The sequence below is a fragment of the Juglans regia genome, chromosome 1, assembly GCF_001411555.2.
Source record: "Juglans regia cultivar Chandler chromosome 1, Walnut 2.0, whole genome shotgun sequence".
Classification (NCBI taxonomy): Eukaryota; Viridiplantae; Streptophyta; class Magnoliopsida; order Fagales; family Juglandaceae; genus Juglans; species Juglans regia.
The window spans coordinates 9,081,358-9,212,957 of NC_049901.1; the positions used below are offsets into that span (position 1 = coordinate 9,081,358).

Genomic DNA, 131,600 nt, shown 5'->3' on the forward strand with positions numbered 1-131,600 from the left:
CTGCTATCAGAGAGATCTCGAGATTAAGGAAGATAACTTTCTAGGAAGGTGATTCTCAACTTCAGAATAAGCATTAATCTATAATAACGGTGCTTAATCAAAATAATTTCATCTTAAAAAATTGGATGGAACTACCCTAACTTATCATAAACACCAAAAAGAGTATCTCCGTGAATCAAATAAAAGAAAAAAAAAAAATTAAAAAAAAAAGAGTCGTAAAACAGAACAGTGCCTCTAAAGCTTAATTGCATTAGTCCATTAATAAATCAGGCATACTCATCAATGATACCCATGCAAAAGATGATGAAAAAATAAAGCAAAACTAAAAAGAAGATTACCTTGAGAAATTTTCCAATATAAGCTACTAAAATAGAGAATGCAGCCAAAGAAAGGCCGATAGCTTCTGTTCATTATGGAGCAGGCAAAAACAAAAGGAAATGAGACGAAATTAAGAAAATTAGCAGAAGCGCAACAAGAATCGAATCAGAAGCAATCTCACAAAAAGGGGTTGCTCACAAGCTGCGCTGGAGTGGTAGTAGCAGAAGCGCAACAAGAATCGAATCAGAAGCAATCTCATAAAAAGGGGTTGCTCACAAGCTGCGCCGGATTGGTAGCAGAATCCGAACCCTCGAAATGGTTCAGAATCAGAAGGGAGCCGAACCGGTACCCAATCCATCGGGGTAAATAGGACTCGTCCAGCCCAGGTATCCCTGAAACCCAAACACAATCTTACATTAGAAATCGAATAAGTGCATACATACAGACATACATACAGTATTGCACGTAACGGAGAGGGAGATACCGAGAGTGAAACGAAGAGCAGAGAGGTTGAGTTGTTTCTGATTCGTGGGAGTTTTGAGAATTTTGAAGACGGGCGGGAGATAGATGCGGACTTTGTCAAACTTACAAAAAATTTATCGAGCTACTTTTCACGATGAAAGAATTGACAAATAAATACATGTGATTAGGTATGGTTTGTTTTTACAGATAAGATGAGATTAATTGAGATTAAAATTAAAAAATTAAATAAAATATTATTAAAATATATTTTTAATATTATTTTTATTTTAAAATTTTAAAATATTAAATTATTTATTTTATTTTATGTGAAAATTTTAAAAAAATATAATAATGAGATGAAAGGTTTTAAAGATTTTCAAAGTTTTAGATTTTTAATTTTGAAAGCAACCCAGGCTTTTTATGGTAACTAATAGAATATGGAAAGAATTTACAATAACTAATTCCTAAAATCATGGTATTTCTGATTTTGTGATGCTAAGTGTGATATTGTCAATAAACTCTCTCAAGTTGGCGCATGGAAATCTGTAATTTTCAACTTGTGTGAAAAATGATGAAAGAGTTCTCGCGCGTCCTAATACTTTGGTAAAGATATTGGAAACTTGCTGATAGGAGGAGGTATGAACAGCTGTAAGGAGGCTTGACTGGATCTTATCACGAATAATGTGATAGTCAATCTCAATATGTTTGGTACACTCATGAAATACATGATTGTGAGCAAGGTGGATGGCAGATTGATTGTCACAATATAAGTTGATGGGCTCTGAATGAGAAACATCAAGATCAATGAGGAGCTGTTTCAACCAAGTGAGTTCGCAAAGTGGTGACAGTCATGGCGCGATATTCAGTTTTAGCATAAGAACATGCCACTGTCCTCTTTTTTTTGTACGCCAAGAAATGGGGCTCATGCCTAGCTGAATGAAATATTATGTGGTGGAGCGACTGGTAGTGGGATAGCTGGCACAATCCGAATCGATGTATGTGATAACATGTAAACCGCTGAAGGAGGATAACAAAATGCATTGCCCTGAAGTGCATCTGATGTAATGAAGAACATGAGTGGTAGTTTGCATGTGAGGAACACAAGGAACATGCATAAACTGACGGAGGATATTCACTACAAATACAATATCATGGCATGTAATAGTCAGGTAGATGAGACATCCAACAAGCCGTTGATAGGTAAAAGGATCAGGAATAAGAGTGTTGTCGTAATTGGTGAGCTTCAAGTTTTGTTCCATGGGAAAGTTGGCGATCCGGGCACTAAGTTGTCTACTGTCAAATAAAATATCAATAGTATATTTTCGTTAATTTAGAAAGATGCATTTCAAGACCAATAAAATATTTGAGAGGATCAAGATCTTTGGTTTTGAAGTGTGGAGAGAATACATTTGAAAACCTCAATTTGTGAGAGAGCAATTCCAGCAACAAGAATATCATCAACTTAGATGAGAACAATAGTGATACTGGTGGAAGTGACCAAGGTGAATAGATAATGATCTGCCTGAAATTGAGAAAAACCTACAGTAAAAAGAAATATAGTTAGTTTAATAAATCAATTGCGGGATGCTTGTTTGAGGCCGTAAAGGAATTTGCGGGGACGACAGACACGAGTTTCTCCCTTGGGACAATAACCGAAAGGTGGTGTCATATAAACTTCCACATCAAGATCACCATATAAGAAGGTATTGTTGACATCAAGTTGTTAGATGATCAATTGTTGTGTAGCAGGGGAACTAATAAACACCGAACATTAGTCATTTTGGTAACGACAGCAAAAATCTCATGGTAGTTGAAGCCTTCAATTTGAGTATAACCTTTGACTACTAACCAAGCTTTTGTATCTTTCGATGGAGCCATCTGCTTTAAGCTTAGTTTTAAATACCCATTTGCAACCAATGAGTTTTTTACAGGAGGTAGTGGCTTAAGTGTCTTTAGTGAAATTGTCTTCAAGAGCACGGAGTTCAGCAGACATAGCTTCACGCCAATGGGAATGGCGAATAGTAGGAATGTTCAACAAAAGTAGTGAAAGCAGTAAAAAAGGTAAGGTGAGAATATGAAAGAAAAACAGATAAAGGGTGAGCATTACCTGAGGTATGTGTAGTAGGTGAGGATGTCGTGGGCTCCGTATGTAGGGTCGGGCGGACATAATCTTGAAGATATGCTGATCGGGTAGTTGTGCGGCGAGGGCAAAGAAAAGTGGGAAGATGGGGTGGGTCAAGGGTACCAATGGAAGAAGTGGGAGAAATGTACAACAATATAAGCTCAGGGACAGAGAAAGGAAGGACATGGAGGGATGTATGTGTAAGATCAGGAATTCCCTGTTTCTATTGTTCATAGAAGGTGACATCACGAGAATATAAGATGTCTTGAGTGTCGATATTATAAAGGTTGTACGCTTTATGAGTGTTAGGATAGCCGAGAAAGACACATTTAGAGGCACGAGGAGAAAACTTATCATGGGAAGCATGGAGGGTTTGAGTATAACAAAGACAACTGAACACGCGAATGTGATCATAGGTGGGTGAAGTGTTGAAGAGAAGTTCAAATGGAGAATTATTTTGGAGAATATGGCTTGGTGTACGGTTGATGAGATAGACAGAGGTGAGGAGACATTCACCCCAAAATTTCAAAGGTAAGTGAGTTTGAAAATGGAGATTGCGAGCGACATTCAGGAGGTGCCGGTGTTTACGTTCTACAACACCATTTTATTGTGGAGTTTCAAAACAAGTACGTTCATGAATAATGTCATGATCATGGAGATAAGTTTGAAATTTGTGGGAAATAAATTATTACCCATTATCAATTCTAATTATTTTAATCATGGTGTTGAATTGATTTTGGTTAAGTGCAAATAAATGCAAGAGGTGGATATAAGCTTCAGATTTATAATGCATGAGATAGATCCAAGTAGTGAGTAAAAAATCATCAACTATTGTAAAAAAATAACGAGCACCATATAGTGAAGAAGTATGATAACCACTCTATATATCACAAAAAAGTGATTAAAAATAAAAGTATTTTTATTAGCATAAGAATAAAAAGGTAGTCTTGTGTGCTTAGTTAGAATGAGCACAAACATCACAATCAGAAATAACACATAAATTATTTAAAAGATTGGGAATAATTAAGCAGGAAGGATGACCTAGGCGTTGGTGCCATAAGATTTTATTCGCAGTAGTTTGCGCTGAAAGGGCCATAATGGGTTTGGGCTGGTACACATAAAGTCCATTGCAAAGCTCACCCGCTCCAATCAACCTTGTCGAGTGTGGGTCTTGAAAAAAAAGTTGGTAGAGGAAAAAGAAACAATACAAGAATGATTAGTTATAAGCTGAGGGACAGAGAGAAGATTAAAATCAAATTGAAGGACATAAAAAACATTTTGCAAACTTTGGGTTGAGGTAAAAAACAAATGTTGACACCTTCTATACAAAGTGTGTGGCCTGTGGGTAAGCGGACATGTTTCTTAGAAGAGGAATAAATAAGGTCGGTGAAAAGGCTTCGGTCGTGGCATAGGTCGTCACTGACACCAATGTCCACGACCCAGTCATGGCAGCTGCCAAATAGAAGAGAGGAGGCAACATTACCCACAAAGTTGGCTGATGAGCTGGTAGGAGTGAGCAAATCGAACATCTTTTGGTATAAATACGGTGACAAACCAGACACCGACGACGAAACAGAGGAGGTGGAGGCTTGATTCACCACAGGTAACTAACTAGAGGGTGGTTTGCCGAGGAGAGATGGTCGTTGCTTGTTTTGTGGTTCTCGGCTTGGTTGGTAATCGATGATCCACCAGCAACGGTCATGCAGGTGGCTTGTTTTGCCACATTCCGTGCATCGGAAGGTAGGTTTCGCAAAATGTGGTGTGGGCGGCAAAGACCAGTGGGTCTGATGATGGTGGCCGAATGTGGAGGAGACGCTGCTGCTATTCATGAAAAATAATAGAAAAAATTTTGGTGATGGGGGAAAAGGGTTCCATGGCAAGGATATGTGTTCTTAGTTGTGAGAATAAATCATTGAGACCAAGCAGAAATTGGTAAACACGTTCATCGTCTGCTTGTTCTTGCAATTCTTTGAGATAATTATTTTTTTGTAAATGGCTGAGTTCATTCCAGATTTTGTTTAATCTGGTTGTAATACTCATGAATCGAATGTGTGTTTTGGTGCAAGGATGACAGTTCACATTTGAGATGGTAAATACGGGCATTGTTGCCGTGGCAAAAACGAGATTGAAGATCAAGCCAGACTTCACGAGGGTCAGTATGAAATTCAATGGAATTAACAATGGAGGGATTGATGGAGTTGAGAAGCCAGGTAAGGACCATGTCCTTTGTTTGGTTCCATTGGGTGTAGTTGACATAGTTGGGATCGGGTGGTGGGAGAGTACCATCAACAAAGCTTAATTTGTTTTTGACATTGAGGGCACAAGTCATGACTTTCTACCATTCAAAAAAATTATCTCCTATAAGAAGGCCAGAAACAAGTATAAGGCTATGAGAATTAGAAAGACGAAGGAGATACGAGGAGGAAGGAGATTGGTTAGGGTTTGAAGAAGAGGCCATGTAAGCTGTAGAGAGAGAATCATGGTTAGGCTGATACCATGACAAACTTACAAAAATATGAACCTTTTATTTTTAGAAATACTTTTTACAATGAAAGAATTGACAAATAAATAGATACATGCGACTAAATTTTCTATGGTAACTAATAGAATATGGAAAGAATTTACAATGGCTAATTCTTAAAATTATGATGTTGCTGATTTTGTGTTGATTCTTGTTGATTTTGTACTAAGTGTGATCCTATTAATAGACTTCATGATAGTTTTTTGGGCGGGGAATTGAGGAGGGAATATCTTCATTTTCAGCTGAAATAATGGCTTAAAAGATAGTGCATTACTTATTTTCCTCCTTTCTTACTTGGGTTTGGAAGCCGGGAGAACGTTCGATATATTCATTGGGCGGAAAAGCTTATATTGGTGCAAATTTACCCAAACTAGAGCTTGGTCACTCGGGCCTTTGAGTTAGCAAAACGAAAATTAGTCAGGAACAGAGGATGTTTCTCAGACACATCTTTTTGATTTTATTGTTCATAACTACCGATTTTGAAATGAGATGAGATATAAAAATAATTTAAGTTAAGATATTTTATGTAATTTAAAAAAATGAGAAAGAAAATTTTAATAAAAATATTATAAAATTAAAATATTGTTAGAATATTTTAATATAATTTTTATTTTGAGATTTGAAAAAATTAATTATTTTTTTATGTTTTATTTGAAGTTTGAGAAAATTGTAATAATTAGATAAAAAAATTGATAAATTTAAATTTTAAAATGTTCGTGTTTAGAATTTGAGATTAGATGAGATGAAACAAATTTTTTTATTTCAATTCAATATCCAAACCCTCTGACTAGCTCAATGACAACATTTCAAAGATGCCTGGATTCATGGTATGGATTTGAAAACTGTGGATTTTTTTTTTCCGAATTTTAAATTATTGAGGAGAAGATTTAAACATATAAAATGGATTTTGCAGTATTTTATATCGTCTAAATAAAATATAAATATCAATAAACACTGTGACATTCACTTTACATAGTTATCATTAATAATATATATATTGTATGGTGTAAGATGATGTATAATAAAACTCTATATTTATAAGTTTGTGTGGACTGTCATACACAAATATCTTAATTTTTTGAGTTTTGTTATCTAAAAAAAAAAAAAAAATTAAAAATTTTGTGTGATGTTTGGTGTAGGGACGATGAGTATACTTTTTTTCTTATTTTTATCCATAAATTATAAAAACGAAGTTCATGTGATTTGAAGATTATCTTTTTGCTTGTCATATTTTTAATTTTATCATTTTGTTTTTTCTTTTGATTTGAATAAGAAGTTGAACCACCGTGAGGTTTTTGTCAATTAACTAACGAAAATCAAATCTAACATTGATGGACGTGATCCTCGCATGCCATACTACGTGGTTAAGAAAAATTCTAAAAAGAACATAAATAATTTAAATATTTAAAAGTCATATAAATGACTGTACTCGTTTTGAAAAAATATTTTATTCTTTATTTTTACACCACATATTTTTTTTATTTTTTATTTTTTTTTCACGTATGAATGATATAAGAATTATGAGTAGAAAATTAAAAAAAGGGTTAACAGGTGGAACCTAGGACCGGTTAGGTTGGGCTGTCTTGGGCCACGCCTGGGAACTGCAACCCACCTCATAAAGCTTTGGGTTCAGCCACCCTTTTTTTTTTTTTCTTTTAAAGGTTTTGATGTTTTTAAAAAATATTCATTTTTGTTTTAAATTATCATTTTTGGGTTTTTTAAACATCTTTATGTTTCTATTGATTCACTTTTTGAAAAGTTAGATATTTCAAAATAAATTTTGGCTTTTTTTCTTGGCATGCCTATTTTAATTGTTTGTTTTTTAAATGACTTTGGTCTGTTTATTTGATATTATTTTTTTTACTCCGTATATAAACATATGTGGCGAAAGAAAAAAGTAGTGGCTAAGATGATAGAAGAAGTTTTAGCAACAAAATAGCAGGGAATATTTTTAATAAAGGAGCAAAATCTATGGTCATTCTGGCACAAAACAGGCAACAAGATATGAAAGCGTACCAATTTTCTCATATTCTGCCGAGATAAAGGTCCAAAAGCAAGACTCAAAATATTCCTTTAAACCGCGTGACTCTTTAGGAGTTTGGACAATGTTTTCCTTACTTTACAAAAAGGAAAAGTGGTTGGTAATCTAGAGGGTTTTGATTTTGATTTTGATTTTAAATTTTGATTTTTCTTTTTTAATTTAGCACTAGAGGATCTTTCTTTAGATAGTTTATTAATTGAGTAATTTTATATATAATTGTGAAGTACGTAAATATTGTGTAATTACTTTGAAAAATAGTGAGATTACTGTTAAAAAAAATATTTTTTTTCATATGGATCCTATATTTTATTTATTTTTTTCAAAACGATTATGCGACAGTTACATAATTCATGATTGTAAATATATTTTCTTGATTTTAATGACAGTCAAGAAGGTGAGATAACACGTATATTGCACGATTGAGTGATAGCACACCGTACCCATGTATTAATAGAAATGGTTCAAAAAATTATCTATAGTCATGAATAATGTCAACACATCAAATTGTTGGAGTCAGTATGTGTTCAATAAAAAGATAAGGTTGCGTTTGGATGTTGAAGTGAGTTGAGTTGAGTTAAGTTGAGATGATAAAATATTGTTAGAATATTATTTTTTAATATTATTATTATTTTAAGATTTGAAAAAGTTGAATTATTTATTATATTTTGTATTAAAATTTAAAAAAATTATAATGATGAATTGAAATGAGTTGAGATCAGTTTGATAACCAAACTCATAATAAGATTGTTAGAGCGTGGTGTTGAACGTTGATGATGCTGGCAGCAATTTGAATTTAATTTAAGAATTAAGTATCAAAACAAGAGTGTACTCTTTATTCCAAGCAAGCTAAAGGACGAACACAAGCTTTGCTTGGATTGGATTGGTCTCTGAGTGTAAAATACCCAAACATCAACTAAAGACAGTCGCCTAAGACAGTGACAGTCGAAGAATTCACTAGACAGCCGGAATTAGCTCATAAAAAATATATCACTTTCAATCAATCACATGCATGAATAAAATATAATAGTTTAATTATTAATGACATCATAAATAAAATTAAATGGCTTGATCCGATATCAAGTCTCTGTGTGGGTCATCTCACCCATTAATCTATTTGTGCCTCTGATTCCTACATTTGCAAAAATAATTAAAAGCAAGGTGGGAATTTCGAAGGTGGCTGCTTATGTTTGGCCCTTAATTTGATGTCATTGGAACCCACATCTAACATAACTTTAATAAGATAATTGGATGACTGAGTTTTTATAAGCTTTTTATTTGTTTATTTTAATAATTTAAAGATATATTCAGACACAACATGTAAATTATATTATATTTAATATAATAAAAATAAATTTATAAACTGATATGATTTTATATGATACGATGTATAATAATGATGAATAATATTCAAATTGTCTAAATTATAAAAAAAAATTGGTCTATTTTCTTTAATAACACAACATAGGAAGATTTGTGGTTCTAAACCAAAGATGGTGAAAAGTGGGGTGGCAGGCAAGAAGCCAACCTAAGTAAATTAATTGGGAAGGAGTCTATACATAAAGAAGCAATAAAAGTGCAAAATATCAATACTGTTTGTAAAAGTAAAATACATATCAATACTTGATTGTGACTCTATGGTATAGTCCCTAGAGATTTTAATTAGCTAGGTGGGGTTAGGTGCGTGGACAACTAGGGATAAGTTTGGGAGGTGAGATGAGAATTTTATGTTTTGTTTTGAAGTTTAAAATATTAAGTTTTAATATTATTATTGTTTTAGGATTTGAAAAATGTGTATTGAGATTTGAAAAAGTTGAATTGTTTATTATATTTTATATATGAATTTAAAAAAGGTGTAATGATGAGATGAGATGAGAATTTTGTGTTTTGGTTTTGACCCCAAACCTGAGACAAGGCATCTGAAGAAGCAACACGTTTAGACTCCTTCCGTTAAGGGCTTTCACACGTGGACAACTAATAGAATAGGTTGGTTCTATTCTATTAATCGTGTGCTTTCACACGTGGCAATCCGACGGTCTGTCCCTATCCGTTAAGGGCCAAAACACCCCCCCTACATCCACAGACTGACTCGGATATTTACACCTTCTGGCTGGCATGCCAGGGCAGAGCCATATCAGATATTCGTTGAGTTTTATCATTTTATGTATCTCGCTACCCCTGAGTTCTGCCAAAATACCGCATTCGTCCCCTTGGAGTGACGTGGCAGACCTGCTGTCCTATCAACTTTTGAATCCTCACCTGTAGGCTGTAGCCCAACTCAGGTGAAGTCCTCATGATCTACGGTAGGCAACCTCCGAAGGTATTCTGCCACGTCATCGCGTCAGCGACCGTGGCGATCTAACACCGTCTATATCTTGCAATCATATATATGACACGCGTCCCACGCCTCACCGGACATAGCCGGTGGCATAGGGCTCGAAACCAGTGCAGCCGGTAATCCCACCTCTCTACGATTCCCGCTAGGTATATAGCCAGCCTCGTCGGAATGCTTCGTTCTCTCTCTTTCCGTCTCTCTCCTCGCGATTTCGCAGTTTCATGATTAAGCTTAAGAAAGCCAAACGTTCCGCTTTTTCTTAGCTCCTGTTTCAGAGGTCAGTAGTTTCTCCTTGTTCTAGTTTCTGTTTCTTTTTGTTAATCTAAGTTATGGATAGAATTTATTTAACTTATATCTTTTTATGTTCTGATCGATCTATGAAACTGTAAAAACTCGTTTGTTTTATACTTATTTTTCTAAAGTTTTCTTTGTACGCTTCTGATCTTCTGGTTTCACCTGTTAACCGGATTTTTTTTTTTTATTTAGTTTAGTATGTTTTACCAGTGGGTTTCAGAGTTCCGAAATCTTCTAATTTCTTGCCGATTTGGGCTATTTCGTTGTTCGATCGCATTTTACGATTCTTAACGCAGTATATTCCGGGCTTAATTTGATTAATGATAATATTTTTTAGTTTAATTTTATGGTCACGCAATTTGGCTGCTTCTGCGCTTTTTAATGTATACTTCTTTTTGGAAGATTTTCGCTTTCTGCTAAAGAAACTGTTTATGGCGAAAAATTAGGGTTTGGTTGCAATTTTTAGGAAGATTTTTTTTCACCTTTTTTTTTTCCCCCCCAAGGGCTAGTATGTGAGAGATTAGATGTTTTTAGTCTTTAATTAAACTAGGTAAGACAGTTTATAGAGCTTCCTGTTGGTTTATATTTTTAACAAGGGAATTCATCTACAGCTAATTTGTTATTTGGTTTGTTTATTTTAGATCCCCATGACAAATTGTTGAAAGCTCAAACAGAGTAAAACTTTGCTTGCAGTTCGAACGCACTAGAGCTTGTAGATCTGTAAAAACCGTACTTTGATTGGTGAAATCTGAGATACAAGGGATCGAATTGTGTTTTACCTTTGGTTGGTGAACTACTATTAATTTCTTTCCATGCTGTACTCGTGCAGCTATTTTGGGCCTTTTTCTAACACGGGTCTTGTTTTTGGATCATATTAACTGGGTCGAGCGTAATTGTTTTGGTACATATATACCCTAGTAAGGTCTGGCTCTTGAGAGCTACTTAGACTCCAGCCACCAAGGGGTGGTGCCCCCCATGGCACCTTCTCGAGTGGCTGGAGGATTAACCCAATCTTCCTCAAGTTCTGGAATATTCTTCCAGGGAGATGGGCAATCCCAGGTTGTAGTTAATTCTCACTTGAGCTCGTCTTTTGGGAACTCTTCTAATTCAATTCCTGGACCTGGGCGTTCAAATCTGGGTCCTGTTTCGGGGGATATGAGCAATGCTGCGATGAACAGTGTGGCAAACTCTGGACCAAGTGTCGGGGCAAGTTCGTTGGTGACAGATGCAAACTCTGCACTTTCAGGAGGTCCCCATTTGCAAAGAAGTGCAAGCATCAATACAGAGTCTTACTTGCGTCTGCCAGCTTCGCCTTTGTCATTCTCGTCCAATAACATTAGTATTTCGGGCTCATCAGTTATGGACGGGTCTTCTGTAGTGCAGCAAAATTCCCATCAAGACCGGAATGCGCAACATGCACAGCAGCCGCAGGGAGCTTCAAGTGCTACATCGCTACCTGCATCCCAAACTGGCCAAGCTTCCCTTTCCATGGGTGCACGAGTTGGAGCTTTCATTCAGGATCCAAATAATTTATCCCAGGTGCAGAAGAAACCCCGGTTGGATATCAAGCAAGAAGATATCTTGCAGCAGCAGGTGTTACAACAGTTACTGCAGAGACAAGACCCTATGCAATTCCAAGGCCGCAATCCACAGTTTCAAGCATTGCTTCATCAGCAGAGATTACGACAGCAGCAACAACAACAAATTCTGCAGTCTATGCCACAGTTACAGAGAGCCCAGTTGCAGCAACAGCAGCAGCAACAACAGCAGCAACAGCAGCAGCAGCAGCAGCAGCAGCAGCAGATGCAGTTGAGGCATCATCTGCAACAACAGGCAATGCCGCCAATATCAGGCATGAAGCGTCCCTATGATAGTGGTGTTTGTGCTCGTCGGCTGATGCAATACCTCTATCATCAGCGGCAACGGCCACATCCACATGTGAGTGCTTGCTTTGTTTCTTCATCTAGTAAGAGCTAGAAATCACAGATACTTCAGAATATGCTCCATAACTGGGTCTGATATGTGTTGGGATCCATATATGTATTTGTATACGGTGGGGTATATATAGGATATTTATGTATAACTGGGAAAATTTATTTATATTCTTTCTAAAGCATATAATATATAGGGTTCTAGAACTAAATCTTCAATATCATAAAAGTTCTATGAATCTCAAATATGGGGTAAAACATATTTTCTGCTGTACATGAAGTTCTTAATATTCTCCTTGCGTATGGAATTTCTATGTTTCTGATGATCTAGCATTTTTTGAACATGAAGAATCTTCATGTTGAAGTTATTTGTTAATTTAGCTTGTTATTTATATTTTTTTTTTCTCATTTTTTGTCCTTTAACAGGAAAATAGTATTATGTACTGGAGGAAGTTTGTGGCAGAGTATTACTCTCCTCGCGCGAAGAAAAGATGGTGCTTGTCATTATATGATAACGTGGGGCATCAGGCACTTGGTGTTTTCCCCCAGGCAGCCATGGTCAGTTTTTTCCCCCGGTCTGGCCTTCTTTTCTTTCTATCTACAAAGCATAATGTTACGTATGCAATTATGGGATAATTAATAATAATTAGTTAGGAAAACTTAGGATTATTTTTTAGGATTTTATATTATTGGTCATTTGAATAAGGGAATAGATAAATATTAGGAGTCTTAAATGAGTTAGGTAAATAATCCTAAATTATACTAACTAATTATTATTAATTATCCCCTAGTTGCACATAAACTCGTTGCATAAAATTTATACTTGCCTCAGAAAATTTTTATCCAATGATGAATACCGAAATATTTTCTTTGTAGTCATGACTTGATTCCGATATTAATCAACAATGACCTTGTATCCAGGCTTCTATAGCAATTGTACTTAAAAACTTATGAATTGCATGTATTTAGTTTAGTTTTCAGTGTCTTATGTTCTACTTCTTGAATTGCACGATGATGTTTATCACAGTGAAGATTTATTTTCTTAATTTTTACTCTTTTATTTTCCAGGATGCGTGGCAGTGTGATATTTGCGGTTCCAAATCTGGAAGGGGTTTTGGTAAGGAAATTAGAATTACATTAGTTAACACTTTAATAGGAAGATTTTTTAGGTGATTTAGTTGATTACCCCTATTTTGTTTTGAAGGGGGTGAGGTTATGATATTATGTATTAATGACGGCTAGAATTATTATTAATGGTTATTGTTTGGTTAATATCCATCCGTCATTTCTTTATTACTCTATGTAAATGAGTGTGAATTAAAGTAAAAGTTGGTCAATGAAAGTTCAGAGAAACCTCAATATGTCTACAAGAATTTATGGAAGCCCAAGGAAAATTTTCATATTTAAAATGGAAGTTTACTGAAGTTCAAGATATATTAGTATGGTGTTAGGATTGTCTTGGAGGTCGCATGAAAGTTAAGACCATCTGTATGTTTACTAAGCATAGCAGCACTAATATTTTTAGACTGCTGCCAAAACGGTTTCAAGGCCCTGTGCTTGGATTCCCTTAGACCATGCACCTAGGATCAGGATTGCATCAGTCCTTGGAAATAACGTGAGGAGACACTTAAAAGTAAAATCCTCTGGATTGTACTGGTTAAATAGATATTTATAGGCTGCTGGAAACTCCTTATTCTAATTGGACCAGGACCTGGACTTTGTGACTATAATATAAGTTTTTGAGTATTGAAACTTGCTACGGAGAAGCATGGTTTGACCCAAATATTAACAAGACTCATGGATTACTACTGCTTCCTGTACGCAACTTCTCGATTCAAAGGAAGAAACCCTTTACTCTTAAATTTCAATGAACTCCATGGAGACATGTACAGACATCACTCTGTTGCAAAAAATAGCATTAGATTAACATTCAATTGTAACTATGATGGGCACTGCTAAAATTAGTCCATCAATTCAACTGATTTTAATAGTCTCACAACATGCCTAGGTCTTGAATTTAGCTTCAACTTTAATGAGGAAGTTGATTTAAATGTTTACATTTTAGGATTTTATCTTTGAGAGAATTTCTAATCAAGTCTAAATAATACTTTTCTTCATTGCAGAGGCAACATTTGAAGTACTTCCTAGACTTAATGAGATCAAGTTTGGTAGTGGGGTCATTGATGAGCTTCTGTTTTTGGACTTGCCACGGGAATGTATATTTCCTTCTGGAATAATGATGTTAGAATATGGAAAAGCAGTCCAAGAGAGTGTTTATGAGCAACTTCGTGTTGTTCGCGAGGGTCAGCTTCGTATCATTTTCACCCATGATCTGAAGGTTAATAAAGCTTATAATCTCAATTGAAGTGTTCTTAATCTCTATATATGTTCTGCAAATTACCTGCTGGAATTTTATAATTTTGCAGATATTATCTTGGGAATTTTGTGCACAGCGGCACGAAGAACTTCTTCCTCGTAGGTTGGTTGCACCGCAGGTATTAATTTTGTATGCCTCATGAACTGTTACTTTGTTTTGGTTGACAATATGATTCTGTCAGCTATTGCATGCTTGGATTGGTAATAATCTTGATGTTTTTTTTTATAAGTAGGTAATAATCTTGATGTTATTACTAGGTATAGATTGTGACCTTTAAAATGGGAGCTGTATTTGATAGTTATCAAGAATGCATAGCCCCTAGGGGTTGGCTCTAGTGGTAAAGGCCTTGGGCTTGAGGGTATGCTCCCCCCAGGTCTAAGGTTGAAATCCCCTTGGGTGCAACTGCGCAAACAATTTCTAGGGGCCATTGGACTGAGGGATTTTCTCCTTGAATTACCCGAAGTGTACTTGCGGAAAACTCATTGTCGAGGGTCTGTGCACTCCCGGGATAAGTCGGAACGCTGTTCCCGGACATCCGGTGCCAATAAAAAAAAAGTTATCAAGAACGCATGCAAGAGATGCTATGTAATATTTGTTTCCAGTAAACATAGGAAATGTACTATAAGCAACATTTTAAAAAAGCTGATGATAATTTTTGAAGCTCAATCCTATAGGATTATATACTACAGTCGTCAAACTTGTATAGGTTTTTCTAATAATTTTTTTTCTCAGTAAATAGGGATTTTTTTTTTTTTTTCGAGAAATAGGCATATAGCCCAAATACATGGGACAAGGATTTGATTGAAAGAATGCAATGAAAAATAGAAGTGAGCTTCCTTTCATAGGTTTCAGTTATTTCCCAGTATGGGGTTAGTAAAAGAAATTATTGAAAAAATGTATTTACCGCTGTCAATGTACAAAAGAAAAAGTGAAAAATATGAGTTTTGATCATATTGACGTCTCTTTTCATTATAATTTCCCAACCTAATTGCCACAAAATGCTTATCATGAATAAACTAAATTTTCTGACACAAACGTGACCTTTAAGTAGGCAAGAGTTTACTCGTACTTATCAAAAAAAAAAAAAAAAAAAGTAGGCAAGAGTCTATGAAATGTATTTATTTCCATTTACTTCATAGTTTTTATTCGTGGTCTTGATTTAATTTATTTGGGTTACTCAACCCTTAGGGGTTGACTCAAGTGGTAAAGGCCTTGGGTTTGGGGGTATGCTCCCCCCAGGTCTAAGGTTCAAATCCCCTTTGGTGCAAACAATTTCTAGGGGCTATCGGACTGGGTGATTTTCCTCTTAAATTACCCGAGGTGCACTTGCGGGAAACTCCTTGTTGAGGGCCTGTACACCCCTGGGATTAGTCTGGATGCTGTTTCTGGACACCCGGTGCGAATAAAAAAAAAATTATTTGGGTTACTCAGATTGCATTGGATTGCTAAACAGAAACATTTATAGGCCTACTAATGTCACTTCTCTTGCAGGTGAATCAGTTGCTTCAGGTTGCACAGAAATGCCAGAGTACGATTGCTGAAAGTGGATCTGATGGGGTTTCTCAGCAGGATCTACAAACAAACAGTAATATGTGAGTGAATTGAACCATAGAAAGTTCCTCAGCGATTTGATATTTCTCTTTAATCCTTTTTGACTGGAGCTCGTTTCATCAAATGGATAGTTTGCTCAAATAGAAGAGAGGTTGCACTGATTTTCGATTGCTTTTCCTCAGGGTACTGACAGCAGGGCGCCAGCTTGCGAAGAGTTTGGAGTTACAGTCATTGAATGACTTGGGCTTTTCAAAAAGATATGTGAGGTGTTTGCAGGTATGTATTTTTATCTATATCTGGCATGAAACCCAGTTAAAAAGGACTTGTTATTTTACTTTCGTCTCTAGTTTTCCTATTGTTCTTCTTCAACTCTTTACAGATCTCTGAAGTTGTCAATAGCATGAAAGAACTGATAGATTTCAGCCGGGAGAATAAAGTCGGGCCAATTGGTAATTCCTTTGTGGCTTTTACCTATCATTTTTGGAAGTCAGCATAGTCTTGAACTTCTAGCTATCTTTTCTAGGCTTCCTAGAAAAGATAGAAGTGCAAGACCATGTTAACCATGTTAAAACCATGTATCCATTGCTTGTTTGGGTCTTAATGCAACGCTTCTGCAGAGGGCTTGAAAAATTATCCTCGACATGCCTCTATAGCCAAGCTCCAGATGCAAAAGATGCAGGAGATGGAGCAACTAGCAAACGTGCAGGGTCTCCCAACTGACCGGAATACCCTCAATAAGCTAATGGCATTGCATCCTGGACTAAATAACCAAATAAACAACAGTCATAACATGGTCAGTCGAGGAGCTTTAAGCGGATCAGCACAAGCTGCTCTGGCTCTGACCAGTTATCAGAATCTGCTCATGAGGCAGAACTCTATGAATTCGAATCCTAACTCGCTTCAACAGGAGTCTCCATCTTCCTTAAATAATTCTAATCAGAGTCCGTCTTCAAATCTCCAAGGGGCAGCTGCTTTAATTCCTGGATCTATTCAGAATTTACCTTCCAGTGGCTTCTCAAGTCCCCGTACACAGCCGCGGCAACCACAGAAACTGCAGCAACGCTCACTGAGTGCTAATAACATGTTGCAACAAAATCATCCACAGACCTCCCAAGGCAACCAGGTCTTACAACAGCAGATGATCCAGCAACTGCTGCAGATGTCTAACAACAGTGGAGTGCAACAGCAATCCCTTGCTGGGTCAAATGCAAATGGAAGTGTGGCAAGGAATGGATTAGGATTTGGAGGCAACCCTACAGCTGCAGCCATGGCCAGCAACCCTACAGCTGCAGCCATGGCCAATGCGTCGGGAAGTAATGGGCCTGCTCCAAGTCGGAGTAACAGTTTCAAAGCTGCTTCAAACAGTGACTCTGCAGCTGGTGGCAATAATGGATTCAACCAGAGATCTCCAGATCTACCACAGAATCTCCATCTGCAGGATGATATGGTAATACCGGATATAGCCCACGACTTCACAGAGAACGGGTTTTTAAATGGTGACTTTGATGATAGTATGAGTTATGGCTGGAAGGGGTGACTAACATAATTTGGCCAATCATTTGTTCGCTTCTGTGGGTAAGTGTCCACCATATATCTTTTGTACAGGGTATTTGAAATCTCTCCCTCTCTCTCAATTGCTGAATTTCTTGTGACATCACGCTCTTGTTCGCAGTAGGTATTTTGACATCTATTTCGATGGCTTTCTGTCTCCATCCAAAGCTTGCAAGTGTAATCTAGTGGTCAAGAACTTCAACAACAGTTTCGTATTAATATGATAGTTACATGTTTCATTCCCGAGTTTTACACGTTATGTTAGTATGTCTGCAACTATAAAAACATTATAGTGGCTTCAATTTAAATCTTGTTTGATTCTGAAGAGATTTGAGACAAAATATACACTTCTCAGCGCTCATGTGAGAAAGGTTGAGCTGAATAATTTTGGATACTCGACTGCATTGCTAACCATGCGACACTATAATGCTCCTTTGGATGGCTCTGGATGCGTTGGCTACCATGTTTAGGTAGCAGAATGACCATATTCTTACGATAGAATTGTAAAGAGTTATCAAAAGGTTGTAGAAAGTATCATTACTAATTCGCATACATGTAAAATCTGACATGTGGCGAGTAAGCTGCATTCCTGTAGGCGTGATTCTTATGCATTTCGTTATCATTGTGCGAAATGAGGGCTAGGCCTCGTTCCATGGCTACAAAAAATGTACACCTTGATAAGGCCTTCCATAAAATCCAATTAGTCGTTTATAAACTCAGAACAGAGCTCTTCAATATTTATTCAGAACAGATGTCCCATATATGGTATCTCAAGCCCTTGCATTCACCGTTCGCAAGGGGTTCTTCTATAGAGGTTTATGCTGTGGCCAGAAGGGATTGTGGCAAAAACAAAAGGTTTTACTTTCTAATTTTCAAACCCACGGTATCCGTTCTGCTATTTTATCTTCGGATGTCACCGTTCAGTTTACGTCATCAGTAGTGGACCGAAGTCATTGTGGCTTTGGTTTGGGCAATAAAGGTGTAGGGTTTTGGGCTGTTATGTGTCGGCTTGTGGCCATTTCTTTTATTTACATGTTATTCTCGAGTCGAGCCATGACCAATTTACTGTTTATTAGAATTGTTTGAACTGTCTTGTTAGGTTGGAGGAGTGTCAATATTTGGGACTGTGGAAGGATGCACTTGTAATGACATGCACAAATTGAATCAAAGTTATTTTCTCCTTCCTCATTTCCTTCTCCTTTCTCCTGGAGGCGCTTCCCTCAAATTGAGCTTTCGTTTATGTATTTTTTCCAAACACTTGCACGCGTGCGCGCGGGGGGGGGGAGGGGGTGGGTTTTACAAATTGGTATTGTAGAGACACCGGTCTTTATGCTATCAACCGTGGAAGAAATTCTTGTATCAATCAATAAAATCAGGGAGCTAGTAGAACAAATAAATAAAAATCACAGTTTTCCAGCTACATTTAAAGGATTTCGAGAACAACTTTTAAGAAAAACTTGATCTATTTAGGACATCAAGTTTGTGTGATGTAGGAAGATGAAGAACAAGCATGAGCACAAGAGATCCAACAATGGAGTTGTAGTTGTAGGCCGTGAAGAAGGAGACAAGGGGCCGAAAGTCGAAGCCCAAGGATGATAACAAAGAGGAATCTGGGAAAGTGAAGGAGGCCAAGAAGTCATAGTAGCCCACAGTCGACAACAAGTACACCCAGTTGAAGTCTCTTGTCCCCGTCCTCTACTATTTGCTCGCCAACCACTACCTCGTCTGGCCCTTTCTCTTGCTAGTGGGGTCCTCAGCTTGAGAAAGCCACATTAAAAAATCGCTAGTGTCTCGATATCTATGACAAACTGATGGTAGTGCTCTAAATACTCTAGTCATTGCCAATTAGAGGTGCCATCCACACCCCCCGAACGGGGGGCCGCTGGCTCCGCCCCTCGCTCTTGCATGCATGAGGGTGTGGGGGAGTTGGGCCCTGCCCTCCAGGGACGGGCGCACTTGTTCGCGTGCCAGGAGCGGATTGGCCCCCATGACCATCCACCCACCCACTGTTGGCAAGTAATCGAAAAAAAAAAAAAAAAAAAATTCAAAACTCAAAATCCAACCTCTCGAGAGAGAGAGAGAGAGAGAGAGAGAGAGAGAGAGAGAGAGAGAGAGAGAGAGAGAGAGAGAGAGAGAGAGAGAGAGAGAGAGAGAGAGAGGGGTTAAGTTGTAAACCAAACTTAATGTAAAACATCGTCGTTTATTTAAAAATAAAATCAAATCTAGGATAAAACGAGATCATTTTATTAAAAAAATTATTTTTTTAATATATGTGTGCGTGAGTATGTATATATATATATATAAAACTGGGATGAGCGAACAAGGTAAACCCTAGGCAGGCCTAGCCTAGGCTCTATCTCCTGACACCCCCCCTCCCCCTGTCCCCGTCTGAGGACGGGGCCCACACCCCTGCTAGGAGGGGCCAAATGGGGTGGTTGGTAGAGGAGCCCTGCCGTCCACCCCTTTAGAAATTGTGAAGTTGTCAAACCTAGGGTTGCAACTGCATGGCACATATCCCAGTTCAATGAAGAAGCATGATCACCATTTGTAAAGAACAAGAAGACGAAGCTTGCCAAAACACACCTTGTAGCATACTTGCTTACAGGACACTAGTACTGAAGGCAATAGAAAAGCCAATTTGGAGATCTGTGAAGTAAGAAAAATTACGAAGAGATACCGGGCACTAGTAACTGGTATACTTAGTGAAGATAAGGTAATGATAAAATAGTCTGTTGGAATGGTGCAGTATCCTGGTGTTGCCAAAGGGCTGTATAGCCTGTATGTACCAAAGTGCTTTGATCCTGGGATTATTGATGAGAATTTTGCAAAAGACCAGGGGTATCAGAGAAGCTGTAAAGGATTTGATTATGTTGAATGTTTACATAAAGGTATTTGGAAGGTGTAGGGATTTGGTTAGAGCAGATAAGCGGTTTGATGAAATGCCTGAAAAAGACTCTTGCGGATTAGAACTCGATGCTTTACGGGTACTGGGAGTGGGGGGATGAAGTTGAAGCAACTAAACTTTTCAATATGATGCCCCAGAGGAATATTATTATGTGGAACAACTATGGTCTTTATGTATTCTAAGGTAACGGACTTGAAGAGTGCAAGGAGGTGTTTCAATGAGATGCTAGAGAACAGTGTTGTCTCTTGGAATGCAATGCTATCAGGTTATGCTTAGCATGGATTTCCCGTGGAGGCTTTAATATTGTTTGATGATATGTTGGATGTGGGGGTTCAACCAATGCAACAACGTGGGTTACTGTTATTTCATTGTCGTCATTGCGCGGTGATCCTTCCCATGTGGATTCACTTGTCAGAAAACTCGATCAGAAGAAGATGCAGCTTAATTGCTTTGTCTAGCCTGCTCTGCTCAGTATGCACGCAAAGTGTGGGAGCTTAGAAACTGCCTGAAATTTTTTTGATGAACTAGACGCGTATAGGAACTTTGTAACATGGAATGCAATGATTTCGGCATATACAAAGGCCAGGGATTTGATTTCAGCTAGAACGCTATTTGATAAGATGCCAGAAAAGAATGTTGTGTCCAGGAACTTGATGATTTTAGGTTATGCTAAAAATGGGCAGCCATTTTATGGCAATTGAGCTATTCAAAGATATGATTACTTCTAAAGACTCAAAACCAGATGAGTGTTTTCCCAAATTGTGGACATCTTGGGGCGTTAGAATTAGGTAATTGGGTTGTGAACATCCTTGATGAAAACTACATTAATCTCAGCATCTCAGATTACTACTCTTTAATATCATGTACTCATATGAGAGCATGGAAGATACCAAGAAGATATCCCACAAATTGGTGACAAGAGATGTTGTTTCCTACAATACGTTGATTGCAGGACTTGCAGCTCATGGTCATGGAATGGAAGCCATTGAACTAATTTCAAAGATGAAACAAGAGGGTGGCTACATTGGAATGGAGCGGGCTGCATTTTTGGCGATCAATAAAATAAATGTAACCAGGGTTTTTCCGGAAGAAAATTGCAGGGCTCGTTTATTTACTCCCAAGATTGCAAGTCATTGTGTGGATCGAAGTCATTGTGGGCTTTGGTTTGGGTAATAAAGGTTTAGAAGTTTTGGCCTCAATACTGTTGGTTATGTGTCGATCTGTGACCATTTATTTTATTTGCATGTTATTCTCGAGTCAGGCCATGACCCATTTACCATTTGTAAGAATTGTTTGAACTGTCTTTATTCTACTATCTTATGAAGTTGGCCTTGGGCCCAGTTTGTTTTAGGAGCGTCAGTATTTGTAATGGCATGCAAAAACTGAATCAAAGTTATTCTCTCTTCCTCATTTCCTTCTTCTCTTTTTTTCTTGAGTCCCCTCGCAGTGAGCTTTTCTTTGTGTATTTTTGCCAAACACTTAGGGTGTGTTACGTGATAATTCACCAAAATAAAGAGAAGAAAGCTTTTTATTCTACATAAGAATAACAACAGATTCCCATATTCTTGAAAATTATTAAAAAAGAAAAAGTGAGCAAGAAAAGGAGTGGTCGCGGAGAAGCAAAAGGCGGAGAGAGATGCTCTATTCGTTTTGGCACATTATCGTTCACAAAGTAGGACTCGTTAGAGTCGTCGCCCGACGCTAGCTGATGCGGTTTGTCGTGTCTTTCATGGGATACAAGAGCCGTCGTCAATCGTATCCTGTGTTGTATGTCGTTTAATGGGACAGTGAAAAAAAAATTGTGAATCACTGTACTTTTTCTTAAAAAAATATTATAATTTACTATATCTGTTACGCACGTAATTTGTTCCTCTTACTATCTCATTTTTTCTCTCATTTTTTTTTTTTGTGTACTTCCCCATCATCTTCAACTTCATTTTTCTAAGTGGAATTGTTATTTCTTTTGCCCAGAAAATAGTAATTGTTATCTACTCTCACATGTATTTGATTAATTTTTTTAACTGTTTATCTTCTACCACTTATCATGACATGTTTAGATTTATGTCACGTGATTCTCTGTTCTTTTTAATCAAATTTCAAAATAAAAAAAAAAATACAAGAAGAAGAAAGTAATTTGGGCTCGCTGAATTTAGACTTGCTCTATATACTAAAACACTATCATCGAAATTCAGAAATAGGAGGCAGTTCGCTCCTGCATGGCTCTGAGTAGGTCCTAATAGGCAGACAATTTCTCAAGACCTTGTTTAGGAGTTGGGACATAGACTATAGAAAACCATGGTCAAACGGGACACAGACCGCACTATATACATTGCTGACAGCTTGATTTATGAAGACAATAATTTGCATCAACAATATTTATCACTGATCTAACACCATGTAAGTAGTACCAGATAGTACTAATGTCTCTCCAGACCTAGCTGGATTTATACAGAAGATAGAAAGCAATGGAAAGCGAGATATCATACACGGTTGGCAACAACAGCCCTACTCAGCAGCAGCATCAATCTTTCGGTAAATGCACGGAAGTGAGAAGGCATGCTTGCCTCTGTCACGGATGATTGTGTTGAAGACTTGCAACACTCTGTTTTCGGTTGGTATATTAGGGCACACAATCCTGAGGGGTCAAGCACTTGAATATCAAACGGTAGTAAGAGTGATCGTCCCACAACTTGAACATGGGAAACACTGCACCACAAAAAAATGAGCCAGTGGAAGTAAGAAACAACCAAAAAAAATCTGAGAATGCAACAAAAAATAAGCACTCTGTTAAACAAACATATAATGGATAACGTGTCAATGATTAGTCTAGACTTACTGAAATGTGTTCAAGGCTAATGGCATAAAAGGAAAGTAGACAAAACAATTGATAGAGGGTTCTGTTTCCCCATAACTAAATGGACAACGGATGAAATATAGGTGGCAAAGAACAATTATTATTTAAGACAAAACAGTGTCTTTCTCTCCCTTGGAAAGTAATTACTTGCAGTCTTGAGTTTCACTCTTTTCCTTGGAAAGCAAATTAAATTTTGATCAAGTACCCTTTTTTTGCGAGTAAGAAAGAGTTTCAACATTCACTTTCAGGCTCGAGTTTCACTTGGACTACTGAAATAATTATCATTTATGGGCAGGAGGGGAGAAACTCAAGAATGGTTAGAAACTGACCATATGTAGTATAATCCATCCATTTCTTGTCTCTGAACCCGACCCAATAACTCGACCTGCAGAATCCCTCCAATGCAAAGAACAGGTTCTGGTAACTTGAACTTTTGCAAGCAGTTCTCCTGTTTCATTTTTACATCAATAATGACAAGCATGTGCTTGCTTACGTAAGTGACCACTATATTCTATTGATCAATAAGTATTCATTTGACATAACCTATATGGGAAATTCTAAAGATTAAAAGGCCAAAATACAAAATACAATAGAGAAATGGGTGAGAATACAGGTCAAGCGTTCTACAGTTATACTTGCATCAAAATAGACATGTCTAACTTGTTTTGGGTGGAAAAAAGATGTTTTTTTTTTTTTTTTTTTGATCAGTAAAAGATAAATATTATATATATGAATGAAATAGGCCTAGGCCTTGTACACAGGAAGTATACAAAAGTACTCCTAATTACATTCTAAGAACGATTAAATAAAGACAAGAATTCCTGGATATTATCCCCATCTAATACAATAGTAGAAAACCAACACATTAAAGTATGGAGAAAAAAATTCTTTAACTCGGTCATTGAGCGTTCTTTATCTTCAAAACAACGTGCGTTCCTTTCTAACCAAATACACCACATAATACACAACGGAATCATCTTCCATACTGCTACCACTTGATGACTACCTTGCATATTTGGCCAACACCCCAACAAATCCACCACCCTCATAGGCATAACCCAAGCAACATCAACCCTTACAAAGATTTCATCCCACAACACCCTTGCAAACTCACAGTGTAATAATAGATGTTACAAGCACGAAGACAGCTTACAAAACGTTATTATTGTTTATACAAAGCTTAGGACCTCTTGTTTGGTGAGTCCGAGTAAACAAAAGAAAGTGCCAATGAATCCCCATCATCCCCCTTTCTCACTAAACAATAAGCTAATCACATTCGACAGTGCTACTCACCTGAGCCATCGGAAATTCTGGCGATGTATAAGTCCAAATAAACTCATCATCCATCCATTCGTGTGCAGCTAACAAAGCATCTCTTTTGTCCTCATCAAACCTCAATGGACGTCTGGGATAACCCATTCTAAATCGAACAGCCTTAGATGAATATATAGGAAAGCCATACTGAAAATATGCTGATATGTAAACATAATCATCTTGGTCAGTTACATAGAAAATGTTCACGAGTCAAACTAATATCAAAGTTACAACACAACTATATATACAGGCTATAAGAATTACCTTGGAAAGGTTGAACGTGGATTTCAGTAACAACACACAAATTGGCAACCAACTTATAGATCAATGTTTCAGGAACACCGGGATCACTTTCCCCTTTACTTGACCAGTAGGAAGCTCTGTCCTCAACTCTATCTCTTGGTTCCAAGGTATTCTGAATGCTTTCGCCAGGGTAATTATCAGTGCTTGATGCGCTAATGGGCTCTGATATACAATCACCTCTCATGAAAGGGGTCAGGCCTCGAGTTAAGAAGGCATATACTCTGTGATCCCTCTTAAGGCGTTCCCATTCTGCAGAATCATCACTGCTGATTTTTGCAGGTTCAATCATGTTGTTCACTTCAATAATATGCGTGACATTAGATATCTCAGGAAAAATTTTCAAGCAAAGCTGCTTGGAAAGGCCATTTTCAATCACTGCATGAAGACTAACAACTTACATTGGTACCAATCAAGAAAAACATACATAACATTGTTCAATAGCTTAATTTTTTAAAACAATCGTCATAACTCAATCAAGGGTACGATGAAAAGATAACTCAGAAAACAGTCAACATGCATTCTTATTAATTCATATTGGAATCAAGGCTGTAAAAAGTTACTGGGCTTGCATTTTGAATATTTTCCCTCTATTATTGCCATAAGTACCACGCGGGGGGAGTCAGTATCTGATTGTAATCAGCAATTAAAAAATTGATGCCTCTGAAATATATTAATTTGTCATGCACACAAGTATAACCTATTTACATTGTTCACTTCTTGGAGCCAAGGCTTTCCTTGCTCAGACACATCTACTTACTACAAAGACAAAAAAAGAACAGTTTATGACAAGTACAAAGACATAATTTTTGCAGTTCTCTATTTAGATCACTAAATTTGATAGATGCTGCAAGAGAAGAAATTTCGGATATGGGATGCAGGATGAAATCCATATATACAGCAGGCCTACTATATTGTCCCATACCCTCAAAATCGCAAGATAAAATCTGCGCCTACATAGAAAATACATAAGAACAGAATCCAATGATATGATAAAAAAGTATTGGCAACTTAAAAGTAATAGTCATCATTCAAATTAAGGCAATGATATGGGAGAAGAGCAAATATAAGATGTTTGAAATCAGCACCAAGGTTATAAGGCAAGCAACACACTAGTAAACCCAATATTTAACCAATAAGATTACCAAATCGGTGCCAAGATCTCGAAACAGAACAAGCCCGGACAACGTCAGATGGGTCATCCAAATGGTTGAGAATCTTTGTTGACATATCAAGTCCGAGCAAATGAAGGAAGTCACCTCGATTATCCATTTTAAGCATATTACATTTAGTGTAGCGTTCTGGCAACTCGAGACCCAACTAATATAGGAAGAACACAATAAGAAGCATATTACATTATTTCAGAGAAAAAAATTTATAAATCACTAACTTTCCGAGAAAAAAGAAAAGAAATCCTATTATACTTAATTAATTAGTAACCTAACAATGATCGAAGACTTCGCAGCAACTCAGAAACCTGATTAACATTGCAAAAACCAATTAGAAAAGGCATATCATTCAGAGATATCCAAAAAATAGTTAGCGGAAATCTCGTTTAATCTCTTTGTGACATGAATTTTCTCTAAAACATAAAAATCCTTACAATAGAAAAAAAGTAATAAGTATTTATATAGTTTTTCTTCTAAACCCTTTGCCATATCTGCTTTGACCTTAACCCAAAAAAACCAGCATTTCTATAGCATAATTGCAATAAAAGCTTAAGTTTCTTTAGCTCTTTCAACAAAGACAAGAGTTTCCAGAGATTTAAATGCGAACACACCAAATACGCAGAGACAGAGAGAGAGGGGAAGAAAAGATATTTACCTTTCTCGCAGAGAAGAGATGAATCTAAAGCAAAGGAGAAAGAGAGAGAGAGCTAAAGAGCGAGATCGGAGCCACCGACTGCGTTTGGTTTATTTGTGAACGGTAAAGAGAGTATATGCCCGGCAGCGAAACTAAAACGGAAAATGTGACATCCTGATAATTTTTTGCAGGCTCGCATTATCAGTAAGGATAATGCACTAATCGCGTCCTATCACATTTTTTTATTATAATTTAATTTTATAAAAATAAATTCACAGCTCTCATAATTAAGATTCTAAAATTTATTTAGTAAGTAACATAAGCTCGTAAAATGTATAAATATTTTATAATTTTTTTTTTAAAAAGAATGAAATTTATTATTAATTTTTTTATATGAATCATATATTTATTTATTTATTTTTAAAAAATTACGTAATACTTGTATATTCTATAAATATAAATATCATTTTTTTTTAATTTATATATTGTTATCGACCGATTCAAAACTTATCGTTTAGATAACCACGTAGCGCCACTTAGCTTATTAAAACAGAGCTGCTACGGTACAACCACGGTGAGAAACTGCGGTACAACCTTTTTGCCACGTCAAATATTGAAAAAAGAAGAAGATGAAAGATGACTTGAGAAAGCAAACTAAGCCATTGCAGACCGTTCAAACATTTTATCAAACATTTTACATGCAACTTAACTCCATTGCAGCAGCTCTTCTACGTTTACATCGTTTGCTTCCTTATACAACCAAATCAACAAGTTTTAAGACTCCAAAAAATACAACATAACTTCAATGCAACAGCTCTTCCACATTTACACCGTTTCTTCCTTATACAACCAAATCAATAACAAGTTTTAAGGCTCCAAATAGAAGATAACCCATCGCAGCAACTCTTCTTTAAAAACAACAAGTTTTTTTTGCAATAAGCCTATCCCCAAGATGAATCTGTTGTTATAATGAAAACCATTGTTTTTTTTTTCTCTCTTTAGGAAGTAGAAGATCCTCAGAGAATCCGTAAATCAGTGATTGATAGTGCAAATGAGTTTTTTTTGTTATTTTTTTTATTTCATCCATTTGTTTCCGTTATGATTTGCAACAAATGAAGCAATCGAATTAACAGATAATTGACAAAACTCAGTAAAGCTAATCACTTTTGTGCCTTTACACAGAGTAGAGGCACAGTCATTACTGTTCTCTCGAATCCCAGGTAACAAAGAATTTCGAGAGTCACAATCCTGATTCCTCTTTTACTCTTTTACCACATTTTTTTTTTTAAATTTGGAAACCGAATGGAACTCCTCCAAAATCCTAAAACCCCCATACCTGAAAAGTCCTGAAGAGTGTTCAGTGCCCGCTTTCGTACTCGAAGAAGGCGAAGACGACGACAACAACGTTTAGCTGATTCCTTCCAAGAAACCGAGGCAGGTGGGGGTGAGAGGTAGAATTCATTGTTAATAGGGTTATTGAGATCAGAGAGACTGAGAGGGTGTGAGAGCGAGAGAAGGAAAGGGAGACAACCAAATGAATGGCGTCTTGGTGGCAACAGTAACGTTGGGTTTTTGTATAGAGCGACTATGTTTTTATTCCCATTTTCAGCGCTTGTTTATATGGTAATTCTTAATTGAGATAGAGAACATCTTTCACTTTTTATTTTTTTCCTTCTATGGTCTGTAGAGTTTTGGCTTGCTAGAAGACGCAGACCCAAATGCGATTTTTTTACTTTTATAGTCTGTAGTGTTTTGGCTACTAGACGACGCAGACCTAGATGCAATATCTTCTTCTTTGGTTTCTGAAATGAGAAAATCTGAAGACTTTGGACGTGCAATCGGGACATGCGAAGAAGCTGAAAACTCTAGTTCAAGGCAAAGGAAGGAACGTCTGTTTACTCTGGAAGGTTCTGTTCGTGCAAAAGACTCATCTCAGAGTTTTGTAATGGAATGATTAGCAACTTCAAGGGAGAGGGAGATGGAGTGGTCTGACGGAGATGGAGATGGAGGGAGAGAGGGTGGGTGGGATGGAGAAATGAAATTTCAAGGGGTAGAGAGGGGGAATGAAATGGAGAGGGAGAGGAAGGGGAAAAAAAAAGGTGACGTGTATAAGCCGGTTGCACGCCGGTTTCACTTGGCGGTTGCATCTATCATTTTTCTTATTAAAAAGAAGAGATAAAAATATATTTAAACCAAAAGAAGTCCAAAGAGACAAAAAGATAAAGACTAAAAAACTCTAGGTTGCCTCTACCTATTTTGTGTTTGTATTTTTTAATAAATTATGTGGCATCACATAGCGGTGTCACATCAAGAGGATCATCTGAAGATTCTGAAGATTCTGTTCGGCAAGTTTTAGATAATTAAGTAATATTATTCTTTATTTATTTATTTATTACACATATTTAATGATTAATATTAAATTATATCTCTAAATTCATTTTTGTAAAAGATCAAGAATTTCTCTTTTAAGAGTAGTATTTAATATTTATGATAATTTATATAAATTATTTAAATATAAATAAAGAAAGACTCAAAAAAATCATTTTATATGATTTCATGATGATTTAATTACTTTTCTTTCAGTTAACAGAAAATTAAAGAGTTTGCGATTGACCGAATTCGGTCTTATAGATCCGATTCTTATATTAATTGTGAATATTATAGATTAATGTTTGTATTTTGTGGTTGGGGCTAGAAATACTGGGATTTAGGTTGTGTTTTAATTTGGAGTTGGGTTTTAAACATTTTAATTATGAATATAAATATGTATATATTTCGATTATTATATTTTAAAAGTAATTATTTATATATATATAGTTTGAAAATTTGGAAAAGAATTTTATCGGATTTCATTTCACCAACCCACGCCAAAATAACCAATAAAGATAATATATATATATATATATTTTTTTTCTATATATAAAAGCATGAATGTAACAAGCAACAGTGATTTTCGTCTTCCTTTTTTTTTCCAACTTTACCCTTCCGTTTTAGTAGTTTTCCCGTTTTGTTCTCTTGTAGTTGTTTCACCGCCAGCTTACTCAGTTTGATCTGGAAGTTTAAAGACTTCCACCGCCTTAGTGAATTTCTGTAAATCACACATTCCAGCTTTCAAATCTTTCTCCCTGATCTACTGATCTGTGAAACCACTCGATGTGTTCCTCTGCTGCTAAGCTTTCGGTAATTAAGTGCCTATTTTTCTCCTTTGGATGATTTATTGACTATGTAATTAGGTCGATAGAAAATCATACGAACCAAACCGACACCAGATTGAAATAAAGTTCTCGGATTACTTGAAAATCATACATCCATATATAGAATTAAAACATCAACGCCAGATCAAAAAATCCCAAAAACCCATCAGCTTGTAAATATCACAAAACGGACAGAAAAAATATTTATCATCAAACACGTAAAAAATTATAAGCATACATCATGTTCTTTGGCAATATGCTCATTGCTCAATTTATTACGGAAGAAATAAATATCATCAAACAAGGAAAAACCACATCAAAATAATCCAAAAATTCATCAGATCGCAAAAATCAACAATAATTTGTTCAATTGGCCAAAATACATCCGAGCCAAGAAAACCCACAAACCCACAAACACATAAAAGACAAAAGGGAGTGTTTTAGTATGCATATGCATGAAACCAATGTAGGTCCAAAGAAAAACACCTAACCATCATCTACAAACAAAACTACCCTAGCATTCGAAGTCAACAAATTCTCTAAACCAAGCCCCCAACTAAGAACAACCCACTAATTTTTCCCACCTTAAGCTTCGGAATAGTTTATGGAGCCGTTGGTCGAAATCGTAGCCATGAAGATCGTCTCCCCAAGGAGCATGATCGCAAGATCTATGGTTTTCCTACCTTAAGCTTCGGAAGAGGGTGTGTTTTTGGAGGCATTGTCTTCTATCGATCTATGGTGGCTGTGAGGTTTTCTGCTACGCGAGGTAGAGAAGGGAGGGGAGAGAAGAGAGAGAGAGGTTGTGAGGTGGTGTCGATGTGAGGAAGAGAAAGAAGGGGCGTGAGGGAAGAAAAGAGAGAACGGGTTTGAAGTGTGTGAGGAGAGAGAGAGAGAGAGAGGAAAGAAAATTATAGGGTTTTCATTCCCTACCACCAAAACACTGTTGTTTAGGTAGCTGGTGCTTGGGTTTCTTTATAGTACTCTATATTAATTATCCTATTTTTAACATATTTTATTAATTTACTGTTTATATATGTTATTTTCAGAATTTTTTCACACAATTGGGCAAATGTGCCTTGCACATTGCACCATTAACTTATATATATCATGCATATGTGCATGTGCATTTTTTTCAAACCAAAAACAATCGATTCAACTACCTGACAAAGACCACCACCACCACCACGGTCCATGAACATTTTAAACAGTATAAAACAATAAGGAAAAAAAAGGCATCCACTCCTCTACTTTGCTTCAAATGCAAATAATTCTGAACGAGAAAAGAAAAAAAATAGTTATAAACAAAGAACTAACCCACTCTCACCAACCCACATATATACTAATGATTACATGAATTTATACTTTACATTCTGTTAACGAAGCCCAAACTCTCACAAACCCACATATATATACTAAAATTGCTTTATAATGTTTCTTCTAATCCACTGGGACATATCAACACGGAGTCAACGCAAAGACCACCTTTGGTGTGTGTACAATCAATCTGGATCATCGAAAACTTGATCTTTGTGGGCGTGTTAGGGTTCTCGATGACAAACTCACCCACATGGTAACAGACCCATTTGCCTGGTTCCCGCAAAAAACATTCAGAAAGCGCATGATGATGCTGAGTACCGTTCGATAGTGATGCGGATAACTGGAACCGGACAGGTTTAATGTCCCAACCATGCACTTGATCAAGGTTACAGACCCTTCGACCAAACCGTACTTTCGAGGCTTTGCCTAGTTGAAGCCGGAAGAACAGGCTGTATGTCCCCGGTTGAAATTCGAACTCCAATTCTCCAAGCACTTCTACCCACCAAATCTGGTGAAGGTATGCAATTGTTTGAAATCTGCATGCAGTACGTACGTCAAAGAATTATAAACATGGCAGATCAGATCATGTAACTCTTTCAGAAATCATAAAAATATAGAAAAATATCCATAGCTTCAGATGAAAGCTAGCTGTTAGAATTAAGCTAGTTAGATATCATTTTCAAAAAAGGTTCGAAAAATCGAACATTTTTCCGATCCCCGAAGGAAGAAGGATGTACTTATTAGTCCATTCATCGCAGAGCACGGCGCGAAAACCTCAGGACTAGTATTTTAATATTAATTATTAATTACAGATAATAATTTTTTTTGGGGGTCCATTTCTATATATGCATGGTTGATCAGTTGTCATACTCAACACAACGCATCTAACAAGAAAATGAATTTTAAAGGGAAATCAAGCATACCTTGTCTACAAGACAAGTTAAATCTTCTTAATTGGCAATATGTTTGTAAAAACTTGAAAGCTGCCCAGCTTGAACAAGTCTCTATGATCAGTTATCATTCTAGAGTGCAAGATAGCTAGCATCCGCACTCTGCAATTGATCCTTATACCATGCATGGTGGTAATTACATTGTTTTCATGATCATGATCAGGAGGTAACAAAAGTAAATTATGTGGTGACAATTGGAGAAGTAAAACTATGTTTTTTCTCTTTCCCCATCAATGACATGCATATAGAATATATGGTAAATGCAGCAGTACTCTAGTTTTCAAAGACGTGATTGAAATTCTAGTAGTTAATATGTAATACTAACTTTTGTTCCTTTTTCAAAATGCATCTATGATATTTAAGAAAAGCTTTCTCGAGGATTGTTGCTTTAATATATATAGAGTAAATATGAATGAAAAATGTCAGTACGTAATTTAAAGCTGGATACAATCTCAACATTTGGAATTAAACTCTATATAAGAGAAAAAGAGCAGGTCTTTTAAGATCAGAAATTTGCTAAAGCTTTTAGATCGAACTTCTGAACATGAGTTCTAGATCATCATTGTCATCATCTTGAACGCAACAAATCGCGATCGGAGGTTGGAAACAAATTAAAGTACAAGACATGCCAAAATCAGATATCAAGTACTAAAAGCTTGAGTACTACTACTACTTCGAAATCGATCTTCCTACCAGCAAGAAGGGGTCACATCCACAGTAGCCATTGTATATATATCCAGTACACACAACCTGCAGACGAAATTAAATCGAATATATATCTTACCTGGATTCTTCAGTCGCAATGTAGTTCCAGTATCTTCGATCATCTATCCCTGTTATCCTCAAGGTCTTCGACGAAATTGACATAAAAACCTTACCACTGCTCTTGTCCAACCAAACTTCCTAAAGAAAATAAACAATAAAAATTAGTATAGATCGAAAAAGATGGTTATTAACTCATTCCTTTTTGAAAAATGCCTCTGAAAAAGCTATTACAATAATACTTCCTGTAAAGTAGAAAGGAAAGTCTTTTTCATGAGTAGCTAGATTAATGGAAGAAATGTTTTCTTTTTTGTGCGCGCGCGTGTTCATCAGACAAAAAAGGGAGTTAAAATTTGTGATACTAAATTCATGAAGATATTGTAACTAGCTGACGGGAAACGCACTTGATCTCTAACGAAATAGGTTTATTTCATTGCTAAGCAGTGTGTTGAGAGAGAGAGAGAGAGAGAGAGAGATGTACCTTAGTGCCATGATCAAAGTGATTGTGTCTACATAATCTAGCATAAATATCTTTCTTCGCCAAATTCTCAGTGTCTTCGTGAAGAACTTTGTTGACAAGAAACTTATAATTTGAAGGCAACTTCGACTCCCACACAAAATCAGCCCGAGAAGCGCTGCGGAAAGCCCTGTTCAATCGGGCTAACTTACAGATTTCCGGAGGATCCAAGTACATCAGAATCGATGAGATGCAATTCTCCGGCAAGTCACCTAGACTGGGTTTCGATGGAGAAGAAACTTCAGTACTGCTCTGATCTGCTACAAAACCGGAGAAACTAGCCCCCATAAACAAGAACAAATATTTCAACAGAAAGTAGCCCAAAGCGTATGGGTTTTAACGGTAGAGAAGGAGATGATAAATTAGAAGAGACACGAGGGGAGAGAGAGGTGATGGTGCTGCCATTTTTTCATGGATAATTAATTAAGGAGGCAGAGATCTTTGGCAATTGATCTTAATAGAGACACACACAGAGAGAGAGGGAGGCCCGGGAAATAGGAAAAGGTATAAAGTAGGCTTCTAAAGAGGGAGGTGTACATGAGTGTGCATGGAACATGTTTTCCTTTTTCGTAAGAATAATGATACCTTATTATCACGTTTTAGGAGCACGTGGAAAAGAGAAATAACCTGGTCATACTTACATAAAAATAATCATAAAATTTGACGCAGTTTGATATAATTTTTTAAATTATAAAATTATTTTTATTATAAAATAAATCTAATAGATAATGTAAACTTAAATTAATTTATAAAATTATTTTTATATAATTATTTTTATGTAATTCATTTATAGCTATATCAATCCTATGCGAAAAAATGGTATCCGAGCAATAATTAAGAGAAGAATGGAACAAGTTCGTTGCTTTCATGGAGCATTGATATTCTTCATTTTGGTGGGACTAGGTTTACTTTTGCACGAAAAACCCAATTTTCCTCGTTTGAAATTATATATAGTTGACTATTCGGGGGGAAAAAACACAAAAACAAACAAAGGTTTGAGAGGGTCTTCAATTGGTGGCTTCCTCAAGCCATGTCAAACTTGTTAAAATTAATATTTATGTTTACTAATTTTTTTCAACTATCAATCATTTGGTTTATTGTATAGAGAAGCAAAAACAAAAGAAAATAAAAGAAAGAAAAAAACAAACAAGGAGAAAATTGCAGTCTTGCTTCATAAGTTGGGCATGCAATAATATTAAATTATTAATACTGCCTAAAAGCATTCTTATTGGCTTTCTTATAATTTTTTTCTATAATTTAGTTAAAAATTACACTTAATAAAATTTTTCTTAAACTTTACTCATTTTTCAAATACCTCCTATATTTCACTCCCTATTTTTTTTTTCTATTCTTTGTTTATTATTTTTTCTACTCCTTTATTTGTACATCTTTAATTACTCATTTTTTTATTGTCTTTCCGGAAATGATAGGAAGAAGACTTCTTGACTTATTTTTTTTTCACATTTTTCGTAATTATTTCATTATTTGTTGTACCCATATTTTCGATTTTTCATTTGTAATGGTTTTTTTTAAACTACTCATATCTCTAAATGATAATATTTTTAAAATCAGTGCTTTTGTAATAATAATATTTTTAAAAAAAATCATATGAGTATGAGAGAAAGTGTAAATGATTTGAAGGAGATTTTTTTTTTTTTAAAATGTGCTTTTCACAAATGGTCAATTTATTTAAAAAAAAAAAAGGATCATCTCAATGGTGACATTGTTTTCTTCAAACTTCAACTATAACAAATATGAGTATGAGAGAAAGTGTAGATGATTTGAAGGAGAATTTATTTTATTTGTTAGAACAAAATATATATAAAAATTTGACTCAGGGATGAACAGTAGCTCCCCAAATGTAGGGAGCCACTATTCACATCCTAAAATTTTTCCTTAAAATAGGGAATCAGATGGAGAGGCACTTTCGTCATAAAGTTAAATTTATTCCCTAAAATTTAGAGATTTAGAGAGAGAAGTGGATGAGAATGCTCTAATATCACACACTTTGAGCTTTGGAGAATAGTGGAACAACTTCACCGTGACAAATGCGCTCACTTATGATTGGACAATCTGCATGCATTGCTATTAATTAAAGAGAAATGCTACTTATCATCCCACACCACATACCAACATGTGATTTGTCATTTTTATTATTCTATTTAAATATACATATTTACACATCAATATGTGCTTGTTTAAATAAAATAACAGAAATGATAAATAATCACATGTTGGTGTGTGATGTAGATGATGATAAGTAAAATCTTTCTTAATTAAATGAGTTATCTCAAGACTGACATGCCGTTTATGGAATATAAATTGAATGCATACAACAAAAGGTCACAGGGCTTCTACATGCCTCAACTTAATTATTTAATCAAGAGTAATTCTTTTTATAATCATATTTTCACCATTTCATAATGTTATATTTAATGAATGAGTGGGGTTGCTACGCACCTCGTGCAGGCGGGTAGTGGGAGGGTAGCTACCCAATCCTCTTCCTACTCCCGCCTGGCCGGGAGAACACTTACCAAACTTGCTTGCAGACACAGTCCTGCATATGCAGGTACCCCTATCTAGTCACCAAGTCGTTTGGAACTCACCAAATAAAAACCAAACTTATTCTCAACCACTAAATCAATAGATCCAACCAACAAATCAGCAGATCCAACTTGCAAATCTATAAATCAAACCCTAAATACGCCAATCCAACAAAATAACACATGTATCGAACAAAAAAACATATTAAGCCAAATAATGCATAGAGAACCATGGTTGAGCCGTGACCCATGGTTCTGCGCAAAGAACCATGGTCATGACTAGCTAGTAGTTGGTCTACTCAGAGATCCATGGCCACGTATGGCCACGGGCCTACATGAATAAGAGGAGAAGAGGAGAAGAAGAGAGGACGAAGAAGAAAATGTGTTGGCGACGGACTATGAGGTGAAGAAGAGGAGAGGAGGAGGAGGAAGATAAAAGAATAAGAAGAAGAAGAAGAAGATGATGATGATGATAAAGAACTTGTGTTGGGCAACGGGCTTGAAGGTGAGAAAGAATTTGTGTTGGGCGACGAGCTGCACAAATTGTTTTGAAATTTAGGGTTTTTTTATATTATGAACTGGGTGGGCGGGTGGACAATTTACTCTCTCGTCCAATCCCTACTCATGCATATAAAAGCAAATGAACAATTTACCCTCTCGCCTACATGAAGCGGGCATATTGCTTATCTAGCCCTATGCGGGGGAGTGGGATAATGGACCGGATCATGTGGGACTCTCCCGAGAGGACTACGCGCGTGTGAGCCAATACTTTAATATCACATCAAGAAATGTTGAGAATATGATAAAAGAAATGATAAGAAATATAATTTTTCTTTAACTAAGGATTGCATGCTTTTCAACTCAAAGTTTTTCCTTGTTTTGATTTATAAACGTAGTAAAATAACAAAGTCTCATATCTTCAAGAGATTTGGGTTGCTAACCGTCTAACCCTCTATCAATATCCTAATTAGAAACTTGCTCAAAATTTTGATGCTTAATATATAACTTATAATATTTAATGTTGTCCTTGTAAATATTCAAAACAATGATCCAACGTGAATGCCTCAACTTTGGTTGTTTTTTTTCATGTGAATGCCTCAACAATGATCCAAACAATGTTATCGTTTGTTTTCACAACATATTTCATCTTATCTCATCTAAACATTATAATTTTTTTAAATTTTTACATAAAATAAAATAAACAATTTAACTTTTTCAAATCTCAAAACACTAATAATGTTAAAAAAATATATTCTAATAATATTTTATTCAATTTTCAATTTTTATCTCAACTCATCTACGAAAACAAACGATAATATAAAGAAAACTTTGGTTTTTTGCTATTATACTATTAACATCATATTCTCTTGTCTTTTTTTTTTTTAGTATAAAAATAAATATTATATACACTTTGCATCATTATTAGAATTTTTGTACTTTTTATCTTAAAGTAGACCTGCAACCCGACCACTACTTTTCGAGTCCAACCCGAACCGACCCGATCCGTCTAGGCTACAGGAAATGCACGAACCAGGTCCGACCCGTACTGTTTGAATTATTAAAAATTGACAATTCACATCATCCATTCAAATTAAACGAGTGCGTAACGTTTAATTTTTTAGCATTTAAGAGTGTAATTTGTTTATTTTGATAATTTAAATTGCAAAATAATAAAAAAAAATTATTGCAAAACGAGTTCTTTTTAACTTACTTTTTTTTTTTAATCTCGGAAATTACTTTTAATAAGAGGAAAGATATACGCGCGTCGCGCTTGTCGGTAACTTTAAGTAATGATCTTCAACCTGTCACGAGATCAGTACCGTTGAAAATGAAACATGCAATGAATTATGATGCATGAACCATGTACTACGTCGTCTAGGTTTCGAAGTCCCCCACGCAATGATGCACGGAAAGACTTTCAAGTCTCAAAAGTTTCGAAATCAAGTGGATTTTTTGACTTCTGTCACCCGAAGGTACTGAAAACTGCTCCACCAAAAAATTAATAAATTAATTGCTAAAACGTGAATGAAATGTTTAATTTACATTTCTCAACTCATTTTCGTTTAGAAAGTTTGCAAGACACATGTTCTGAACTTTCGTGAGATTTAAGGATAAGAATGATCGGAATTATTGATCTCCGTATTTAGTTAGGACGAAAAATTCTTCATAGTCTAGATTCATGAAGATATATAGTGACGCAAATATATACTTCTTTCAAAAAACTCATTGTTTAATTTGTTACACATTTCAAAATGCATAATTTATATAATTGATCAAGTATATTTAGTTGCGTTGAAAAATTCGTTGCGGTCTAGATTGAAGATAGTGCAAATAATTCTTTCGAAAAACTTACTGTTTTGTTAAGCATTCTAAAATGCATAATTTATATAAATGGACGTACGTGAGATCATCATGTGAATGTCACACATATTATAAATAGATCATATATATTTATAAGTAATGTTAAATACAGTCTTAAGAATTTGCACGCGAGACTTGTGCACATCCTAAAATTACAAATATAATTTATCTATCCTAATATTCAATCGCTATGAAATGTATAATAATGGTTATGATCATTTTTTCTTTTATTCTCTAGCTAGCATAATTTGTCAATAAACTTTACCAAAATTTCGATTTCAAATTCTTCGTAAATTTATCACCTCAAATATTAAAGGTTCATATGTTCAAAGTCATGCTATGTGATACCTCATATTTTAGTGTATTTTTTTTGTTGAATGATTTTTTTAATTAATTTAAATATTGATTCTCTTGTTTTAAATTTATCAGATTTCTTGTTAGATTTATTTTATAATTTTTTAAGTTGTGAAATTTACTTTGATATACTTTCTTGGTATTAATTATTGTTTTGCATTTAAACTGCTCTTTACTTTAAATTAGTTTAATGTGAGACTTTAAAATTATTGTATTGTTAAAATATTATTATTATTTTATTTTAACTACTCATTACGTTTAAATTATTTTATTCAACTTACTGTTTTAAAATTCTTTTGGTTAAATCATTTTTATGATCCAAATTGTGAGAATTAGACCTCATTTTTTTTCTTCACTTTTTCTTTTTCCCTTTTTTTTTTTTCTTCTTTTTTCTCCTATTTTTTCCTATGCTTTCCTCCCGCGCGCGACACCCCCTCCCCTCTCTCCCGTCCGTTTGTTTCGTCCGTGTCTGTCACCGCCCCGGCCCTCCCATTCTCTTCCCCTCCAGCTGGCGACCTCACCCCTCAATTTTCAGCTCCTCCCTCACCGCCGTCAGCCTCCACACGCAGCTCCAAGCCGCAACACCCTTAAGCTCGTGCGCCGCTGTCACGCCACCATTGCCCACCACCTGTTCACCACTTCACCGGCGACCCCTCAGCTGCCTAACCCACCCATCCTCAGCCTTGATCTGCCACCGGTGAAGCCCATCCATCTCCATTTTCGATTTAAGCTTTTTGGATTTCAACCGCCGCTACCCACGGCCAACCACCACCGCCATTAGCTTCACTAACATCTCTTAGCATTTCCCTAATAATCTCAAGTCTTCGTTTATCTCCGTTCAAAATCTAGCATTTTGAGACCCACGACTTTGTGCATTTTCTTACTGTTACATTGTTGTGCTACCACTTCCAGCATCTCCGTGATTCTTCGAAAAATATATTATAGCGTTGTAAGTATTTTTTCAAAGAATTTTGAGATTTAAATGTATTTTTGCGCTAACTCATATTTACTGTAAATTGGTTGGTTGTGCCGGACTGAGTCCGATGAGTAAGGGGGTCGGTTGGATTAGATGATGGAGTTGTTTGTGTAATTAGTTTATGCTGTAAGATTTGTTGGTTGTTTCCTATTTAAATATTGGTGTTTTGAGTTTGATGTTGGTTATGGTAGATATTGATGATTTTAGAAAGTGTTGATATATTTTGGGATTATGAAGGTTTTAGGTTTTGAGGAATTAAAATAGGTTATTTTAGAAACTTAGGCTTAAATATCGAAATACGTAATTGATTGGAAACTTACGAAAATTACGTGATTATTTTTATATGTGACGATTTATAGTTGACTTGACATTTTTTAGGAAAATCCTGAAATGTTAAGAAGTTTAGATAAGCGGGGTTCCTATATTAGATTTTGCATAAAATAAAATGATCTGAGCTTATTTTGGAAAATATGCATGTTTTGTTATGAAAAGAAATTTTAGAAACGACCTCAGTTATTTGTTTTGCATTGCTCATGAAATTCTGTATAAGAAGAAAATATTTTTTTCATGACTGGTGTAGACATGAGCTTATTTTGATATTTTGTTTCCGAATTATGCAAAAGAGAGCGAATATGAAATTTTACATAAATTATATTTTTGTGATCTGATTCTGTTCTGGTTTAAAAATGTTATGTACTTTGATATGATATGATGTGATTTCTGAAACCTCTGGCATGACCTTCTATTTCTGTTCTGTTTTGACCTTACCACGGGTGTAAAACTGTGGCTTCTGTTCAAGTTGGTACCAACTTTTCTGTTTCTGGTGCACCCACTTTGGAAACAAAGTGATTTTCTGCATGATTTTTCCTATGTGCACACTCGGGGCTCCGAGAATGATAAGAAGAAGATTCGCATTCTGTTTTTGCTCGGTTGGCCGCTGGGGTTTGCACAACCCTACCACGGAAGTTAAACATGGAATTATGTTCTGATATGATGTTTCAGTTATGCTGTGCCAATGAAATTTTGAATAAGAATATTTTTGAACTTTCGCTCTGATATTTTTGATAACATGTTCTGACTCTGCATTCTGAAAATAGAAAGTGTTTTGTTTTGCATTCTGAAATATGTAAATGCTCATGTTTGCATACTATTATATGTTCTCTGCTTACTGAATTGTTGATAACTCACCCTCTTTATCTTCACAATATTTTCAGATGATTTTAGATTTTTCAGCTGAGGATCAAGACTATTAAACATTGAGTGAGATGATTTAAGAATAGTGGATTAAGAATATAAAGTTTACGATGAGTAATGGTAATTTTTTGTTAATTATATTGTTGAAATGTGAGTTTAAGTGACATGCATGTAGAGAAGTTGATATTTTTTTGGAGTTAGTATATTGACGATTTGATATATGAGTTTGTGTAGTTAATTAAATTTGAAATGTTTACGTTTGATTTAGAACTTTTAGAAGTATATTAGCAATGTTGGAGTTGATTATCAGGTAACATGAGTTAACTCTCCGGACTCTCGAGGTCGGAGCATTACATGCTATCATATAATTCAAGAGCTAGCTAATTCTCTTTTAGGCCGCACTAAGAGGACGTGCTAAGATTAAAAAAAAAAACTACATAAACTAGGAGACCTTATGTAAATAAACAAAAGGGATAAATTAATTCAGTTTACGTCTTCAAATAATTATAATTACCAGAACTTAATTTGTATAACTTTGCACCTCAAATCATTAAAATTGACACGTTGAATTTTTTTAAAACCATTAAACTAAATAATTGATGTTTTTACACACTTAATTCATTAAGATTTTAACTATCGAAATTGTGTTACGTACGTCACCTATTTTCTTGAACGTGTCTGTAAAGTATAAGCTTTTTATATACAGTTGAATGTGCAAAGTGTCACTAGTTTTGCTTGTTTGAAGTGTAAAGTGCAAACTATCTACTAATTTAAAAGTATAAAGTGAATTTTAAATTCAACAAAGTATTTTAATGTCTTGTTGAGCATCCAATTAATATTTTAAATTTTTTTAATACAACAAGTACTATTTTGGCGTACTAATTAAGATAGGAACCCGATTATACGTACCCCGCCGTGCTCTGTGAGACACGATTTCATGTGTGGGTTTTCTAGATAAGAACTAGCCCATGAATCAAAAAATACTCGGACCAACCATGAAGTACATATATAGCTACGTACTACAGCAATTAATGTAAAAAAAGTTCAAGGGAAGGGTTTATGGATGAAAGGTGGAGCAATATTTGGAATCTTATAGTGCCTAGTACAGTAAAAATATTCCTATGGAAGGCTGGAAACAACTTACTGCCAACTAAGGAGAATTTGTTCAGAAGAAAAATAGTGACAGAAAAATCCTGCCCAATCTGTTCTGCAGAATCTGAAACTATTATGCATGTTATTTGGGAGTGTCCAGCAGTTAATGATATCTGGGCAGAAACAAGATGTGGGGTTCAAAAATGGAATAGAGAAGAAGCTGACTTCATGCTACTATGGGAAAAGATGATAAACAAGTTGAGTAAGTGATGTTCAGATGACAGTGGATAAGAAGATATTTGTTTGTGTTTGAAATGAAGGCAGTTTGTCCCAAAGTCCTACTGCAGGCAAGTGAATCTTTATTTGATTACAAGGCTGCTCAAACTCTTCAGAAACATGCAAAGCAAGGCCAAGTGGGTGGATGGGGTTTATTGAAATGGGAAAAACCAGCTCCTGGCTTAGTGAAAATAAATTTAGATGATTTATTGGATGTGAAGGGTAGAAGAATGGGAGTGTGAATCACTTTAAGGGATAAGGAAGGGGAAGCTCTAATTGTGTTTGTGATCAAAAGAACCATGTTGAAAACCCTATGGTGGCAGAGAGTTATGCTTTGAGGATGACTACTTTTAGTGATCTTAACATTTGTAAGGCAATTTTTGAAGGGGATGCAAAATTTGTGATCATGGCAGTCCAAAGGGAAGCTGAGGAGCTGTCTATGGTAGGATCTATAGTTGAAGACATTAAGTTCTCTTCTCATGGGATGCCTGATTGGCAATTACTTTTTGTTTTTAGAGAGAAAAATACTATAGTACACATGTTAGCTAGGAATGCTTTGAGTTTTAAAGAAAAAATAGTATAGATAGAAGAGATGCTAAATGATCTGGTCAGAGAGAGAATTTGTACTTCTTTACTTCTACCAATGAAATATTGAGGTTTTATTTTAAAATAAATAATTCAAGCAAATCTTTTATATATAAATGCGTCAATCCGAAAAGCAATAGTATTTTTTGTTCTAATATTTTGCTTTCCAATTTTTTCATTCTTTGTTTCTCATTTTCCAGTTTTGTCCTTGTGATTGGCTTTCTTTTATTCGCATCTTTACGTTTTTGCTCCTATTTGACAGACTGTGGTGACTCCTCGTTCCTAGGAGGATAGTGTTTTGTGATTGTGAGGTACTTTCTTTGTTATGTTCGTATACGTATTGCAATTGCAGCAAGGCCAGTTTCAATCTGTAAGTCTTTCCCTAGCTCTTTCGTTTATTGCTTTTTCTGTTTACAGTAGGTTTTTTTGTTCCGTTAGGAGGATTCTTAATTTTGTGAATTTGTTGCCATGGAGGTCATGAGTCTTCTATTGTCTTGTCACTGATAGGTTTTGTACTTGATGGGTCATTTTTTGTGACGGTCTTTTCTTTAATCTGCTGGTTTCGTTATGAATATTTTCTGAAATTGGTCTATTGTTGGTTATGGGTATTCTCTAAAATTGGTCGACTTTTTTCTTGTTTGGTTGTGGGTATTTTCCAAAGTTGGTCTATTGTGCAAGTCTAGAAATGCAGGCAAGGTTCTTTGTTAATTTGACTTTGGGTAGTAGTCTCATGTACCTGTGTTTCTTGGCTGATGATGAGTGGTTTTATGTTCCTTACATTGCAGAGAAGTTTGCATGAGACTAGAAAATGATGGCTCTGAAGACTTCTTTACTTATTCTTGAATGTGATTTCCTTTGTGGTGGTGAAAGAGCTCTCTTTGCTTTTTAGATTCCTTACATTATGTGGTTATAACTTTTTAGATCACATTCTTCTCTTATTTTGGATTTGGTTTATATCGCATGCATATTGCAAATTCCACCAACATGCCCAGCTGGTCTTGATAAGGAATGCGGTGATTCGGGTGAATGGACCAATGGCAAATTCTTTTCTGAGATTTCAACTTTTTTTTATCTTAATGATCATCGCTCCCTAAATCTTCCTAAATCTTGGTTAAGTTTATGAGTCTCTTTGTAACTTCGTTAATCTTAAATTAACAATGCCTAAAATCTATTTGTTATGGAGGTTTACATACAATATTATTTTTTTACAAGTGCATACAATACTATTTTCTGAAGGAAAGTGGAGTCTTCATGACTGTGATTGCAGATGTACGTATATACCTTTTATTTTATCTTTTCAGGGCCTTCTAGCAAGAACCCACTTACATATAAATGGTAAAATGCTGAATATCTAAGAGATTCTGGGGAAGAAAATGAAGGTTAGCTTTATTCCCAAATATCATCAAGTTTTGCTAGAGAGGCTAATGGTTCGGCCTTACAGAAGGTTTTTATGGTGACAGGATTGGCTGAGATTAGTGTTGCATTATGGCACACATTCCGTGGAGCTAGTAGTGACCCGTTTGGTGCACCTACAATTAGTATTGGCCATGGGAAGATGGAACAAATTAAGTGGACGTGGCCAAGAGAAGAAGTAAGATTGATCGCAATGAGTTCCTTTTTTTGGATAGATACGAGCTTCCATAGCCCAAACTTCTAACGGCAAGCTAGCAGAAGCTTTGGGTAAGAAGCTAAAGCCACAGAAGCTGCATTTGTCAGGAAATCACGGGGCTATCGAAATGCTCATTTGAGAGGAAGCAAAAACTATCAAAATGCTACTGAGAATGAAGGATCCGATGAGAATGAGGATGCAAATGGTAATGATGGAAGCAAAGATTCATCTTCTGCTGATGAGCTCACAGAAGTCAGAAAAAGAAGAAGCAAAAAGATGGAAAGGACCTCGATTTTCTCAGCCTTCTCCAACAGCTGCAGGAGCTAGTGGAGGTGGTGATGAAAATGATTCTGAAGTGAATACATAATCTACGGGTGCGAGTCGTGCGACAGCTGAACTTGTTAGCGGTAGAGAAAGGCTTTCCTGGGGCAAAGGTGGCTTGCGGAGTCACACACGATATGGCAGTATGAGTGGTGGAAATGGTAAAAATACATGGAACAGTGGCCTCTCAAAACTGGCTGATTATCTGCGTAACATAGAGAAAAATGATGATGAGGTAAAGTGTATATATGTTGGGTAATGTTGGAATTGAGGAATTCCATTTGTGGCTTCTCACAAACTATTGACCATACCGTAGAGTGATTTAGTTCACTTCTCTTTTATATTGGTTGATCAGGTCATGACATCAATTTTTTTTTTTTTTTTTTTTTTTTTTCTGTCAAGGGTGGTAATTACTAGGGGTGGGCTCCGACTCCGACGGAGTCGAAGTTGTCATTTTCGACTTCCGACTCCGACAAAAGTCTGAGCCAAATTTCCCCTCTGACTCCGACTCCGAACTTAGTCGGAGTCCGATTCCGATCGGAGGTCTGAGCTCCGACTCCGAATTAAATTTCCGAACTCAATAAATAAATAAATTTCTAATTGTTGTTTTCTGTTCTTTTTATTATTATTATTTAAATTTTATTGTTCAATTTCGTTTCAGATAGTGAGCAACATATATATTTTTTTTAAAAGTGAACCATCTACAAATATTTGGTTTATTCAAGAGTTTTCAATAATTTAAATATTCGTTCTGATTTTGTTACTGAATTTTGATTATGCTTTAATTTGTTTTATGTCTGCCTGAAATTTAGCATTAAAAGTGCTCATGACTCATGAGTTGAAAATTACACAAATTTAAAATTTTATAGAAAAGAATGATGGTACGAATTTGTATAATTCGATTAATTTCAGTTGGATAATAAATTATAAATGTTTGAGAGAGGATGGATAAGTACTAATAGAAATTATAGAATAAAGAGTACTTATCCCACGTCTTTGCTCGGGATATAACTACATAAATATAACTATATAAATAGTTTAAAAAGTAAATAATATGTATGATGTAGCCATAAGTTATAACAGTCTCGTTTATAAAATAATAATAATATGACTCAGTCTTGAAATATAACTACATAAAAATTAAGCACGGATTTCACTCAAATACTTTTTGTTCTATTGGTCAAGCCTGAAATGAAGATAGAAAGTAGCAATCAATAGATGAAAAAAAATTAATAATAAAAAATTGAATACGGTAAAAGAATAATTTTATTCTTACCAAGAAAGGAGGCTCTCTCAACTCCATCCCAACTCTTAATTAGCGTCCGTTCCAGACTCTCAATTATCGGTAATTATGTTAGTGTTCACAATTAGATCTATAAAATCATAAAAAGTAGAAGTTAGAAACATTAAAAATAATTAAATCATCATTTAAAAGCATATAAACTTACCCGATTCAAGCCTATAGCTCTCGGCATCAACGCCAACGGTATCTAGTCCAATGGGCATTTCACTTATCTAATTCTGTGTGCAAACGAGGGCCTCCACAGTTGACGGTGACAATAAACTTCGATAAGCATCAAACACGCGACCTCCAGTGCTAAATGCCGACTCTGAGGCAACCGTAGTGACAGGAATGGCTAGCACATCTCGGGCCACACGGAAAATGACTGGATACTTGGTGGAATTAACTTTCCACCAAGTTAATAACTGAAATACATCACTAGGTGCCTCGACAACTTCCATAAAATATTCCTTGTTGACATGAGTTGATGATACTGCCGTATAATACGATTGCCTCTAACCCCTACAGATGGGTCAGTATCACCTGAGGAAACTGTCGATCTTGTCAGCCTCGAATGTGAGGAGCTACCAACTACGGATGAAGGCTGAGCACTAGTACTGTAGTGATGATATAAGTCATCAACATCACTTTTTAGCAATCTAATAAACTCTGCAGCCTTCACTGCCCCAAGGACGAAATTTATCCAAAATTCTAGAACGTCCAACTTAACTCGGGGGTCAAGGATCACAGCCACAAATAGCAATCTATTTATCTTCTCAATATTCCCCTAATATTTATCATATTTGATCTTCATCCTCGTAGCCATAGCAGATAACAATCCAGCAGAGTCAGTATAACTATTTTTCAACTGGAAGTGAAGCTCCGAGAGCTCGCTGAAAAATGAGTTCGCAGTCGTATATTTGGATCAAGATAGCCGCATGGTTATCTCATAAAAAGTTCTTAAAAATTCAAGAAAATAACTCACACTGGTCCAATCATGTGCGTCCGGCGCACCGAGCCCCTGTCCTGCTGGCTCCAACAAAGCATACCCCAGGTCCCAATCCTCGACCTCCATCCGCTCGAATGCTTTTTGGTACTTCTGTGCCACATCCAACATCATGTATGTAGAATTCCATCGAGTCGGAACGTCCAAGCATAGCATACTAGAACATTCAATCTTCAGATCTTCTACTATTGCCTTAAACTTGGCAAGCCTTTGAGGGGAACCCCTCACATATCGTACAGTGTTGCGGACTCGGGTTATGGAATCATGAACCTTTTTTAATCCCTCAACAACTATGAGGTTAATGATATGAGCACAACATCGAACGTGAATAAACTCGTGGGCCCGAATGACATCATCTCTCACTGTCGTGTTCCACTTAAACCAATCAATTGCTATTTCATTCGCACTGAAATTGTCAACTGTAATACACAGCACTTTTCGAATTCTCCAGTCCTTTAAACAATCATCCATCTTCGCCCCAATGGATGCACCTTTATGATCCACAATTTCTTTAAAACCAATAATTTTTTTATGCAAAATCCACTCACTGTCAATGTAGTGTGCTGTGATACACATGTAGCAGACGTTCTGTATGGAAGTCCACGTGTCAGTCGTAAAAGACACTCTCTGGCCAGTGGTAATAAATATCTTCCTCATCACCTCCTTGTCTTTCGCATGCCTCTTCATACAATCTCGCATCACTGCATACCGTGATGGAATGGGAAATCGTGACTCAACAAAATTTAGAAACTTTCGAAAGCCTCTTTTCTCGACTGTGGTAAATGGCATCTCATCAGTAATTATCATCTCTGCAAGCATGTCCCTCAACATCTTCTCACTGTATTGAGAGATGACCAATTTCTTAGTCTGTGTACCATCAGTGGCTGTAGAAGTTTGGTAACTGAGGTTGGTCTGATCAGTGGCTTGCAATCCCTTCGCTATCTTATATCGTTGGCAACCATTTAGATGTGCTATTAACACACTGGTACCTTACTTCTTCGAATGGCATCCACAAAGTGATCCACAATAATGGCATCTTGCTACTGGGTTCGCAATTTCACCAGGAATTTTGGTGAAATACTCTCATGTCCACGACCTCTTTTTAGAAGATCGTGGTGGTTGATCTTGCTCAATGGGCATCTCCTCCTCTTCGTTGAACATATCCTCATCCTTTATATCAACTGGGAGTGGGAGTCGACTACTCGCACAAAATGTAGCTGCTCTAGATGTAGCTGCACTAGATGTGGCTCTAGGGGTGGAAGTACCCATCGGTGTAGGAGTTGTAGCATTGACATACACCACATCCCCTTGTGGACAATCATCTCCACTATGTCTAGGATCCATATCACAATCAATGAAACTGAAAAAATTAAATTAGAAGCAAAAAATTAGTTTAAAAATAAACTAGGCTATTGTATTATACAATAGGACATGTATTATTGTATCATAATATATTATTGTATCGATGTATTATTACATCGAGGTTCGGTTGACGTGCGCTTGACTCAGCGGAACCCATCCAGAGTGGTTCGCTCGACGTGCGCTCGAAGTGGCGCTCGAGCGGAACCCATCCAAAGAGGTTCGCTCGACGTGCGCTCGAGCAGAAGCCATACAGAGAGGTTCGCTCGACGTGGCGCTCGAGCAGAATCCATCCAGAAAGGTTCGCTCGACGTGCGCTCGAAGTGGCGCTCGAGCAGAACTCATACAGAGAGGTTCGCTCGATGTGCGTTCGACGTGGCGCTCGAGCAGAATCCATCCAGAGAGATTCGCTCGACGTCCGCTAGACGTGGCGCTCGAGCAGAACCCATCCAGAGAGGTTCGTGCGCTTGATGTGGCGCTCGAGCAGAATCCATCCAGAGAGATTCGCTCGACGTGCGCTCGACGTGGCGCTCGAGCAGATCCCATCCAAAGAGGTTCGCTCGACGTAGCGCTCGAGCAAAACTCATACAGAGAGGTTCGCTCGACGAGCGCTCGACGTAACGCTCGAGCAAAACTCTTTCAGAGAGGTTCGCTCGACTTCCGCTCGACATATCGCTCGAGCTAATGTTCAATACAACGTGCGCTCGACTTGCGCTCGACACCTCGCTCGAGCGCAAGTCTTCAATACAATGTAAAATTCAGGGTTTTGAGCATCGTGTTGGGACTATATTGAATATTCAATACAACCAATTCACAAGAATCACAACTGCTGGCTCCAATTCATAAGAGACGTGCTTGAATTAAATTTAGGGCTCATAAATTTAGGGCTCACCGTAGGTGGAAGCTGAACAGAGGAGCAACGAGGAACGGCGGCATGGAGGAGCAACGACGAACGGCGACACGCTGGCAAGAAAGACACAAGACGTGAGGACGGCTTCACAGTTCACTGGTTCAGTCACCGGGACGGGAGACGCTAGAGAGAAGGGAGAAGGAAGAAGAACTGAAGAAGGAAGAAGAAGGGGGGACGGGGGACCTGGGGCTGAGTTTTGGAGGTTATTTACATATGAAACGACGCCGTTCCATATTAAGTGGAACGATGTCGTTCAATATTTTTTTTTTAAACCCAGCTATAAAATGACGTCATTTTACAGCTGGGTTTAAAAAAAAATTCGGAGTCGGAGTCGGAACTCCTTGTAGCTCCGACTCCGACTCCGACTCCGACTCCGAATAGTTATTCGGAGCTACTCCGAATTCCGACAACTCCGACTCCGTCGGAGCGGAAGTCGGACGGAGTCGGAATTCTCGAAATTTTGCACACCCCTAGTAATTACTATATGTATTTTTTTTTTTTATAGAATGTTTCGTTCTTTTCCTGATTTGAGAATATTTCATTCTTTTTTAAATAATTAACGTAAATGTTGCTCGTCGTCGTTTGACTACTAAAGCCGAGTCTTAATTGGTTTTGATCACCATGCCTGCCTTTCGAGATGAGAGGAAAAGACAGCAAATTCATGTAAACACCACTACGTATTATCTTAAGAGAAATGATACTTGCAGTCGTGAGCGTGCAGTCGCCGTGCAGTCGCTTTGAAAAAAGTGAATAAATAAGGGACCCACCTGAAAAGAAATTAATTTTTTAATAGTGGACCCCACTCTTTTTCAAAGCGACTGCACGGCGTTTGCGCATTCCACGACTGTATGTAGCATTACTCTTATCTTAAACCCTACTTTATATATGTTGTTCTGATCCACATTTCAAATGGTAACCTTGCCTTGAAATCTGTGGAAGGGGCCATACCGTTGCAACACAAGTACCCCGTTATCGGGTTGTATATATAACAGGGAGGCAGAGGGTTATTGCTTGATTATAAGTTAATTACAGTGGAGACCTCCCTCAGTGGGCTCCTTATTTTCCACTAGCTAACGAAGGTTTGTTCTTATTTTTTAATTACATATTGTTCAGAATCTGTTTTTAAGGAACTTTCATTTTAATTTTTGTCATCAACTCAACGTTCCTAACTTAATTTTCATGAATCTTCCCTTAGGTCATTAGGTGGACGTGGCACCGAGTCAGCACGCCGACCAATGGACCTTACTTTTCTTTGCAGAACTTTATATTGACAAGCTAGGCGCTAACAAAATATATATATATATATTTATTATATTGACATAAAATCCGTGTGAAACAGTAGAAGAGATATCAATTAAATTTATAAAAAATCTATTCAACTTCTTACTATTTATACAACTTCCACACTCCACATTATTTTTAATTTTTATTATTTTTTTCTTTTATTAAATATTTATTATATAAATAATGAATAAATAATTTAAAATAATTTAAAAAAAATAAACTCAAAAAAAAAAATTTAAAAAAATATTAAAAATTTTAAAAATTTAAAAAAATATAGAGTGTGGAGTGTGGAGTGTGGTGGAGGTTGTGTAGCAAAGCTCTTAAATTTATTGATGTCTAGTTTCTAGTTTAAGCCCGAAAAGCAATTTATTTATTTTTAAACTCAAAGTGGCACTGATAAAAGATCAGAAATACAAGAAGTAGGGATGTAATAACAAAAGTTTAAATATATATAGAAAGTATAATGCATAAAGTAATATTAAAAAAAAAAGTAGCTAAAAAGTCAAAGCCCAAAATTCTTTTGTCAAGAGGCCGAGACCATGATGATGAACAGATACGATTTAATTTTGTCCATCAAATGAATCGAGAATCGAAGGTGCTTTTTATGGAGAAATCTAGGCTAGAAGCTACTTTGATTCACATTCAAGAAATTAAACATGTATATATATATTTATGAAAATATAACTATACGATTATATATACTATATACCTTTGATGAGTTATATAATATAGTATAAAAGAAATATTTTTGTTTAAAATTTTTTAAAACTATTCAATCCGTTTTAATTAAGAATTTTTGTTTAATAGATAGTTTGTTTATAACCAACTTGTAAAATGGCACAATTCCAAAGAAAAAAAAAAACAGTTTCATTTTCCCTTCCTTTTTTCAAGCTGGTACGCTACTAATTAAGAGGGCATTTCTCTTACAATGCCATTCTTAATTATCCCGTAAATTAAAGCTCATGATCCGGAACTAGCCAACAAAGAAGATGATCAGAAGATTAATCCTTCATGATTTGGATGGAACGCAATACACAAGTAGAACTCATGATGAATATTAATTGGTATATATGTACCTAGAAAAAAACTTGTAGAAAATTTAGATGGGTGATCGATCTTTTATATAAATATATATTTATATGAAAGCTTGCCTCCTCCTCGATCGATAAGAAACAAATTAAATACCATAAATACCTCTTTTGATTTTCCAATTAAGTAGATAAACACTTTAGTTTGCAAGAGATATACATGATCAACAACGTCGTATGTATATATATACCCCCATCTTCAATTAATGTATCTTTTGGTCAGAATATATATATCATCTTCTTATAAAACAATTAATGCATGAGCATCAGGCAGGCGGACTATTTAGTGATTTGCTTTTTATATGTCTGAAGCTAGCTGCTTAATTACAAAATTTAAAAAAAAATTAAAGTCAAGTTATAAACATATGCTGTCGGATTACACGCACGTTGATCATGTCATAGATCAAATGATATATATTTATATATATATATATATAACTTTTTCCCAATCCAAGTAGTACTACCTATGGATCAGACGGAATAAATCATGATAAAGGCCGTTCCATTATTAATATGCAATCAGTTAATTATTCAGGCAACATCGTAAACTTATCAACCAATTAATATTTGGGCATTAATCTTCCTCAATCTTTTGAAAACCAGTTGAACCAAACTGGATTGGTATAGATATATTTTTTAATTATATATATATATTATATATTATATGCTAATTTGTTAATTAATATTATATGAAATTTTAATCTTATTATTCAAATTTATTAACCTCACTAATAAGTTAGACACAACTTATACTATACTAGTAAAATCAGACACTAATGAATTAGTAATTGTTAATAATAAATATTAAATTATAGCAATTAAGTTTAGCATTGAAAAAATTATAATATTAAACTTATGTAATATCACATGTGTAAGCAGTAAACTGAAAAGACCGAACTGAAATCTAAAATTTGAAACTTCCAATTCCAATTCCAATTTCAGTGAAAAGATCGAATGTTTGGTTCTAAAATTTATCCAAAACTAGACCGAACTGGACCAGTAACATTAGGGTGGCAATTTGTGGTTACTGGTCATGTTCGTGTCATATCAAATCATAGACATTCGACTATGTTGGTCAATTCAAGTCCGACCTATTTAAATAACGGGTTGTGTCGTGTTACTCATTATGACCCGTTTAATAATTAATTATAAATATACCAACATAATACAACTTATTAATTACAACCATTTCATATATATATATATATCAATGGGTTGAAGTAACATGCATAATCGATTTGACTTGATTAATATAATTTCATATAAAATTTAAAATCTATATTTATTAATAGTCACAATATCTTAAAAAATAATAAGATTAACTACTAACAAAAAATATCAATATTTTTTAAATTTTAACTTATAATAAGATTAATATTACAAACCCTACAATAATATATATGAGAATAGATCTAGAATTGTAATATTAACAATAAAAGCGTAAGCATATTGAGAAATACTAATATTACAATCCGGAAATAATAAATTTTACTTTAAAATAAAATCTAAACAGATTATTGCAAGTTGATTTCGGGTTAAGCGGGTTGACTAGTTTATAATCGTGTATTAACGTGTCAACTCATTTTGACTCGAATCCGTTTATATCAAATTCAATTTGCTAATTTCGTATCATGTTGTGTTGATTTCACTCATCGTATCACATCTTACAATCCCTAGCTTACACCCTGACACTGAATAAATTAATCAATTTATTTTACTTTTTTCGTTTTCTTTGCGATATACGTTAATTTTTCATATCTATGGAAAAATAAATAAGCATAGGTTTGCCATCTCATCATATATAAGTACAAGCCATTAGGTCCATTCATGTTTGTTTTTCTTTTTTGAATCATCTAAACTTCTGCCATTATGAATTAAAATTGTAAGTTCTTTGGAAAAGAGCATGCACACATAAACGTTCCAAAATATTTTCTCGTACTTGCCCTCCCTGTTTTGAACATATGTTCGAACTTCCAATATCGGGACTTATATATGCTAAGTTTTTTTGTATATAGTCGGTAGATATAATAGTCGTGCAGTCATCTATATCACATCAAATTTAAAATGAATTATTTCTCACTCATCAACTCTCTCTCTCATTAGCTTGATCTTTCTCTCAGTTTTAGCAATTCGGTTTCTCTCTCATCAGCTTAATCTCTATTATTAAATGTCTTCACACCAATCACATTTGCACGTCATTTATATCAAACGCTTGCAACAAGCGTTTTTAGGAGAAAAAAAAGTAATTAAAATACATATTATATTATTGTATTTTAGTACTTCCCATCTTTCGTATGTCTTGATTTTCTTTTTTGATTTGATCAATATCGACATATTATATTATTGTTTCACTTTCACATCGTACTCACCCAGCTAGCATAGTACGATTGACTCTAGTACCATATACACGTGGGCTTCACACACACACACATATATATTTTTAATTATATTATATGGTACCAGCCAGCTACTCCACGACATGTCACCTGTAACATGACGGCGGCCAGTACCAGTAACTTATTAGGTCTTATTAATTAGAATTAAAAATGTTGTAGTTTCATTTTATTTTATATCGTATAATTATTATAATTTATTTAAATATTTAAATAAATTAAATATAATAAATAATTAAATTTTTTAAATTAAAAAAATATAATTATATTAAATAATTATATTTTAATAATATTTTATTTTATTCTTAACTATCATCTCAATTCAATTTATTATCCAAACCACCCTTTAATAATACTAAATAATGGTACTAATGATCATAATAATTACATATTCAGAGAGTAATATTACGTTGAGTTGCCTCTCTAAGTACGACCAGGGTTTTTCAGCCAGCCAATGCATGCATGTAACGTCCCAGGTTAAGTAGCTCAACTAGGCCAGGTTTATGCATGCATGGTTAGTTTTCGTTCATCAGTCTACGTCGAGGTTTAGCTAGCTCTTCATGAATATTACACAATCATATAATATACCGAAGAGTTGCATATGGAGTCCAATCCCAACAAATATTAACACTGATGGACCCGTCTACAATGACTTCAAATAATGATCGATCGGAGCAGCTCTTAACCCACTTAATTATCCACTGGTGCAAATCAACACACAAAAAAATATTAGACATACCACGTTTCACTCTTATATATCTTTTTATGATAAGGTGTTATTATCTACCAACATATAAATTTTTTTTAATTCAAATTCACAAAATGTATTAAAAGTAGGATATATGGCATAAAAAATTATTGTAAAGAAATTGATAACAAAAAAAAAAAAACAATAACTACATGAATTTTGTTTCGAGTGAGTTTATAAAACTACGAGTTCATTGACTCAAAAATGCCTAACTAGGGAGTACATCTACTGGACAGGCCGTACATATAATATATATATATATATAAAATAGACACATGACATGACCGACAGTCAACATTATTGCCTTCATGATCTGATCTCTGATCCATTGATTCATTTTCAAACCCAATTCTTCTAATTCATCTAGCACTCTCATTAGAATAGCTAAATTAAAATATATTTTTTATAAATGTAAGATGAATTTAAATTTTAACTATTCTATTTATATAAATCTCTACATTGGAATAGCCATTTTTTCATTATATGACAATAAAATAATATAAGATGAATTTAATTTTGACTATTCACATCAAATCTCCAAATTGAATTATCTATTTATTTATTATATAGTAATGAGTAATTAATAATTTTGAAATTTTTTTAATTTTTTTTAATTATGAATTTATTTTATTTTTTCATATTTTACTATTTATAATATTATATATTAATTTGTAATTGTATTCTAATTATATTTTTTCAATTGTCATTTAAAATGGAGAGATAAATAATTAATATTAAAAGGAAAGAGAAAGAAATAATATAAAAAGGATTTAATGAATAAATAGTGTCTTCCAAATTTGAAAATTAGTTTGGATATTACTGTAGCTATATTCCATGTGAGCAATTTATAGCTAATTCAATGTGAGCTATATTTGGAATATAGCTAATTCAATGTGAGCAATTTATCCACCTAATAGTTAAATTCTCATTAAATTTAACTTTTAGCTAATCCAATGAGAATGCTCTTACCAACTCTCACGTACGTCCGCTTCCCCTAAACTAGCTACCGCTAGCTAGTGAGTTCGAAAACTTGCTTAGATAGTTTTAAATATAGTAGTCAACTACAAAAAACTCACCACCCACATGACCCACTTGATTCAAAACCTAGTTTGTCTGCAACCGCCGCTCTCATCTCACCTCCCCCAGACTGCCCCCGAATGGCCAGTACAACATACTCAATATCATAAATACATAAATCCTAGGAGAAAGAGAACGCGAGAAGAGAAAGATCAGAATAACAGGCACAGACTTAATTTGACTAGTACTACTAGCTATTGCCTATGGCTAGTTCTAACCTACCGCCATATCAACCCACCTCCAAGCCTTCCAAGCCCACCACCGGCGCCTGCATCTCCTTCTCAAGGAAAACCACCAACCTCTACTCTCTGGTTGTCTTCCTCTTCATCACCTCTTACTTTCTCGGTGCTTGGCAACGAGGCGGCACCGCTATTCCCACCACCAATAGTTTAGTATCGGATGCATGTAGTCCAGTACTACTCGATACCAACCTAAACTTCAACACCCACCATAGCCTCAACGATGCCGGCGAAACTTTACCCTCCATCAATACTAGCAAGAGCTTATACCCTCTATGCGACGTGAGTTACAGCGAGTACACTCCCTGTGAGGATGCAAAGAGATCGCTCAGGTATAGCAGAGATAGGTTGATATACAGGGAGAGACACTGTCCCGAGAAGAGTGAGCTCTTGAAGTGTCGCGTGCCGGCACCATATGGGTACAAAAATCCGTTTGCGTGGCCGAAAAGTCGGGATCTTGCGTGGTACGCGAATGTACCGCACAAGGAGTTGACAGTGGAGAAGGCGGTGCAGAATTGGATCAGATATGAAGGAGATAAGTTTAGGTTTCCGGGAGGGGGGACTATGTTCCCAAATGGTGCTAATGCGTACATTGATGACATTGGGAAGTTTATCAATCTTAAAGATGGGTCTATTCGGACCGCCATTGATACGGGCTGTGGGGTGAGCTCTTTCTTCAATCTTGCTCATGTTAATCTGTTCGTTTTCCTTTCTCGAGTATCGGTCCTTCTACGATTTCATTTCTTTTTTATGGTCCTTTTGTTATTATTTTTACTTTTTTGTAGAATTGAATAAGATTGCATATAGTATTTCGCATAATTAAGTCTAAGGCCGTCCAGACCAAAGGGTTTGATTAAATAAATCCACCACCGTTTTCCACTGTACATGTTAATAAAAATAATAACTATAGAAAAGAAAAGGATAAAAAAAAAGAAAGAGAGAAAAGATATATAGTCCAATTGGCTAGCACTGTTCCGGCCACTGTATATAGGAAACTGAAATCGACTAGCTATAGAATCAGCTTTGACGGTGCAAAATTATCTTGCCTGTAATATTTCGCAAGATTTTGGAAATCATATGCTTGCCAATTAAGATGACCATAAAAGAAAAAAAGCCAAATTAAATCTTGAATAGGGTATATTATAGAAACTTTAGTCTGGCTTGGTTACGCAAAGGAAAATATCTCATCTCATCTAATATAATTATTATAATTTTATATTTTATATTTTTCAAATTATAAAATAAAAATTATATTAAAAATTATATTTTAATAATATTTTATTTAATTTTTAATTTTTATCTCATCTCATGTTATATTATAACGATGATTGACCAAATTTGTCTTGTGGTTTGCGGTTATAAGAACATTCTCATTGGATTAGCTAAAAGCTAAATCCAATGAGAATTTAGCTATTAAGTGGATAAATTGCTCACATTGAATTAGCTATATTCTAATATTTGGAATATAGCTACAGTAATATCCAAACTAATTTCTAAATTTGGAAGACACTATTCATTCATCAAATCATTTTTATATTATTTCTTTCTCTTTCCTTTTAATATTAATTATTTCTCTCTCCATTTTAAATGACAATTGAAAAAATATAATTAGAATATAATTACAAATTAATATATAATATTATAAATAGTAAAATATGAAAAAATAAAATAAATTCATAATTAAAAAAATTAAAAAATTAAAAAATTATTAATTACTCATTACTATATAATGAATAAATAGATAATTTAATTTGGAGATTTGATGTGAATAGTCAAAATTAAATTCATCTTATATTATTTTATTGTCATATAATGAAAAAATAGCTATTCTAATGTAGAGATTTATATAAATGGAATAATTAAAAGTTAAATTCATCTTATATTCATAAAAAATGTATTTTAATTTATCTATTCCAATGAGAGTGCTCTAAGAGAGTCAAAGTAAAAACGAATTGCTAAAGTTAATGGGATTTTAATTATCAATAATTACTAAAAAGATTACAAAATTCAATGGCCGGGATCGTCAGAACCTCTGACAGATCATATACGTACTTTTATAATTGTGTCATTTTCTGGTCAAATTATTCTATTATTCTGTGTGCCTGCCAATTGTATCCATTGTGCGTGGATCATACGCGGGTACGTATCGTTCAGGAATTATATTTTTCCTATATTTTTAAGGAAAATGATAGGGATATATCCTGCTGATCCCGCTGATCATGGTCCCGTTCTATTTTTATTTTTATTTTTTTATTTAATGATTAAAAAAATATTTTTTAATAATATTGTGAAAAAAATAATGTGAAAAAAAAAAAGTTTTAGTTACTTATCACTAAGAGTACTATACAAAAATTAAATATGATTTTTGTACAATATATGCATGTGGGTGAATATATATATATATATAATTCAATGATAAACATATGATGCTATTATGTTCAGCAAAGTCACGTGTGAAATATCGCTACGCAAATCAACAAATGTGAACAGGAATAAAATCTAAACTAATGATCGATAGATGTTATAACATCGCGAGAATCATTAATGTTCAAGTTGACAAGTTGTTACATGACCTGTTGCAACGATGCAGGTTGCAAGTTGGGGAGCATATCTTCTCTCCCGTGACATCCTGCCAATGTCATTTGCCCCGAGGGACACACACGAAGCTCAGGTGCAATTTGCTCTGGAGCGAGGTGTTCCTGCTTTGATTGGTATCATTGCCTCTAAGCGACTTCCTTACCCATCCAGAGCTTTTGACATGGCCCATTGCTCTCGCTGCCTCATTCCATGGGGCCAACATGGTACTACAAATTAAGTTTAATTAATTTCATTTTTGTGGTCACTAGATCAGTACTTTAATGCCATATATAGGTGGGCTTTTCTTGTGATACAAAGTTAATGATGCGAATTTCTTATAATTTGTTATGTTATATAGGTGGGCTTTTCTTGATTGAAGTTGATCGGGTTCTACGCCCCGGTGGGTACTGGATTTTGTCTGGACCACCCATCCACTGGAAGAAATATTGGAAAGGTTGGGAAAGAACAAAGGAAGATTTGAATGCTGAACAGACAACCATTGAGAATGTTGCTAAAAGCCTTTGCTGGAAAAAGTTGATAGAGCAGGATGATATTTCTATATGGCAAAAGCCCAACAATCACTTAAACTGCAAAGTTCACCGTAAACGTCTCACCCAAAATCCACCTTTCTGCCCAGGCGCTCAAGATGCTGACAAGGCCTGGTATGCATGCACGTTTGTGCTTTCCTAATTTAATTTCGGGCTTATTATTCGTAGTACTGTTTTTATCATGAAAGATTGAGCCATTGGTGCTGGGCTATTCCATCATGCGTATATGTTCGTAATTTTGACCATTTTCAGGTATACTGAAATGGAGACTTGTTTGACAACCCTGCCTGAAGTTTCCAACAGTGAAGAAATAGCGGGTGGAGAGCTGGCAAAATGGCCTGAAAGACTGTATGCGATCCCGCCTAGGGTTAGCAAGGGAACTGTGTCGGGCGTTACTATTAGACTAGAAGACCTCATGGTGCCTTTTCACAAACAGATGGTGCGCACTCCCTGCACCACAACAGATGCAGACAGTCGGTTACAACCTCCTTGCCTTTTACAACAGCAGAGCATCACACAACAACAAGAAAATTCTAGAAAGCAACAGTAGAGAAATCAGTTACTCTTCTCTACGGTCATTTGTAATAAAAACAATTATTTTATCTTACTCATCTTTGTATAAATACACTTGGCTCTGTGTAAGATATATACGAATGAAGATATTCTTTTATGACTCTCTTCTCTACTCTAACATGGTATCAAGAGCCAGAAGACTATCGTCTCTCTGATCCATGGCTATTTCTTCAGATTCTCCACCTCCTTCCTCCAACCTATCCTCCTTTTCTCATATTGTTTCTACCAAACTCACCACCGATAATTACCTCTTATGGAAGGTACAGATCTCTGCCTATCTCAGGGGCCAAGATCTCTTTCAATACATCGATGGCTCCCTTTCTCCTCCTCCAAAAACTATAACAGATTCGACTACCAACATACCCAAACTTAATCCAGCATTTCTCTCATGGCAACGCACGGACCAACTCGTCCTTAGCGTCCTTTTCTCTTCCCTCTCTGACTCTATTCTTGGTCACGTTCTTTCATCTATCACGGCTCGTGATTTATGGGTTCGGTTAGCCTCCATGTTTGCTTCCCATTCCCAGGCAAAAGAATTTCAAATCCGCTTTCAACTCACTAATCTGTCGAGAGGTGATCAACCAATGTCTGAATATTTTGGCAAAGTTCGTATGCTAGCTGATTCACTTGCTGCAACTGGAAATCCCCTACCCGAAAAAGAAATTGTTACATACCTGCTTAATGGTCTTGGCCAAGCATATGAACCCTTCATTACTTCCGTAACCACTCGCGCTGATCCTCTCTCTTCTGAGGAGTTGTATCAACTTCTTCTCATACATGAGGCTCGCACTGCTCATTTCACCAGGACTACTCTCTCCTCTATTGAACCTACAGCCAACTTCAGTGCTTCAAGTGGAAAGGATCGTGGTCGTGGACGTGGAAATGGCCGTCAAGGTAGAGGAAGAGGCCGTTTTAATAGCAATTCTCGTGGTGGCAGAACACCTTCGTTCACAAATCCACCACCCCACTACACTGCTCAGCGCCCTACATGCTAGGTTTGCAACAAGTCTGGTCACGTTGCTCTTCAGTGCCGATACAGGTTTGATCATTCCTATCAACTTGAAGCTCCTCGATCATTCTCTGCAAATTACACGGCCCCTGCCTCTTTCTCTGATTCCTCATGGTACCCGGACTCAGCAGCAACACATCATATAACAAATGATCTGAGTAACTTGAATATTTCTTCTGAACAGTATAGTGGTGGTGAAACAATTCGGGTTGGCGATGGCAATGGTCTTCCCATCCAAAATTTCGGTGACTGTTCTTTCTCACCTGTGCCTTCTTCTTCTTCTTTTTCACTTCGCAATCTGTTACACGTCCCTTCCATTACAAAAAATCTGGTATCTGTGCTTCAATTTTGCATTGATAATTCATGCTTTTTTGAATTTCATTCATCTCATTTTGCTGTGAAGGACAAACACACGAAGACAACCCTCCTCACAGGGCCAACGCGTAATGGTCTATATGTTTTTCCCTCAGCAGCATCTTCATCTTCTGTTCCCTCCACTCATCTTGGTGAACGAACCAGTCTAGAGCAGTGGCATCGTCGGCTAGGACATCCTTCCCTAGCTCTTGTATCCCGCGTGCTGCACTCCAGATGTCTACCTGTTCTTTCAAGTGCTTCCGTTTTCAAATGTCCAGAATGTCCTTTAGCTAAGAGTCATCAGTTACCTTTTTGTAACAGCCAGACTCAATACACTCGGCCCTTAGATTTAATTTGTGCCGATTTATGGGGTCCGGCTCCTTATACTTCACGCCTTGGATTTAAGTACTATCTCTCATTTGTTGATCATTATACACGATATACTTGGTTTTTCCCTCTTAAACTCAAATCTGATGTTACTCAAATTTTCACTTCCTTTCTCCCTTATCTTGAACGATTATTCAATTCCAAACTTAAAATTCTACAAACAGATGGTGGTGGGGAATTTAAACCTTTAACTCAGATTTGTCAAAAATTGGGAATAACTCATCGTCTTTCGTGTCCTCATACACATCAACAAAATGGACTAATCGAAAGAAAGCATAGGCACATTGTTGAAACTGGCCTTGCTCTTCTGGCCCACTCCTTCTTACCCTTTTCCTATTGGGCTGATGCTTTTGAAACCGCAGTTTATTTAATTAATCTTCTTCCATCATCTATTCTAAAAAATAAATCACCACATTTCCTTGTTCATAATTCTGAGCCCGATTACAAATTTTTAAAAGTGTTTGGATGTGAATGTTGGCCTAATCTCAGACCTTATCTCTCAAATAAATTGAATTTTCGTTCTACTTCGTGTCTTTTTGTGGGTTACAGCTCATCTCACAAAGGCTACAAATGTTTGGATCTCAAAAACAACAGACTATACATCTCTAGAGATGTTATTTTTAATGAGATCTCTTTCCCTTTTCTACGGCCCAACAACAAATCTCCTTCAGCACAAGTCAGCCCACTCTCAAGTCCAAATGACCGGCTCGTTGCTCTCCCGCTTCTCTCTAAGTCCATACTCGGGCCCGGCCCAAGTCAACCCATCACACAGCCCATTCCGTCACTTACATCTTCATCTACCTCTTCATCCCCGTCACTTACGTCTTCGTCTACCTCGAGCTCCCCTGCATCCACTCGTTCCTCTTCTCTACCAGTTCTTCAACCCCCTCGCTCACCGATCATTACGCGTGCTCAGACTAATTCTTCTAGACCAAGACAGTTCACCGATGGCACCATTCCTTATTCCACTCGCTTTTGTCTCACTACCTCCATCACTGTTCCAGACGAACCATCTAGTTACTCAGCTGCTTCGAAATTCACAGAATGGAGAAATGCAATGGCTCAAGAATATGCTGCTCTTCAACAAAATTGTACCTGGAGTCTTGTACCTCCCACACCCGAATCTAATATTCTTGGTTGCAGGTGGGTATTTCGCACCAAAACCAACGCAGATGGTTCTTTTCAAAGACGGAAAGCTCGTCTTGTCGCCAAAGGGTATCATCAACTCCATGGTCTTGATTATAATGAGACCTTTTCTCCTGTGGTAAAACCCTCAACTATTCGGCTTGTTCTCTCTATTGCTGTATCTCGATCATGGCCTTTACGGCAACTAGACATTGACAATGCATTTTTGCATGGATTACTGCATGATGATGTATATATGCAACAGCCTCAGGGATTTATAGACCCATTACATCCCACATATGTGTGCAAGCTGCACAAGGCTCTCTATGGCCTCAAGCAAGCACCACGAGCTTGGTTTGCACAACTTAGCTCGTGGTTACTTGCATACGGGTTCACGGCCTCAAAGGCAGATCCCTCCTTATTTATATTACAACATGCGGATGTCCTACTTTATCTTCTGGTCTATGTTGATGACTTGGTCATCACGGGGTCTAAATCCTCAGCTATTGATCTGCTCATACGTGACTTAGGCTCTGCCTTTCCAGTCAAAGACTTGGGGAACTTGTCTTTCTTTCTTGGTCTTGAAGCCGTTCACACTTCAGCAGGCCTCATTCTTACTCAACGTAAGTATATTAAAAGCTTGCTCACACGAAGTCAGATGCTTCATGCCAAAGGCATCTCTTCTCCCATGGCTGCGTCACTCAAACTGTCCAAGTTTGATTCTCCAGACTTTGATGACCCGACCTTATACAGGAGCATTGTTGGTGGCTTACAGTACCTCTCCCTCACCAGACCAGATATCTCATTCGCAGTGAATAAAATCTGCCAATTTATGCATTCTCCAAAACAGTCTCATTGGAGTGCTGTCAAAAGGGTCCTTCGGTATCTCAAAGCTTCTATCAATCATGGCTTACTCTTTAAGCGAAATTCCATCTTCACACTCCAAACATATTCAGATGCGGATTGGGGAGGTTGTCCCGATGATCGACGTTCCACCGGTGGTTTTTGCATCTATCTTGGCAGACACCTAATATCCTGGAGCTCGAAGAAACAGAAGACCGTGGCACGATCAACAACAGAAGCCGAATACAAAGCTTTAGCATCATCGGCTGCTGAGACCATATGGCTTCAGACTGTTCTTAGAGAGCTGGGTATTTCTCTTCCTCAAGCTCCAATCTTATGGTGTGATAACATTGGAGCCACCTATCTCTCTGTCAACCCGATCTATCACTCCAAAACTAAACATATGGACATCGATTTTCACTTCGTAAGAGATAGAGTTGCTGCCCGTGTCTTACAAGTCAAATTCTGCAGCTCCAAGGATCAACTAGCAGACGTCCTAACTAAGCCACTGGTTGCAGAGAAGTTCACTCATTTTCGGACAAGCCTCAACGTGGTTGACACCCCCTTGGGCTCGCGGGGGCGTATTAGACTAGAAGACCTCATGGTGCCTTTTCACAAACAGATGGTGCGCACTCCCTGCACCACAACAGATGCAGACAGTCGGTTACAACCTCCTTGCCTTTTACAACAGCAGAGCATCACACAACAACAAGAAAATTCTAGAAAGCAACAGTAGAGAAATCAGTTACTCTTCTCTACGGTCATTTGTAATAAAAACAATTATTTTATCTTACTCATCTTTGTATAAATACACTTGGCTCTGTGTAAGATATATACGAATGAAGATATTCTTTTATGACTCTCTTCTCTACTCTAACAGTTACAGCTGAGGTTTTCCAACAAGATGCAGAACTATGGAAGAAGAGGGTGTCATATTATAAATATGTAAACCAACAGTTAGGACAAGCTGGGAGGTACCGCAACGTTTTAGACATGAATGCTCACTTGGGTGGCTTCGCTGCTGCGCTAATTGATTACCCACTTTGGGTGATGAATGTGGTTCCTGTCGAGGCAAAGGTTAACACACTTGGAGTAATATACGAAAGGGGATTGATTGGAACATATCAGAATTGGTACACATGCACTTAAATTTCTGTAATTTTTTTTCATTTGGTTTGATTAAATTTTACAAGCTAGCTAGCTAGCAGCTTGAGTAGCTAATTAACTTTTGGCATGGGCTGCAGGTGTGAAGCCATGTCTACTTATCCAAGAACTTATGACCTCATTCACGCTGATTCCGTCTTTAGTCTGTACAAAGACAGGTAATTTCTTTGTATCGAAAGGGAAGAATATATATTATGTTTACTAGTTAGAAAACTGTAAATTAACGTACGTTTTGACTTGCATTTTTTCGTTGTAGATGTGAAATGGAAGACATTCTGCTGGAAATGGATAGAATTTTGAGACCAGAAGGAAGTGTAATCTTCAGGGATGATGTTGATGTTGTGATAAAGATCAAGAATGTTATCGATAGATTGGAATGGGACAGTGTAATTGTTGACCATGAAGATGGGCCTCATCAGAGAGGGAAGCTTTTACTTGCGGTGAAGAATTATTGGACTGCTCCTGCTCCCGATCAAGAAGAACTCCAAACAGCTACTTAGAGCTTGATAATTCTGTTCATTTTTTTACCTTCATTTCCATTTTTTTTCTCTGGTTAGTTAATATTGAAGTTTGGAATTTGGCACCGCATGCAGTACAATAATAAGCCTCGTTTATTTTCAAATATGAGGTAAGATAAAATTATGTGAATAGTATTGAGATATGTTAAGTATAGATAAAATAAAATAAAATTGTATTTATATATAGAGATGAGATGATATTAGTTTAACATTTTTATGAAGTATTTATGGTTGTAAGGCCCACAATCTTTTTCTTTTTTTCTGAACTATGTTGCGTTTTGTTTTTTTTTTCCTAATATTTCGGCATTTTCCAGCCACTGGGATCCACTAATATTTACCTCTTACGTTTTGCTATTTTTTTTAAAGACCCTTCTAGAGTCACCGCAGGGAGCTCCCGCGCTGGGAGCTCCCTGTGCTGGGTACTTGAAGTGTTTTTTTTTTTTTTTCATTTTTAACATACATTTTTTTAATATTTTAAAATATTTTAAAAAAATTAAAAAAAAATCTCATCACTATTAAAAAACATTTTTTAATAAAAAAATAAAAAAAAATAAAAAAAAATCCCAGCGGAGCTCCTATCGGGAAAACTAGTATTATCTCTTTTTTTTTTTTTTTTTCATTTGGCGTTACTGCCACAGTTCGGCAGATTCATTGTTCTGACATTTTTTTTTCCACACATTCCATCGTTACTGTTACTGGGACCACTCATAAAAACTATTTACTACCAAACATAAGAGAATGAAAAGATGGAAAATGCTGGAGCTCCCGCTGGGGGCTCCCGCTGAGACCTCCCGCTGGAGCTCCAGTGTATTTTATTATGTATTTTTTTTAATTTTTTTTTTATATAGATGTTTTTAATAATTTTAAATATTTTTAAAAAATAAAAAAATTTATAATATTATTAAATAATACTTACTTAATCACGAAGTAAAATAAAAAATTATTTTTATAATTTTAAAAATAATTTTTTATTTTACTTCGTAATCATGAAGTATTTTTTAATAACTTTTTTTTTTTACTTCTTGATTAAGAAAATGTTTTTAATGATGTTTTAAATTTATTTTATTTTTTAAAAAATATTAAAAAATATTAAAAAAAATTATATAAAAAACAACTTAAAAAAAAACACATACAATATATACTGCTGGGGGCGAAAATGCTAGAGCTCCCGCTGGGGGCTCCCGCTGGAGCTCTAGTGTATTTTTTTATGTGTATTTTTTAATTCTTTTTTTTATGTAGATGTTTTTAATGATTTTAAATATTTTTAAAAAATAAAAAAATTTATAATATTATTAAATAATACTTGCTTAATCACGAAGTAAAATATAAAATATTTTTATATGATTTTTTATTTTACTTCGTGATTAAGGAAGTATTTTTTAATAATTTTTTTTTTACTTCTTGATTAAAAAAGTGTTTTTAATAATGTTCTAAATTTATTTTATTTTTTAAATAATATTAAAAAATATTAAAAAAATTATATAAAAAATAACTTAAAAAAAAAACACATACAAAAATACACTACAGCCCAGCGGGAGCTCCCAGCGGGAGCCCCCAGCGGGGGCTGTAGCACGATCCATGAAAAGATAGGCCCTACTGACATCTTTTTCTGTATACAGTATAATTGATAAATAATAATAAAATAATAAGAAATAAAAGGAGATTAGATAAAATAAAATAAAAAATTAATATTTATTTTCAGAGAATATCTATCCGTACAAAACTTAGAAAAATTTTTAAAATTTTATATTTTATCTCTCAAAGCAAACGAGGCCTTATTCTTTGCACATTTCAAGTTACATCCACCACTAGTCAACTATAATATTACTGAACTTTATATCCGATGATTGATAGAAAAATACATCTAACTAGTTCCAGTACTGAGTTTATATTGTTTACGAAATAGCTAGGATCTTAGAATATAATTAATAGCTATGTATTCATTTGGAATAGTTTTTTCATAATTTGGTTGGACCTTTAATTTGATGCCATTCCTACAATGAGAAATTGTTATTAATTACTGTAAAAAACATTAATGGGAGTAATAGCTAGTAAATTAGCAACATAAATACAAAAATCTTTAAAAATTCATTAGGTCTAGTTTGGTTTCACAGACCTTTCAAACTATTTCATCTCAACATCCAAACATGTCATTTAAATACAAACATTTTTCAATTTCAAAATTTTAAATTTTTAACTTTTTCATCTAATCATTACAACTTTCTTAAACTTTCAAATAAAAGATAAAAAATAATTAAACTTTTTCAAATCTCAAAATAAAAATTATATTCTAAACATATTTTAACTTTATAATTTTTTATTCAACTTTTTCTTTCTTTTCTCAAAACTCCATAAAAATCTTAATTCAAATTATTTCATCTTTTAGTCGACGGCATGTAGAAGAAACTTTTGGTATTTTTGATATTCTTCGCTGGCCTCTGGCCATGCATGATCATGAGCGTGGTGAACCTAATATGCAAGTAATTAATTTGGTGACTCATGCATGCATTATGACTCACCTCTTATCGTTTGAACTCTTAACTATATATAATTGACCTAATAGCCTCAAAAATTAATTAAACGTATCGTCTAAAAAACGACCTAGCTAGCTAGTTTTTGAAAGATCAAAACGACCAAGTGATCATGGCAGCCCTGAAGTCCCTTGTCTCTCTCAGCTCTCAAGTTGCAGTACTGCTCGTCCTGCTCATGGCACTTGCTGTGGAGATCCAGACAGCTCAGGCGCAGACCTGCGCGGCTTCGCTCAACAACCTTAACGTGTGCACACCCTTTGTCCTGCCAGGTGCCGCCAACACCAGTCCTAGTCCTGCGTGCTGTGGTGCACTCCAAGCAGTGCCGAATGACTGCCTCTGCAGCACTCTCCGGATCGTTGCGCGGCTTCCCGCTCAATGCAATCTCCCTTCCCGCTCTTCATGTGGTAATTCTAGCTGCTGCCAATTCAATTCTTTTCCATGCTGATTGAATAGTGATATTTTATACGTACTTTTCTTGATTGATTTTAAGGGCTATTTATACGCAGTACGTACTTCCGAGTGTGGTACTGTTTCTCTTACTAAAATGGCTGACTTGATCTCGACGTACTCCTAACAATTTTTTTTTTTCTTTTTTCCAATGTATATACAGGTGTAAATTAAAGAATGAAGTGGCCGGTTCGGGACTCGTCAATGAATAATGTTGAAGTTTAATCATTTTGCCTTTGTTTTTTTTTTCTTTTTTTTACTTTTTCCTGATCAGTACGTAATGTCGCCTGACATGGGAATACGGATCAATCAGAATAATGGGAATCAGACGAGAATTAAGTACGTACTTCGTGTTTAAATGAAATAAGCTGGATGTTATATTTTGGCTGATCAGAAAATGTGTAGTATGCAGTTAAATACTGGCATGCATTTATGCATGGAGCACTTAATAAATGAGCTGCATGCAGATCTGATTTGTATATATTTATATATACATACGTAATGCCAGAAACAAAAACAAACGAGAAAACGAAAAAGAGAAAAATGAGAAAAGAAAGACAATTTAAACTGAAAAATGAGCCGTATGGAGCTCCACAAGTACTGTGGACTGGATCATTAACAGGAAACGAAATTCCCAACCTAAAAATATTGATGTGATGTTACATGATCGTGTGTAAATAATAGTAAAAAAATAATAAATAATAAATAATAATAATAATAAAATGTTTGTGCATAATTACCTCACTTATCAAACACAACTTAATAGTACACTAGTTTGGCCCTTAAAAGGGGAGCTATATATGGTCGGAAAAAATCTACACAACCTTTCATCCTCCACACACCACATATTTTTTAAATTTTATTATTTTTTTCTTTCATCAAATTTTTAATATATGAATAATGAATAGAAAAATAAAATTATTTTAAAAATAATAAACTCAAAAACAAATTTTAAAAAAATATTAAAAATATAAAGATTCAAAAAAAATATGGTGTGTGGAGGTTGGAAGGTTGTGTAGCATTGCTCGTATGGTCGCTGCCTGCAAATCATGACTTTCAGATTACAAGAGTGATTTTTCCTATTCATTGAAAGTTTTTCTTATGAAAACAATTTGTATGAGTTTCTCTCCATGAGAAACTTCTATATATATTATATTATTTATCATAAAGATTATTACAATAATAACAAGTAAATATATTATGGTGAAGTTTTTTTTTAAACTATATATGATGAAGCTAATTTTTTTTTTCTAAGCAAGCAAGTGAACTTCATTAATATTAGAAAAGATGATACATGATAAGGGGTAGGGATCCCCAACAAATACCCCATTACTTGGTCCCTACCCTTACGATCCCTACAAAGAAGGGTTGGGGATCCCCAACAAATACCCTGCAAAGGTGGTGAAAAAAAGAAAAACAAAATGGGTTATTGTACCAATTTCTTGGTTCTTACCCTTATCCTATAAAGAAAGTTCTGTCTTAAAAGATAGTCTGTTAGTAAGCCACTACTGGAGGTGGTGTAAGAGGGTGCACTAGTGTAATCAGTTGCCTTGAGATATTTTTTGGAGAGACTCTTAGTCCTTTTTTCAAGATCATAGGTTAGGGAAAGCGATAACATAGTAGGAAAATAGATATCGGAATGACAGATCTGCAACGGAACAAAAGTCTTCTCGTGCCTCTGTATTGGCACGTGTGGGCCACGCGCTGGTGGTTTGGAGGTGAGGTGGGTCCAATCTAAATGATCGGGAGGTGGGGGATCCACTAGTATCACCCGTGTCGCCGGCAGAGGTGTCAGGATGAGGCAATGTATGGTCACGCGTCAACCTTTTTGGTGTGATTTCGAGTCATCCCAGTAGATTGGCGACTGAGGAGTGGCGTGGTGGGGCGCGTGTCGACTAATGGTGGCCAAAATGTGATAAATCTGAGGAAAACCGAAACGGTAGGAGGAAGAGGAAAAAAAACTATCATGAAAGCATATTCACATCTAGATAGCAAAAATGGAAAGGAACAACGTAAGGAAATGTAGTCTCCTCTCCGGCGAAGGCTATTACGAAGATAAGGATAGGTTTTTTCTAGGAGCAATGCTAGATACAGTCTCCATTTGGAGACTGCAATACAAGCCTAGGTAATTTTATCTTTAATTTTTTTTAAAATTACAAAACTATTCCTCCTAAAATGATGCTTTTTATCATTAATAAAGGGCTTGTACATGCAGTCCCCAAGTAGGGACTGCAAATAAAATTTCTCTTTTTCTAGAGATAAGTCAAACTTTCTCTTTCTAAAAAGCAGATATCGTTGAAAATATATGGTGAAGCTAATTGAAGGTGAACATATTAGTAATGTATTATTAGAGAGTAAAATTAATGATTTTTTATTAAGAATAATGTTAGAGACAAGCATAAAATGCACAAGTAAAATAGTCTTGTGCATGCCTTTTGTAAAAAAGTAAATCACACTAAGAAAAAATAAAATTTTTACACATTTTTATGATGAATTAAAAGACTTGCATGAAATTTATACCATAAACTTGTACATCTGAAACTTGTATATATTTTTATTTTTCTATTATATATGCCACAAACTCTTCTCTAGTATCTACGAATGCACCCACATATTTATTTAATAATTATAGTTAATTCTCGCATCTCTTTGAAATTACACAAATCCCTCCAAAGTTCCAAATTTCGAGGGACTTCCCATTTGAGAGACTTCCTTTTTCCGTGAACGAATTCATCACTGGAATCCGAATTCCTAGTTCCTACCTCACCTCGAAAGGTCCCACCCTATCTATCTCCAGCGATGAAGAAGGCAGGCCTCCCGTAATCCAAAAACCTCTCTGCTCAAACCCTATCTACAGGTACAACGCCTCAGGTACTCTCCGCCTCTCTCCGAGTGTGATTTCAAACATTTTGTATGCACTTGTTTAAATCAACTTGCATCATAAACTCGTATGCCTTCTGTGAATTTACGTTTCGTGTTCACGCGAGTGCGTTATATATGGAAATTTTGCCCAAATTGAGCTGCTGAAGTGTAGCGCTTTGAGAAGTTCTTGAAAATTTGTGCTCCAGTACCAAAATGAACTGTTTGAATTTTATAACCCCTGAGTTTTTATGTTTCTCGATTGACGAAGTCTTTGAATTTGTAAGCAAAAGCAAGGAGACTGCATTTGGAGTTGGAGGTCCCTCCCAATAAGTTTTGTATCGAATGTGTATTTTTCTAACTCCCTAAATTGACAGAAATGAGTGAAAGCAAGAATTATTAGTTAAATAGAAAATTCCAGTTAAAAAAATTTTACTTTTTGCTGTCTTGGTGAGGCCACATCTCTACTAGGACTGTGAACGACTAATCTTTGTCTACATGGACCTTACCCATTTTGGACTTCAGCACGCATAAGGATGTGATTTACTGATACAATTAACAGTGGTATCGTCAGTGGAGGGCAGTTTCATGGGGCGGTAAATTAACTTAAGAGAGTATATGTGCATATATAATGAGTCTGATAAGCAAAAACTGACCATTGCGTTTCGAAAGAATCACAAACTCTTCAAATATTGTTTCTTATCACACCTCGCTTGGCTACTTTAACTTTAGATGCCAATTGAAGAATTAAGAACTGAACCAAGCTAAACCTATCTTAAAAGCATGTATGCACTTATAAAGTCAATTCAAAGCTTTAACAACGTAAAAGATTTATATTAAAAAATCATCACTGATTATTTTTTTGATCGGTCGCTACTTCTAGATTATTTATAAAGGAGAAGACTCAAAATGTAAGAAAAGTTTCAAAAATCTTTTTCTATTTGTGTATGCTGTTTACCTGCATTTATGTCCATTCCTTGTTGCATATAATTTTTGCTGAGACCCAGATTTTAGGCATCTTATTCTGCATTTTCCTGTCGGATGGATTCTCTTGACACACCAATAATTTTATGGTCCATCTATCTCAGCATTAAAACCATTGTGGATGGAGATATGTAATCGATTAATTTTCTTTTCCACAGAGAACTTTTGCATATTTATTTCTTCCTTTGATTTTTTTTTTTTAATGTTCCACTCTTGCGAAGGTCAATGGATACGGATGATGGATCAAGTAGTCCTCTCAAAGAGAACATGGATAGGACACTTCAAGCATCAAATAACTTGGACTTGAATGTGGAGCAGGACTGTCGCAGCCCGAAATTTATGCATAGTAATGGCATTCAGTCCAATCTTTACTTAAAGGATGGAGTCAGTAAAGATGCAGCACTTAAAATCGGTACAGAATTTGAATCAGATGAACATGCATACAAATTCTACAACAAGTATGCCAGATTAGTAGGTTTCAGCGTTAGGAAAGACTGGGTAAATAGGAGCAAGGTACATGGTCAGGTGGTATCTAGGAAGTTCACTTGCTCTAGAGAGGGTTACCGGAGGAAGGACAAAAGAGACATTAATGTGAAGAAACACCGAAAGGAAACTAGAACCGGTTGCTTGGCACATATGATTATTACTCGTCAACCTGATGGTAAATACCAGGTTACACATTTTGAAGAACAACATAATCATGACAATGTAAACCCAACTAATGCTCAAACCTTGTCATTGCAAAGAGAATTTAGTTGTTCTCCTGAGACTGAAGCTGGCTCTGCTACTAATTTGGAATCATGCTCAACGTCAACATTTGAATTGATGACTAGACAACTTGAAGTCCGGGAATCTCTTGATGTTCTTGCCCTTGATTCTGACAATTATCTTCAATCTGAAAGATTAAGAGATATTAAGGAGGGAGAGGCAGGACGTTTGTTGCATTATTTTCAAAGGCAGCACTTTGAAAATCCATCATTCTTTTATGCATTACAGCTTGATATTGATGACAAGGTAACCAACATATTTTGGGCTGATGATAACATGGTACTGGACTATGACCATTTCAGCGATGTGATCTGTTTAGACACAACTTCCAAATCAAAGAAAGACTTTCCCCCATTTGTACAGTTTATAGGAGTAAATCATCACAGACAAGTCTTGATTTTTGCTGCTGCACTTTTATATGATGACACTGTCGATTCTTTTAAGTGGCTATTACAAACTTTCATAGAAGCAATGTCTGGGAAGAAGCCAAAGGCTATTCTCACAGATCAAGATGCAGCAATTATTGAAGCAATGAATTCAGTCTTACCAGAAACAAGCCATCGTATATGTGTATGGCAGATGTATCAGAATGCTCTCAAACACCTTAGCCTTTTAGTAAAAGATGTGGATTCCTTTGCCAAAGATTTAAAGAGCTGTATTTATGACCACAAGGATGAGGAAGATTTCATTTGTGGCTGGGAGTCTATGCTGGAAAAATATGGTCTTCAGCACAATGAGTGGTTAAGATGGATGTTTAGAGAAAGAGAGAAATGGGCTGTGGTATATGGTAGGAATACTTTTTTTGTTGACATGAATGGCTTACATCTGGGTGAGTGTTTATTTAATGACTTGGGGACTCGCTTGAACTTGGACCTTGATATTCTTCTTTTCATAAAATATTTTGAAAGGGTAGTAGATGAGCAACGTTGCAAAGAAACTGAAGCTAATGATGAAATGAGCAGATGCATGCCAAGACTAATGGGAAATGTGGTTTTATTAAAGCATGCCAGTGGTGTTTACACTCCAAGGGCATTCGAAGTACTTCAGAGGGAATATGAGAAGTGTTTAAATGTTGTTGTTAACAGGTGCAGTCAGAATGGGTCATTGATTGAGTATAAAGTGAAGAAATTTGGACAAGCTCGCGAACACACTGTTACCTTCAATTCTTCTGACTCTACAGTTGTTTGCAGTTGTATGAAGTTCGAATATGTTGGTTTTCCATGTAGCCATGCACTGAAAGTACTTGATCATCAGAATATAAAGATTATCCCTTCCTGTTATATCCTGAAGAGATGGACAAAAGATGGAAGGTCTAGAAGCGTGAAAGATTGTTACAATTTTACCATCGAAGATAATCCTAAGTTGGTTGTCGCAAGCCGCTACAAAAGTTTGTGCCACAGAATGCTTAAGTTGTCAGCCAGGGCTTCTGAGTCTGAGGGAGCATTTCAATTTGCTGCCAGACAACTTGATGAGCTGATGGAAGGGGTGGAGAAAATTTTGACCTTAAAACCTGAGGATGCTCAAGCTATCACCTCAAGTAGCACAGGTGCAAATGCCTCTGAAAGTGAGCATGCAGAGACTTTTCTGGATAGAAATGCAATTGATGATCAGGATGAGAACAGAGTAAAAGGACCAAAAGAAAAGGTGAGTGGTAATTCTGATAGAGGTCCACCAGTCAATGTGAATGGAAAACTTTCTCATACCAAAGGAGTTCAGAATATAGAAGCATCCCCACAGGATATTGTGACCTGCATTTCAAGTCCCTCAAGGGCATATATTTCACCTCAAGCCACCACACCAAATACCATTATGCAGGTGATACTTTGCTTTATCCTTATTTCCTAGCACATAATGCGGATATTTATTTTGTGTGGCTTCTATTTTTCATTGTGCAAGACTTATTTAATGTTTACCCTTCGAAATTGAATTACACAGGGTATGTACAATTTTGAAGCAAATCAGGTGGTTCAGTGCATGTACCAGCAATCTAATCTGGTCATGGACCAGCAACCCAATCCTGACATATATCAACCAGCTAACATCTTCTCTAACCAACATGATTTACCTGGCCAATCTCAACTATTACAGGTAGTTATTTATCCCCACTTGCATTTTGGTTGGGTTTTGAAGTAATTCTCATACGTGACCTATGTCATGTAGGAACCTCTAATCCATAACCCATACCACGAGTCTGTCTCAAGCACCAGTCAATTGAGGCAGGTAAGTAAAGTTTTGGATAATATTCATCAAATTTGGCAACAGTTTTCGCTTTTAGAAGAAGACATCATTTTCATACTAATTAGTTTCCTTCGTGTTATTGACAATAGGCAATGGATCTTGATGTCCAACATGAACATTCATCTTCGTTCTTACTTTTTGACGAGAGATACAGAGCTTCCAGCAACTATCTTGGGCCCAAGTGAAAAATAAGGGAAGTTATACTTCTCTCTCATCATTGTCTGTCGTGTTCTGTACAGTATCAAATTCTTGAGTTCATACATTAACCTCAAAGGATATAAAGGCAGCTTTACTTCACAAACCAAAATATATTGTATTTTGCTCCGTTCCTTTTTTTTCTTTGCTTATTCCTTTTTCCAATTTTATTTACTTTCTTATTTCCTACGAAGGTAATAATTTTGTTCATGGATCTCTCTCATCACTGTATATATGTTGCCTTTTTCTTCTCAATTTCTTTTTCCTTTTCTCAGTAATATCGATAAAATCCAAGAAGCAAAGAGAGGAAAATAAATGCCTGCAGTGACGCGAAGATTTCCCTTAGTTCCAACCACAACTTGCATTGGTTAAGAGATGGGGAAGATCGAGGAATTAAGGTGACTCTCACAAAAGAAAGCTAGTGTCTGGAACTTCGGATGATTTGCTTAACATCATCCCTTTAGCCCTTCATTGTTAAGCGGTCGACAATGCGCCTCAAGTAAGTTCATGGCTGCGGTGAGCTTTTGTGCAAGGGTAGTGCTAGTGTGCCGCATAGCTTTGACATGTCCACTAGTACAAATTTTCATTCATTCTTTTTTTCTTTACATATTTTTAACATATTTAAATATTTAAAAAAAAATTACATCAATACATTAATTGTCACTTCTTTAATCAGTAAGTAAAAAAAATTTAAAAAAAAAATAAATGCATGAGCATTTGAGATAACGTAGTAATATTATTCTCTGTGCAATGGCCGCGTTACTGCTCATGAAGTTGCCTCAGATTAGATACGAAGCATCACCACAACCTGCTGCAGAGAGCCCTGTTGCATGTCGGAGAGATTTTGAGACCAAAAAAAAAATTTATGAAATAATTAAGCCCTAGTTCAACATGAAAAAAGGATATGATTAAATTTCCCAACATAGTATAGAATTTAAAATATCTCGCATTAGGAAAACATCAATCTGCGTAGACGCACATAAATATTTTTGAAAATCACAGCGCATCTGCTGTTTGCATTGTCCTCGAAAGTCGAAACATCCCTCGTAAAAACAAAATTATGCTACAGATAAATATTAGGTAAAAGAAAGTGACCTGAGGCCTCGTTCGTCTGCCCAAACCATCTTAATGATCACGTCTAATATAATTATTATAAATTTTTTAAACTTTTACATAAAATACAATAAAGAATTTATTTTTTTAAATCTTAAAATAAAAATTATATTAAAAAATTATATTTTAAAAATATTTTATTTAACTTTCAACTTTCATCTCATTTCTTTTGTGTAAACAAACGAGACCTTACAAATGAAATTTGTTTTGATATGAGCAAAATATAACCTATCTTTGAAAAAAAAATAGTGGAGGGGATAAAATATCTCAGCCCATACTGGGTTTCCAAGCCCAACCCAAGGTGAGGAGGAGTTTCATCAAGAAGCAAGAAAGAGAGGACAAAAAGTGAAAATGTGACTTAAAGAAGAGAAAATAGGATATAAAGTAAGGGAGGAGCAGTGGATAAAGGGGGCTTCCAGATGACTTTTGGAGGGGATTTCGACTTCTCTTTTAGTTTCTTCAACCTCATGACAGGGACTCTAGCAACGAGATCTCTCCAAAAAATAGAGCTCTAATATCTATTGTATAGTGAGTATGAGAGATTATAAAACAATCATATTATAGTGGATTCTCTCATCCCTAAAATTCACATAGATGTAAGCATTATACCGAATCACGTAAATTTACGTGTCCCCGCCTCTTTATTTCCTTTGCATTTATTTATTGATCACTATTATGGATGCATGCATAGACACTGCACATCCACACCATACCACCGCCTGGGAATCCGTACAGCACCAATCGCGTCCTGAATATTTTCAGCAGGTTGGGAATGACTATTTCTCTTCTTTCGGTCTATTGCGTTATTTTTAGGCATCAACAAGTAGTACATATTTATATTATATGTAATGTTTTTATAATTATGTTTCAAGTGAAAAAAGATTATACAAATTATAAATTAAAAAAAAATTAATATTTTCAACGCATTGACACTATCAATTGCTTTTCTATTTTGCAATTTTTTGTAAAATAATTAACAATATGTTGGAATAAGACTTCCATTCGATTATGGAAAATCAATATAAAATAGTTAAAGTGCTTCTCTATATTTAATATATACTATTCATCTATGTAAATATTTTTATTATTTATTTCTTTGTCCTAATCTTTCTTTGTATTTCTTGCATTTACATTTTTATTTATAAAACATAAAAAAAATATAATATTATAAGAGCATTTTATTTTAATAAAAAATTTCTTTTTAATGTTTATTGGACTATTGATGTCATTTTGATAACAAAGGGATATTGTGCTCACATTAATTTGAGAAATATTGACAATTATGAGAATATTACAAATTTAATGACAGTTAAAAAATATATATAAAATAAATAAAGAGTGAATGAATATTTAAATAATATAAAAAAACTAAAGAGTAAATAAATTGATGTATAATGTATAGTAGAAGTAGAAGTCGCTGGTTAAATAACAAAATAATATTTTTCTTTTGAAAAATAGTAGAAATGCTCCTAAATTGAATGGAAGTGGGGCTGAAAAAAGTGCGCGTGTCTCGGAAAACCACAACCGCGCGTCTGCCGACCTCCTCAAATAATCTTTACCCCTCTCTTTCTGTGCTTCTCACTCTGTCCCTGTGACTATGAGTACAAAATCCCGAGTCTTGGAATATCTCGGCCACTGAATGAATATATTAGCTACTTCCCAAGTTTCGAGTTCCAACACTTGCCTGCCTTCTTTCTTCCTTTCTGTTTTTTTTGGCCTCTGTTCCAACTTCCCACACAAGCCATGCTCTCCCTATACGCCCATTCTCACCTCTAAATCCAATCCCAAATCCGAATGGGCTTTCTCCGACGACTCTTTGGCTTCGGCACCAAAAAGCATAACAACCGGAAGTCGGCCAAGGAAAAAAACAAGCGGAGCTTCAACGTCGGATCACTAGCTCACGCCAACACCCATACGACGCCGCCTCGAAACATCGACTCTTCTTATGCCACCGACCTGGACGCCAGTAAGCACGCCATAGCCGTAGCGGCCGCCACCGCGGCTGTGGCGGAAGCTGCGCTGGCTGCGGCCCATGCTGCGGCCGAGGTGGTCAGGCTTACTAACACCAGTACCAGCGCCGGCGGTACATCCTCGGCCCTCGTCGGCAGCTCCCACCGTCGGTGGACGGATGACTTGGCGGCCGTTAAGATACAGTCCGCTTTCCGTGGTTATCTGGTTAGCCGTTTGCTTCTTTGTTTTGATTTAATTTAAATTTTTTCCAGAATTCCCTTCTTTGAAAAAGAAATTGGTTTCAGTTTTCCTACCTAATTCTCTTATCAGCCAAACACGGGTCGGGGAATATTTTTGAAGCTTCATTCGCATTGGAGGGGAGAATATATATTTGAAAAACAGAAAATAAAAGAAGAATGAAATTAAGATGAAAGAAAACTTCGCATGTGGGCAAAAGTTTGGCCATGCGTCATTTCGCTGTCAGACAATTGACATCAGAAGAGAACCGATTCCCCCTGCCTATCCAGAGTGTGTTTTTGACCTTCAAAGGATCAAATTACGTTGAATTGTACGTGTAGCCTTTTTCGCACGTGCGTGTATGTTCCTTCCTGTTATTTTCTTCTCGGCCATACTGGAGTAGATGCTTCAAATTCTCATGTTAAAGAAAAGTCAAAAATAAAAAAAACTCGCATTAAAAAGTATAGTTGTTTTAAATTTTTATGTGTGCGTACAGGCTGGAGCCGTTCATGGAAGGGCATGTCTGTTACTTTAGAAAAGGTTATCCCATCACATCGCGTCAAACCCAGCTCGGCTGATGTGATGTGCTCTCTTTGGGTCTGGTCTGCTTTCTTAAAAAAGAGATGAAACCAAGGCTACTCCCCAACTGGGAATGATTCCTCTGTTTTTCTTTTGGAATATCATCTTCATTGGCGATTCTTTGTATTCAGCCCTGAATTCAAAGTTCAAATCTTTGCCTAACTAGTTGTTGGATTTTGTGAAGTGCGCTTATTATTATTTTTATTATTTATAATGTATTTAAAATTTTTTATTTTTTAAATTAAAAATATATATGATTTTATTAATAATCAGTTTCTTAATTATTAAGTAAATTAAAAAAATAATCAAATATAAAAATAATAATAAATAAATAGTAGAGGGTATTACCTATCATTACCCTTCTGTGAACTGAGTCTTCATTAATGTTTTTAAAAATGTCGGTCGGAACCAAAGGAATCATTGTCAACTTTTCCCGGTTTTGTTATCATGTCTTTGCGTTTATTTTAATACGGCCACCCCTACTACTCGAATATTAGGTGCCCTCGAGATAAAATGACTTAGGTCCCTGAATTTTTTGGTGCTACTCTTATGGCGTTGGACCACAAATTGAGCTACTATTTCCCACAAGATTCTTCGCTCTACTAATGCTTGTACCAGAGTCTGGTTACCAGTCTGGCATGTAAATTTAAGAGGCCAGGCGTAGTGTTGTGGATGATGAATTATTTTTACCCTTAGGTTTTGGATTTTTCTGATTAATATTGAAACGTAGCAGTTGGTAGCTGACTTTAATTGTTATGCATTTGAAGGCAAGGAGGGCACTCAGGGCACTGAAAGCACTGGTGAAACTTCAAGCATTGGTGAGAGGACACATGGTGAGAAAGCAAACTGCCGACATGCTGAGGCGTATGCAAACATTGGTCCGAGTCCAAGCTCGAGCACGTGCAAGTCGGACACACTCGCTAGAATCGCTGCATTCTATCAGCAAGTCCTCCCTCTCGCGGCACCCTGTAAGTAAAATTTTCTTCTCCTTTCACAATGGCACATGGCATGTTGCAACTATTTTTTGACAAGTCTAATTCAATTAAGACTCTTTTCACTAATTTGTGGATTATAAAGGGGAGCTTTTGGGAAGATACTGAGGACCTAGTCAACAATAAAGCACAAGTCATGCTTGTGCAGTTAAAAATGCTTTGAGTTATAGGTTATAGTTGATCAAATAAACTGCTCTGTGATTTGTAGAAGTTCCTCAGTGCAAGATCACTTGCTCCTGCCAAAATTGAGCACATAAATCCTTACTTCAACATGATGATATTAATGAAAGTAATGATTCATTTTCTGTAGTTCTGTCACGCACCTGTAAGGACTAGTGGAATCACTAGTAAATTGAGAATTATTGATTTCTATGTGCTTTAAGACGATGATCATTTCTATTGCATATGCCTGCAGGTCCCTGGAGCTCATACCATAAATGGTCACTCACTTCGTGCATATAGTACCAAATTTGATAGCTCCTCAATCTTAAAGGTATTTACTTGATTGGCTGTATATCATCCTCTAAAGACTTCTGATGCTCTCCTATTAAGTGTGACTTGAAATAGAAATTTCAATATATTGACTTCAAATTGCCATTATTTTGCTTTCTGTGAGTTGTAATTTCTGAGAATCAGCAATGTTTTTATGTTCTGAGTCCCTATAGATTGCTATTTTTGGCTTTTTCTCGATCACGGTAAGGACAAAGAAAGGGAAGAAAATATCATTACATGGCTCGAGGGCAAGGAATGAGCACATTTATATTTGAAGGATTTCTAGCTTTGAACTTTGTTGAGTTTTTTCTCAGGGAAAAGTTTAAACATGTTCTTTGAATTGATGCAGTAGTTATAAATTGTCTTGTCCAGATTCAGTTTATACCCTTTAATTTGCTTTTGATTGATCATAAGGGTGCCTATCAAAAATTAATTGCACTCTTATGTTCCCACACACACAGAGATGTGGTTCGAATTCAAACTTCAGGGACATCAGGGACCTAGAGAAAGCACATGGTGGTTCAAACTGGTTAAACCATTGGATGGAAGAAAGTTTATGGAACGACCATCGAGATATGTTGCTAAGAAATGGGCATGGTGATGATGAGAAAATTGACAAGATTCTTGAAGTGGATACTGGGAAGCCCCATTTGAACTCCCAACAAAGTAACAGAACCTTTCAGGCACCACAGCATGTTTTTGCTTACGATTCAAACAAGGAAAGGTTTATGAGCTTTGATTCTCCATCAAAACACTCAACAAAAGCTCCAAACCCAGTTCCCATTCAGGCTACTTTATCTTCCAAGGAATTTTCGTCATTGAGCTCTATAAAAATAGAAGATGAAGCAGCAATAAAGACTGCTGAGAACAGCCCACAAGTGTATTCTGCATCATCAAGGCCCGGAAGTAGTGCCAGAAGAGGTGCATTCACGCCCACAAGGAGTGAGTGTGCATGGGGCTTTTATAGTGGATACTCTGGTCACCCGAACTACATGGCTAACACAGAATCATCTCGGGCCAAGGTTAGGTCACAGAGTGCCCCAAGGCAAAGGCTTGAGTTTGAAAATTTTGGTTCAACCAGGAGGTCTGCTCAGGGGTTTTGGGATGCAGGGATCAACTCAGATAGGGTTTTTTCCCCACAATCGGACTACAGGAACAAAGTTTACCCAGCCTCTAGCGGCTTAAATAGACTTGGGAGTTCTAATTTACGGTGATGCCGCACGTTTCATAATTTTTGTGTGCAGTCTGTGGCAACAATAACTATAGTTGTAATTATTTGATCGTGAGTGTTATCTGTCCCAGCACAAATAAACTTGCTGGACGTTGAATGTTGTTAACTAAATGTTCAAACAATAATCTTAGCTGCTCCTCTTTGTATATTTACTGATCTGTGTAATGCCTTGTGCTTTTTTTTATGTAAATTTTGCTTCTAGAAATGCAAGCCTACTTGGAGGCATTTAGCATGTTCCAGGCTGCTTAACTTAATTATGAGTTCTAGTGCTGATTGGTTCATAGCACTTGGATGACTCCACCACTTTCCATTTCAGGCATCGACTCTTTCCTATAAATGTTTGTGATATCATTGTTGCTTTAGGACCAACTCAATGTTGTTTTTATTAAGGCTACAACTTACTTCAAATACCTATTTTCACTTGGTTACTTATTTGAGTTCTTTTTTAAAGTATGGAAGGAAAGTGTCCTTGTTACATAAGTAATATGGTATATTTTTCAGCTAGACATAATAATTGTAGATATAAATAATTTTAATACTCATCCATCAAAAATAGGAACTGGAGAGTACGAGCCAACAAGCCAGCCTTGTGTATGAAGGTTCGGCAGCTTTAATTTCAACCATGTTCTCTAGTGTAGGGAGCAGGTTATGGGATTGAAAGATGTCTTCGTAGAATGACCATTCTTATTCCTAAAGAAAATTTTCTTCCTTTCTTATGTTGGTGTATGATTATTACAATTGGCTTATTTTTGGATGAAAAGAAGAGATCAAGACAATAGATCATTGTCAGGCTGACTAGCAATGGTATTTGGATTCAATCCTCTAAGCATGAGTGGAAGGGGCAAGATTCAACCCTATTCAGTTGAGTGTGGAGGTTTCAGAGACAAGTATTTGAAAGCGCCAGTGGTTTAACATATCTTGGAGAGAAGTTCAAACCAGTAACATTGATCTACTCTTGTAGATTGTAGTGTTTTGCATATAGTAGCTAAACACGATCTACTCTTCTTAATGTTAAGGTCCCATCTCCATGAATTTGCCGTCTGCAATGTGCAATCAGAGGGGTTCCACCGTACCGCAGAGCACGTGTTCTAGTTACACATGTTTGATTTTTGCAGTTTTAATCCAGCTTGCATTGGACCCCGCTCTGATTTCACCAAAGTTTAGATCCTCTCACTCGGTTACTTTCGGTGGTCCTACATGTTTATGTGGGTAATTGCCCCCTTTGGTTTGTCCTGAATAGGTAAAAAAAGTGACAAGAAATTGCATTCCATTAAAAGACAACATCTTGAACTATTTCTAGTGCCCAGATGGAAACAAATGCAACTTTGGATACTCACCACAAGCCAATACAGTTAAAATTGATGATCTGACTGCTTATGAGAGCGATGTAGAAAGAGCAATTCAGGAGCGGCCCACAACAGCAAAACATTGATTGATGGTGAATATCTTCTCTTTTTCCGCTGCTTCTGACTCAAGTGTTGGCCCCTAGCAATTATAAACAAAGTAGCTTTGACTGTAGTGGCTGCATCACGTGAAATCAATACTTTATATAATTCAGGTGACCTCAAATGTGATCTGATAATGGTGAAAACTAAAAGCAAAGCATGATTGCTTGTATGTCCCCAAATCATCTCGTTTGGTAAATTACAATGAATGGAATCGCTATACTTTAGAACTGTTTTCCATCATTTCTTCAGAGAAATATTTGAGTTGGTTTTATACGCAGAAATAAGACAGTGCTGTTACGCAGTGTGACTGGGGGGGCAGGCAGGCACCAAATTATAACTAAACTTGAACCATGTTATTTTAGAGTGAAGCATTTTGCATAGTTACTCGAATCTTGTATAATTATTTGTTTGAATTAGAACATCTGGGTTAATGAATCAAATCACTTTATTAATCTTGAACAAGTTTTATTATTTAGCAGCTAAAAATACCATGGACATGTACCTGATATTGCTATGTCAACTGTGATGATGCAACGAACTTTATGGAGCATCCATTGATACCCTTAAAGCCAAAAAAAAAGTGATTTTTATGTGTTCAAGAGTAAGATGGATCAGTGGGCAAGCAATACTGACCATATAAAATCCACATACTTGTACAAGCATTACCTAGATCTAGGTACATAATGCTCACAATCATCACTTATTTGTATCGTTAACAGACAACATGAATACACCCCCTCCTCTCCTCTTCTATGCAGCTGAAGACAGCCTTCTTATTTGATCCTCTCTTCCGTATCTTCTACAATCCAACTTTATTTCTTGTAACCCCAAATCAAGATATGCTGCATTATCCATGTAAGAAGCGTTAGAAACTCTGCAATAATAATACATTAAAACGCTAGTAGTACAAAACTCCCTTTCTTCATGTCAACAGATTGGAGAGTTGGTTGGGACCCATCAATGTTGGACAGACTGTGAGTGCATATCTGTTCGGTGACAGTGAATGTGGAGAGAGAGAGAGAGAGAGAGAGAGAGAGAGTTACAAACTTACAAGCTACAGTCAGTATCTGGGTCGATTGTGAAGCCCAGAGAGACCCCACAAAGGCCCGGCAAGGTAGCAATAGCAGTGGCATTGGGATTGAAGGTGGTAATGAGGTCCATCATGCATCCACATATTACTCTTCGATCATCGGCAGAGTCAGCAATGGCGTTGAGGCTCATCATGGCATCACAGCATGGTGATCCAGGAAAGGGGTCAGGTGTACCGTACGTGACGAATGGATGGCAAGCTGAGACGAATGCTCTCACTGTTGAGCACTCATTTGCAGCAGATACTGATATGGCCAAAGATACCAACATCGATATTCCGAAGATCCTTGTTGCTTTTTGGCTATCCATTTGATAGAATCCCATCGCCTTCTACTACTTCTATAAATTATTTACTTCAACTAGCTGAGAATCCCCGTACAGAATAGAATTCTTCTTATAGCAGGGAAGATGTTGGGTTGGTGTACAATGCCGACTGTGTGCCTCTTCATCAAGTTTGTGTGAAAAATTTATTTGGCCCCGGTTAATTGGTAGTTTACAGGAGTGCTGAGTCTAGAAAAACAATTACAAAAATTTACCACAAAAACTGTCATTCATCAGATCTACTTTGTAATAAAAAGAACTTTCTTATCATATTATTTGCAAGTATTTTTCTCAAACTGCATTTCAAAATTGATTTTGAAATGGTGTGTGGAGTGGTTGGTTATGGTCTCCGTTTCCAATCTAGTTGATGCCAATCTTACAGTTTCTCCAAAATTTTCTCTATATATATGCTCGTCTGTTTCTTCAGGATCTCCTCAAATTATTATCCATCTTCTTAAATGCATGCTATCCAAGTAATGAGTCGGTTGCCTATCAGCACTCAGAAACCAGTGGGAAAGTTAAGCATGTGCTAAAAAAATTCCATATCATTCTTGCAGGAAGCATTTTCACTTCTTCTGCTGGCCAAAAGGAAGGAACATATAATCAAATCTATTTCTCCGGGTACAAATTGTTTCACTAAATTAGCAAAATTGTATTGGGCTGGCTGTTAAAATCTTTGCTTTCTACTACACAAATCATGAAAACATCAAAAGATGTTAAACCTAACAAGAAGATACAACAAAGAATGGCTGCAGATACATATAACAACTCTATAAACTGGGGCACAATCCAAGCATATATTTTCGTTCAGAGCAAAAGCGTACATAACATGTACTCTCTGAGGCCCAGAGGTGCTATGAATTAGATAATAGACATAGAGGAAATAGCTGTCTATAAAACAACTGTGCATTTACATATTTAAGAAGAAAATAGATCCTAGAGGAGAGGAGGGGAAGCCCAACAAGATATGTTAGTTTTCACCGCAGTTCCATCTTGAGGTGGGGACGCAGGTCACGTAGTGACACCAGTGGCAATGATCATTCCCATTCTCTCCTCGGAAAAGCATCACCAATGCAACTGTAAACCTGCAACATTTTTGTTACATGGAGGGAATAACGCGTCAAATTTGAATAGTTTGGGGGTGTGAAGTTTAAAATATCTAGTAACTGAAGTGTGCAGAGCGTATTTTCTCCAAAATAAAGGAACTTGTTATTTAGTAAGTGGGAATATAAATGGAATGACTCCTCTCTATCTGATCTTCTAATGCCACCAAATATAAAAACATTCCGTGGCTCAAAGCATCAATATTCAATGAGATGATTAGCTTCTAACTGATATGGTCTAAACCTTATCAATTCACAAAATTATTCTTCTTTTATTTCTTTTGAAGTATTGGAATAGTAAATTACCCAACAATTAGCATAGCAAGGGAAATGAGCCAAAATGCATATTGGTAAGACTTGTATTTGGATTTAACACGAACTCCGGCAGGAAGATTCTGATGCTCTGACCACCCGTATTGAGGACGGGGAAGCACAACAAAGCCAAGGAAGAAACCCACCAGAAACCCACCGATGTGTGCATAATTATCAACATGTGGCAAAATTCCAATGCCAAGGTTGATGACAATGATGACCAGAAGTGTGATCAGCGCCGCAACCTATTGAAGACAATATGGAGGGAGATCAATTACCAAAAGAAACTCTCAACATAATTACATGAACGAAGATTCACAGCCATTAACCCCCTTCGAAGACAAGTTTAAATCTATGCCAGTAACACATTGAAAATTACAGTAAATTAAAATGATGACTAAAATAGACTTCGTATATAACCAGCTGAGTAAGATACAGAACCAACCTTGTTGGTATAGATGGTCCAGTTTGTAAAAAGTTCAGAAAGCATCGCTCCAAGAAGCCCAAAAAGACCACCGGAGGCACCAACAGAAATGTTTCTGATAAAAAAAGTAGAAAGTATGCTCCCACCAAAACCTGACAACAAGTAAATTATTCCAAACCGAACTGCCAATTCCAAAAACCAAAAAAAAATAATATTAGTAATCATTAGATGATTAGGAATGTCTTGAAAAAAGAGAGCAAATGAGCAACATACCAAACCCAAACTGTTGTTCTAGGCGTATACCAATGAAGACCAGGCTCAACATGTTCGCAACCAGATGAATAACACCAGCATGCAACCAGACGCAAGTGACAAGTCTCCATCCTTGATGCTTCTGGACAACCTTGCTCCACTCAAGAGCTCCCAACTTTTCCAATCTTCAAGAAATAAAGGAAAAAAAAAAAGCTTCAGCCCAAGTTGCTCAACCATTTTGTTCACAAATGAAGGAAAAGGACTTCCAAATAATTAAAGACGTCTGTATTTTGATCAGAAATTCTCTCTAATGTAACCAAACTCCATCCGTGGTTCTTCTTTGAAAGATAGAAACTCTCAAACAAGCTATTTCTATCAGAAATTCCATCAATTATGACCAAACTTCCTGCAACCCCCACAAAGGACACGTTCCATTCTTCACTTTAAACTCTGTCAAGATGGACGACAAAGCTGGGATTTTAACTGGCGTTGTCCTTGATAAGAACCTCACACTAATCCAAGCAAACCCAGTTCCCGTAAAATCACACACCCGGAAGCCCACCAACCACCAACATGCCCGCCCGATCAATCCTAACCGAGAAAATTCTCCAAAACTCAAATCTTTGATGAAAGAACCATTTCACCACATTTAACCAATTTTCACCTATGCGACAACTGGTCAATAAAAAGAGTACCAAATTGCAGTCCACAATCTATAGTTGTTAACGAGTTGCATGGAAGAGAGAGAGAGGGGCAGGAACCGTGATACCACCGGTCCACTGCAAAGGAGTCGTGGAGAACCAATGTGGTAAAGTTGAAAATTTTCCACCCAAAGCATTTAATATAAAAAACGCTTGCAATTCACGCATGTAAAGGATCACATATAATTCCACTAAACCCACCGGAGTTTCACATTTTCACACCCGAAACGTCAAATCAGTCAAAACCCATTCAACATGGCACTCTAATTAATTCGAATTCATGCCATTGAGCTACGGCAACCCACCGGAGATATTGCATTAAAGAAGAAACCCTGTTCAGATCTACCCAAATTTTCATCTCAAAGAAATTGATGGGTAAAAAAGAACTAACACATATCATTTTAATTACGGAGCAATCCAAATAACCAATTTTTGCAGGTTAAAAAACATATCATGATTCATTTTAATAAATAAAAAAAAGAGCAGAAATTCTGTCATATGTTTAAAGTATCTGCAGCAGAACTCGTCATAGAACTTCACCTCAAACTAAGTGCAATTCCAACACCTCCCCCCCCTCCCAAAAACTAAATTTGATCGCACAGACAAGAGTACCATGCTTCTCCGAGGATAACAAACTCAAGCAAAAACAAAAAATAACCAGAAAATCAGAAAAAGGTGACAAAGAATAAATCACATCATCACAGTCATACCCAGAAAATAAAGTAGGATGTTTTCAGAAACTACTCCCTAGATCACATCATCATACTCATACCCAGAAACTAAAGTAGGACGTTTTCAGAAACTACTCCCTGGATCACATCATCACACTCATACCTAGAAACTCAAGTATGATGTTTTTCAGAAACTATTCCTTACGTTGCAGAAGAAGGTCCAAATAAAGGATTTCCCTTAATAGGTTCGAACGAGAAGCGCCCAAGAAACCTTGCCACACACTTCCCCTGCAGGCCAAGATTGTGCTTGGGACAATTGTTCACGTGCATGACAGCAAGGAACATAGCTACGTTCGCCACCACGAACATTGGGATCAGCCAGGGGGTCCATTGGGTCTCCGAATCATCTCTCGTATAGAAATCAGAATAGACCGGGTAGGTTCTGTAGTTTGATCTGCTTTTCACTTCCCCTGTTCCTCCTCCTCCTCCTTCTCCTTCTCCTTCTCCTTCTCCGTCTCCTCGTCCCCTGTTTTCAAGATCTTCACCACGCATTATCTCTCTCTCTCCCTACAAATTGTGTTTCTCTCTCTAAATTTCTGCGTCAGGAGTTCGGGTTTGAGAAGATTGAAGGAATGGATTGAGTTGGTGTAGGGTTTAAATGGAGTGGGAGATGTGAGCGAGTGGGTGAGCAATTTCAGGTTTTTAACTGTAATAGTAGCAGGGGAAGCTGTGTGCCTGTAACTATTTTGTGCGGAAACAACCGCAAAACGTTCATGGCGCATCCAATAATGCTTTCCCACGTCGGATGGTGACATGAGACATTGCCGCAGGAAGAGCTCTGTCTGTCGACAGTGAGGTTCTTTGGTTGACGTGGCCGCCGTTGATTGGGTTTAGCTGGTTTTCTGAACGTGGTGGCTTGGGGCAGTCGATTGCTGCTGCTTCTCACTACGCGGTGTCTCGCTTTTACAATTACGTGGGCTCTTCCACTAACTGACCTGAACCAAACTGACCTGAAGCTACCCGTTTCGCGGTTATTTTAACTGATACCGCCTTTTTTGAAACGTGGGTGGGCCGTGTTGTTTGGAAACTGACCGTTTTAAATCCGAGGGTTTTAACCCGCCAAAAAATATGCCAGGCCACATTAAAATTTTAGGAAATGAATTACCTTCCGATAAAATAATGGCTGAGATTTAAAAAAATATTTCAAATATCAAATGAGCATGGCCACAATTCATGCTATAACTATATTAAAAAAAAGAGAGAGAGTTTGATTTATTATTATTATTATTCTTCTTCAATCTTATAATATATTATAAATAATTTTATAGATCATTTAATGAAAAGTTTTTTAACATATAAAATATCAATGGTGTGATTAAGTAAAGTAACTGAGAGTGATAAACCTAAAATAGAGAATAATTTTTTTCTTATAAGTTATGGTGATCAAAATGAGTAATGATATTTGCAGTCATGTCATGTACAAACATCTTACACTCCTTTTGGAAAAATGAATAAATATCTTATCTATGTAAAAAAAAATTAATTTTTTAATAATAAAATATTTCTTTAAAATAAATTCACGGCATTTATAGAATTCATAACTTTATTTAGTATTATAGGGTCAAAATTATGTGTTTAATTATTTCTCATAGTGAGTGCGATAATAATGTTACTTTTTCGACGATACGGCGCTGTTGGCCATTAATGATATGCCTTTTTCATGAACAATATGGAACTTAATTCTATTCTTAAGGAATAACACGCTTTGCAACTTTTATTTGGAAAGTCCTCTCAAAATTTTGGACACGATAGGATGCTCTCAGCTCTTCCATTGCTTTACAGAGACTAAAGGAATCGCAATTACGATAAGCCGATCGAGAGCATCAGATTTGCTATATTTCTTGGTGCCCTTTCAAAACCTGCACAAAACGAACCCATTTTGATTCTCTGTTTACTTGTAATAACAGCTTACGCGCGTATGCCTCCTTTTCTTATTACGAACAATAGCATACGTATACCCTTACTCATAAACTGATGTCATGTCACCAAACCCTTTACTCCATTTCTATTGGCGACAACAACTCGTGAAAAATAATACTGTTGGGCTCCATTCAAAGAGAGAGGGGCTATAAACCAAACCAATGGGAGATAATTAAAGCCCACGATCCCAACCTAGGCTGGAAAGTTTCGAGTTACCATCCCTATGATTGATAATTAATAAGAAAAAACCTGGGGAGTAGCCACTCTTTAGTAGCAACTGAATCACACCTTACGTGACCTAGCAAAATGACCAATTTCTCCTTGCAACAAAAAGCACATTCCCTCTCTCAGATTCTCTAATTTAAAATGTCCAACAAAGCTCCTCTCCCCCATCCCCACCCCCGCATTCTTGCACTCTCCCCTCACCTTCACCTCCGCGTAAAGTGTTGGGAGTAATGGTGGCGCCGAGATGGCACACGACGAAGACATGATGGCTCGTGGAGAAGCTTAGGTCGTGGGTCTCAAACAAGGGAAATGGATAGGGGCAGCTAAGGGAGGCATGGTTGAGCATGGAGGGCTAAGGGAGGTGCGGCAGAGCAGGTGGTGGCGAGGGGGAGGGGACACGGTGGCTGGAGGGTGGCAGATATAAGCCAAATGAGTGGAGAAACTCATGGAAGAGTGAGGGTGCATGAGGGGCAGATCGAGGCTGGCTATGGGTGGCTGGGATAGGTCGATGTGGCCAATGGAGGCTTGAGGTGGTAGCTAGAAGCCGTGGGTGGTAGCGTATGGCAGGCCAAGGTGGAGAACACGTATGGGTGAAACCCATTTCAGGAAAGAGAGGGAAAGGACTGCCATGCTATGGAAGCTCGACGGTGGCTAGGGGGAAGGTCAAGGGCTCAGTGGTGCTCGATCGTGGGGTTGGAGGCCAACGACGGCAGCGGTAGCAGAGGCAAGAGGGAGAAACTATGTAGGAGAACCCATTTCGTGTTGAGAGAGGGGGCTGCCATGAAGGCTTGAAGGTAGTTGGAGGTGGCCGGCGTGAGGGGGAGCTGATGGTGGTGGTTGGTGGCCGGTGGCCGGTGGCACTACAAATGGCACGGCAAGGTTCGATGAGCTGAGAGAGGAAACCAGGTAGGGGGAGGGGGGTGCTGCCCGCATGAGCTAGGTGAGCTAGACGGGGTTGGATGAGCTGAAATGCACGTTTTGTTTTTAAAAAAATAATAATAATACGACACATAAGGTGTGCTATAGATCAGCCATAAACAATGGTTGATCTGTAGAAAACCTCAATTAATAATTATCTACACAATCACCTATTTGGTTGCTATGAAATATAATCCATCATATACCTAAGTTCCAGCCAAATCATTCAAGAGATCTTTGATTGTTTTTTTTTTTTTTTTTTACCTTATTTTTTCTTGACATCTGTGTAGGGTTCTCTGTTTAATCTTGGGCTTAGTCATGTATCTAGCAAAAAAGTTGGTGTGGGCCAATCGAGTAAAAAAAAAAAAGCCTCTCATCTTAATTTTTCTAAAAGTAGATTTAAATTTTATTTAATTGCTTTTATATTGTGGATCTCCGTTTGCAATTGAGTTCTGTTATATATAATTATTTTTTTATATTTTTTGCATGTTTTATTGATACGATTGATCAAAAATAATTATTTTATATTAAAAAAAATGATACAGTCAATCACATTAATAAAATACGTAAGAATTATACAAAAGTAATTGTATATAGAATTTTTATTTGGAATTATGGTACTCATTTTGCTTTGATTCGGAGAGGGAATGTTTTTCATTCTGGGAAATCTTTTCAATTTCTAATTGTTACTTTGATACAAAATTCTCAAGTTTCCAATGCCACAAATAGTTTGGTTCACTTGAAAAGCAGAGAGTTCTGATTCATATTTTATTTAATACATGTCTATTGTCACTTATCTTATATTCTTAGAATAACTAAAGTGACAACTTAATTTATATTTTCAACAAGAAGGAAATTCTACAGAGTTATTTAATAAAAAAGATCACTTTTGCACCAAAAAACTATGATCAATATCTAGGGGATGGGATATCTTTTATTAAAGAATATTCACAACAATCAAATTATTACTTTTATAAAAGGAATATAACCATCTCCATTTCGTTTCCAAAAAATAATATATTTTCTAAAAAATTAAGAGTATTAATCGAATATAAAATAAAATGCGTTTTAATTAATTCACATTTAACAGTTTAAACACTCTTAAAACTATAATGACTAAATTATACCATATTTTGTATTAAATGAATATTGGTTATCTTCAAATGGAATATATGCTAATATGCTTTGGATCAATTGATAATACTTAGGGTTGTACAGAAAATTGAGAAACTGATCTAGACTGACTCAGACTGGCCGCCGGAGTTCAGAACCGGCCGAAATTGATGGAGAACCGGTCAGCGTGCGGTAGCAAAAAGAGAAAATCAATATCAGCGAGTTTGGAGTCGATTCAAACCTAGTCAAATCGCTGAAAAGGCCAACTAAAAAAACTATTTTATATATATTATGTATTCAAAACGACGACGTTCTACTTTAGTTTAAGTAGAATGGCGTCATTTTAAGTCTATAGTTGTATTTTAAACGTGACTAAATAAACGCCGCTTGGTATTAAACCAAACGGTATTGTTTCGAAATAACGTCGTCTTCTTCCTCGTGTTGTATTCCTAGTTCTCATTCTCTCTCTTTCCAACACTCTCTTAGACGAAGCTCGATCTGAGAATTAACCGTGAACTGTTAGAGAAATAAAATATCAATTTCGGTCGGTGTTTTTTCTCCCCATCGACTGATTTTCTCTCCCAAAAGTTAAGTATCGGTTGGCATCAATTTTATCCAAAAATTGAACAAAAGGAGTCGATTTTCACTCCTAACAATACCTTGATTTTAATCAATGATCAAATCTTCTCCGCAGGTATGAAAAAAAATTTTTAAAATAAATAAATAAATCTGTTGGGTGGTTTCTTTTAAGGCACTCTTAAATCTTGACGCGTGGCAACTACCATTGTTTGACAGTTGTCACCTTAATTACCACGGTGTCGCCAGCCTACGGCTAGGTTCACGTTCTGCAAAGCCACCTACCCTTCCTTTTGTTTGTTGGGATCGTTTGGACGGGAGTACATGTAATTACAAAAGTAATTCAATATTGTATAAGTGCTGCTTAATTTTTTTTTAAATAATATATTTTATTATTTTTTATATAAATTCTGTATTTATTTACATTTTTAAAAAAATTATATGACATTTAAACACTCTACAATTATAAATATTATTTTTCACTTAAAAAACACGAACAAAATCATCTATAACACATGATAAATTTTTTTTCCTGATCTCTTCCAAAGGAAAAGATTATTCATTCAAACTGAGGAAATAACTGTAACTCTTCCCCCCCCCCCCCCAAAAAAAAAAAAAAAAATCACCACGCATTAATATCTTTCTAATTTTTTAAACATCATAAGGGATAAAATCTAAGTATCGATAAATAATTTAATTAACAGGACATTCAAAATCTCTTATATAATCATATTATAGGACACATTATAATAAATTTAGAATATAATTTGTATACAATCCAAAACTATATGACTATATAGTAATCATTCATATCACATACTCGGAGCCGAAACAATATTTGGTCAGTCCAGACTAACATAATATGTCTTTTTTATCTTTCTTTTTTTTCGCTCAATTTAGGTAAAAAATTATGTTATGTATATGTACTTTGACAAGGTAAATACTAAAATAAAGCTCGAGAATAAAAATAGAAAGAGTAATAATGATTAAAAAAAATTGATTCATGTCTTACCTAACATCTTTATATCAATATTAATTGGCATCCCTACTCTACATAGCCAATGCCTTATCAAGTTTGTTGAAGTATACACTTACCAACTAAAGTCTAAGATAATCTATCCTTTTCAAGTTTAATTTGTCTGCAAATTTATGGTCTTTCTTGTTAGTATCATAACCCCACGGTCTAAATAACATAAAATAATCGAATCCGTTTTAGGCTTTGCTTGGATTGAGAAACCATTTCAATTCATCTCATCGTTATAATTTTTTTAAATTTTTATATAAAATATAATAAATAATTCAATTTTTTTAAATTTCTATTCAAAATTTTTAAATATTAAAATAATATTAATATTAAAAAAATAATATTTTATTTAATTTTAAATTTTTATCTAAAATTATTTTATTTTATCCCACTATCCAAACCTCACTTAGTTCAACATTTTCGATTTAGCTGGTCAGTTGGACCAAGCTCGAGACGGCCGTCACTTGCTACGTTGTAGAAGTTGTATTTTTTTTTTTTAAGAATAGTGTTATTATTTTAATCTTTATTATTTTCAGCACACATTTCAAGTATATGTCATTCAAATTTTTGATATAAAAATCTGTTTGAAATGTGATAAAATTGGGGATCATTTTCTTTCCATTTTTACTTTATTTATACGACTGTCTGTCCTTTAATATTTGTCTAAAAATCTCGTTTGATTATATAGATGAGATAAAATTTTTATAAATAATAATAAAATATTTAAGTTAAAATGAGATAATTTATAAAAGGAAAATTATAGTATGCCTCATCGTTTTGACCGCTCATGTATTTAATTTTTTTACTTAATGGTTAAAAAATTGACTGTTAGTAATATTAATATATTTTTTATTTTTTTAAAATGTTTAGATTTTTAAAAAAGTTTCAAAAAGAAAAAAGGAAAATTTTTTTAAAAAATGGGATTTAGCCTAGGGTCACGCCCAGTGGTAATTATTGAGCGGCACCCTAGCAGTACCCTTTGTAAAATTGTGTATGTTTAGATAGTGAAATGAGATAAAATGATTTTAATTTTTTAGAGATTTGATAAAGTAGTGGATCTCACCGATGATTGAAAAATGTTTTTAATTATTGAGTAATAGTTATGAATATATTAAAAATAAATAATATCTATTATTAATTTAAAAATCCATAAACATATTTAAATCTCAAAATATATTTTTTGTAGTTGGCTGAAATTATTCAATATTCCCATAAATATCAATTTATTTGTTAAAAGATATTGTTCTAATTATGACCTATTTATTATTTTATATATTAGAAAATTCGAAATATTTTATTCTGATTATATATATTAGAATAAAATTAATTATTATAATAGATAATTATATATATTAAAAATGTGATAGTTGTTCTTTTCCCAACAAGGGAAAGGGAAGGCGTGAAGGAGAACATGTGGGTTGTCATAAGGCTCGGTCGGCTTTACTAAAACAAAAAATCTACTCAATTTCTTACTATTCACACAACCTCCACACTCCACATTATTTTTAATTTTTATTATTTTTTTCTTTTATTAAATATTTATTATATGAATAATGAATAAAAAATTTGAAATAATTTAAAAAGAATAAACTCAAAAAAAAAATTTTAAAAAATATTAAAAATTTAAAAAATTTAAAAAAATGTAGAGTGTGGAGTGTGATGGAGGTTGTGTAGCAAAGCTCTAAAAAATTTGATTTTAGCAACAAATTAATAATAATAAAATTTTATTATTATTTTGTCTCAAATATACACAAGTCAATGTGAGAATTTCGCTTGAATGACAAAGTGGTTATGCAAAAGAAGTAATTTTACATATACATATGCATATACATATACCAATGCTAATACTCTAAGTCTATCTATAGTCTACAGATACAGATGAATTATAAAACTTGATGGTTGAGCATTTGGATACACAGATAAAACAATCGTACAACTAAAATGAGATAATTTGTATCTTATTCGTGTGTCAAAACCGGACCTTATTTAACATGTTTAGCTTATAACAATATTTTTCCCCATCCAAAATAAAATATCTAACTTTTATTTCAAGGAGGCTTGTATAGGGTGGGGAAGCAGAGAGATCATCTCAATCATAAAGAAATAGAGTAATAATCAATGGAAAATTATTAACCCACCAAGACATTCTTTCCATAAATTCTACCGATTCGATTTTTTTTTTTGTTACTTAAAAATTAAAGAAGTATTTTTTAATAAATTTAAGATTTTTTTATTTTTTTAAAAATAATTAAAGTGATTTAAAAGCACAAAATATATATATATATATATATATATTTTACAGTTATCGGTGGAAACCGTCGGCACACTCCCGGTGGCTCTAGCGTCCCCATGATCAATATTTGCTTTCTCATTCTCATGTGTAGTTCAATCAAAAAAGCAATCGGAGTCGGTGAACAAAGGTGTCCATGGAGGCAACGGGAAGAGATAGGTCGCCCTGTTAAAAAAGGAAAATATTATTTTGACATCTCATTTTAAAACTATACATATTTTAATTTTTTTTAAAAATATTTTTTTTATTTAATAGTTAAGAAATAACTATTAATATATATATATATTTATATTTTTAAAAAATATTTTAAAATGATAAAAAAATAAAAAAATGAATTTATGCTTAACACCATGGCATCAATGCTGGACAGAGACTAGGCTGACTAGCACTACTCGTTAAAAAATGATGAGTTTACATCTACTTTGAAAACTTCCCTAGTACGTGAAATGGGTCATTGTTTCGAGGTCACATTCAAATATGGAATTTTATTTTTACTGTCCAAAGCAAAATTATAATACCGTTCGTGAGGAAAGAAAATGATCTGTAAAATCATACCGTTGCACCTACTAAATTAACATTTATTAAAATTCACATAAAATCAGCCCTGACGGATCTACAGAGGCAACAGAGCTTTTATTTCGGCACTAAACTTTTACGATATTAAACTTCGACACGTATAAAATTGTAATTCCCTATATGTAGTTCCATTTTCAAGCGCGCAGCTGGCTTAACCAACATCGCCACAATAAAGTGTATTTTTTGCGACATTTCGGCTTACAGACGGAGAGGATCTCATATTTCCGTCCACACTGCAGCGAGTAAAACTCGTAGCAAAATTTTTATTGCAGCGACTTTTGTTGCCGCAGAAAATTGACATTCTTCTAGTGTTAGATAAGTCATTAACTTAGGTCTGATTTGAAAAGTGACACTATCTCAATTCATCTCATTTCATTATCACAATTTTATAAAACTTTCAAATAAAATACAATAAAAAATTTAATTTTTTCAAATTGCAAAATAAAATTAATATTAAAAATAATATTCTAATATTATTTTATTCAACTTTCATTTTATCTCATCTCAATTAACTGTCCAAACAAGGCTTTAATTAAACTTGGTTGTTGCAATCACAATATCTTATAATTAACCAAACTATATGAGGATATTAAATTAGAGAATTATAAATACACTAAGGTTAACAGATACTACCAATAAATAAATGGATATTAATTTTATATATATATATATATATGGCCTTCTTTAATTTGGGGGCAGCTCATGAATAATTAAAATAGCTATCATCAGGGTTTTGTGGTCCATTAATGTCATTTGCATGTACGTGTTGAATAGTCCCTGCATCTCTGCGTTAATGCAAAACCCTGGCCGGGTAGATGAGTATAGTTGGGGAAGTTCTTTGTTACTAAATGCTTGACATGATTAATAATTTTTACTGCATTATGCCTTCTTCTTCCATCATTGTCTTAATTTGCAATAAACTCGAATATTCATGGCCTCCTTTGGAGGGGGAAAAATAAAATCTATCTAATTAAATTGCCTAAATAACTGAATACATCTATCATTAACGATCTTTATCTTGATGCTGCATCATAATTCCGAGTTTAATATAATAGGTGAGCTAGCTCAATCATGGAAATTAGATCCGGATGATATATATATATATATATACAATTGACTATTATTAATGTTCCCTATTTGACATCTTTTATATTTCTATATATAAATATAATTACCCTTAATAACTCATGAAGTACAACCATATTTAAATTTCATGAATTGATCAGTAGTTTACGGATGAATTCAGTCATGAAGTCAATATATAAGGAAAAATATTGTTTTTCATCATGGACTTGATCATCATCATCAGTCACACTAACTGCATATATATATGGTGTACGTGTTATATTTTAGATAATAATCTTGATCTAAAAAATTGAATTATAAAGTTAAAAGTGTGTCGTACTGATAATACTAATGATCTGATAATAAAATCAAGTAAGGGTAAAAATCGACACATGCGGTTCGGTTTCAATCTAAAACTGAAACTGAACCTGCAAGTAATTTTATACATGTATAAAACTGGTTGATCAAGGAGGAGAAAATCTGCGATAGTATACTTAATTTGTACCTGACAGCGTTATATCACGAGAATGGCACATCCTTAGCTTAAAAGAGAATTAATGACTTTGCAATCTAAAAATAAACAAATTAAAGATTGAAAAAATCGAAGAGTCCTTAGCTTAAAAGACAATTAACTTTGCAATCTAAAAATAAAAAATAAATTAAAGATTGAAAAATTCGAAAAGTCCTTTTTTCGTGCTGATCATGAGGTTTGGTGCACATAATAGATTTCAAATTCATCAGTTTTTGCATGCATGTCATTATGCTAAATATAGCGTGCATGCATGGGAAGTACCGCCACGCACCCATGATTTGTACTCGATCGGCTTATAAATAACCCAGACGCCGTTCTACGTTAATTAAGTGATGGTTCGGATAATGAGACGAGGTAATATAATTTTAAATAAATTAAATAAAATATTATTTTTTAATATTAATATTATTTTAAATTTTAAAAAAATTAAATTATTTATTATATTTTGTATAAAAATTTGATGAAGTTATAATGAAGATGAAATATGTTGAAAGTATTTCTATATATATCTAAAAGATGACCTTATCAAATGAAGATCCATCATTCTCTAAAATAAAAATCAGCACAAATAAAATAGATCACAGCAAAATGACAGACAAAATTAACAAACAAAGGGAGAGAAAGAAAGAGAATAAAAAAAGGAGAGAAAGTAGGTGGCAAAGAAAGATAAATTTGCAGCAGTAATAGCATTAGGAATTTTGTAAATATTGATTATTTGTATTTTGAAATTTGTTATTAATCTCTCTAGCTAGTTTTATCAAATTAAACACTTATTCGTCTCCAGCTGGGTGTTATCTTAAACCATATTGCAACTACTCGACATTGCATATATGTAGACCTTGACCGATTTCAAGTATTAAATAATTCCTGATTAATATATATATACTTTATGTTCTTCAATTATTGGAGAATTTACACTACTTTGCGCCAAGATCACTAAAATTAATACATTATGCCTCAAATTATCAAAATTTTTATTTTTTTCAGAATTCAACAGGCTGTTATATTTGTTTAGTGATTGATAGTTGGAAGCTAGGCATGCAAAATGTATCACTTTTGGATGACTCTTGGTATAAAATGAAAGACTCCCAATAATAATTTAATGACGCAATATATAGTCCTCCCAATTATATATTTTTCCGTTTGGATACAGAAATAGTTTCATCATCTTATTTCATCAAATTCATATACAAAATAAAATAAACAATTCAATTTTTTTAAATATAAAAATAATAATATTATTAAAAAAATAATATTCTAATAATAATTTATTCAAATTTTATCTAAAACCATCTCATCTCGTCTCACTATCTCAACGGTGCCTAAATTTCACTTCCAATTTACAGTACTGTAAATGCCTTTCTATATGAAGCTAGGTTAGCTAGGTGCAAATTAAAAAACGAACAAAAATCAGTTTAATTATTTGGTCTAACTTAATTGTAGGTGCATGTGCAATTAATGTATGCAGTAGTAGTACGTGCACATGAAATGTAATCGTGTGAGGTATTCATGCAATTTATATACCAATTAGGGTGTAAGTTTAGCCAAATTATGTAGAAAATCCAGATTGGTATGTGACACATTAAATATTTTGTATTTTTTGTTTCTAACAGTTAACAATTGTACGTACGTTACAATTATCACGATCAAATTTGGACGGTATATATGTTCCCTAGCTCTTTAATACAGTATAAAATGCCACGCTTCATGTCAATCAATTCAAAGATTTATTTATATAGCCACCCCACTTGTTTCCCAATTAGCTATGCTTTATGGATAGTAAAATGAGGTCCGAATTGATTAACATGCCTAAAAAGAAGCTGGTAATATGCTCATGGCTACGAGAATCCCGTATTTCCTGCTACAGCTTAACTTTCCATACATTTTCTCACAAAACTTTCTTTATCAAACTATTATAATTAATAGAACATAATCCTTTTTTAAGAAATTTGAGGAGACGAACACCAAATTTCTGAGTATTTCTCACGATGAAAGTGATTATTAATTTAAGAGAAACTATTCAATTTTTATGATACGTATATGGTACAAGGGACCTCATATGATCGTTTGATAATAATAAATAATAATAAAAAAACTAATAATATGGTATACTTTTTAAATGGTATCTTTCTCTCTTCTCATGCGTTTTAGTTTTGTGGACTTCGATATTATGGATATATGCACTGTATTTATATATCTTCAAATTGGGTTAAGTGCTTAGAAGAAAAAGTTAATGAAAATATAAAGCTCTTTTTCTTTTTTTAGCTATTGCATAGCTTTAAAGATGAGAACGAGTACAGATATAATAAAATTATATAAAATAAAATTATAAATTCATGTAAATTTATGAAATTTATTAGATGTATTTTATAATTTGACGTATCATATCAAGTTATATTAATTTATAAATTTAATTATATGTAATACTTTTGTAGTTAAAATATTTTTTTTAAAAAAATTAATAACAGTGAAAATTGCAGGGAGAAAAAATTTTAATATGGAAAATTTGAGGAAAAATCGGTGGTGATGCAATGTCATAAAATCAGCAAGTCTAGACTCTGGGTCAGATGCACGGGTAGAATCGGTTGCGTTCACACCTAAGTATGGCCTCGCCAAGACAAAGGGCAACAAATGCAGAACCATGCGCGCGTGTGCATCCGCGTGGAATTAGTGTAGGGCGGATATCACGAACCAAGAGTCAGAACGCGGGCTCCACAAACCCCCCGAGTCTTCTCTTAATACTCTTATTATATATATTTCTTCTAATCAAAGATAGCATAATTCTAGAAGGGGCTTTGAGAAACTTGTGCATGGAGGGGAGAAGTGTTGATTCAGTAGAGTTCTGGGGTTGGATTCGATCGAGGCTTTAAAAAGTTTTTTTTTTTGGCTCAAACGAATACAATAACTGAACCCTTTGACTCTTTGGTTTCCTCTCTGTCTTTCAGTTTTGTAAGTCAGCTCCCAACCTTTTTTTTAATTATATTTTTGTAACACAATTGTTTATTAGTTTGGATATGCATTTTCTGTGTCTTTTTCTATTCCACAGATCCCAGAGAGCGAGCGAGACAGAGGTAGAGAGAGAGAGGATCTGAAAATCTATTACATGGCTGCATAACAGGACCCTCCTTGTCTTTTTGCTTGGCTCGCTGTCAAACTCATATCGTACCCTATTTTCCGTACTGGGTTTGGTTTGCAACTTTCTCTGTATCTTCCTTCATACTATTTTTTTCATTTCTGATCATAGATTCAGAGGTAAGAGAGAGAGAGAGAGAGAGAGAGAGAGAAGGGGGGGGGGGTTGGTTTTGGAAACTTGGAAGCTGTTTGGGGGTCAACAGGTCTTTTTGTTTAGATTTGGTATCATGGCAATGAAAAGTCAGATATAGTGTGGATGTGAAATAAGCTTTTCACCTTTTTGTGTTTGTCTTCTTCTTTCTCCGACTTTAAGCCCTTTTCGATTTTCTACTTTCTGGGCCGCGTCCTCTACTGACAAATAATAAGTCAAGATGATCCGGAAAAAGGTGGAAACCTAGGGTTTATTTTCATCCCTGTTTTTCAGAGATTTTCTGCTGTGAATATGCATGTGTGTGTGAGAGAGCCGAGAGGCGTGAGAGCTGGAGATTAGGAAAGGAAAAAAATAAGGGTTTCCCTTGTCTTGTTCTTCTTTCTTTTTTTATACATGTGAAACCGATTTTCTAGAGAGAGAGAGAGGGATTGAGTCATGCGAGGGCGTTGACAATGAAACAGCTTTTTTGTTTCTGTTTCTGCTGAGAGTTTATAATTGTCAGTCTTAGCTCATCTGGGATAAGGTCAAAAAATATAAGAACAAAATAAAACCTAAGCACACCCTTGTGAAAGTGATAGTGACTATGCCTTAATAACCTGTGGAGGAAGAGTTGGAAAAATATAGGAAGAGAGACAGAAACACCGAGGGTTTATTTTCTCTTTCTTTTTCTTTGTGATGGGCCTTGGGGGTTTGATCAGCGGTGCTAGTGGCGGTAGTAGTGGTGGAGGGGTTGCAAGAGTTGTGGCTGATATTGCTCCACACCGCATTGCTCAGCCACCCCTTCCCACTCCTATTCCCAGGTCAAAGCACAGTTCCTCTACCCATACTCTCTCCATCGTATGCCTCATTTCCCTCTCCCTCATCTGCCTCATTTCGCTCCCCCTTTCAGTGGACATTATTCTTCTCGATTCATGTTTTACTTGGTTACATTTCTTTTATTTTCTGCTTATTCTTCTTGTTCTTAATATTTGTTTACTTATGGTATTTTTGTGCAGCCAAGGAAAATGGAGGGTCATGGGGAGATGGGTCTAATTGGGGAAAAAATTGATACTGGTTTGATGGTGAGGATGCGGGATGATGAGTATGAGAGCAGGTCAGGGAGTGATAATGTTGAAGGCGCATCAGGTGATGATCTGGACGCAGGTGATGACCAACGGCCGAAGAAGAAGAAGTACCATAGACACACACCACATCAGATTCAAGAGCTTGAAGCGTATGATTTTTCATATGTATGCATTGCTATTCGAGTTCTTAGTTCAATATGATTAGGTGTTTGATGGTAGTTTTTTTTTTTTTTTTTGTTATTTTGGTTTTAGTTTTTTTAAGGAATGCCCCCATCCTGATGAGAAACAAAGATTGGAACTAAGCAGGAGGCTTGGCTTGGAAACCAAGCAAGTCAAATTTTGGTTTCAAAATAGGCGAACCCAAATGAAGGTATATCGGTATCTCGCTTTTAATCTATACTATTGTGTAGTTTTTGTCCAATGTAATGTGTATCACTAACTTACGGAAATGAAATTTGTTAATTTGAATCAGACCCAATTGGAACGACATGAAAACCTGATGCTTAAACAAGACAATGATAAGCTTAAAGCTGAGAATGATATAATGCGTGGTGCTATGGCAAACCCAATATGCAACAACTGTGGTGGTCCTGCCATTCCAGGCCAAATATCATTTGAGGAGCACCAACTTAGGATTGATAATGCTCGATTGAAGGACGAATTAAACCGTATATGTGCTTTGGCAAACAAATTCTTGGGGAGACCTCTCTCGTCCTTGCCCGCTCCCATGCTTCTCTCAAGCTCAAACTCCGGTTTGGAGCTTGCTGTAGGAAGAAATGGGATTGGTGGTTTAAGCTCTATAGGCACGTCGTTGCACATGGGACTTGATCTGGGTGATGGGGTTTTGAGTACTTCTTCTGCAATGCCTCTAATTAAGCCTCCTATGGGCTTGATGGGCAATGAAGTTCCAGTTGATAGATCAATGTTTATAGATCTTGCTTTGTTGGCTATGGATGAATTAATTAAGATGGCCCAGACAGATAGTCCCCTTTGGATCAAAAGCTTGGATGGAGGGAAGGAAACACTGAACTATGAGGAGTACAAACGGACTTTTTCTCCTTGTATTGGCTCAAAACCCGCTGGTTTTGTAACTGAGGCTACAAGGGATACTGGGATGGTAATAATCGACAGCTTGGCACTTGTGGAGACATTGATGGACACAGTATGCTCTCTAACCCTTTGTGCCTACATGGAGCCTTCAGTGATTATATTGGAATACTTTGCTAACTGAATGAATTTTCTTGTTGTTTTGTTGCAATAGCAACATATAAATGAACTTTTACTATAGGAAGAAATTAATTTTCTTTTTCAGAATTGTATGGTTCAGGCTGAACATGGATTGGAGCTAGAAGTCCTTAAATCAAGCAAGTCTTGATGTTTAAGACTAAGTATTGCTTTTATTTGCTTTTCTTTCAAATAGGGTCGGTGGAAAGATATGTTTCCGTGCATGGTTGCTAGAGCTGCCACAATTGATTGGATATCAACTGGCTCGGCTGGAATCAGAAATGGAGCTCTACAAGTGGTATGTTTCTAATCTGTTCATTTTTGTTTCCTTTCTCATGCTGCTGAACTGGAACTCATTAAGTTCTTACCTTATAGATGCATGCTGAGCTTCAAGTTCTTTCACCATTGGTCTCTGTTCGTCAATTGAAGTTCCTCCGGTTTTGCAAGCAGCAGGCAGAGGGTGTCTGGGCTGTAGTTGATGTTTCTCTGGACATTAGCCAAGAAGGTACAAATGTACAACCTTTTGTGAACTGTAGGAAGCTTCCTTCTGGCTTTGTTGTGCAAGATCTGCCCAATGGTTACTCCAAGGTAATTTTAGATGTAGATTATTCTTTTGTTATGTTGTTACATGCATTCTTCTGTTCTCTTTTGTTTATTGTGCTTTAACACGATGGTGTATTATCCCTTATGCGTAGTGAGTGAGATTACTAAAACGATTCCATTTATAGGATTTAGTGGGCACTTCAACAAGGTGGAACTATCTGGCACTTGGACTCCCCTTCCCAACCCACCTTGACTTGTGCTTTCCAAGGATTCATTTTTGTTAACTAATTAAAAATTTGCCAGCTTTGATGGTTATGCTGTTTATGAAATATAGAGGGTTTACCTAAGAATCTGAACCTTTTTTAGTATTTTACTGAGGAAGATGCTTGCTCAGTATGATTATTTTATAGTATTCAAACTTCAATGCTGAGATTTTTTTTTCCAATGCTCAGATCTCTCGTGGTCTTTACTTGATTAGTATACTGCTATTCTTAGAGATGAGGAAAACTGGGGCACTAATCAAAGTTTAATATTAGTGTAGGCCACTTATGTTTTTTTAACATCTTGAATATATGATATTTATCATCTGTATGTGCAGGTAACCTTGGAACTTTCAATTCTTTCTCCTATAAACAATATATTTGTTGCTTCTATTCCACTCTGTGTTATATTTATTCCCATGAGGCTGTGACCTGGATCTAGTCTTATATTGTTGTATATTGAAGCCCACAGTGTGATAATGGCTTTCATTATCTTAATAAACTTGTAACGTCCCTTTTAACAATGAATATAATTCCATTAAGCCTTCTTGTGAAGGTTTTAGCTAGAATTTTGTATTGTCTAGGAAGTATTTTGTCCTTATCTTGCTGACATTGCTGCTTGGTTTTTGACTTTTCTCTTCATCCCTGGTGTATACCTTTATATTGCAAAATTAATCTATGATTGTCTTGGATTTCATTTCAATCCTCAAGATATTTATCATCTTCACTCTCAACTTTTTTTTAACATATTTCCTTCCCTTTACATTTCCTCCTTCACTCACATAGCAGATTTTTTTGGTTAACATTTCTTCTAGATTGAGATTATATTGTAATTGTTTTTGCTCAAGAATGCAATTCTATGGGTCTATTTGGCAAGTTCAAAACACTTGCCAGTATAGTGCATCATCTGGTTGACAAATATGGCAGGAACAAAGTCAAAGTTGGTACTCAAGTTATTTAGATGGAATACGTTTATTCTTTCTATGGACTATAGGCTTTCCAGCCCTTGTTGCTATGAAAAAGGGCCACGGATTAAGGGTGCAGCTAGTTCAGTAGTTTGTCACTGAAGTTCTAGTTTTGGCAGTGACCTTCGTCTAGTTTAAGTATTTCAATGAGTTCAAATATTATCTTCACCATCCTACCCAGGTTCCCCATCTTCCTTAATACCTTCTGTTATATATAATACTTTACAGAAATACATGTAGTTGGAAAAGAATGTAATCATACCTGTTAAAAGAACCTGTTCCCCAAGGCTAACTGAAAGACAACACGGTCTTACAAGCTTTGTGGAGTAATATATTCACCTCGATGATTCGTTCTGAAAATTTATTAATTATTTTCTGTTGAGAGAAATGTATTCTCTTGACCTTGTGTTTGTTTTGTGAGCAAATGGGTTCTGATACATGGTAGACGCATGAAAATGTAGGTTACCTGGGTAGAACATTCAGAATATGATGAGAGTTGTATCCACCAACTCTACCGGTCATTTATTAGTGCTGGCATGGGTTTTGGTGCACAGAGGTGGGTTGCCACCCTCCAAAGGCGGTGTGAGTTCCTGGCAATCCTTATGTCATCTAGCATTCCTAATGAAGATCAGACAGGTCTTTTTTGCTACCCCTAATTATTCTTTGCAGATAAGTTTAGTTTGGTTGCACATTCTGATACATACCATGCGCTCTTCAGCAGTGATTAGTTCAGCTGGTAGGAGCAGCATGTTAAAGCTGGCACAGCGCATGACTGATAACTTCTGTTCTGGAGTTTGTGCTTCAACGGCTCGCAATTGGGATAATCTCCATGTTGGAAATGTGGGTGAAGACGTGAGGGTCATGACGAGGAAGAATCTGGACGACCCTGGTGAGCCTCCTGGTATCGTGTTGAGTGCTGCAACTTCTGTTTGGATTCCTGTAGCACAGCCAAGACTCTTTGATTTCTTGCGAGATGACCGGTTGAGGAGTGAGTGGGACATTTTATCCACTGGCAGGCCAATACAAGAGATGGTCCATATTGCCAAAGGCCATAAACAAGGCAACTGTGTTTCACTCCTACGTGGTAGTGTGAGTGCTCTTTTTCTACACGTGCTCTAAAATAATCAGCATGGCTTAGTAATTTGGATAATTTTAATTTCTCCTAATCATTTACATATTTACATTCCTTTCTACTCTCCTGCATGCCTATGTTTTTGTGCGACTTTGCAGCCAACAAATGCAAATGAGAACAACATGCTGATACTGCAAGAGACGTGGTCAGATGCCTCCGGTTCAGTGGTTGTTTATGCACCAGTTGACATACCATCTATAAATGTGGTGATGGGGGGTGGAGATTCTGCCTATGTGGCTCTCTTACCATCGGGATTTGCAATTCTTCCTGATGAGCCATCTAGCTATGGCGGGCCCCACAATTTCAATAGGACAATGGTCAAAGCAGGAGATAATGGCACTGATGGAGGTGGATGCTTACTCACAGTTGGATTTCAGATTTTACTGGATAGCCAGCCAACTGCCAAGCTAACTGTGGAGTCGGTTGAGACAGTTAACAATCTCATCTCCTGCACAATTCAGAAGATTAAAGCAGCTCTTAAAGTAACCTAATTGTGATGATTGGTTAGTATACTGTTGTTTACCTTGTCTTTTTCTTCTATGAAAAGCAAAATTTCGTGTATGAAGAAATGTAGGGGATAGAAAATTGATACTAAAGGAAGAGAAGGTTGAGATTAAAATTCTCTTAATGGGTTTCGAGTCAAGAACGAACCGCAGCTAGGGGAATTTTGCTGTCTGACTAGCAAGAAGACTTTTGGTCATTCTGCTTGGGGGTGAAAAAATATAGCGAGTTGGGAACGGTGGTTCGGGCATTGACTCGATGGATCCATGAGGGTTGATCAGATTTCTCTTTTTGTCAAAGCTGTTTGTTGTTACTAAATTCATCTATAGAGGTAAAAAGAGTTTGATAGTGGAGAGGACGTATGGTTCACTGGTTGCTTTGTTTTTCGTTCTCACTTCCAGTCTAAATCGTAGGGTCAATTTTCGCGAATCATATTAATGTTTGAATCAAAAGTTTTCGGATATTTAACGTTAGAATGCCCATCTGATTGAAATGTACTCTGTATGTGTTCCGCTACAATTAGAAGTGCCGCTCAGCTGTAAAAACAAGTTCAAAAGGTTTGTAAAAAAATGAGAATGCATGTATTTTGTGAAAATCTTCCGAAACCCCAGTAATCTAGTTAACATGATCAAGTGCCATAAGCATTTGCTACACCCATGTTAAACTCCTACTGTACCGTTGAATCTAATATAGTGGGGAGAGATGAGAGAGGGAGAGAGAGAGAGAGAGAGATTAGCTGTGGGGTAAAGAAATAGAATGATCGAATGGGGTTCTTCCTTCGTACGTATTCATTTCATCTAATAGTTGACAGGAAATCTTCGTGGAACTAACGTTATCATTATGAGAAATGATAATTATAGTCGTGAGTGTGTAAATATTGTATATATTTACCAAAATGAATAAATATAAGATTTATATGAAAAGAAAATTAATTTTTTAATAGTAGACTTTACAATTTTTCAAAGCGACTCACAGCGTTTGTCATGATTGTATATAGTATTACTCTTATTCGTCTTCGCTAATGTCTGTGGAGCAATGAAAACAATTAAATGCATTTGTTTGCTGAGAAGCTGCAAATTAACCATTTCTGAGGAGTTTACCAAGTAGAAGAGTTTGCTAATTACGTTGAGATTAGTTAGATTTGCCATTAAGCTTTTTAACAACATATAATACGAACGACAGAAGTCGTGCTGCCATAATGTGAACAAATGGGCAGTTATTGGTGCAGCTTCCAACTAATCGCATCTTAAGAGGAACCATTTGGATAATACAGTTTATAATTACACCCGACAATGGCCTACAAAAATGTTTGATTTGTTCAACAATCTGCATCTCCGTTATTAAATAACCCATGCAATCCATGCATGCCTTGAATTAGGAATATTTTTTTTCTTTTTTTTTTTTTTGGTAGATAAATTAATATAAAAAATTATTTAAATTAGTAAAATTAAATTAAGTGATCTCTTTATTGTGGATTATATTATAATTATATTTATGATGTTAATAGTTACTAACATAATTTATCATATGATATATTACTTATTTGATAACATATATTATTTAGTATCTTATATGGTCAATAGTAATACATTAGATAAAAATTATATAATTAATTTATATAATTATTATATAAAATAATATACTATATATATAATATTTAGATTTTTTTTTATGTAAAATCACTTTCCAGAGCCGGACCAAAAACCAAATTTTGTCAAAAAGTAGGTTCGAAACCGACCAAACTCCACACACACACGGTCGAGTAAAGAAGGATGCGGTGCATTGGCATTGGTTTATCTATATGCAAATGCAAACATATATTTATATAATTAGACCATTAAATTAATTACATTTGATTATATATATAAATAATTTTATATGCAAATGCAAACATATATTTATATAATTAGACCATTAAATTAATTACATTTGATTATATATATAAATAATTTCATAATTATGAACAATATTAATACATCTTTACAGATGTACTGTTTATTCTATAAATGCTATTTTTTTTTTCTCTCCCATCCCACTCTCTCTCTCTCTCTCGACACCAACGAGATTCTTTTTCCCGAGAGCTACTTTCACTTTCCTCCTCCCTCCCTCGACTCGAACAGAAGCTGGAATCTCTCTAAAAAACTGAAGCAGCTCTCTCTCATGACGGCTCTCTCTCACAACAGATCTTGTGACGCTGTTGATGGATCTCCTTTTGCTTTCACACGGAGAGATTCTGCTTCGTTCCTCTCTCTCTTCTTCCTATTTTGGATCACTGCTAGCAGGAGGGCTTCTAATTTTAAGGAAGTGATTCAATCGGCCCTCTTTTTACATCCATCTTAGGTGCGTTTTACTCAAAGATCAGCATTCACCTCAATGTTTTGCATCATTAATGCTAGGGTTTCGCTTCGAGTTTCTCTGCAAGTTTTGCTTTCTCGTACCTTCATTAACAATTTATTTTTCTAGTGTTTTATTGTTTGGAGTCTAAATATCAGTTTTCGAAGTTGTTAGGAACAGTTGGATTTTGACTTTCTAGTAGCTTCACTATTTTTTTGTAAGCTGGATCGATAAAAAATGGATGGAAAGGATGTAGAACTTTTCTCATGTAAGACTCGACTTGGACTATATAACAAACCCATTTGATGGTAGATTGAGATTTGCTGTGAATCCTTGGGATTTTTTCATTTTTCTCAAAATTCATGTTCTGTTTTCGAGTTTTGCTGTGAACCCTTGCAAACATATTTGAGATTTGTTGTGAACCCTTGAGATTTTTTCATTTTTCTCGAAATTCTTGTTCTGTTTTCGAGTTTTTCTGTGAACCCTTGTGAACATAGTATTCACATATAGTAGAATTGAACTTCAAAATTTTTTCTCAATAAGTAGGCTAATGTGAATTTCAAGAGGAAAAAAAAGATGTGTAAAGCTCCTTTAATTGAAATGATACTTTAATGATGTTTCTCAACAAATGACGTTTTGTAATAAATTTGTTTGGGTTCATGTTACTACAATGATAGTTAAATGATGTTTTAAGTTGAAATGATAAATTTGTTTCGGTTCATGTTACTGCAATGATAATAAATTTAATTGAAATGGTACTTTAATGATGTTTTAAGTTTTAACCATCATGACTCATGATACTTTAATTTGGTTCAAATGTTACTTTGGCTTTTATGTTAAATCCTTCGTTAATCACTCATAAAAAACAACGCTTATAATGTGCAATGATGTATTATCTATAATGTTTTATGCTTTGAGGTTTAGTTAATTGGCTTGGATTATAATCTTTTAGGTCCTCTGCTGTTTGGAAATTGTTTGGCCTGCTTTAAATGGCTTGGACTTGCTGTTAGGAAACTGTTTTTAATCTTCTGTTTTAATTGGTCTTCTGTTTTGAATTGAGGTTTCTCAGTTGCTGTTTTGAAGATGTTTGATTGTAATTTACTGTTTGTATTGCTAATCCTCTGTTATAATTGATGAGGATAAATGGCGATGTGACTATGAGTAATATAATGGTACTGTTGAAGAATGAACACTTTGTCCTTCAATACAGTGGTACTGATTAATGCGCTGTTTTAATTGGCAATGCCGCAATGTGACTATGAGCAATACAATGGTACCGTTTAATGTGTTGTTTTAGTAACATTTTGTCCTTCAATATTTTGTTGAAGGATGAACTCTTTAATTGATGAGGATCCATTCTTCACCACACTGTCGGGAAGTGGTGAGGGTGATATTAACAATCCCCCTATGGATAGTGCAAATGTTGATGTCTAACCGACACAACCCCAACGGGAAACTAGGGCACCTAAACAAAAATCTCAGCGGCGTGTGTCATTTGCTATAGAGGAAGATACTCTTCTCGTTTCAGATTGGCTTAACATTAGTATAGACTCCATACAGGGACTGACCAAACCTCCACACAATTGTGGAGTAGAATCTATGATTACTACAACACCTATAAAAAAACCTAACAGCCCAAAACGGTCTATACCCTCTTTGATAAATCTGTAGTCAAACATTAAAAAATGCGTCAATAAATTTTGTGGTTCCATATCCCAAGTTGAATGAATGCATCCAAGCAGTGCGACCTAGCTAGACAAGGTATAATGGTTTTTTCAATGTTTTATTGTTGTAATTATTAAGTATTTTCAATGATAGAGCGTATTGATTCTGGAATTATTTTGTAGATTGATAAGGCAAAATCTTTGTACTGAGAGACCTAAAAAACTAACTTCAACATGAAACATTGTTTGAATATTTTGAGACACCAACTGAAATGGCAAGCGCACATGGAACTCATAAGAAGAAAAGATAATGTGTCACGTTCAGGTATTACTCCAAACTCTATACGATTAGGGGAAGACATGGAAAATGTGCCCGTGAATTGTGAGAGACCTCCGGGTAAGAAGGCTGAAAAAGAAAGAGAGAAACAAATAAAAGATAAGATAAGACAAGTTAATGAGTTTAATGAGGCCTTAAAGCACATGTGTGATGATAGATAGACTTATATGGTTGAGAGAAAAGAAGCAATAATGAAGACGAACAATGATAGATTTGAGTTACTACTTCTTATGAAGAGAAAACTTGATATGGAAATTAAGGCTGAGAATGATAGATCTGACTTAATAGCTTTTAAGAAGAGGAAAACTGATATGGAAATTATGAAATTGGATATTGATTCCACGAACTTTGTGCAGCAAGAGTATTTCCATAATTTTCAAATGGAAATCATTGAGGAACAAAGAAATAAGGCTATATGTCGTACATAGTTGTATGCTTGGTTTTGGGGTATTTTGTAATTGTTTTTGACTGTGTGGTAACATATTTTTTGTTGTGCTTGTGGGTTGGCTGGGTATTGTTTTTTGTACTGCTGGTTGCTAGTGATTTTGTTGGTGGTTGGTTGGTGGTGGAGTTGCTTCTAATATTGCTGGTGATTTTGTTGCTGGTTGATGGTGGTGGAGTTTTTGGTGATTTTGTTGCTGGTTGCTGTTTGCTCTACTGGAAATTGATGGATCTAACTTGTATCACATATAGTAACATGTAATGTAATGGGATGTCTATGATTTTGGTGTTGGAAATTTGTATTCTAGACAACTTGGAGGAATTGAATTAAGTGTATGAATTTGTATTAAGTTGATTTTGATACATGGAATTTGTATTAAGTTGATGATATAAAGTGTTTTATAGCAAAGGTTAATATTTGTTGATGAAATTGGTGTATATATAAAATTGGTGATTTTGATATATGAAATTGGTAATATTTCGATACATGAAATTGGTGTTTTTGAGTACAGGTTAATACATGAAATTTGTATTAAGGACATCTTATGTAGTGGGTGCTAATTACAATATATATAATTAATTTTAAAAAAACAATAATAGTAAAAAAAATATTTTATTATTATTTTAGCTCAAAGATGTATAATTTAATGTGAAATTTCTTCTTGAATGATAAAGACAATATCCAAAATGTGTGATTTTATATTTGCATACAGATAAACCAATGTAAATACTCTAAAAATTGATGCGATCTTCTAATTCAAATGATTACGGTAGATTACACAACGATAACTAGTATATGGAAACATTTTGATAAGCAAGAAATGATAAGGCTTTATTTAACTCTCTGGAATCTCTGGTGGAGAAGAAATCAGTTAGAATTTAGAAACATTTTGATAGATCTCCAGGCTGTGATACACAGAGTGAAACAAGTATAGCTGGATTTATTTAGAGATGAACCAAGACATGAGTATCAAGTCAGTGCAGAAAATAGAAGGATAGTTGCATGGGAATGTCCACCACAAGGTTTTGGTAAAGTTAACTGGGATCTGCCTGTTGATAAAAAAACATTATAAAATAGGAATAGGGGTAGTAGTAAGAGATGAAGTTGGTAACTTTCTAGCAACCTTGAGGAAAAAACAAGACTTAATGCCTGATCCTAATCTAGCAGAGGCCATAGCAGCAGGGATAGCAGTAAAATTTGGAATAGAATTGGGTATGAGGAATGTCATACTCGAAGGAGACTCCAAAACAGTGGTCAACGAACTCAATCTAAAGAATTAAAATGAAAGCTACTTTGGGATGATCATAAATGATACTCAAGCTACAATGACAAAGTTAGAAATATGTGTAGTCAGTCATGTAAACAGTGAGGGCAATTCTATTGCCCATAATCTAGCTAAAGCTGCTTTATATGTTTCAGATTACATAGTAGGCATGGAAGAAACATCAATGTTTTATCAGATCATGTAATACAACATGATATCAATGAAGGAAGTTGTTTCAAAAAAAAAAAAAAAACTATGACTAATTATTCTCTCCAATCCTATCCTCCGTGTTTTGTAATTTGATTTTCTATTTTTGTGAAGTTTTCCTTTCATGTTTTAAACCAAAAACCTAGGGGAGGGGATATCACATTTTATTATTATTTTTTTATATCTCTGTTGAATTAAACGGCATTTATATCAAATACTATTAGTCTATTAGAATTATTTATTTATAAACAAATAGTATAAAATATGGTGTCGTAAGAGGCGAAGATGAGTTGCTGCAGTCCCTAGTACCAATTAGTACTGTACTCTCTAATTTTTGACTCACTCCAGACAAGACTGACGTAAACAAGGCTCCAACATTGCTTGCTTCAGTCCCAAAGTGCCGCACTGCCGCTTTTCCAGCGCGAGTGAGGAGCCCACAGTCCCCAACCAAAATACAAAGGACAATGCTAGGCGCACTCCAAATATGTACCTTAGTTCAAACGAGTTTACTTATTTATTTATTTTAAATATTTTTAATTATAAAAAAATAAAATATAAATATATATTTACAAATTGTCATTTTTTTAACTATTTAAAAAATAAAAATATATGAATAAGTATATTTGATGAACATATTTAAAAATCATATTATCATTTTCTAAAGGAAATTGCTAGTTATTATTGGCGACTTTTTTTTTTAATTTATTTTCAACATTTTTTTAACATCTTTAATCTTTAAAAAAAAATAAAAAATTACACATCTTCATTAATGGTCACTTACTTGATTATTAAGTAAAGTTATAAGTTTACTTAAAAAAACATATAAACTTATAACTTTAGTTATAATTATTTTACAATTTTTATTTTTTTAATTGCGGGCAAAGCGATATAAAAAACGAGCACTGCTACATCTCCGAAAGTGTCCCGAACAGGCAAAAGTTTTTTTTTTATTTTATATATATTTTTAATCATCATAAATATTTTAAAAAAAATTAAAAAATTTATAATATCATTAAAAAATATGTTTTTTAATCATTCTATTAAAAAAAAAAAAAGGGTTCCATTCGGGACCCAAAGCATTCCTCATAAAAAAAATGACGTTTAAAAAAAAAATGTATTAAAATCTAATGCTCTAGTCCCTCTGCGTGAAAACTGAAAAGAAGGTAAAATTTGTTGTCTTTAGAGAGGAAATAGCTTTATTCCTGGTCCCTTGTCCTCCTGCCGTGTCCCTCAAAGGCTCAAACCACACCACCCAAGTCCAACTGCAGCAAAGATCCCAAGCATAGCACAAGAGACACAAGCAACCCAGTACACGCGCTCGCTCGCACACAGATGCCACGTCATATCTCCAGGTCGCCGCTAAATCCAAAACCTGTCGTGCCTCCCGTCGAATTTCTTATTTCCTGTCCATGAAATTGTTGTACGACGGTTGACCTAATATATTCGTTCCCATACAAAGCTCACATATACATACGCACTGACACACGCAAGTGAGAGACACAGATGGGTAATTCTTTTGGGTGTTCTGCAACCGGTGAGAGGCTGGTATCGGCCGCTCGAGACGGCGATTTGATCGAGGCCAAAATGCTATTGGATTGCAATCCATGCCTGGCCAAGTACTCCACCATCGGTGGCCTCAATTCCCCCCTCCATTTTGCTGCCGCCAAGGGCCACAACGAGGTCCTTTCCCTTTTTCTTTTTGCTATTTTCATCTCGCAGCTGCCTCCTTTTTCCCCTTTTCCCTGACCTTTGTTTTGGTATCCTATGGGGTTGGTGTGTGTTTGAAATTTGAATAGATTGTGGCGTTGTTGCTTGAGAATGGAGCAGATGCGAATTCGAGGAATTACTGTGGTCAGGTACAAGATTTGGTGGTTTTCTCATCTATGTTCTGTTTTATATTGCTGATTCTTTTTTAGATAACATTTGTTTTCGCATTTACGGTTTAGGTTTTCAGCGCATTTTCTGAGATGGGTATGGATGTTCTTAATTACATTTTAATTCGTTGGCTTTGATATAGTATTTGGAACAAGCAACGCTACTTTTCATCCTTGATTTTGCCATCCTCCACACTTGCTAGTTACTGTAAGTGATTAACATATAAAATTGCGCCACATAAACAGTGACCAGATATGACAAAATCAAGGATGAATATTATTTCTCATTTGGAATTGGAATTGGAAGCTTGGAATGAATTTGAGATTGAATTTGAATTTTCTTGTCGGAGACGCATAGATAATCCTGCTGTAAAAGGCCTTTTCCCCCCTTTCTGTGACCTGCCTAATTCAGTAATTAAGATTAGAAACGTTCAGTGCAAACGCTGATTTTTGAAAAACCAGTAGCTTGAATATGCTCTTCATGACTCAACATATTATTGGGTCTGTGTTGAATCTGATTGATTATTTTGATAAGTAAAATGAACAGTGTTAACCCTTAAGGGTTGGCTCAAGTGGTAAAGGCCTTGATCTTGACGGTATGCTCCCTCCAAGTCTAAGGTTTGAATTCTCTTGGGATAGGGGCCATCGGGCTAGGGGGAGTTCCCCTTGAATTATCTGAGGTACTCCTTGCCACGGGTTTGTGCACCCCCGAAATTAGTTGGGACTTTGTTCTCAGACACCCGGTGTCGATAAAAAAAAAAGTAAAATGAACAGTGTTGAATCTGATCGATAAGAGGATGTTGATAGGAAATGCTTCTGAATCAAAATTAAGAACTAATTCTGGCTGCCCCATAATCTAAACTGATATGATCAATAATGTCACTGATCTTGTAAAAATGACTTGGTGTAATTGACATGGCTCTTTATTTGCATTCGTATTTGAAGACGGCGTTGATGCAAGCTTGTAGATACGGGCACTGGGAAGTTGTGCAGACTCTTCTTCTTTATAGATGCAATGTGAGTTTTCGAAACTTCTGATTTTTATTAATTTCCTAGTATAATCTTAAGCCCATGGGCCTGGTCAAAGCTTCAATATGAGAGTGAGAAATTTTGTCCTTCAATTTTGCTCATTTCTGGTCATATTTATTGATCAATTGTTTTGAGCTATTTTTTTCAATTATTACAGGTTACAAGGGCGGATTATCTCAGTGGAAGGACTGCCCTCCACTTTGCAGCCGTCAGTGGTCATGCAAGATGTATAAGACTTGTAGTAGCTGACTTTGTTCAAATTGCTCCTAATGAAGCTCTACATGCACAGGCAGATGATGATCGAAGTGATGGCACAGATGTAAAGAATAAGTACGACCAAAGGTGTGAGGCTTTAACGAATTTATTAAATATGTAGATATTTCCTGGATTTACACCCGAAAGTGGTAGTAAAATATGTTTATTCTTGTTTGTAAAGATTTTGAATACTTGAACGATGTGAATTCCTGCTGGAAGAATTGTTGCATGGATATCTTGAATATAATTTTGTATTATTGCTTTTTGTTTCTACCCTTTCTCATGTCTGGTTCTGTATAACCTTCAGCATCTTTATTTTCCCTGCGGGTCAAGCTATCATCAGATAACATCTCTGCCTGGCCATGATGATTTTGGGTGGTATATAAAAGTCATCTGTACATTTTGTTCTTACCATTTATTTATTTATCCTGTGCAGTGCTTTGTCTAAGTTTGTAAATAAGGCAGCTGATGGTGGTATCACTGCTCTTCACATGGCTTCATTGAATGGGTATTTTGATTGCGTACGGCTCCTTCTTGACCTTCATGCCAATGTTTCGGCTGTAACATTTCATTATGGAACGTCCATGGATTTGATAGGTATGCTCTGTGCTGAAGTATGGCACCTTATATCTTTGATGGTTGCTTCTTGGTCACGCTTCAAACTGAAATTAGAACATCTTTCCAGGAGCTGGAAGCACTCCATTGCACTATGCTGCTTCTGGAGGAAATTTGAAATGTTGTCAGGCAAGATTTTTAACAGCCTTGTTGGTTACTTAATTTATGGTTTTTCTTGAATTTGAAATAATGGTGTTCTTTCTTCTTCAGATTCTCCTTGCAAGAGGCGCCAGTAGGATATCCTTGAATTGCAACGGGTATAATATCTGAACTGGGTCTTTGGGTGTGCAGTCTTAGTTTTAGTTACTCCATGTGACGAGATGATGAAAAAAAAAAAAATCCATGCGACATGAATAAAAGGATTTTATCTTTGAAAGAATTGCAATGGGTATAATATCTGAACTGGGTCTTTGGGTGTCCGGTCTTAGTATTAGTTACTCCATGTGACGAGTTCATAAAAAGAAAATAGAAAGAAAAAACTCCACGCGACATGAATAAATGAATTTCATCTTTTCTTTCAGGTGGCTTCCTATTGATGTTGCCAGGATGTGGGGGCGCCACTGGCTTGAACCACTGCTAGCACCCAATTCCAACTCGATATTACCGCCATTCCCTTCTTCTAATTATCCATCCTTGCCTCTCTTGAGTGTACTTAACATAGCAAGGTGATATTACAGTTAACATGCCTACAAATGCATCTCATGACTTTGAAAAAGTTTTACCTTATAAATGGTGTGAAAAAATTATGGAAGAATACTTTGGCTCTGGCTCGGATGTCACCCTGGGTATTCAGTGGGTTGCTGACTATGAGCCCATAGAACTTAAGGCATACACACTTAGAAGCAGTTTTTTGAGGAGTCTAGGGCACATCAGTGTTGAGACCGCAACATTGTAAATGGTGTAAGACTTGTTTTTCAATATTGAAACTAAGATCATGCATTGTGAATTCTATGCAGAGAGTGTGGATTAAAGTCCTCAACAACCTCCTCTGATGATGCTGATGTCTGTGCTGTCTGCTTGGAGAGAGCATGTTCTGTGGCTGCTGAAGGTCTGTTTCCTTCCTTTTGTCCACGGGCATTTGCACGGTCATATGCATGTTGCATAAGTAGATATTTTTACATCTCTAGTCTATACCTTAGTCTTTTTTTCCTGGTAATGTGCGAAATGATGGATGAGTGATCTTCTTCTTAAGATGGACGGTTGACTTGCCAAAAAATTACTGTCAAGGTTGGCTAACTTCAAGTCATCCTGCTGATTGTTAGTTTAGTCATGTGTAACAACAATTTGTGATCGAATCAGTGCCGTTGGGTTTTAGGAGGATTAAGGATTTAAAAAATATAAAATTGATCTGGTTGAAGCAGTGAGCACTAACTCTTCACAGCACAACCCCGTTTTTATTTTATGTTTGGTTGACAAGAAGTAGGAAAGTCAACTGAGATTGTAAAATACCTTTTCTGAGAGAGAGGAGGGAGAGAGGGAGAGGGTGGAGCTTGTCTTCCACTCTTCTTGGCTGCCAAACTCAGCATTATGCTATCACTTCCTAAGAAGGTCTAGCTATCAGCAGTGTACCTTCCACTACCATTTGTGACATTCATGATTGAGAGAAATGAGATATCTTTTTCCTGGTATGATTTTCTAAGTCTGTTTTTGGATTAATTATTGAAACATTGAAGCTTCATATGGAGTTCTTTCATTCCATGGAGTCATGTTAAACGGCTATGACAGTATTTATTCTCTATTCTCTGATAGGTAACACTTCCAATTACATGGTGTAGCACCTACACTTATTAATTGGTGTATGTATAATTTCAGGATGTGGGCATGAGCTTTGTGTAAAATGCGCACTCTATCTTTGCTCGACATGCAACATTCCTTCTGAATTAGTGGGACTGCCTGGCTCCATTCCCTGCCCTCTCTGTAGATATGGAATCATCTCTTTCGTCAAATTGCCTGTTTCCCCAGCAAAAGAAAATAAACTACAAACGTCCCTTGGCCTCTGTACCCCATGCATGCTTCACCCTCGTGATCCTGACTGTCAATCTCCAGTTCATACACCAGAGATCCGAAAGAATCGTGTGGCTTCAGTTTCTTCAGATCTTTTATGTCCTGTCACTTGTAGCCCGTTTCCTTCTGTTACAATTCCTTTATGTACCTGCAATGATGGTCCATGCCCATCATTTGAACCTCGAGAGGTGGAAACACAAGATGAGTCACCCCATCGCTTACAAGCAATATCAATGGACAATGATAAGATGGAAAGGCCAAGACTGGAGAGAACCAGTTGTTCAAGCCTGTTTTGGGGCAGAAGAAGCTGCAGCAGAGAGCATCAGTGCAACTCTGAAATAAATGCTTGACTAGTTTGGTTCGTGGACGGTCCATTCTTCTCTCCTCATGGATAACATTTTGTGTTGACAGCAGTGCAGTCCAAGGTCATCTTAGCTCACCTATCGCGAAACTGACTATTCATGAACCATGTACATCTGGTATTTATTCAGCTGGCTAAATGGCAACAGGTGGGTCACGCATCGTTGCATTTTGACGACATCCTGGATTGCTTTTTGAGATGATTGGAGTTGTCAACTTTGAGAATCTCTTAAAAGCCTAGAGTTTGAAGAGAGAGAGAGACGTAGTTTGAGTTATACAATATTTATCGAACATTTAATCATGTCTAGGAGATCATGCACACAGGCAGCAATATTGTAGCGCCCACACTAAATTTTTCTCCAATTTTAGGTCTAGAGAATCGTAATACGCATGTTTTGTATGTTTGGATTGTAATCGAGTGCAATTGAATGTCAGAAAGAACAATTAGTTTCTTTCCATAATGGTATTTTGTACAATATTCTTGTCCTAGATTTGATTTTGTCAATCTAGGAAATAAGGTGCATGGCGAAGAGCGGTTGACTCCATCATCTTCATGAGCTTTTCCTGTGTGGATTCGAATCTCTTTAAGACTCAAATTCTAATATATATGACTTAAAAACTTAAAAGTGGCTATAAACGACGTAAGCAGAAATGAACAGTATATAGTATTACAGTAATTAACAGAGAGAATAGTATGAACATGCTATAGTAATAAATAGTGTTGCAGTAATGAACAGTAATAAACAGTGCTAAAAAGTAAAATAAATGATAGAGTTTTATTAAATATTTTGAAGAGAGTAAAATTATATAAATAATTAGAGTTTTTAATATAATTTAAATCTCATAATATTCTTAATTAACTAAAATTATTTAAATAAAATAATTTTCTACCATTATAATAGTTTTAGAGTTTTCAAAATAGAAAAGACTTACTTTAATAATGAAAAAATGTGAGTGTAATATAGAAATAAAAGATTATGTATTTTTTCAGTGCTCCCTAGATCATTGAGTATTGTGATTGAATTCTACACAATTCATATATTTTGCCAATAAAACTATTGTTAAAATATTCAAAATCTTTTAATCTTCATATTACTCATATTACTGTAACGTTTTGTTATCATTATGATACTTGTTAAAATTTATTTTTCTGCTCTTGTGTATTAAATTATTCACTAATTAATTTTCTTTAAAATAACATATTATTTTTACACATCATATTTTAACATATTATATATATAAGTGCATGTTAGTCACCGCCTATATATTTGCTTTGTGAAAATCTGTAAGTAATCAATCCCCTTGAATTTCATTACCTTGCATTGGGGATGTGGACTCTCGTGATCATGTAGCATTGAAATTGGTGCTTTGTTCTTTTAGGTGTGGTTTTAACAATGAAATTAGATGAGATGATTTTAGATAAAAGTTAAAAATTGAATAAAATATTATTATAATATTAATTTTTAATATTATTATTATTTTGAGATTTGAAAAAATTGAATTATTTATTATATTTTATGTGAGAATTTAATAAAATAATGAGATTAGATGAAATATTTTTATTATCCAAATGGCCTAAACTTGGCAATTTCACCCCAGGATGTTGTTGGCATATTCTTTTACGAGAAGTCATATATATATATATATATATATGTATATATATCTATATAAAGTGCCTCCGGTCGGTGGGTTGCACACCACACACTTGATGTGGCGAACCCGATTCTTCTGTTAGAACTCATAGGAAAGTGGCCTTGGGCCATGCCTCAACACTGTCCTTGACATGCCAAGACAGCTCCACAGCCAGCCTACATGCGTGCCATGGCCCATGCCTTGACATGCATGAGGTGCCCAATGAGGCTACTGGCCTCGCACAGCCCAGCATGCGCATGCCTAGCGAGGTTAGTGACTACGTGTAGCCCAGCGCGCATGTTAGGGACCTCGGTCTAGTCCATAAACACTATATTGTCCTGGCCTTGGTTCTCCTTGTGACGACCGAATATCTTAGCCTTCTTGCTTGGTCTTTGAGCAATAATGGCACGTATGACGGCAATGATGGGTTCTTAAGTTGATGAAGGTATGGTATTTAGTGATGGAAATGATGAAGATGATGGGTTTGGATGATCTAAGTGATGAATATGAGTGTTTGATACAATGTGGAACGGCTTGAAGGTTGTCCTTGATGTTGGGGCCACTTGAATGATGATTGGGGTTGGTATGGTGAAGTGTAGCTATGGTTTTATATGGTGGCTAGGGATGATTTCGAGATTGGGAAGTGATGGACTAGGGTTGGAGTCTAGGATGAGTTGCTAGGGTTTGGAAAGATGTGGATGAGTGAGATTAGGGTTTGGTGGCTATTGTTGGCTGAATATGGTAATGGTTATTGTGATCCCTAAATTGTAGGATCAAATATGAGAAGGTGGTTCGGTTTTGGCAATAGGAAAAAGGTCTTTGTTGACTATATGGATTGAAGGGTTTGAGAGATTTAAGGGATTGAGAATGAGATGGAGATTCCTTGTATCAAGGGATGTGATTGGGATGAGTCAACTTTCTTAAAATGAAGGAAGTTGCCAAGTAAGACTCTTGAGGGACAACTAGGGTTTATGGAAGGTGGAAGAAGATAGGATTCCTAAAGTTTAGGAATCCAAACATGGTAAGTAGGGTTTCGGCAAGGTCAAGGGAGGATTGGATGAAGGGTAAATATGGGAGGTGGCCGAATATGGAAAGTAGGGTAAACACTTGTGGTGGTCGAAATATGGTGTTGGGAAGATTGAATGAATGCAATGAAATATATGGATGAACAAGATAGGAAAAAGTATGAACACTCTAGAACAGTGAATGAACACGAAGATAACAAATCAACTTTGATTTATGAATTTCACAAAGTTGAAAGGAAATAAGATAGATTGAATCACACCTATTTACAAATGTCAAAGTGATGATCCTCTACTAGGAATTCATGAATTTCACCCAAGTAGCCCAAGTGCTAAACACAAAAAAATGATCTCAAGAAAAAATAATCTCTCCACTTAGGGAATTTGCCAAAAGATATAAACTAAATGACGAAGGGTTCTATTTATAGAGATTATAAAGTGGAAACCCCCAATAAGTTCATTGGAATATAAATAAATAAAATAAATAAAGATAATAAAATGATATGGTTTTACATGGCCAATGTGACTTGTAACATATGTTGGCCCTTGGTGGCCTAGGCTGGCTCATGGCATGGGCCATGGGCATGGTTGACATGGGTAGCATGGTTCCTGGCGTGTGGATGCATGGTCTGGGCGCTGGCCTCGTTGGCATAGCCCAGGCAAGGGCTTGGGCGCTGGGGCTGCTTCATGGGCACGCCGGCATGGCCTAGGCAAGGTGCCTGGGAGCTGGGCTGCCTGTGCGCTGGAGGTGGGCACTGGCCTAGTCACTAGCCTCACTGGGAGTGTCATGGCAAGGGCCATGACATGCCTGTGGGGCTGCTGTGATGCTGTCAGGGCATGTCAGCAATAGTGTCAAGGCCTTGTCCGTGGGGCTGTCGGGGCATGTCATCATCAGTGTCGATGCATGGGCCATGGAGCTGTCCAGACTTGTCAGTGAATGCGTCAAGGCATCAGCCATGGGCCCATCTAGGCTTTTCATGGCATGGTTGGCAGCTTGGCCGTGGGCCACAAAACATGGGGTCTTGACAGTGCGTGAGCCCCTGCACCGCACTGCCATGCGCGTGCCACAACAGCAGTAGCCCAGCAAGGTTAGTGGCATGCCTCAGTAAGCATGTCATCTAGCACACTGGTCCAGCCTGTGCCTTGCAGACGAGGATAGTGGAGGCATATCATCTAGCACATGGCACCAGCCCGTACTTTACAGCATCAACGCCCAGGCCACCTGCCTGGGCCATGCAGCATCAGCGCAAGACACCATGTTGTGTCCACTAGCAGGCCCATGCATGGCACCATGCCATGCCCATCAACAGGCCATGCACAACACCATGTCGTGCTCACCAGCAAGCCCACACATGGCACCATGCCATACCCATTAGCAGGCCATGCACGACACCATGCCGTGCCCCAACAACCATGAGCCGAGCCAGACCAGCCCAGTCGTGGGCCATGAACTACACTAGCCCATCCATGAGCCATTGCATGCCACTGGCCACCATGGCCCTTGCAAGACTATTTTATTACTTTCATTTATTTTTATTTAATTATTTTCCAATTGACCTTTTGGGGTTTCCACTTTGTAATCTCTATAAATAGGACCCTTAGTCATTTCATTTATATCTTTTGACAATTTTCCTAGAGGACGGCTATTGTTCTTGAGATCATATTTTCGGTGCATATGTACTTGGGCTATTTTGGGTGCAATTTGTGAATCTCTAAAGAGAGAATCACACATTGCAATTCGTGAATATGTGTGATTCATTTTATCTAATATATGAGGTTTTTTTTCAACTTTGTGCAATTCATGAATTGAAGTTGATTTGTTTATCTTTGTGTTCTTTCAAAAGTTCTTGAGTGTTCATATACTTTCCTTTGTGTTCATACACTTTCTTGCATAATTCCCACCTCCCAAACACTTTCATATGCCTACCATATTGCTTTCCATAATTCCCATATTCGGCTACACCCTAAAATTCCTTCTTCCATCCTCCAATCACCCTAGCCGAAAACCCTATTTTCCATATAAGGATTCCTAAACTTTAGGAATCGTAATTTCCTTCCATATCCGAATATTCTCATCCTTGGCCAACCGTTCATATTTACCATATTGAGATCCTTATTTCTAAGAACTCTTCCAGATTCTCTCATTCATCCAATCAATCTATTCCATCTTGCCATAGTCGAAACCCATTATTTCATAAATTACCTACAATAATTTAGGAACCCTTCTTCCATCCAAACCCTAGCCTCACTCATCATTCAAACCCTAATCACACCCCAAGTGGCGCCAACTCCAAGAGCACCCTCCATAGCCGTGCCTCACTATCTCAAGCCTTTGAGATTATCACTTAGTCACCTTTTTCATCATCATCATACATCATACCATCACTAAACACCAAACCTTCATCAACCCAAGGTCCCATCATTTCCATGTTTTGATCAAGGCCAAGCAAGAAGGCTAGCCATTTCGATCAACACAAGCAGAACCAAGAATAAAAGAACATATTGTTTAGGGACTAGATCGAGGTCCCTAACATCTTCACCCACATCACGGTTCAGTCACCCACTTCGCTCAGATTTCTCTCACTCGGCTCCCTTCTCACTCTTTTCTCAGACTTCTTTCACTTGAGCAGATGGCCTCTTCTCCCAAATATCCCGCACGCAGACGCCCACCCCAGAAACATATCACTCCCCCTTAAACCAGCCCCTTCACGTCTCTCACCCATGAAACCCTAGAAGATTTCTTTGTCACCTCTCACCCCAGCCCCTTCTTCACGTCTCTCATCCCTGAAACCCTCGATCTCGCTCTCGAACTCCATACGGTGTGTTAAGCATCTGTTGCAAACTCCAGACGTCGAATACCAATGCTCATTCCGTACAAATCTGCCTCCTCACATCACGGTAACACACGTTAGGCATTTTTCCTAAAATAAATTACACGAATTGGAGAGAGTTTACTTTTATGTGACTATGTAGGCTGAGTATCACTTATTTTCCTTCTCTCTCTCTCTCTCTCTCTCTCTTCTTTTTTTTTCGAGTTTTTATGGTTGTTGAGAAAAAGGGGGAAATTTAGCTGTGGGTATTGTTGGAGCTTGGATTCGTGGTTATTTAGATGTGAAAACTAGAATAGGTTTACCTTTAGTGAAGTCTGTTAATATATAGTTTGTAACACACCCTATGGGTTGTTTGGTAGCTAAGAAACTAAGGAAAAATTTTGGGTACTGCAGGATGGAGTATATTAAGTTTTTTAATAATTTAAGCCTTATTAACAATCGAAAAAGGGTTGTTTAGATTATCACCATCATCAATAACATTATCATGTCGTGAATGGAAAATGTTTAATTTTAAGGTGGCTTGGATGTCTCTCTTCCTTTTGTTGGTTTATTTGTTGGGTGAGAAATGAGGAAAATTTTGGTGACCGGAGACTTAGAGCTTAAATTATATGTTGAATAGATGTAGGAGTTGATGAAAAGTTCATATTTTAGAGGCTGGTGTAATTGTTTGGTCTAAAGAGTTAAACTAATCTTTGGGTGTTTTGTTTGGATGCTTTGGAAGTGATGATATATTTTCTCAGTTTTGTAATTTAAATTTAATGATTGCTTTAAAGAGTTTGGTATAATAAAATCTCTACATTTTTCAAGAGCGTGCGTGTGTTTTGGTATCTTGTAAATGGATTTTAAAAGTCCGAGTTGTGACTTTAAAACTCTACATTTTTTGTGTGTTTTCAGAATGATTCATCACCCTCCCTTAATAAGAGACTTCATAATTGTTGCAATTTATTTTTAAAATGTTAGATTCTATAGCATATACTGACAAGCATCATGTAGCAAGAATGATTAAGAATGAGGGTTCAATTCATTCCTATTCATGCTAGAAGATGAGAAAAGTGGGGAAGGGTGAATGAAAGAAGAATCAGAAGATAAAATTCAGATATACAAAATTTTCCTTATTTCGACTACCATGAAATTCTACTTCATTAATTTGTTAAACATATCAATTTACCTCTTCTCATGCTATATATAGGATGCCATGGATTCTCTAATGAGGGGAAGGACTGTTCTTGTCATAGCACATAGGCTTTCAACAGTCAAAAGTGCAAACATTGTTGTTGTTATATTAGATGGTCAGATAGCTAAAAGCGGCACCCATGAGGAGCTACTTAGCCAGGATAGAATTTACACTGCATTAGTGAGGAGATAATTACAAGCCCCAAGTACTGCTCTGTAGTTTAAAATTGTAGATAAAACTATAGGCAATTGGAATGAATCAAAATAATAGGTGAGAAAGAAAGTTGATTGAAATTCCAATGCTGGCTTCTCCTGCATGCTTATTGTGTAGATCGCGTAGATGAAGTTCTTGGTCTCAAATTATTATCAAGTCCTCTTCCTACCTTGATCGGACTATACTATAACTTTATTGTGTTAGTTTGAAATGTAAATAAATTGTTCGGATCATAACATATATGCTATATGCTGTATGCAAAGAATTATGGCAACTTATTATGCTAAATCCATAGACACCATCACCTATTTACACATGATAGGTAGTTATTTAAATGGCAAAAGATTTACAAAGAAATTCCTATATTTAATCCAGTTTGAGATAATTTTCTTATGACTGTGAGTTTGCATTTGGAAAGATTTCTACCATCCCAAATACTTGCAGATGGCAATTTTTCTGGTCTAAGACGACAAATGCAAACCGGCAAGCCAAACTTACCACCAGTTAGTAACACCATTAATGTAGGAATACAATTTTGTTGCAGAAGACTTCTTTCGTCATACAACTATATATATATATATATATATATATATATATATATATCTAAATAGTTTTTTTGTTTCTTTATAAACTATGCTTTTATTCATTAATTGGCCGAGACAGAGAGATGAATTAGCAACTCCACTGAACCAAATAAAATCACAAGGCACTTGCCGGCTGGTTTTAACTTAGAAGTATTGGAATCTAGCACCTACTATTATTGCTCATAAAAAGAAATTAAATTAACGAGCGACAACAAACGTGGAGTTCTAGCACCTGAATCATCTTGGTATGGTGGAAGAGGCAAAACAAGATGTATTCAATCACTTCCAGTATAATTTGAAGTCCCTAAAATAAATGCTAATGCTTGACATGCACTATTTGAACCAAATGTGGAAATGCAAGCTGGACCTTATTGTTGGGCAATAACTAAAGAAAGAAAGAAAAAAAAACCAAAATCCAAGTATGCAATTACCCACTACTACTTGAATATGAGAAAATTACCCACTATGTATGCATATATGTGCATATCATTAGTCACCTGCATCTCCACAACCAAAATTGGAAGAAGGAAAATTCCTTGAACAAAAAACATAGAATGTATCAATGTAACTGTCAATTACCAATAACACTAGCCCAGTGCTATAGCCATAAACAGAAAAAAAAATAGAGAAGAATCCAAGTAGACAATGTTCCCACTACTACTTGAATTGGAGAAAATTCACATCCCTCTATTCTTAAAAGCAAAATAATGATTCAAATCTGTAAAGTAGTTTCAATATATTACAAACATAAAATACCTCCTCTAGATACAATAAAAGATTACACTTCCATAACTATATCAGAAAAATAGATTATCAAAACTATATTATCAAAGCAGCTCTAGTGACACTCATCAACTGGAAATTCAAATTTCTTAAGCAACACCATGTGTGGAGAAGCACGTCATGTCCCCAATACACATAATGCACACTCACACGTGCATTTTGAAATCCAGTATGCTATACCTGTACCAACATAGGGAAAAAAAAACTCATAATCCCCACAAGTCCCTTCAAATAATAATCTTTAAAACTCAGAAAAGCACTTTAATACCTACCTTTCAAGCGATAGCTAGTATCAAACACGCAGTAACCCACTATAAGCAGTTGAATCACATACAGTTTTTAAAGTCAAACTTTTGAGCTATATAGTTTCTCAAGTCCAACTTTTTCAAAACCATAGTTGAGCAGTTGAATCACATACAAATTTATTTTATCTCATAAATCAATTTTAAAATGGATAAAGTTCACTAATTTTGTTGCTCAAATGATGTTGCTTTGGCCAATATAAATCTTCTCATATTTTTCCTTTTCCACGAAGCACACCTACCACTCATAGCTAGTGTCTGCCACTAAAAGTATATCCAATTAGATTTCAATAGCATAACTAATGAGTTAAGCCAGATCCAATAATAATAATAATAATAATAATAATAAAAAAAAAAAAACATCAGGCTTGATCCACATCAGAACTTTATACATATATGCCCGCCAATAAAAGCAGAGTAATTGATCAAATTTCAATTGTAAAACCGACTTTGAAATTATGCGCAATGTTCACATGGAGATCAGCTTTGGTTATTGATTAATATAGACCATTAATGAAACAAGTCAAATGTAAATTGTAGCTACTTGAGAAGTTTACAAAATGTTGCAATCTTAAAGAGTAGTTTCAGCCATTGTTGTGCGAGGAACATGCTGGTGTGTTCGAGATTTACCAATTTTGGTCCCATCCACCACACACATTTTCAAGAATGTTGTTTTGCACCTCTGCTAAAGGTCAAGGTTTCGGCTACTTTTGTGGTTTTCTCTGATCAAACTGATTAAACAACTATCTAAACCGCCACTTATATTACGAATATTTGGGTACTGATATTGGGCGCACTGAGTTTAACTGAAAAATTTTCATAACAAAGTGCATAAACCCTTTCGGAACAGACCACTTTTGACAATAAAATTTTCACAACATAGAAGGGAAACAGAATGGAGAGAAAGAGAGAAAAATACAAACCTAAAAGGAATATACCATTGTTGGCACCGTTCGGAAGATTCACGGTGAGAAGCAACACTGCAGGCCATGGGACGAAGCCGTACAAAAGAGAATCTGTAACTGGGGTGAGAAAGCTGGGGGGAGGGGGGAACGTAGGAAAAGGGGGGAGAAATGAAAAAAAAAATTGATTGAATGGATTAAAACGCAAGTTTGTTTATTTAAAAAAAAAAAATTACATGCAGGGGGTGTGAGGACATTGTGCTATAGTGGGCAAGTTGTATAACAGTACTCATATAGACTACGACTCTCATTCACAACGTACATCATAATAAATGTTATTATTTTTAAATTTAAACAGTTAAACTTCTCAATATAAGACAAAATTCAAAAGAGAATTTTTAAAAAATTATTATTATTATAAGGAAATAAGAATAAAAAATAAAAGATTTTTTTTTTCTTGAAATATGGACAAATGAAAGTTTAACTCCTAAACAAGCTCTTTGATAAGCCTCTCGTCATTTAACTTGGTTATTTGTAGGGGTGCTATCAGTACCATACGGTGCGGGGCACCCCCTCCCCGCCCCCTGCCCGCACCATGCGGGGGAAGGTTTCCAATCCCACCCCGGTATCGGGGGGTGGGGTTGAAACTACACCCTGCCCTGCTCCTGCTAAACCCAATGACCCATTATAATATAATTTAAATTATAAATTAAAATTTATACATTCAAAAAGAAGATAAATCCATTAGAGTTGTATTTTAGATTGTTTTGTCCTCCTATATATATAAAGGTTGGCCTAGGAGGCTAAGGCAATCCATTAACTTGATTTCAACTTCAAGCTTTTAATAAATTGCATATATCTATATACAATATATTTATATAAATTATTTATATAAATATTTATATTAAATATGGGAGGAGTGCAGAGCAGGGTGCAAGGCAGGGCCTTGCTGAGGTCCGCCCGCCACCGACCCCCCGCTAGGAGTCTTCCATGCAGGGCAGAAGCCCCTGCCCCTGCATGGGTGGGCGGGGGAGTGACTTCACGGGGAAGAGATGGAATTGTGAGTTATTTGGAGTGATTTTACGAAAGAGGGATCGGAATGGTGGGACCTATTTGCTCGATGAGGTTTTGGACATGAGGTGGGTTCAGTCCCATCCCATCACTCTATTTCTCTCTCTTGAAGTCATCCCTTCAAAAATAATAAACAGTAGGCATGTTTAGCATACATCTCATACTATATCATCTTGTCTCATTTTAATATTTAAATATAATAAATATAATTATTTTTTCATTTCAAATTTTTAATTTTCTCATCTAATCATTATCTAATTATTATAATTTTTTCAAACTTTTAAACGAAACATAAAAAATAATTCAAAATTTTCAAATTTTAAAGTAAAAATAATATTTTAATTTTATAATATTTTTATTCAATTTTTTATCTTTTATTTTTTAAAATTTCATAAAATATTTTAATTTAAATTATTTTATTACTATTTACAAATTATATCACGAAAGCACTAAATTTACTGCTCAAACCGGACCTTAAGAGCACCAAACTGTTGACACCTGGTCAATGAGGTACTATTTTTTTTTCCTTTTAACTTTTTCATGCATTGAAATCGTTGGCTTTGTGTTTTCGGCCGAAAAAGTTTTGCCACTTTGTAACTTCTACAGTGTCGATAGATAATATACTCACATTGATATTAAATCCAAATTTAAATGACATGCATCAATTAGTTTCATCAATTGAAAATGAATGTGATGTAGTCACAACTAGGAGTGATCTTGGTCCAGTCTGGTCAGTCCTAGGGAGTTTTATGGAATGGACCAGACCCGTTCCTTTCGGTCTGGACCATCCCAAAATGGGCCATTTAGCCCAATCCAAATCTAGTTTTTTTTTTGTCCAATTTCAATTATTTTCAGCCCACTTCACATTTTTAAGCTAAAAAATATTAAAAAAACTTGCTCTTGAAAAAAAAAATGATAAAAGAAAATTAATCTATACTCACAATTGTTTCTTTAATAGTCCATGCATCAACAATCTCACATACACTCTCATCCAAGTCCAATAGTATGTGATGAATATCACCCGAGTCCCATGTATTGGAAAGGAAAATTCTATACACCACACTATTATCTCATTTTTATCCCACTATGTAAGACACGACACATTTATCACTATTGAATGATCATTTATCATTTAATGGTGATAAATGTGCCACATCTTACATAGTGAGATGAAAGTGAGATGAAAGTGTGGTGTATAGCATTACTCATTGCAAAATCATCGGCTTCAGATTATTCAAAAAGATTAAGCTGATAATTAAATAAGATTGAATGTAGACTATAG

At 35.8% G+C, this 131,600-nt stretch overlaps 10 protein-coding genes, 1 long non-coding RNA gene and 1 pseudogene across 33 annotated transcripts in view; 7 read left to right on the top strand and 5 right to left on the bottom strand.

Annotated features, from left to right (window-relative positions):
- LOC108998550 overlaps positions 1 to 873 on the bottom strand; it is a 3,609-nt gene extending 2,736 nt beyond the window's left edge. The window contains exons 1-3 of the long non-coding RNA XR_004802570.1: positions 803 to 873; positions 517 to 710; positions 339 to 403 (exon numbers count right to left, since the gene is read on the bottom strand). This is a non-coding gene — a long non-coding RNA (uncharacterized LOC108998550). The remainder of the gene's footprint in view (positions 1 to 338; positions 404 to 516; positions 711 to 802) is intronic.
- A 9,093-nt stretch (positions 874 to 9,966) lies between these two features.
- LOC108998579 (probable transcriptional regulator SLK2) lies at positions 9,967 to 17,825 on the top strand. Of its 9 annotated transcripts, none has more exons than XM_018975152.2 (11): positions 9,967 to 10,073; positions 10,732 to 12,028; positions 12,448 to 12,579; positions 13,090 to 13,138; positions 14,145 to 14,359; positions 14,448 to 14,516; positions 15,890 to 15,990; positions 16,132 to 16,225; positions 16,329 to 16,398; positions 16,567 to 17,524; positions 17,622 to 17,825. In XM_018975152.2, the coding sequence occupies exons 2-10, from the start codon at positions 11,066 to 11,068 to the stop codon at positions 17,484 to 17,486; spliced, it is 2,613 nt and encodes an 870-aa protein (XP_018830697.1). In that variant the 5' UTR covers positions 9,967 to 10,073; positions 10,732 to 11,065; the 3' UTR covers positions 17,487 to 17,524; positions 17,622 to 17,825. The 9 variants fall into 9 exon arrangements, with proteins under 9 accessions (XP_018830697.1, XP_018830699.1, XP_018830694.1 ...); XM_018975154.2 differs by having other exon boundaries at positions 17,625 to 17,825; XM_035694799.1 differs by having other exon boundaries at positions 9,976 to 10,073; positions 10,784 to 12,028.
- Positions 17,826 to 19,846: 2,021 nt separating this feature from the next.
- Positions 19,847 to 21,792, top strand: LOC108998537 (annotated as a pseudogene).
- Positions 21,793 to 22,568: 776 nt separating this feature from the next.
- On the bottom strand, positions 22,569 to 26,893 carry LOC108998608 (F-box protein At4g00755-like). Of its 6 annotated transcripts, none has more exons than XM_018975201.2 (7): positions 26,698 to 26,893; positions 26,314 to 26,350; positions 26,019 to 26,193; positions 24,838 to 25,251; positions 24,553 to 24,731; positions 23,589 to 23,707; positions 22,569 to 23,111 (listed from the first exon to the last, which is right to left on the bottom strand). In XM_018975201.2, the coding sequence occupies exons 3-7, from the start codon at positions 26,152 to 26,154 to the stop codon at positions 22,886 to 22,888; spliced, it is 1,074 nt and encodes a 357-aa protein (XP_018830746.1). In that variant the 5' UTR covers positions 26,155 to 26,193; positions 26,314 to 26,350; positions 26,698 to 26,893; the 3' UTR covers positions 22,569 to 22,885. The 6 variants fall into 6 exon arrangements, with proteins under 6 accessions (XP_018830746.1, XP_018830748.1, XP_018830747.1 ...); XM_018975203.2 differs by having other exon boundaries at positions 26,319 to 26,350; positions 26,698 to 26,866; XM_018975202.2 differs by having other exon boundaries at positions 26,298 to 26,350; positions 26,698 to 26,866.
- Positions 26,894 to 31,097: 4,204 nt separating this feature from the next.
- Positions 31,098 to 33,821, bottom strand: LOC108998534 (F-box protein PP2-A13-like). Its single transcript, XM_018975101.2, has 3 exons — positions 33,381 to 33,821; positions 32,922 to 33,040; positions 31,098 to 31,723 (listed from the first exon to the last, which is right to left on the bottom strand). The coding sequence occupies exons 1-3, from the start codon at positions 33,702 to 33,704 to the stop codon at positions 31,294 to 31,296; spliced, it is 873 nt and encodes a 290-aa protein (XP_018830646.1). The 5' UTR covers positions 33,705 to 33,821; the 3' UTR covers positions 31,098 to 31,293.
- A 22,270-nt stretch (positions 33,822 to 56,091) lies between these two features.
- On the top strand, positions 56,092 to 75,373 carry LOC108998626 (probable methyltransferase PMT15). Of its 4 annotated transcripts, XM_035694840.1 has the most exons (12): positions 56,312 to 56,776; positions 58,704 to 58,914; positions 59,049 to 59,352; positions 59,491 to 59,629; positions 60,706 to 60,717; positions 64,421 to 64,662; positions 64,774 to 64,851; positions 64,950 to 65,153; positions 72,263 to 74,615; positions 74,736 to 74,888; positions 74,961 to 75,020; positions 75,128 to 75,373. In XM_035694840.1, exons 1-12 carry the CDS (start codon positions 56,678 to 56,680, stop codon positions 75,221 to 75,223), a joined length of 3,951 nt encoding a protein of 1,316 aa, XP_035550733.1. In that variant the 5' UTR covers positions 56,312 to 56,677; the 3' UTR covers positions 75,224 to 75,373. The 4 variants fall into 4 exon arrangements, with proteins under 4 accessions (XP_035550737.1, XP_018830778.2, XP_018830777.2 ...); XM_035694844.1 differs by lacking the exons at positions 60,706 to 60,717; positions 72,263 to 74,615; positions 74,736 to 74,888; positions 74,961 to 75,020; positions 75,128 to 75,373 and adding an exon at position 62,776 and having other exon boundaries at positions 56,092 to 56,776; positions 64,410 to 64,662; positions 64,950 to 65,193; XM_018975233.2 differs by lacking the exons at positions 60,706 to 60,717; positions 72,263 to 74,615; positions 74,736 to 74,888; positions 74,961 to 75,020; positions 75,128 to 75,373 and adding an exon at positions 59,789 to 59,796 and having other exon boundaries at positions 56,092 to 56,776; positions 59,491 to 59,622; positions 64,410 to 64,662; positions 64,950 to 65,193.
- LOC108998628 (stamen-specific protein FIL1-like) lies at positions 67,786 to 68,587 on the top strand. Its single transcript, XM_018975235.2, has 2 exons — positions 67,786 to 68,146; positions 68,353 to 68,587. The coding sequence occupies exons 1-2, from the start codon at positions 67,855 to 67,857 to the stop codon at positions 68,361 to 68,363; spliced, it is 303 nt and encodes a 100-aa protein (XP_018830780.1). The 5' UTR covers positions 67,786 to 67,854; the 3' UTR covers positions 68,364 to 68,587.
- A 2,571-nt stretch (positions 75,374 to 77,944) lies between the features above and the next one.
- LOC108998636 (protein IQ-DOMAIN 14-like) lies at positions 77,945 to 82,112 on the top strand. The gene is made up of 4 exons (XM_018975251.2): positions 77,945 to 78,521; positions 79,880 to 80,080; positions 80,520 to 80,597; positions 81,058 to 82,112. Exons 1-4 carry the CDS (start codon positions 78,141 to 78,143, stop codon positions 81,808 to 81,810), a joined length of 1,413 nt encoding a protein of 470 aa, XP_018830796.1. The 5' UTR covers positions 77,945 to 78,140; the 3' UTR covers positions 81,811 to 82,112.
- A 1,765-nt stretch (positions 82,113 to 83,877) lies between these two features.
- LOC108998672 (putative non-specific lipid-transfer protein 14) lies at positions 83,878 to 84,853 on the bottom strand. The gene is made up of 2 exons (XM_018975323.2): positions 84,327 to 84,853; positions 83,878 to 84,117 (listed from the first exon to the last, which is right to left on the bottom strand). The coding sequence occupies exons 1-2, from the start codon at positions 84,686 to 84,688 to the stop codon at positions 84,108 to 84,110; spliced, it is 372 nt and encodes a 123-aa protein (XP_018830868.1). The 5' UTR covers positions 84,689 to 84,853; the 3' UTR covers positions 83,878 to 84,107.
- Positions 84,854 to 85,431: 578 nt separating this feature from the next.
- LOC108998671 (RHOMBOID-like protein 2) lies at positions 85,432 to 88,836 on the bottom strand. Its single transcript, XM_018975322.2, has 5 exons — positions 88,354 to 88,836; positions 86,798 to 86,961; positions 86,546 to 86,706; positions 86,095 to 86,345; positions 85,432 to 85,770 (listed from the first exon to the last, which is right to left on the bottom strand). Exons 1-5 carry the CDS (start codon positions 88,698 to 88,700, stop codon positions 85,656 to 85,658), a joined length of 1,038 nt encoding a protein of 345 aa, XP_018830867.1. The 5' UTR covers positions 88,701 to 88,836; the 3' UTR covers positions 85,432 to 85,655.
- A 12,414-nt stretch (positions 88,837 to 101,250) lies between these two features.
- Positions 101,251 to 107,772, top strand: LOC108998658 (homeobox-leucine zipper protein ROC5). Of its 7 annotated transcripts, none has more exons than XM_018975299.2 (10): positions 101,251 to 101,396; positions 101,494 to 101,635; positions 102,726 to 102,943; positions 103,047 to 103,164; positions 103,267 to 103,956; positions 104,215 to 104,316; positions 104,394 to 104,606; positions 106,248 to 106,422; positions 106,505 to 106,875; positions 107,017 to 107,772. In XM_018975299.2, the coding sequence occupies exons 3-10, from the start codon at positions 102,735 to 102,737 to the stop codon at positions 107,407 to 107,409; spliced, it is 2,271 nt and encodes a 756-aa protein (XP_018830844.1). In that variant the 5' UTR covers positions 101,251 to 101,396; positions 101,494 to 101,635; positions 102,726 to 102,734; the 3' UTR covers positions 107,410 to 107,772. The 7 variants fall into 7 exon arrangements, with proteins under 7 accessions (XP_018830844.1, XP_018830846.1, XP_035550761.1 ...); XM_018975301.2 differs by having other exon boundaries at positions 101,494 to 101,630; XM_035694868.1 differs by having other exon boundaries at positions 101,494 to 101,623.
- A 7,115-nt stretch (positions 107,773 to 114,887) lies between these two features.
- Positions 114,888 to 120,329, top strand: LOC108998637 (E3 ubiquitin-protein ligase XBAT33-like). The gene is made up of 10 exons (XM_018975252.2): positions 114,888 to 115,347; positions 115,464 to 115,523; positions 116,487 to 116,558; positions 116,728 to 116,912; positions 117,262 to 117,422; positions 117,511 to 117,569; positions 117,651 to 117,697; positions 117,962 to 118,105; positions 118,397 to 118,488; positions 119,253 to 120,329. Exons 1-10 carry the CDS (start codon positions 115,171 to 115,173, stop codon positions 119,792 to 119,794), a joined length of 1,539 nt encoding a protein of 512 aa, XP_018830797.1. The 5' UTR covers positions 114,888 to 115,170; the 3' UTR covers positions 119,795 to 120,329.
- The last annotated feature ends 11,271 nt before the right edge of the window (positions 120,330 to 131,600 follow it).

Coding starts and splice junctions, on each gene's coding strand:
- LOC108998579 (XM_018975149.2), top strand. CDS start 11,066: ATGGCACCTTCTCGAGTGGCTGGAGGATTAACCCAATCTTCCTCAAGT. Junction 14,517..15,889: donor GTAGGTTGGTTGCACCGCAG/GTATTAATTTTG, acceptor CTTCTCTTGCAG/GTGAATCAGTTGCTTCAGGT. Junction 16,399..16,566: donor GAATAAAGTCGGGCCAATTG/GTAATTCCTTTG, acceptor ACGCTTCTGCAG/AGGGCTTGAAAAATTATCCT.
- LOC108998608 (XM_018975201.2), bottom strand. CDS start 26,154: ATGCTTAAAATGGATAATCGAGGTGACTTCCTTCATTTGCTCGGACTT. Junction 25,252..26,018: donor GAGATCTTGGCACCGATTTG/GTAATCTTATTG, acceptor GTCTTCATGCAG/TGATTGAAAATGGCCTTTCC. Junction 23,708..24,552: donor CAGAATTTCCGATGGCTCAG/GTGAGTAGCACT, acceptor AAAATGAAACAG/GAGAACTGCTTGCAAAAGTT.
- LOC108998534 (XM_018975101.2), bottom strand. CDS start 33,704: ATGGGGGCTAGTTTCTCCGGTTTTGTAGCAGATCAGAGCAGTACTGAA. Junction 33,041..33,380: donor ACTTTGATCATGGCACTAAG/GTACATCTCTCT, acceptor TATTTTCTTTAG/GAAGTTTGGTTGGACAAGAG. Junction 31,724..32,921: donor ATTGCGACTGAAGAATCCAG/GTAAGATATATA, acceptor TACTGCATGCAG/ATTTCAAACAATTGCATACC.
- LOC108998626 (XM_035694840.1), top strand. CDS start 56,678: ATGTTCCCAAATGGTGCTAATGCGTACATTGATGACATTGGGAAGTTT. Junction 64,852..64,949: donor TTTAGTCTGTACAAAGACAG/GTAATTTCTTTG, acceptor TTTTCGTTGTAG/ATGTGAAATGGAAGACATTC. Junction 65,154..72,262: donor GTGAAGAATTATTGGACTGC/TCCTGCTCCCGA, acceptor AAGGTCAATGGA/TACGGATGATGGATCAAGTA.
- LOC108998628 (XM_018975235.2), top strand. CDS start 67,855: ATGGCAGCCCTGAAGTCCCTTGTCTCTCTCAGCTCTCAAGTTGCAGTA.
- LOC108998636 (XM_018975251.2), top strand. CDS start 78,141: ATGGGCTTTCTCCGACGACTCTTTGGCTTCGGCACCAAAAAGCATAAC. Junction 80,081..80,519: donor CCTCCCTCTCGCGGCACCCT/GTAAGTAAAATT, acceptor ATATGCCTGCAG/GTCCCTGGAGCTCATACCAT. Junction 80,598..81,057: donor ATAGCTCCTCAATCTTAAAG/GTATTTACTTGA, acceptor CCACACACACAG/AGATGTGGTTCGAATTCAAA.
- LOC108998672 (XM_018975323.2), bottom strand. CDS start 84,688: ATGGGATTCTATCAAATGGATAGCCAAAAAGCAACAAGGATCTTCGGA.
- LOC108998671 (XM_018975322.2), bottom strand. CDS start 88,700: ATGCGTGGTGAAGATCTTGAAAACAGGGGACGAGGAGACGGAGAAGGA. Junction 86,962..88,353: donor TTTGGACCTTCTTCTGCAAC/GTAAGGAATAGT, acceptor TATTTCTTGAAG/ATTGGAAAAGTTGGGAGCTC. Junction 85,771..86,094: donor CTTGCTATGCTAATTGTTGG/GTAATTTACTAT, acceptor AAAATGTTGCAG/GTTTACAGTTGCATTGGTGA.
- LOC108998658 (XM_018975295.2), top strand. CDS start 102,406: ATGGGCCTTGGGGGTTTGATCAGCGGTGCTAGTGGCGGTAGTAGTGGT. Junction 103,165..103,266: donor ATAGGCGAACCCAAATGAAG/GTATATCGGTAT, acceptor AATTTGAATCAG/ACCCAATTGGAACGACATGA. Junction 106,423..106,504: donor TCCTAATGAAGATCAGACAG/GTCTTTTTTGCT, acceptor TGCGCTCTTCAG/CAGTGATTAGTTCAGCTGGT.
- LOC108998637 (XM_018975252.2), top strand. CDS start 115,171: ATGGGTAATTCTTTTGGGTGTTCTGCAACCGGTGAGAGGCTGGTATCG. Junction 117,698..117,961: donor ATATCCTTGAATTGCAACGG/GTATAATATCTG, acceptor CTTTTCTTTCAG/GTGGCTTCCTATTGATGTTG. Junction 118,106..118,396: donor AGTGTACTTAACATAGCAAG/GTGATATTACAG, acceptor AATTCTATGCAG/AGAGTGTGGATTAAAGTCCT.